General features: G+C 43.0%; 6 protein-coding genes across 13 annotated transcripts; 3 read left to right on the forward strand and 3 right to left on the reverse strand.

Annotated features, from left to right (window-relative positions):
- Positions 1 to 2,052: 2,052 nt before the first annotated feature.
- NAGA (alpha-N-acetylgalactosaminidase) lies at positions 2,053 to 20,969 on the forward strand. 4 transcript variants are annotated; one of them, XM_088676608.1, is made up of 9 exons: positions 2,053 to 2,189; positions 6,357 to 6,535; positions 9,087 to 9,261; positions 12,189 to 12,366; positions 13,093 to 13,187; positions 14,760 to 14,921; positions 16,418 to 16,615; positions 17,350 to 17,493; positions 20,820 to 20,969. In XM_088676608.1, exons 2-9 carry the CDS (start codon positions 6,381 to 6,383, stop codon positions 20,835 to 20,837), a joined length of 1,125 nt encoding a protein of 374 aa, XP_088532734.1. In that variant the 5' UTR covers positions 2,053 to 2,189; positions 6,357 to 6,380; the 3' UTR covers positions 20,838 to 20,969. The 4 variants fall into 4 exon arrangements, with proteins under 4 accessions (XP_088532734.1, XP_034982568.1, XP_034982566.1 ...); XM_035126677.3 differs by lacking the exon at positions 20,820 to 20,969 and adding an exon at positions 18,167 to 19,857; XM_035126675.3 differs by lacking the exon at positions 20,820 to 20,969 and adding an exon at positions 18,576 to 19,857.
- A 361-nt stretch (positions 20,970 to 21,330) lies between these two features.
- Positions 21,331 to 33,468, reverse strand: WBP2NL (WBP2 N-terminal like). The gene is made up of 8 exons (XM_035126680.3): positions 33,342 to 33,468; positions 29,178 to 29,286; positions 28,043 to 28,178; positions 26,912 to 27,004; positions 26,394 to 26,600; positions 25,711 to 25,851; positions 24,616 to 24,692; positions 21,331 to 23,378 (listed from the first exon to the last, which is right to left on the reverse strand). Exons 1-8 carry the CDS (start codon positions 33,398 to 33,400, stop codon positions 23,331 to 23,333), a joined length of 870 nt encoding a protein of 289 aa, XP_034982571.1. The 5' UTR covers positions 33,401 to 33,468; the 3' UTR covers positions 21,331 to 23,330.
- A 9,340-nt stretch (positions 33,469 to 42,808) lies between these two features.
- SEPTIN3 (septin 3) lies at positions 42,809 to 69,195 on the reverse strand. Of its 3 annotated transcripts, none has more exons than XM_035126683.3 (11): positions 68,864 to 69,195; positions 65,667 to 66,615; positions 56,670 to 56,861; positions 55,070 to 55,198; positions 53,529 to 53,610; positions 52,885 to 53,022; positions 51,618 to 51,735; positions 51,406 to 51,501; positions 44,846 to 44,942; positions 43,418 to 43,469; positions 42,809 to 43,146 (listed from the first exon to the last, which is right to left on the reverse strand). In XM_035126683.3, exons 2-11 carry the CDS (start codon positions 66,589 to 66,591, stop codon positions 43,011 to 43,013), a joined length of 1,965 nt encoding a protein of 654 aa, XP_034982574.2. In that variant the 5' UTR covers positions 66,592 to 66,615; positions 68,864 to 69,195; the 3' UTR covers positions 42,809 to 43,010. The 3 variants fall into 3 exon arrangements, with proteins under 3 accessions (XP_034982574.2, XP_034982572.2, XP_034982575.1); XM_035126681.3 differs by having other exon boundaries at positions 44,846 to 44,945; XM_035126684.3 differs by lacking the exons at positions 65,667 to 66,615; positions 68,864 to 69,195 and adding an exon at positions 63,408 to 63,817 and having other exon boundaries at positions 44,846 to 44,945.
- Positions 69,196 to 80,627: 11,432 nt separating this feature from the next.
- Positions 80,628 to 82,277, reverse strand: SMIM45 (small integral membrane protein 45). Its single transcript, XM_088652070.1, has 2 exons — positions 82,216 to 82,277; positions 80,628 to 81,511 (listed from the first exon to the last, which is right to left on the reverse strand). Exon 2 carries the CDS (start codon positions 81,504 to 81,506, stop codon positions 81,300 to 81,302), a length of 207 nt encoding a protein of 68 aa, XP_088508196.1. The 5' UTR covers positions 81,507 to 81,511; positions 82,216 to 82,277; the 3' UTR covers positions 80,628 to 81,299.
- A 9,858-nt stretch (positions 82,278 to 92,135) lies between these two features.
- CENPM (centromere protein M) lies at positions 92,136 to 98,268 on the forward strand. Its single transcript, XM_035127966.3, has 6 exons — positions 92,136 to 92,422; positions 93,802 to 93,881; positions 94,759 to 94,857; positions 95,055 to 95,134; positions 95,625 to 95,716; positions 96,627 to 98,268. The coding sequence occupies exons 1-6, from the start codon at positions 92,366 to 92,368 to the stop codon at positions 96,765 to 96,767; spliced, it is 549 nt and encodes a 182-aa protein (XP_034983857.1). The 5' UTR covers positions 92,136 to 92,365; the 3' UTR covers positions 96,768 to 98,268.
- A 9,222-nt stretch (positions 98,269 to 107,490) lies between these two features.
- Positions 107,491 to 131,626, forward strand: TNFRSF13C (TNF receptor superfamily member 13C). 3 transcript variants are annotated; one of them, XM_088652071.1, is made up of 5 exons: positions 107,491 to 107,580; positions 122,472 to 122,771; positions 127,971 to 128,135; positions 128,402 to 128,434; positions 129,333 to 131,626. In XM_088652071.1, exons 2-5 carry the CDS (start codon positions 122,480 to 122,482, stop codon positions 129,653 to 129,655), a joined length of 813 nt encoding a protein of 270 aa, XP_088508197.1. In that variant the 5' UTR covers positions 107,491 to 107,580; positions 122,472 to 122,479; the 3' UTR covers positions 129,656 to 131,626. The 3 variants fall into 3 exon arrangements, with proteins under 3 accessions (XP_088508197.1, XP_034983908.1, XP_034983907.1); XM_035128017.3 differs by lacking the exon at positions 107,491 to 107,580 and having other exon boundaries at positions 117,742 to 122,771; positions 127,974 to 128,135; XM_035128016.3 differs by lacking the exon at positions 107,491 to 107,580 and having other exon boundaries at positions 117,745 to 122,771.
- The last annotated feature ends 11,307 nt before the right edge of the window (positions 131,627 to 142,933 follow it).

Below are 142,933 nucleotides of genomic sequence, written 5' to 3' on the forward strand. Positions count from 1 at the left end.
TGGGGCGGGGGGGGGGCAAGCAGGGCCGGCGCGTCCATTTAGGCAAACTAGGCCATCGCCTAGGGCGCCAAAATGGAGGGGGCGCTGCCCAGCTTGCCCCCCAAGCCCCCCAGCCACCGTCCGCCCTCGCCGCCCTCGCCTGTGGCTTCCTTTCTTATTTTTTTCTTCTCCCGCCATTGCCGGGTGAGGGGCGGGCTAGCAAGGCGCCACACTACTGGCTGACTGGCGTGACGCCCCTCCTCACTGGCCCGCCTCTCGCCCGGCAACGTCGGGAGAAGAAAATTTTTTTTTAAAGCTGCTGGCCGAGCGAGGCTGCAGCTTCCATTTTTCCTTCTTCTCCCGACGTTGCCGGATGAGGGGTGGGCTAGCCATTCACACGGGGGGGGGGAGAGAAGGTGACCTTGCCTAGAGCGCCAAAAACCTTAGCACCGGCCCTGGGGGCAAGAGAGGGGAAGAGAGAGGGAAGGAGGGAGGGAAGAGAGAGAAGGAAGGAAGGAGAAGGAAGGAAGGAAGGAAGGGGTGAGAGAGAGAGAAGGGAGGGAGGGAGGGAGGGAGGGGGAGAGAGAGAGAGAGAGAGAGAGAGAGAGAGAGAGAGAGGGGAAGGGATTTCCATAATCCACAGCGACTTTTCCCCTTCAGTTTTCAGAGGGAAAAAGTGCGGGTTGAGGTCCGTAAAATATGGTATTTTTTTGCTTCTGGGGGGGGGCAGTTGCCCCCCCTGCCCCTCGCTGGGTACGCCCATGAGGGCATAGGAAAATGATCTCCGGTCAACAACTCTCATCAGCCAGCACAGTCCTCCAGCCTAGTTTTTTCAAGGCGTGGAATCAGTCTAATATTATCTCAGTATGGGCCAGGCTAGCAGAAAGCAATACAGTAGAAGTCTTTAGAAAATTAGCTTTCCGTTTTGTCATAAAGGTAAAGGGACCCCTGACCATTAGGTTCAGTCGTGACCGACTCTGAGGTTGTGGCGCTCATCTGGCGTTATTGGCCGAAGGAGCCACCGTAAAGCTTACAGTTCATGTGGCCACCACGACAAAGCCGCTTCTGGCAAACCAGAGCAGCACACGGAAACGCCGTTTACCTTCCCGCAGGAGTGGTACCTATTTATCTACTTGCACTTCGTGCTTTCGAACTGCTACCGGTAGGTTGGCAGGAGCTGGGAGGACAGAGCAACGGGCGCTCACCCTGTCGCATGGATTCGAACCGCCGACCTTCTGATCAGCAAACCACACTATTAAAAACGCACGCGCACACATTGCCGAAGTTCTCCAGATAGTAATCCGGAATTCCAGCACCTTCCGTTTCTGGCTGACGTTGATTTAATGTTTTATTGGAATGTTGCATGATTGCGCAGTTTTGGTTGTTGTGAACTGCTTTGGTATCCACTGATTTGGATAAATGGTTACATAGTTACACCTCCAATTTGATTTGAGTTTTAATCATACGCTTGTTTTACCTGGATGGATGCTTAATGCCGAATAAAAGCCAGGAGCCACCGCCTGAGGCAATGTGATGGGCGCCTCATCAGATCACTTCGGAGGCGAGGGTTCATTTTATTTTATTTTTAGTTAGAAGATGATGCTCCCACACCCGCCTTGCGCAAAAATAAAGAAATAAAGAGGGGAGAGGGAGTTTTGAGGCGGGTAAGTTGCTAAAGCATCTGGAAAAGGGCAGTGTCTCCTGGCAGGGTTGGCGTATTTCAAGAAGTCAAAACAAGGACACCCCATGTTGAGGTTGGTTTTTTTAAATACAAAAACCCCGAGATTTTTCGATTGACTAGCTTACGTTGATGTCCGGGATAACCGGACGTATGGCATCCCCAAGAGGGAGGTACCGGTATAGAGGGAGCGATATTTATTATTGTGGGGGCAAGATGCACGAATTTCAGTCCTTTATTCCGTCTTCCCTTGCGCTGAGTAAGCTTTGCCATATATGCCACCATTAGCAAGGCGACTGAGCCCCCACCCCGCCCATCCCCGAGCTTCCTCATTTCCTCATTCCTGCTGCCGCTGCTTCCTCATTTGCTTGCAGCCAACAACCCTCGGCGCCAATAGCGGGACTCACGAGCTGGTCATATGACCAGTAGAAAGCAGGAAGCATGCGGTTTGCAGCAGCCTCTCTCTCATAAGCCTTCGTCCTTGCACCTGGTGTGGTCGTCTATGCTCAAGTGTGGCTCAAAGTCGTGCATGGTAAGCGCGTGATTTGACCGGGAGTCGTTGTCTGGCGAGTTGGAGAGGTGAATGTTTTGCTGGGGCTCCCCGGCTGGGAGACAGGGGAGCTGAGCAGGGGGAGGAGGTTACCGGGATTACCAGTTTCTCTTGAGAATGAAATGTCTCCTCTGCGATCAGAATCTTGTCTCCAGAACGTGACAAGGAACAACACAAAGTGTGAACAGTCAATAATACTGTAGTCATGCTTCCTCCCACCCCCACCCCCACCCCCACGTCAATGCATCGCTTTGCCTTTAGCAAAGTTCTTAACTGCATTTTGGGAAAGATCCTGCCAGGCAGTCTTCCCCAACATTGCGCCCGCCAGATTATTAGGGCTACAACTCCTATTTCTAGCCAGCACAGTCCTCCGAACATCTGGAGGGCACCAGGTTGGGAAAGGCTGCTGTAAGATCTCATAAAGTGACATCTGAAATACAGACTGACTTCTGCATCCTCTTGACCAGGCATCCCCAAACTGCGGCCCTCCAGATGTTTTGGCCTACAACTCCCATGATCCCTAGCTAGCAGGACCAGTTGTTGGGGAAGATGGGAATTGTAGTCCAAAACATCTGGAGAGCCGAAGTTTGGGGATGCCTGCTCTTGACCCACCTAGAATAGCCAAGTAATGTATGTGTGTGTTTCAAACTCTTATATTTGTGTAATAGTTTGTTGCCTGTACTCTAAACTACTTCTCTGTTGTTCCAGAAGGCAGGGCGAGTAAATTTCAGCTAAACCTTGGGAGCTGGCTGCCTTCACAGGGGAAAGGGGGTAGATGCTAGGTCACTGGAGATAATTAAGTTAGGGCTGTTAGGGCTGTTGCTGTAGTTCAGTGGTTCCCAACAGGTGGTCCGGGGACCCCCAGGGGTCCGCGAGCTATGCCAGAGGGGTCCTCAAGATCCTATTAGAATAAAAAAAATATTAACTATATTTCATATGATAACAGATTTTTTGTTTTGGCCGCTTCCTGCATGAGCAGAGTCTAGCGCAAAACTAGAATTAGATAGAGGCAGTAGTTCTGCTGTATGCCGCAAGGACTACAAGAAACTTGGAGATAAGGCAATGAAAAAGATCCTTCCATTTGCAACCACATATCGGTGTGAGCAAGCATTTTCTTCCATGTGTTTCATGAAAAACAAATATAGGAATCGGCTCGACATGCGGTCGGATTTCAGAGTGAAAGTTTCAAGTTTGGAACCTAATATTTCAGAAATAATGGACTCAAAGGACAGATTTAACTCATCTCATTAAGAACTGAAAATTAAAACTAACTGTATACTGATGGAGTACTCTGTTGTAACTGTAAAAAACGTATAAATATAAAATATAAAAAGACTCTTAATTTGGCTTTCACTTTTTAATTTTAGGATTAGAAATTAATGGGGGTCCTTGTCACAATAGCGGCTCGATGAGGGGTCCTCAAGAAAATTTTTTTGGGAACCCCTGCTGTAGTTGTTTCTTGCACTGCGGATCCTGCATTGAGCAGTGGCTGATTGGAACACATGAATCCTCCTGCTCTGTAATTCCACCTATGGTAATTGCTCCACACCAGCCATTCCCATCATTCCTGACCATTAGCCATGCTGGCTGGGGCTGATGGGTGCTGTAGTCTAAATTATTTGGAGGACAGCAGGTTGGAAAGTCTGTTCCACACTCTAGAAAGGCTCCACTTGTGAAATATTGACTAGCTGATGTTTAGCAGTAGATGGATTTGCATTTACACTGCTATGTTTTAAGCACAACGCTTGCTCCTCAGCAGCTAAGAGATAAAAAAAATGTAAGCTGCACAAATGTTGATCTTATTTAAAATGAATTTTATCTCCATGGTGCCTCCATTATGCTGGAACATAATAACGTCTCACTCCAGGAGTAGTGATTCTCAAGGTCATTTCTTATCTGAGTACAAAGTTTATTATCCAAAGGATAATAGGGAAATTATTTTTATCCAGGAGCAACCTCAATACTCCTTGGCCACCCCCAGTTTTTTGTGTGTTTTTTTTAAACCTTTGACATAGTCTACTCTTTAGAGTTGCTGAATTTACCTGGATCATATGTCAGTGTGGTTGAGTAGCCTAAGTGATAGTCCGCTCCCTTTCAGGATTAAACATCTCATATAATTTTGGCTGCAATTTGAAACTGAAATTATATTCAGGATCAGGCCAACTACACCAGAAATCCAGGGAGTTATTTGCACTGAAGCAGCTTGAGAGTCAAGAAGTTGCCCCCAGGATCTTTTGTCAAGCTGCAGATAATTCTGGGAGTGCATCTCTTGGATTTTCCAGATGCGACTACTTGGGGCAGAAAATATCTTAGGCTGGGCAAGGAATGGACTCTCTTTTGGAGTTCTTGCAATAAAGTGGGCAAAACTCTGAACTAAAAAAACAAGAATAATGGATAATTTTCAAAAACCAGCTGTTTAACATGAGTCATTGAAGCTGATATAAAGAAGAGAAAATGTTGCTAATTGTTCAGATTTGTTCTTGAAATAACCCAGGACTTTATAGAGATTCATAAAGAGGGCAAGTTTTCCTTAGCATTTCTATATTTGCAAGACTGCTGTGGTCTCCTTGATGGGGAGTGGGCTGGATAGGGATGATCAAATAGGCGTGACCCATGTACTTTACTTGCCAGGAATGTAAAACAAGCTATGCAGCTTCCCAACTGCTCCACTGTGCTGACTCTTCCCCTCCTGAGAAAGGTGGGGGTTGAAACTCCTTGAAGCCCAGGCATATATGTATCTGCATTCTAGATGACCACCTGGCTATGTAGCAGCCATTGTAACAGCTGGGGGAGCTACTGCAACAGCTCCATGTTAGAAACTGCATAGTTCCCTGTTCTTTCTGCAGCCAAGCATAATAGGGTTGTGGCAGCATAGATTATACTACACGGCAGCTAGGCCATATTATGGACAACATTTCACCGGAAATCTTGAACATTGGGAAACAGTTTCTGCCTCAGTAGCTGTTGTGCCAGTTGGTCCAATTTTCTGAAACTTGGGCGTTCTATCCTGAACCCACTAGCTACCACTGCTTCCCAATACTGTCCGATATTATCTGCACGTGTCACTTCCCGCTCCACCCTTATTTGAAGAAGGGCTCTGGCTCAGTGGTAGGTCATGTGCTTGCAGGCAGATGTTTGTCTAACTTTCAGAAACTGGGGCAGGTCATGCCTAGATATCCCTAAACTGCAAGCTACAAACTAGACACTATACAAGGAGAGACTACAGCTGCATCATGCCTTTCTTTAACCTCCCATCGACGTTTACAAACCTATTTGGCCTTGAGACCAAGGCTGCTTGTCAATATGCGCTTTGGCCTTGTGCTGTGGTTTCAAGCTTTGGAATATCATATTTATTTGATGGCATATATGATGATGAACTGCAGGGCTGTAACATACAAAGCTGCCTCATACCAGGTCTGACCAATCTAACACTGTACTGTCTACATTGATTAGCAGCAGCTATCCAGGATTTCAGACAGGGAGCCTTTCACAACTCTGCCTGAAGATGCTGGGAGATCTTCTGAATGCAAGGCAAATGATCTTCCACTGAGCTATATCCTTCCAAGGGCTATGCAGATTGGAAAGCCAGGGGATCTAGATAATATCTGATAGCTCACAGAAGAGCATTGTGCTGGTAGTAGCTAGTGGCCATTGGATGGAATGAAAGCACTTTGAGTCACGTGTTGTACTGTAAGTTTAGATCACGTTGGACAACTGATTGTACTGTACAAGTAGGGGACTGCGTGCAGGTAATGTGGAAGAACTCGGTGTCCTCGGATAATCACACCCTTGCTTAATAGACTGAGACGTGCACAAGTGTTTTGTTCCCCTTCCCTCATCCCTTCATGATCCATCTCAGTGAAATGTAGTTTCGTGTTCCATCCTACATCTGGGAACTAGGGTTATCATCTTTGGAGACAAGCACAAGATCTTAAATCACAATCTGAGGCAGTTCAAGATTTCAGCTTGTTCGAAATAGGTCTACCATCATTTACTGGTTTGGACATGACAGTAAGCAATGGTTAATCAGAGACTTGCTCATTTCACTGAAGCATGCTGTGAAGCAATAAGCGGAGTGTTGTGGAGTGGGGTTGCTGTTACCGTCAGTAAGCTTCTTACTGAAAACGAATATTTGCTCTCACTCTGCAGCATTGATTTATTGATCGGTAAGTCATGAGGCTCGTAGCATCTGTACTGCTTGCAGCCTTAGTCACCACCTCCCTGGCTCTGGAGAATGGGCTCATGAGGACGCCTCCAATGGGGTGGCTTGCATGGGAACGATTCCGTTGCAATATTGATTGCAAGACTGATCCACAGAACTGCGTCAGGTAAGTGGAAGAGCCTTGGAAGCTCTGCAGCTTATACATGTGCAGCAGGGGCAATGGAGGGTAGGAGAAAGAAGTGAAGTCCCCATGCATTTCACACAAAGCTGGATCTGTTTTGTAGGAAGGATACTTTGAGTAATGCCCATTTTACTTTCCGCCCATCCCTATTTTATGCTGCCATCTGAATACCCACTAGCTGTTCTCCACTTTTCAACTTTACAGTGGTACATTGGTTCTCAAACTTAATCCGTTCTGGAAGTCCATTCCAAAACCAAAGCGTTCCAAAACCATAGAAAGTAATGCAAAATGGATTCATCCATTCCAGACTTTTAAAAACAACCTCTAAAACAGCAATTTAACATGAATTTTACTATCTAATGAGACCATTGATCCATAAAATGAAAGCAATAATCAAAGTACTGTACTATAAAATAATTAAGACAGTACTGTATTGTAGATGATAAAAATAAAAATAATCATTTTTTTCTTACCTGCACTGATGATAGTCATTGTTTGGATGGGGGGGGGGGCTTCTATCCATTTCCGCAAGCACACAATCAGTCAATCAGTCGCTCAACTGGTTTCCACAGTCACAAAAACAAATTAACCGAAAAAGCCTCAAAAACAAAGACGCAGAATAAATAGCAAAAAAAAAGCACCAAACTTAATCCATTCCGGAAGTCCGTTTGACTTCTGAAATGTTCGAAAACCAAGGCTTCTGATTGGTGCAGGTGCCCGGGAAACAATGGCAGACAGCCGCATTGGATGTTCAGCTTCCAAAAAAAAGTTTGAAAACCAGAACACTTACTTCCAGGTTTTTGGCGTTTGAGTACCAAGGCGTTTGAGAACCAAGGTGTCATTGTACATTTAAAACAAAAAACAAAAACAAAAAACCCCCAAAAGTTGGTGGGAGGCTTGATGAATTCTGATGGGCTTGTCAAGGAGGGGGTCATTTTCCCGAGTCCTCCCTCCAAGCTACTAATCACTCACATGCAGGCACCAAATGGGTTATCAGGCTTTATTGACATCTTCTCTGCACCAGCTACAGAACATCAAACAAACAGTCTCATCCATGATGTTTTCTCTCCTCCCCTCAGCAGGTTAACTTGAATATTTATAGGGGCTGGGGAATCTTGGTAGCCTGCCAGCCCCATCACCTGCTCCCACTTTGGGGACTAATTGTTACCACCTGCCAGAGGGGCCCCACCCAGCGATACCTGCTTACAGAATCACTACATGACAGGGCCCACCGCCCAGGCCAGGCATCCCCAAACTTTGGCCCTCCAGATGTTTTGGACTACAATTCCCATCATCCCTGACCACTGGTCCTCTTAGGTAGGGATCATGGGAGTTGTAGGCCAAAACATCAGGAGGGCCGCAGTTTGGGGATGCCTGGACCAGGCACATGCCCCCTGCCATCATCACTGCTATGTTCAATGTGGAGAAATAAAAGGGCAGCGAGTTTATGTTTTACATTGGGAGGGATGTTTGCTGAATGGAGTTTACTTCTGTGTAAACATTAGAAGGATCTTCACCATGAGGAAGAGCACTGCTGGATAATATAGCATTATGTTCAAGTGCTTGCTAAGAAATCTTGTTTGTTTGAATAAAGATTTAATATTGTGTATTGTATTCTGACACTGGCATTGTAACACACATTTATTTGTAATGTACATTGTATTTGATGTGGGAAGTTTTCTGTCTGGTCCAGAGAAAGTTAGTTTAACTGTTGCTTGAGGCCTGAACTGGCATCTGTATGTTCAAATTCTCAGTATGCTAAAGAAGGAGAGAAGGAATATATACCTAACTCACTTGCTAAGTGAAACTTTAGACTTTTCAGTTAGACGGTGTCTGGTAGGAAAGCCAGAGGGAACATACTTGGGGCACAGCAAGACAAACCCACAGTAAAGGGTTGGAAAAAGAGGATTCCAGCACAGCCTTCAGTTATTGTGTGTGACAGGCACAACTGAGGTGGAGAAGATAAAAGGGCAAACTGGCTAAAGCTGTCTTAGTTTAACATTAATAGTTGAATAGAAGCAGTTGGTATTTAAAGTGGCAGCAACAAGTTGACAAAGCATATACTCATTTAGAGAAACAATCCTATATTTAAATCACCAGGAAGCTTGGGGACTTAATCTTGTAATAAATAAACATAAACAGCTTTGTTAAATTTAACATTTGTCTCTTGACTGTCTTCGTATAGTGCCTGTACAGTTATCGGTGAGTTAAGTCTTCAGAGGGAAGAAGTGAGACTGAATAGTGGCAGTGGCATGGGAGAACCATTGGAGAGGGAGTTGAGTTTTGTTATTGTACATTAAGTACATAAAATAAAATATGAAATGCAATACGAAACTTCCATTTTAATTTGTTGTCCAGCTGTGGGAGCTCTCATGGGCAAAGCCTGCCACCTGTTGGTGAAAACTGGCAATGGCATGCTTGCCGTGGATGTACAGCCCTGCGTGGGTGGTCTCTTCCGTGTTGCTCCCCTGTGGCCACAAAGAGTTCAGGGTCACTTGGATGTTGTTTTTAATTTGCTTTTCTCTTTGTCGGGCAGTGAAAAACTCTTCATGGACATGGCGGATCGCCTGGCATCAGACGGCTGGAGGGAGCTGGGCTACGTGTATGTCAATATAGACGATTGCTGGATGGCAAAACAGCGAGATTCAACAGGGCAGCTGATTCCGGATCCTGAGAGGTTCCCTAGCGGCATCAAAGCCTTAGCCGATTACGTGAGTGATCCATAACTCCTGATAGTGAAGCAAGATCCGGGTCATCTCCCATCCGTGGTTTTCAAGAATGTATTTTGTGCTTTTATATTTCGATTTTATTCTGTGAACTGCCCCGAGACCTGCGGATATAGGGCGGTATATAAATTCAACCAGTCAATCAACAAGAATCCCCTTCTAGCCATCAGTAGTGAGGACTAAAAAACTTGTGAAATGTTGGCTCCTAAAATCACGAGTCCCCAAAGGAACAAGGTCCTGTTCCTTCAGTGGATTCAACTTGCTTATTCAGAGTAGCCTGCAGAACATTCCATCCAGTTCAAAAGCAGCTTTCATTTAAGTTCAAAAGCAGCTTTCATTTAATTCTAGTATCCTTGATTCAGGGCCCACCTGAATTGTGGCAAAAATGGTAATAACAATAGTTGCTTGGGCCATCATCCCCAGACCTAGTCATGTGGAGAAGCAGAATATGAACCAGCTAGCCGTTGGATTCAGGAGCAGAGTTGCCCATCATCAATATCATTGCCATCATCATAATTTTATTACCAGTATTTATACCCCGCCCATCTGGCTCGGGGCAGCTTTCAGAACATATAAAAAACAATAAAACATCAAACATTAAAAACTTCTCAATACAGGGTTGCCTTTAGATGTCTTCTAAAACTTGTGTCGTTCTTTATCTCCTTGACATCTGATGGGAGGGGGATCCCCAGGGAGGTGCTGTCCAAATCACAAATATTGCTGTGAGTTGTATCCAGTTCCCACCTGGCTCATTCTTGCATTTCTGCAGTCATGGGAATACATATAGTTAAACTGTGGAACTCACTCCCACAAGAGGCAGTGATGGTCCCTAACTTGGAGGGCTATCAATGGTTGCGTGCCATGATGGCTGTGTTCTCCCTCTGTGGTTGGAGGCAGTAATACCTGTTTCTGGAAACCACAGGGCAGGAGAGTTGTGCTTGTGTCCTGCTTGCTTAAGGGTTTCCCACAGGCATCTGGTTGGTCACGGTGAGAACACAATGTTGGACTAGATGGGCCATTGGCTTGATCTAGCAGACCTCATATGGAGTACTGTGTCCAGTTCTGGGCACCACAGTTCAAGAAGGATACTGACAAGCTGGAACGTGTCCAGAGGAGGGCAACCAAAATGGGCAAAGGCCTGGAAACGATGCCTTATGAGGAACGGCTTAGGGAGCTGGGTATGTTTAGAGAAGGTTAAGGGGTGATATGATAGCTATGTTCAAATATATAAAAGGATGTCATATAGAGGAGGGAGAAAGGTTGTTTTCTGCTGCTCCAGAGAAGCGGACACGGAGCAATGGATTCAAACTACAAGAAAGAAGATTCCACCTAAACATTAGGAAGAGCTTCCTGACAGTAAGAGCTGTTCGACAGTGGAATTTGCTGCCAAGGAGTGTGGTGGAGTCTCCTTCTTTGGAGGTCTTTAAGCGGAGGCTTGACGGCCATATGTCAGGAATGCTTTGATGGTGTTTCCTGCTTGGCAGGGGGTTGGACTAGATGGCCCTTATGGTCTCTTCCAACTCTATGATTCTATGATTCTTTTGTTCTAATGCTTAATTCTTTTGTTCTGAGCTACGCTGAGCGTAGGAGAAAAGTCCTGTGCGAAACAGCCCCAAAGCATGTACTGGATATGGGTCCCCTAAGCTCTGAACATGGGCTGCGAGTGAGAGGTAGGGAAATTATGAGGAATTTTCTCCATTTTAGCTATATTTCAGAGTGAGTGGTGCCAAGCATCCAGTGGAAGCTTGTGGGTTGTTTTTCACAGAGTTGTAATAACTTTCTGCTGCCAAGATCCTACATAGGGCCAATTATTTTGACATTGGTATTATCAAAAATATACAGTAACGTTAATTTTGGACAACAAACAATTGTTTCTTTACTAATAGTTCTGTCAGAATTGAATTCCAAAAATCTTGCACTAACTGCCATTCAATCCATCATAAATGATATTATGTACCAAGTTTATTGCAAGCCCTCCAAACAATTTTGTGATGCGGAAATAAAACATTTTTGACATTTGCAAGGAAGTCCTATATATATCATCTGTGTAATAATTTTAAAGTGTTTTCCCCTAAGAAAACTGGAAACAGGTTTTAAGGGTCTAATCTGATTTTACAAGTATTTTATCATTCCCTCACTGATCGTGTAGCTATGTTAACTAGTGATATTTTTAATCATAGTTGAACACATACCAGAGTCAAACCAGAGTATCCTCTAACCTCCAAATTGCAGCCTAGTCTTATTCTGGTATTCCATTTTTCTGTTATGAAAATGGAAGTGTCATAGTGGCAGAAAGGATGTGCGGGGAGAGAGTCTTTGTGCTGACCACCTCCATTGCAAGGATCCTTCAGAAGGGAGTTGCTGTCAGGAACATTATGTGCAGGTGTTTTTTGATGCATTGAATAGAATGAAAGTTTATGGCAGTCATGGCAGAAGGGAGAGCATGTGTACAAATTCAACAGGTCTTTGTTTGTTTTGTTGCTAATTTTTCTAACGCTATTGTTTTATAGATATGAACGCTGTAGTACTTTGTGAATCCTATAATATGATTTATGGTGTAACTGTGATGTTCAGCTTATTTTTTTAGTTGTTTTGTTAACCGTGTTACATAGAGGGTAATTGTTTTATTTGTGATTTGCGGTGGTTTTGCTCATTTTGATTTGTTAAGTATTTTATGTGATTTATGCTGTATTCGTCGAGATGCTTCATTATGTTATTTTTATCTTTTGTTTGTAAGCTGCTTTGGGATTGATTTGAATGAAAAGCGGCGTAGAAATAGAATAAAAATAAATTAAAAATGGGGGAAAAGACACTCAAGCATAGCAACATACCAGCTGCTTTGACTGGTCGACGTTACAGTTTGTCCATGGGAGTTTCCCGTCCATCTTTCAATTTCTTCTTTCTTTTCATAGGTGCATGCCCGGGGGCTGAAGCTTGGTATCTACGGTGACTTCGGCACCTATACTTGTGAAGGGTATCCCGGCACAACGCTGGACCGGATTGAACAAGATGCCTCGACATTTGCCCAGTGGGGAGTGGATATGCTGAAGCTGGATGGCTGCTATTCTTCAGCAGGTCAGGAGGCTAAAGGTAAAGACTGAGGCTTCCTTCTTGCCTCTGTTAGCTTTATCCTGCCCCCTTCAGTGCTCCATCTCCATCCTGCCTGGCCCTGGCCTGGACCGACCCCGGCTGCTTGATCTTGAGTAGGGTAGGTACAATTTGCTGATAATTTTTTTTTTATTCAAATCTGCTTTTGAAGTGTGTGTTTCTCAGATATATATATATATAAATGTTAGTTACACAAGGTGTCATTCATTATTTCATTTTATTTTTAAATATGGTTTAAGAGGAAATCTGAATTTAATACAATCGTGTTATAAGGGTGCTATCTAAGTCATCGTCAAGGTAGACCCATTTAAATCAGTAAACAAGTTTATTGATTTCAGTGGGTCTGCTCTGCCACTAACACTGGATATCATGTTATGTCCAGACATTTTTTTTAAAGCAGAATCATGGGCATCTTTTAAAACATGTTAACTGAAAGGCATTTTTTTTTGTTTAAAAAATGGAGCGGGGAGGGAAATAACTTGATTTCTGATATATATATATCACAGTATGTCTCATGTTGTGTTTATTATTGTGGGCTTTCAATTGGATCCAAGTCATCACAAGGGCAAGAATACAGGAGACGGCATTTTGTACCTCACCAGGATTATCCTTGGAACCCAAATAGATTTTCTTGTTTTCCAGTTTCCATGCCTGCCCCCTTGCAACTTGCTCAGTTTTCAAATTATGAATATTCTTTATCCCTCAAAGGTTATCCTAGAATGTCCAGTGCTCTGAACGCAACAGGCCGCCCAATTGCCTTTTCCTGTAGCTGGCCAGCCTATCGAGGGGGACTTCCACCCAAGGTGAGGCCTAGCTGAAGAGGCTTTGGGGCTAAGGTCCACCTCCTTTGTCCTTTAAAGCATGTCCAGAATTTCTGAGTGGAAATTTCCCATCCCATTTTGACAATTTGGGTGGCGTGAGCAGGGATCCACAAATCTATGCCCACCACTGGCCACCAATCAAGTGTTTCTGAAGCTGATAAGAGACAGGCAGGACTTCCAGCCTGACCTTGTGCTACACTTTTGGAAGCACTCTGGAAACAGCTCAGCTGACAAAGAGCAAGACCTCGGTCCTCCCTGACTCATCATTCCATGTCCACAAAGGCAGCCACAGGGGCTAGGGGAGGGGTAGATTAAAAAGCCTCCAGGACAACATCTACTGTATTATATTTTATGTCTCTTTTCCTTCAAGATCAGGATAGGTTATTTTGATTCCCCCTATATTATCCTCAGGGACGCGGGTGGCGCTGTGGGTTCAAAGCCCACAGAGCCTAGGGCTTGCCGATCAGAAGGTCGGCGGTTTGAATCCCCGCAGTGGGGTGAGCTCCCGTTGCTCGGTCCCAGCTGCTGCCAACCTAGCAGTTTGAAGCAGTCAAAGTGCAAGTACAGCGGGAAGGTAAACGGTGTTTCCGTGTGCTGCTCTGGTTCGCCAGAAGCGGCTTTGTCATGCTGGCCACATGACCTGGAAGCTGTACGCCGGCTCCTTCGGCCAATAACGCGAGATGAGTGCTGCAACCCCAGAGTCGGTCACGACTGGACCTAATGGTCAGGGGTCCCTTTACCTTTATATTATCCTCACAATAACTATGTGAGGTAAATTAAGTTGGTAGTTGATGACTAGCTCCAGTAGGCTTCATGGGTGACCAGGGATTAAGAACTATCTCCCTGACCTAAGTCCAACACACACTCTGCTTTTTATTTTATTTACAGTGTAAATTAGCCCCAAGTGGTTTCTCTTTGAGTGGTTTTGTCCCAGTGGAGTACAGTAACTAGAACTGCGTTTCCCAAACTTGGGTTTCAAGCTGTTTTTGGACCACAATTCCCATCAGCCCTGACCACTGCTCCTGCGAGTTAGGAATGATGGGAGTTGTAGTCCAACCACAGCTGGAGATGCAAGTTTGAGAAACATTGAGCTATTAGGGAAAAGAAGAGGAGGACATTATCTACCAATGTGAGTTTCCCAAGGGCTTCTTGTTGGCCACGTGGGACACAGAGTGCAGGACTACTTGGCCAGTTGAAAATAGCATGGCTGGATCATCTATCGGCACTCTTTCTATCTGTTGATAATCCTATCTTGCAGCACCTGTTTTGGGGGTACTCCTTCAGGGTGCAATGTTACCATTTGTGGTCAGTTTCCCCATACTTTTTGCATTGACTGGGGCTTATGGGAATTGTAGTCCAAAACTTCTGGAGGGCACCAGGTTGGAGTGACCTAGACATGGTGATGTTGAGCAGAGGAGGTTAACATTGAAACTAGAAGAGAGATGGTCTCATAATTTCTAACGCTAGAAAAACTGCACACCTTGCCCTCTGTTTCTCCAAAGGGTAAAATGTACAGCTCTATTGGTGAATAACCCATTTCACATTTTTTTCCAGGTGAACTACACACTCCTGGCAAACATATGTAATCTCTGGCGAAACTATGGTGATATACAAGACTCTTGGGAGAGTGTCCTCTCCATAGTGGATTGGTTCTCGGTCAATCAGGATGTACTTCAGCCAGTATCTGGCCCTGGCCATTGGAACGACCCAGACATGGTAATGCTGAGTTGAGGAGCTTAACATGAAAGCTAGGAGAGAGGGAGAGAGACTCTCAGGATTTCTAAAGTTAGAAAGATGCAGCAGAGACGGTTGTTGGCAGGAATTCCTCTGTTCCCAACATCTTGCGTAGAAGGCTCCGAAGCCTGTAAGTTAAGTGATTTAGCTGGCTTTTGTGTTTCTTTTTGGGAATCCTTCAATCCACTGCAATGCCCATCCTTCTACCCTGGGTTGTTTACGCCTTCTCTTCTGTGACCTCTAAATGTTTTGCAAATAAACATCATTTATTCTGCAAGGTGTGGAGAGTCAAAGAGTTCTGCAACACAGAACTTCCCTCCCCCAAGAAATCCCTCATCTTCATGCAAACATACAGATTTTGGGGGCTTGTGAAATGTTTACCAGTCTCCACCCATTCTCAGGTTTTTTCTTTCGAGCCTTCAAAATTTACAGGAAACCGTGAGGTTCCCCGGATGCTGTGCATGGCAGCCCCTTTCTGGACTTGTGTACTTGGTCCCTTTAAATATATCTTGGAACATCTTTAGAAACATGTCCAATTGGTGATGTGCATATAGTCCAGTGGCGTGCGGTCATTGGGAACTATGCTAGTCCACCTAATCGTTCGCCTGGTGCCTCCTTCCCAAAGCCCAGGAAGCTTCTGCCTGGCTTAGGGAGGCGCATTGCCCATGTGTGCGACATCAGGACTTCACAACATCACACACATGCCCCTCGCAAGCTAGCACCTCTGGCCCTAACTGTTCCCCTATGAAAAATTTCACTGCATGCCACTGATATAGTCCTAGTGGCCTGTGCATGCAACACCTGGACTAGATGTGGGGACTTTACCTTGCACTTGTCTGTTCACAGGGCACAAACTCCCATTTTTTCTTTGGTTCATTCACATCTCTTCCATCATTACAGCCTGTATCTTCCATTATTAATCAGACCCGGATACTATTGCTAGGAAGACCCAGGCTCTGGCACTGGGGGGGACAGGGAATGCAATGGGGACAGAGGGTCACCACAAATCATGCAGAATATTCCAATTTTCCTTTTAAAACAACATTTCTAAGAACATGCTGTACAGAAGTGCTGCTGAGAGAGACTAATATTTCACATCCTCCAATTCAAAGCAAATTGTATTGCAATTTTAAACCAGATATTTATAGATTTTAATGCAGGTTTGGTGACCGGAAAAAAGAAACACGTCTGCCCAATCACAGAGAAGTGAACTAGCTTTTCTTATTTCTGTTCGGTGAACTGGAGCAAAGTTCTTCAACCTTGGGTACCCAGATGGCATTGGACTACAATTCCCATCATGCCTGACCATTGTCTAAGCTGGCTGAGGATGATGGAAGTTGTAGACCAGCAGCATCCCAGGAAGCAAAGTTGACAAATACTGAACTAGAGCCTTCTCTGAATCGAGCCATCATCTCCTTTTACTTTCATCCTTCACTTCAATCTCACCCTTAGTTTTAACCTCCTTCTTTGTCCTGCAGCTAATCATTGGAAACTTTGGCCTCAGCTATGAACAGTCCCGCTCCCAGATGGCCTTATGGACTGTGATGGCTGCTCCCCTTTTCATGTCCACGGACCTCCGTACCATTTCTGAGCAAGCACGAGAAATTCTACAGAACAAACTGATGATCAAAATTAACCAAGATCCCCTAGGAATTCAAGGACGCAGAATCCTTCAGGTAGGGAAGGACTGGATCCTGTAACTCAGTAGATAAGCATAGTCTACAAACCCTTGAAGCTGGGAGTGCTGTCTTCTGCTTTTCGATCTGAGTGATAACTTGAGCCAAATGTGGGTAGTTTCATTTTATATCCTGACTTTCTTCCAAGGCAAATTATCTTAAAGGGTGCAAAATAAAAAAATTCCTTCAGTAGCACCTTAAAGACCAACTAAGTTTATATTTTGGTATGAGCTTTCGTGTGCATGCACACTTCTTCAGATATCTGAAGAAGTGTGCATGCACACGAAAGCTCATACCAAAATATAAACTGAAGAAGTGTGCATGCACACGAAAGCTCATACCAAAATATAAACTTAGTTGGTCTTTAAGGTGCTACTGAAGGAATTTTTTTATTTTGCTTCGACTCAGACCAACACGGCTACCTACCTGTAACTAGAATTAAAGGGTGCAGTTAGACTCTTGTGCATTTTTTCTGCAGCGTGTTTACAGTAGACCTACAATTTAGACCTTACTGAGCACTGTTTGCTATAGGTAACAATACCCCCCGTTTCCAACCACTTAGCCATTTGCAGGGTTCAATCCTTGGCATCTCCAGAACACTGCCAGTCTGTGTAAATAATACTGAGGTAGATGGACCAATGGCCTGATCCAGTATAAGGCAGCTTCCTAAATTCCTTGTGTCCCAGAGGAGCGTTCCTGTTATTGGCACATAACTCTTCAATCTGCTTTTGTAGGAAAAATCTCGCATAGAGGTGTTCCTGCGCCCCCTTTCCCAGTCAGCTAACGCTCTGGTTTTCTTCAGTCGGAGGACAGACATGCCGTATCGCTACACCACATCCCTTGCCCACTTCAATTTTACCCAGAATGCGGTGTATGAGGTAAGAAAAAGACAAGGCTTATCAGTATCTTGGATTAGTCCCTATCCTTGCGCACGAGCAGGGCTGCTTCTTGTCCTATGTAGAGGGAGGGAGGAGGCCTTTGGGGGTGCAGACTCCACACACATCACCTTCAAGAACCTGTATGTTAATGGTGTGTCTCAAGAGTCTCCGCATTACCATGGAGGAATCTCACTCTCAGCTTTCCAACCTTGAGGCCCCTCCTTCTAGCATTCATCTTCCCCTTGCCTACCTTGGATGAGGCCTGGTGGATAGACACAATAGAGCAGCAATGATAGAAAACTTAATTCCCCATCTCATTGTTTTGTGCCACCCCTCCACCTCAAACAAACGGTGATGGCGAGTTTCTGGTTTGCATTATAGCTTGCTGTGTAGTAGTATTCTCGACACTGCTGCAAATGCAAAGCTCACTGGTAAAAGAAGCAGCAAGGACATGGTGACCTTTAAAAAATGTAAATTGTGGTGAAGGCTGCTCTGTGGGGCAAACACACCATGGGTAAAGAGCACCATGCTAATTTTAACTCCGCTGTCTGCCCCCAAACACAAAAGACAAACATTTGCATAGCCAAATCACAAATCTGTGAGCCATGCAGAGAAGCAACACCAGTGTGGCTCTATTCAAAGCACTTAATACATTTTAAAATCCATCTTGTAGGTGGTTATAGCACTTTTCCATTTGTCTGCTATCGTGGCTGTGAAATAGTAAGTATATCCGGTATGTTCAAGGCAGATGTATCCATGTTCATTTATCTGTATATAATACAGTAATACCTCGGGTTACGAACACGATCCGTTCTGGGTTGCAGTTCGTAATCCGAAAAGTTCGTAACCCCAAAAAGTCCCGAACCGCCATTTTGCGCATGTGCAAAGTGCTATTTTTGCGCTTTGCGCAAAGCGCGCGCGCCGCTTCTGCACACACACACACGACGGAAATACTTCCGGGTTTGCGCAGTTCGTAACCCGAGTTGTTCGTAACCCGAGGTGTTCGTAACCCGAGGTACGACTGTATACATACTGTATGCAGAGTTAACGATGTCCTGTCACAATGATTCCTTCTGTTTCAGGCGCAAGATGTGTACAGTGGTCAAATTATCACTGGCTTGAAGGCTGCTGATAACTTCACAGTGGTCATTAACCCCTCTGGAGTAGTCATGTGGTTTGTCTACCCAACAATGTACCTCGGCCAGGCTTCCAGCTTTGTGAAGCAGCTGCCTGAAGCCAGGAAGTTCCATCCCTCTGCCATGTGATGCCAAAGGGCCAATCGCTAGCAAGCCAGGCCAGGTGTGAAAGTGTTTCCCCTTGTATTGCTGATGGCACCTCAAAGTGGGGTAGGTAGGCGAGGTCAGAAGGGGGGATTTTACACATGCAGAGACAACGCACCATCTATCTTCAAGGTGCTACTGCCTGATTCTATAGATCCACTTGGAAGTAAGTCTTACTGGTGTCACAGAGTTGCAGCCTTAATGGTAGCCAAATGCTTTGAAATCATTGGAAATATAAGTTTAGATCATCTTAAAACAGTATATGGAAATTTAAGGTGTTCATATGTCAGTGAAAACTAACTTGCTTGGGATTTTCCAAAATTGGCCTGAAAAAATCTGATTAAGTTTCAAATTAACCATTTTCTTCTTTCTTTTCTCCTCCATGATGCAAGTATTTTACCTGTTGTAGTATCTGGGGCAGTTAGGTTTCATGGTGGAGCACATGGAGAGACACCCAAACACTCTTATCCGTATCCAAGACTTACTAGAACCCACAACAGCAATTCACATATCTGAATGTATAGTTGTAGACACTACTCTTATGATCCTTTCTGCATGCCGAGAGTCCTAAGATTAAATACCAATTGTGAAAGCTAGTATCTCAGGTCAGAGGTATCTAGTTACGTCTTTTCCTTGACATGCTAGCTAGCATATCAGCAAGGCAACTTATAGAAACAGTCAAAATAGGCTTGCATGCATTCAGGAAGGGTGTATCATGTTGCTGAACATAGTTTTGGGTTTTAGGAATATCAGTGCCCTTCTATTTCAGACAACAGATCCATCTAGTTCAATCTCCTGTGGTCAATAAGATGTGTCTGGAAACTTACGAGCAAAGGCAACACACCTCCTCTGTTCCTTCCCTATGCCATACCTGTTATTCAGAGGCTATGCCTTGGGCTAAACACAACTTCACCTATTACAAAACTGATATGGGAAACACATGTATATATGGATTAATTGCACACACAGATGTTCATGCAAGTCTTTTATGACTTTAAATCAGGGTTGGTTTTTTTCAAAAAAAAAACAATCAAGCAATATATAAATTTTGTGAAATAAAATAAAGACTTGTTTTATAATCTCATCCTCAGTTTTAACTTTTTAAAAAATGTTATAGTTCATTTTAGCCTAAGTTTTCATTTCGTTTACTCTTTGTGAGCCACCAAATTTTTTTTTTGTTATGGGGTGGTTATTTATTCAATATGTTTATACGAGGTAAAAACGGTGGAAGTGTAGCAGTGGGAAACTTCTGTTGTACAGAGGCAGAACTGGAGTTGAAGAAGCCTTTGGGACTGATAAAGCTGCTATAAAATACACCCCAGAAATTAGGAATCTAAGAAGGGCAACCTTATCCAAAAGAGGCAGTAACTTTGGGTGAGATTTCAGGATGGCCCCTATCTTCCTACTGCCATCTGTAAAGGGGAAGGGAGATATGCAAAATAAGTAGATTTAGTACTATAATCTGTTTTAAGAGCATTTCCCCAACATGCTGTTTTAAAAAAGCCAGGAGTAGCATGCTAATCAAAGTAAGGCACAGGAGCAGATTCCATTGGCAAGCTATTATTTTTGCAGCAGTTTGTTAGGATCCACAATGGTACTTAGTCAGGCATATTCAAATTAGGGTTCAGTGAACTCGGCATCTCCTTTGACTACAGATAACGGAGGGTCCCGCACATGCTGTATAGAGATGAAAACTACTGGTTACCAAAGGTGTTTCAAACTGGTGGCAGCCACAATCTAACATGAATATTATAGGCTACAACTTGATGAGCCAGCTGTCATCACTATCATTTTACCTTCTGCAATCATTTTTATACATTTGATATTTGTCAAAATGAAAAGCGACCATATAAAACCACCTTTCTGCTTGTGTCAAGGTGTTTTTGTCTTAGGTTATCCACCTAAGTATATTTTATAGGAATCAGATAAACGGCAAAGAACTGAGTAGCAGTTTAAAATGGAATGATTAATGTTGTGTGCCAAGCTCTGGAAAGCCTCACGTCTTTCTAAACCTGATTTTTTCCCCTGTTTGTATATAAACCCCAGATCTCCCTTGATAACTGAACTCAAAGGGAATCATTCATGGACTCATTCCTCCCTTTATATCTGAGATGAGGAACCTCTGGCCCTCCAATATTGCTGGACTACAATTGACCCTGTTGTCTGGGCTGATGGGAGCTGGAGTCCAAGAATATATGGAGGACCAGCCACCAGGCTGGCTTCAAGTCATTCTACTAGAATGAGATCCTACTCCTCAAATAACCCTGTGCCTTTACTTGATGTGTGTGTTCTAGTAAGGCATCCAGAATTATTTTCTCAGACGTTTCCTGATCACTTGGACAAATGGCAGCTATATTACTTGTTTTGCATGTTAGTTCTTAGAATACAGGTATCTATTTGGTAATGTCATGCCAGAACAGTATTTAATACAACTCATTTAGAAAGAAACTCCTCCTCCTCCCACCCTCTTTCTCTTTCTCTCTCTCTCTCTCACACACACGCAGACATGCACACAAAAAACCAGGTTGTCCACACCATCACCACAGATACAAATATGAAGATTTCAATACTTCTGTATTAAAGTGCAATCCAAAAATATTACAGAGGAAACTATTAAGTTATGGAAAGTGGTTAAGCTTCTTGGATTTAGAATAAAATAGTTATTAAAAAATTTCACCCTATGCCTGCTATACTGAGTAATATTCTCAGTTACTAAAGGGAAGATGGTCACAAAGGGATCCATGAATACAAACTAGTCTGAATGGTTCTTGCAAAATAGAGCCCCTTTAGAGGAGAGGAAAAGATATCCTAAGAGAATAGGCTTTACTTAAGTTATATTTTCCATTATATGTGGAGGAAGAGTTCTCTTTGGAACAGATAGAGGGGGGATTATCATGTGAAAAATAAAAGTTAAACCAGCGACAGCTTATGTAAGCAACCACAATAATGTGCGCTGCTTGCTGGCAAACATCCTTTTAGCCCTTCCTAATTCATTTGCCATCTCTTCCAACTTTGTTCAAAAGCAAGTCTGACATGCCTTTATTTTAAAGTGAGTTTCAATACTTCCTCTCACCCAGATCATTCACCATTTAGCCCTTTCTAGTTACATTAGTGCCTAGCTCAGCTGGCTGAGCAAGGAGAAATGGCTTCACTATCTCAGGAGTTTGCTAGAATAATAGCTCTTTTCTATAAAGTACTCTCCTATTAAATAGACTCTGCTGCATTTGCTGCTACTGGGTACCAAGACATTCTGGACCCGGATTTGGCTGGTTTCCAGGAGACCAAGACATTCTGCTTGGGTTGTGTTTCCAGAATGCTTGACATGGGTGGGTTGCTCTTATTTCTGTACCCTATACTTTTTGCTTAGCTTCACCCCTCAACTCCAAACGACTAATTTCATAAAGCCACATCTTTGGTTCCAGTTCAGATAAATTGATCCTTTCCAGGTTTCTCAGCTGCACTAGGAATTAGATGATCAGACAGATAGTCTGGCCTCTCTTGAATTTGAGATCTTCTCAATATCCCCTATACCAAAAGACAGGATACACTTTTAGATACACTGGTCCAACAGCAGAAGAGAAACCTATTACAGTGGATGCTCGGGTTGCGAACATGATCCGTGCGGGAGGCACGTTTGCAACCTGCAGTGCTGCGTCTGTGCACACATGGTTCTGCGTTTCTGCGCATGCACAATTTAGTGTTTCCGCGCATGTGCAAGCGCCGAAACCTGGAAGTAACCTGTTCCGGTACTTTCAGGTCTGGCGTGGGACGCAACCTGAAGCGTCTGTAACCCAAGGTATGACTGTACATGTTATTTCACATGATTGTAAGTTTTCCCCAGGCATCCTCTTGCAAGGGATAGGTTGCAAAAGTGTAGAGAACATGTTTGTTTCAGAGCCAGATGTAGTTTCATCATGATAAGCTGGAGATGCACCAACATATTCAAAAAGACAGCTACTGGTTAGCCCTTTGGTTGCTTCCCCAGGCCATCTTTTTATACATCACTGGAGATTTCCTCTCTGCTACTTTCCTAGAAAATAAGATAAGCCTCCACATATTTATAGAATTCCCTCTCATGCATTAACCTGCATGGAGATTTTTTTTTTAAAAATGCATGGAGTTAATGCAGTTGTAACATGCCACACTGATGCTCACAAGCAGAGATGCATGGAAGCAGAATACTCCTGTCATACTCCTATCTGTGTGTACAAGTGTTTTTGTTCCATATAGAGAGCTTCAGTATTTTGTTCCTACTTATGTGGCTTCATTTGCATTATGCATATTTCACCTCTCCCTTCAAACCAAGGGCTAAAATAGTCATGGCTGTTCTATTCTGGTCTCAGGAGAGAAAAGCAAGTACTCAGGAAAGCAATACTGTCGCTGCTCTTTTGTATTGCCATGAGGAAAGTTTCAAGAACAGCGGGTGTTGAAGAGTCACCCAACATCGTGCAGGTTAGTGACACAGGATGACCTAGAGTATACAGAACCAAGAGGAGGCGGCGGCAATGGCAAAATCTTCTAGGACAAAAACATGGGAGGACAGCCCCTGGGCTCTTCTCAGTTGTTCTTCTTCTCCTCAGGTGGTGAATAAGGAGGTGGTTGATCCTAAATTAAATGGAGACAGCATTAATGTGGCTCATCCACTGTACATGGGTCACCTTTTTTACAAAACACATCAAAACTTTGCTCATTTCGTAGTTTCAGCACACTATAATCATGCTTGGAGTGAAAAAAATGTAAGGCTCTGTTACATTACAACATTCCCATTCAACATGCTTTGTGAACAAGCTGTCATGTTCAAATGGGCAAGACATCTAATATGAGGGTTCTCAACCGACAAGTATCTTGTTCTTTTCTCAATACAAGTTTAAGTCCAGTACCCCCTAGCAATACACTTCATGATGGAGTACACAATTTTATATAATCTGCACATGCCGATGATAGGATGGCACTTAACACATGGCTGCAACCGCACCATTTTTTTAAAAGGAGGGGTGCACTCTTTAATGTTTATTTAATGCAGCCATTCCCTTTAGAATTCAAGACACACACACACACACACTCTTTGTGCGTGTGAGTGTGTAAAGTTTCAACTGAAATGGCTCTTTATCACAGCTTTATAGGTTAGTGAGAGTGACACAGAACATTAATCACATATCCTAAAAACTAAGCAAGAACAAAAACCTAGTAATACAAATGAGCTTATTACTTGTAACAAAAATTGTCTTGTTGGCTGCCAGTACAGGTTAAAGAAATAAGCTACAGAGAGCATTTCTCACGTTATTCCAAGATAGCATCAAAGCTAAAAGGAGAATCAATCAAATAATCTTGTACCAAGAAAGTGGATGCCATCTTGCGTCAGATTTGGATGTATCTGAAGCTAATTATGAAACTGCAATATGTTTCATAGATTCTGATTTGCCTCTCGTGGGTTTTATGTTATTTGTGATCTTTTCCAACAGAACTACATTCCAAAATCCATCATACCATCTGTCTACAGATAATCAGCCTCCTTCCAGTAATGCGATATCATGAGCTTGGCAGCCATGAGTATGAAGTAAAGGAAGCCCTTGTGGGGAAGGTCCTCACTGACGTTTATGCAGATGGAAAAAAGGCAAAGCTCAGGGTCTCTATGTGCTGTTACATTCGGCCCTCCCCATTTTTTAGTACGGCTGGTATCTCTACTACAGGAAGCAAAGATACCAAGTATGCTTACTGTGCTGTAAGAAGCTGTACTGTATACGTCAACCAGTTGCAAGTTATGTTCAGCTGATTGCTAGCATAGCAAGAGTTCTTGCTATTTCTCCTCCCTATACCCATCACACCTAGTGAGGTTCCTTACCATAGGCATGTAGACATTGTGAGGATTAGCCGGGTTATAATATGCACTGGAAGTTGCCTCTGTTGCTTTGTTGCCACCTAGTGCAGAAGGAAAGAATCAAGCTTCTTTAAAAATACAAAAATCCACACTATTTATATTCACAAAGCAAATGCTGCTTGTTTTAGCACCATTTTTAGATTAGGCAAAAGAGCAGATTCTGCAGGGTCAGCAAGAAAGAATTAGGACATGACCAGACTCAGCAGCAGTTGGTTTGGGGACATGCTGAACACCATTCATTCTGAGGAGACAGGGAACAGGAGAAAAGATGCCACAATGACCACAGAGACAAAGATCAAGAAACAAAATTTCAAGAGAGAGAGAGATATCCACTTATACAAATAGTAGTCCCAGCACTTTTTCAGGATTAGGTAGCCAGCTGGAATTTAGACTGATTGTATTCTGTAAACAAGCATCCTGGGATCCTAAAACCTTTTGAGAGCTTGCTCGGGACCGCAATACCTCAAGGATTGCCTCTTTCCATATGAACCTAGCAGGACCCTGAGATCATCTTGTGAGGCCCTCCTTCATGTGCCCCCCTCTTTGAGAAGTTCAGAGGGTGGCAACACAATAACGGGCCTTCTCTGCAGTAGCTCCCCGTCTGTGTGGAATGCTCTCCCCAGGGGAGTTCGCCTGATGTCTTCATTATACACCTTTAGGCACCAGGCAAAAATGTTCCTCTTTAACCAGGCATTTGGTTGATCTGATTTACATCCTATGCCCTTTTAAAATGTGGGTTTTTTTGGGGGGGGGTATTGGGTTGCTGTTTTTATTTTTATTAGGTGTTTTGTGGTTTTATATCTTGCTTTTATTCTGTGAACCGCCCTGAGACCCCCAGGTATAGGGCAGTATATAAATTCTAATAATAATAAATAATAATAATAATAATAATAATAATATATTTTCACAGATTCATTGGCTGTCATGGCTATTAGAGCAGGGTAACTCCTCACGGCTCAACAGTTCACCTCTCTTCAAAAATGAAATTATTCAAAACCTTTAAAAAAAGATACATTGGGAGACTGATCCAATTTCCCCCCATTCTAACCGGAATCTTACCTGGCGTTCCTGGCTCTGTCCAAGTTCTAGGAGCTGAAGGTACTGCCTGAGATGGGGCTGAAGGTCCTGCAGAAGGGCCGGGGTATGGAGGAGGAGGAGCCATGTACATGGAGTTCATCCCCGGAGGTGCTGGATACATGCCTGAGGACAGATAACAGATGCCACGTCTACACACACATCACAGAAATATTCAAGGAGGAGCAGTTCACCAGGACAGGATTTTCCCATGTTGCATTTCATCCTCTTTTCCCATAAGCTCTCAGGGAGCTTTCCCCATATCAGTTACATGCTTAAACTGAGACAATTGCTGTTCAAACTACATAGCCAATACTGATCCAGCAACTGTTCCCACTGGTTGGATAGACAGCAAGGCAGCAGCAGAGGCTGAGTCACCACATACAGATGTACTGTGGAGAATGTACCTACTAAAACAATGCATGCAATACTTGAAGTCAAGGACTAAGTCTTACTTTGTTTAGCGAAATGACCCAATCCACATTTAGTGTGTTCCAATAATTCTACACTGAATAGGATCCCCTCCACTTTCATGCTACTGTTGATATTCTCTAGATTTGAGCATTAGTCATCTCACCTACATGGAATAGTTATATATTTTGTCTGGTTGTATTTACTACTGCCCTTTTTTAGTGACATTCTTTTATGCAATCTGCTGGAATTTTTACCTGGAGGAGGAGCATATGTATATCCCATAGGTTGTGCAACTGGTCCATATCCATTCATTTGTGCAGGCATATAACCATAGGGTCCCGGTGGTGGTGCAGCATAGGCCCCTGGTGCAGGTGCATATCCTCCTGCAAAAGGCGGAGGGGCATAGCCCCCAGGAACAGCATAGCCATAGCCAAAACTCTGAGCAGGTACTCCCCTAGAAGCTGAAGAGGAATACGTTTAGTAAGCTAAAAGCAGCACATGAAACCCTGGACTTCTTATGGCAATGTCTTAAATCAGTCTACATTTAATTGATTAAGGCAAAAAAAATTCCTTTCCCTTGTTGATGTTTTTGCCAGTTTTGCACCTAGAGCAGGACAGAACCATGAGGATGAAAATGAACAGGTCACTAAATGGAGGCAGCCAGACTAACTAACTAACTAGAGGCCAGCTACTGCTAGCAAAACCAGAAAGCAAAGCAACTACAGATTAAGCAGCAAATGGCATTTGAGGAGTTGGGGAGAGAGAATCTTACCATCACTAGCAAGTTTGAACATCAGTTGCCCAAACTCTATGGCACCTCCACTGAAGAAGCTCATCTTAAATGAAGCCTGTCCTTCCCAGCCACCTAAGAAAAACAAGCCAGGTTAAATTTTAATTAAGACAGCTTCCCAAGAGATTGCAAAGATTAAAGTTAATAGAGTTAATTTGGAACCACATGCTACTGAGCAAATGAAAGCATTTGTATTTTAATTTGATGGCATGAAAGGTAGCTAAAACAGATGGGGAAGCTCTAGATGTTGTTTGACTTCAACTGCCACCAGCCCCAGCCAACAAGGCCATTAGTCAGGAATGATGGAAACTAAACTAACAACACCAAGGAGGGGAGGGGGCACAACAACAGGTTGGTCACTTCTGGGTAAGAAAGTGAAATCAAGAATAGTTTCAACCAAGGTATAGTATTAACACCAGTATTAACCCATCAAGTACTTCTCCTGCAAACTAGGTTTCACCCCCTTACAGATACAAAGAAGATTCATCTTATTTTAGGTAGTATGAAAAAAATTCTATATAAAATTAGCATTTGATTTGCTAAGGCTGGAGGATGGGTAACTTGATTGAAAGACCAATAAATTTGATGTTTTCCATGAATTTATTAATTTAATCAGGGTCTGGAACTTAACTAGAAAGAGAAATAAGAATTTCTACCAGCAGAATCTTTCACTTTCTTATTCCGGCAAACATCCTTCATAACTTGGCAAGAAAACATTTACTGAAATGAAAGTTTTTTTAAAAATACGTTTCTGAAATAAAACAACTTTTTCCTCTTCCCAAATCAAACTATAATAATAAAAAGACTGAAGTGAAAATCCTCATTGCTACACTAGTTACAATGGAAATAATGATTTGCAAGCCAAGAGGATATGTTCTTTTATGAAGTGCTGAAAGACAATCAAACTCGGCAGGGAGGGGTCTGTTTTTAGTAAACACACAAACTCACAGGAAAAACTAATTTCTAACATGTGATAGTCACATGGGACACTGCCCCACATTTCCTATGCAATCATGCTCTTCAAGACCAATGAAAAATAAATCATTTTGCACAACCTGTGTTAAACTCAGTGATACAATAAATACATTTGTCACCACAAGGTATAGTACATACCTCCAGGTTCTGCTTCTATCACTCCTTTGATATAATTGGCGGAAAATACGGGCTGTTCAATGGAGCATCCTTTCACCTTGTAGAAGGGCATCATGAAGGACATCATTGGGTCATTACCCTTGGACACAAAAATAACCTGCAATACATTTAATTATCAAACTTATACCACGTGCTCTCTCTTCTATACAAGGCCCAAAGCAGCTAACACACAGGGATAAAAATATAATAATATAAAACAATGTACCAAACAATCCAGGACAAATAACTAATTCTTCAAGGTAAGAGAAAGCCAACCCTCCATATCAAACCATCAACTGAAGATTTAAGTCAGGAATTTTTATTTAATATTAAAATAAAAAATTAGGAATCATAACCAGTTATCTACAGACGTCCCTCCCCCCACTCAAATGTATTCACCCTTTTCCTAAATGTCTACAAAATTGGGCTGAGACAGGCCTCTCTTAAGAGCATGGAGGTTCCCCACTAAGACCTCTCGCTGGCATATTCCTAATCAAGTTTAGGAAAAGGGTGGGAATCTTTTTCATCTTGAGGCCAAATTCTCTTCTGGGTTACCTTCCAAGCGCCACATGCTCTTTCTGAACACACTAGAGTCTGCCAGTTTCTACACACTCTTTCTGTCCTCCATCCTGGCACTATCAGAATTCAAGGACACATTCCAACCAGGCAAAAACAACAACACTACTCCTGGAAGGTGCAAAGTAAGGCCAGTGAGAGGTGGGGGCTGGAAAAGGGAAGTGGCATTCTATACCAGCAGAAGTTTCTGAACAGTATTTAAAGACAGGTTTATGTAGAACATCAAACAACCCACAAAAACAGCTTTCATCTTGTGTCAGTCAGAATGCCTTCTTGTATCTTAAGCCAACATGAAATTTCAGAAGAAAATAATCTAGAAAATTTCAGCATTTGTAGTAGTCATGCTGAATGCCTGAAAGAAGAAAACTACTTCTATTTCAACTAAATGTAGAAAAAAATACCTACACTGATAGCATACTAAAGAATGTACTGAAGAATCTCACACTAGCCATAGTTAGATAAACTACAAGTGACTGCTGCCCTGACTGAATGACCCTTCAAAAGGTGTCTAAGATGCAACTAGCCCTCACTCAAGACTTACCCTGTAAGGAGTGAGAAACACCATTCCTTTCTTGGTGCCTTTGAAGATCTCTGGTTTGCCAGTCACATCAGAGAAGGTCAGCTCCACATCTTTACAGTGCTTGAGAATGCTTCAGGGAAGGAGAAAAAATATGGCCACATTAGCATTTCTTAGTGGGCAAATCTGCCAGAACTAATCGGTGAAGAACCAACTCTACAATACTCACTGGGAGAGCCACTGCCAAGCCCAGAAAGTAAAACCAAACTCAGCAGATATACAGTATTTGCCTTCCCCTTCAGACACTAAACGGTCATTTCAAGTCTAAAGCAGGATGTAAGAGAATCTGGTGGATGGGATTTACCTAACAAGGGCTTCTACTTGTGCAAAGGGGCTCCCCCCCTCCACTCCCCCCATCCCCCCAACCTGAGGGTTGTATCCAACTGTGTTACTCAGTTGACAATAAGGCTTCAATTAGTGAACAGGAGGAAAAGCAAGCCTCCCCAGCCTCCCCGTCTGAAGAACTGATTTTTGCTGTTTAGGGGGAATGATTGGGGGGGGGGGAACCCTTCTCCTTTCTGCCAGCTGAGCAGAACTGGGAGCTCTATCCTGACAAGGCAGATCCCCATGTGATGTGCGCTACAGCTGCCTCTCATTTTGCATCCTTCCAAGTGTGTGTCGAATACTAGCTAGGGAAAATCCCATATGAACAGTCTTTGTGGTGTGTGCCTTTTAAAATTTAATTTAATGTATTCTTTCTGCAAAAAGTTCTGAATGTTCTCATCAGGATATCCCTAAACCATTTCTTGTTCAGGGAAATTTTACTGGTGACCTACTGCTCACGAACAGGTTATGAAAGAGCTGTGCAATGCCTTTCAATTTAGCTCTCTCACTGACCAGCTAAGAATCATGTGACTGATTTAACTCGCTCTGGCTTCCCTTCCAGCTCTTTTGTTAGCCCAGAGCCAATTAGTGAGAGTTTTCTAAGTCAACTGAATTGCATTCTGCCAACAAAGTTTGCGTGCTCTGTTCTGTAACTGGTCTTTTAGTGGCTTTTAGTGTCAGGTTTTTTGTTATAAGTGATCCTGAAGCACAGGTGCTGTGGGACAAAAATTAATAAATAATAGATCAAATGATGCACTAACAGTCAATACAGTGGAAACTTAAAACTTGTTAATAATTAAGTTGAAATCATTAATCCTGTTGTGACTGTCGTTTATAGGTGCTCAGCTCATCTTTCAAAAATGCAATAATGCTTCCATTGGCTTTCAGAAACTTACAACAATATGCAACAACATATAAATTTGCATGCAAGCAGGGCCGGCTCATGCATGAGGCAAGGGGAGAAAACTGCCTCAGAGGGCAGGATCCACAGATCTGACCTTCAAGAAATGCATTGCCTGCTGCTGCTGCAGTGGCCATGACAACTGTGGAGGCCAGATCAGCTGTGTCCCTCAGCAGACTCCCCGCCACATACCACCTCTAGGCAAATAAGAGGCACTACCATCCTTGTTCCTGATGTAGATCTTCATTCACCCCTTCTTCCCTGGTGGTGGGGAGGACATTGTGTGCCAAAATGTCTTGGGCCAGTCTATTTTCTCAAGCATCTGAAATTCTCCTAACCCTGATCTTCTGATTAGAAAACAAACTGGACTCTGTACTACATTTTCATAATTTGCAAGTACAATTAACATGCACTTGGCTTCACCATTACTCTGCTTTTATTGTTCTTGGTCATTAAGCTGAATAATCAACTGAATAATATAATTGTCAATATCCACAGTGAAAGAAGGATATTGACAAGCTAGAACAGGGGTCAGCAACCTTTTTCAGCCGTAGGCCAGTCCACCGTTCCTCAGACCACGTGGTGGGCTGGACTATATTTTTTGGGGGAAAATGAACGAATTCCTATACCCCACAAATAACCCAGAGATGCATTTTAAATAAAAGCACACATTCTACTCATGTAAAAGCACGCTCATTCCCGGACCATCCGCGGGCTGGATTGAGAAGGTGATTGGGCCACATCCGGCCCACGGGCCTTAGGTTGCCTACCCCTGAGCTAGAACATGTGCAGAGGAGGGCGACCAACCGATATGATAAAGGGTCTGAAAACCAAACTTTATGAGGAACAGTTAAGGGAGTTGGGTATGTTTAGCCTGGTAAAGAGGAGACTGAGAGGAGATATGATAGCCATATTCAGATTATCTCAAGGGCTGTCAAATGGAGCAAGCTTGTTTTCTCATGCTCTGGAAGGTAGGACATGAACTAATGGATTCAAGTTATTAGAAAAGAGTTTCTGATTAAACATCAGGAAGAACTTTCTGACAGAGCAGTTCAACAGTGGAACAGACTCTCACAAGCAGTGGTGGACCATCCTTCCTTGGAGGTTTTTAAGCAGAGGTTGGATGGCCATTCGTCATGTATGATCTAGTTGAGATTCCTGCATTGCAGGGGGCTGGACTAGATAACTCTCATGGTTCCTTCCAACTACAATTCTGCGATTCTAAGACGGTAGCTCAAATCTCAGCAGTGAGTTGTTGTGGGAACCCTGTGCCAGGAATAGGGACAGCACAGAGAAGGGATATCTACTCCATCTGTCAAATTCAGCTTACATTGGGAACGTAACATGTCAATTCCAGCAATAACAGGAACAAGGGTAAGAAAGAGATACCAGTATTGTGATGGTTATCAAGAGCTTTTCCATCTGCCCTGGCCAGATAACAACTAAAGTCTCGAGAAGACAACTATGAAGTCTACCAGATCAAGTGAACTAGCCAGCAGGCTGGAATAATTATTTCCCCTTAGATACAATTTGAGGGCCAATCATTCACAAGTTAATTTTTCTGGCATGCTGCCAATCCAGCAAGTAATTTTTGACAGATGCAGGAGACTGATGCACATACCACCTAAAAAACCAATGGTGCTCTGTTTACACATAAAAAGGCAGAGAGCAACTTGAATATCACATCCACACCATACATTTAAAGCACATGGCTTCCGCTAAAGAATTCTGGGAACTGTAGTTTACCCCCTCATAGAGCTACATTTCCTAACAGTCTTACACCAGAGTTCCCATTGCAGTATTCTTTGGGGAAAGTCACATGCTTTAAATGCATGATTTCGGTAGGACCAAAATCACAGCCACATTAATGAGATGAGCTCTGCCACAAATATTTTTGGCCAACTGTTATCGATAACAATTGTTATCAATTGATAACAATTACCCAGTGAGGTAAAAACTGACACTAAAACCACCTGGAAAACCACACTTGTATACATCAATTCACAGCACCCTTACTTTTAAGATACTTTCTGGTTCTTTATGAGGAAAAAATGGCAAGAGATCTTTACTCAAGATCCCAAACACTGGATATCTCCTTTACTGAAGGGAATAAATGGCTGCCCCCAGCCTGTCTGTCTCAAATATGCTTCAAAGGAATGTAACTGGTTTTTTAGCATTACTTTGTTAACACTGGTAAAATCGACATTTTTCTTTCATGCTTCACTGGCATGCTAGTCACTTTACCTCTGGTAAAGTGGCAACCCGGCAGGCGAAATATTAAGGAAATAAATGTACACAGGTCTCCACTCTCTCATACTGTGGGGGATCAACGTGTAACTTGCGTGTAGCACATGACAAAGGGAAAGCACGGATGAGGGTCACACCCACCGAGGGCTGAAGAGGAGGAAATGTCACGAACTGAATCAGCCTGCGCAGCAGCTTACGCCTCAGGCACCGACCCTAAGTACAGTATGCGAAGGGGCAAGTGGGCGCCACGGAGAACAGAAGGCCTTACTTCCGAGTAAACACCTTTAGGGCTGCGCCGCAAGGGAGCGAGTTTATCTACCCACAACAACACAGATCAAGGGATTTTTACCCCTTAAAACTTTCAAGGCCCCCCCCTCACCCATGAACATCAACAGGGCAGGAGCCCGAGGGAAGAAGGCACGGGCAGTTAACTGCTGCGCGCGTGCGTCACAATCGCAATTCCTGGGGAAATATTTGGCGCTGCTTTCGGTGGTCGAACCAGGGGCGACTTTTCTCGAGAAGCCGCCCGCGGTCTCCTCCGAAATAAACACGAGCGAGGGCCCACCTGGAGACCCCCCCCCCCTCGAGGCCAGGAATGGCGCCCCCTTCCTCCTTCCCCCGCTCCACGTCTACCCTCGCCTCGCCTCCTTAGTTACCTCTCCCCGTTGGGCGGGATCACCCCTCCGCCCGGCGCGTGGTGCCTGTTCACCGCCATCTTCCCGGCCAATAGCGCCGCCGACCGAGACGGCCCTCCTCCCTCGTCCCTTATACGAAGCGCCGCTCGAGTGGCCTCGCCGCGGCCGTGACCTCACGGCGCACAGGCCCGCCTCTCGGCGGGGCGGGGAATGGGGCGGGCGGGGCGCCGGGAAGGCGAGGGGGAAACGAGCAGAGCGGGTTATCGAGGTCCTTCAGCTGCAGGGACAGATCTCCCCATAGCTTAAAATCAATAAAGAACCTAAACTCAGCGGCGTATTCAGTTCTAACAAATGTATCTGGGTCTTAATGCCTGCATTCCGGGGGGTTGGGCTAGATCACCCTGCGGATCCCTTCCAGCTCTACCATTCTAGGAACCTGTTCTGCGACTTCAAAGAGTCCTTTGGTGTGAGAAGCCGGCAAAGCGGGGCATGGACGCAACAGCCAACCCACCTCACCTCTCGCCTACCTGCGATTCCCAGCAACGTGTGGAAGTGGGGTGTCAACAGTGAAGTCAGAGGAAAACGAAATGGGGGGGGGGATACAGACTACTCTATTTTTAATTTTATTTTATTTTTACTTTGCGTTTCCATCTCACCGCAGGGATTACATTTCCTCCATCCAGTGCGCGCTATACGCTTCATAACTTTGGGGAAGGGGACTCTAGTCCGCCAAAGGTGTTCCATCAGCCATTGTAGTGATTCAGAGACATTTCCTAGTTGTTGTAGCAGCTAATAAACTTCACTATGTTAAATCTTGTCTCAAGGTATTGAACCCAAACTTATTACAGCCATAATACATGCATTGGTTTTTAAGGCGCTTCATGATTGTATTGTTTTTTGCTGCAGACCAACATTATTGCCCTTCTGGAACCTCTTGATAACACTGGTGCTATAACATTTTTTTAAATGTTCAAGGCTTGTTTTTCTTACCCTTCTCTCTTTCTGTTTGCATTTACAGTACAGTAACTTGTTGCTATACTCCTGGCAACAGTTTGGCATATTGCTATATCATACATAATATGGCACAATACCTTAAAACAGTTGTACTGTGCTCCTATAGCTGTACTTGGCTCCAAAAAGTAGCCAAGTTCACCCCCCCACCCCCATCACAAAACCTTGTTTCATATCCCATCTCCTCTCATGCCTAAAGGTAAAGGGACCCCTGACCATTAGGTCCAGTTGTGACCAACTCTGGGGTTGCGCGCTCATCTCGCATTATTGGCCGAGGGAGCCGGCGTACAGCTTCCAGGTCATGTGGCCAGCATGACTAAACCGCTTCTGGCAAACCAGAGCAGCGCACGGAAACGCCATTTACCTTTCCGCCGGAGCAGTACCTATTTATCTACAGTACTTGCACTTTGATGTGCTTTTGAACTGCTAGGTTGGCAGGAGCTGGGACCGAGCAACGGGAGCTCACCCCGTCGCAGGGATTCAAACCGCTGACCTTCTGATCAGCCAGCCCTAGGCTATGTGGTTTAGATCACAGCACAATTCAGATGTTAGGTAGCTTGTACGCTTCCTGGAGACAGCTGGTAGACCACTGTGGTAAGAAGGATGCTGGACTTGATGGGTCTGATGCGGCAAGCCTCTTATGTAAATGGTAAAAAAACACAAAACCACAAATCGTGATTTTAGAAGTCCACTTTGTTCAGGATGGAAATAGCAGCTTTACGGTAAATGTCAGATGTTGAGCCCTTTGGAGATATACATAGAGTTCAATTCACAAGGGCAGCTGTGACTGTATGATATTAATATTACCTTTGAATCAATTAAGACTATTTTTAATACAACTATGTTGCATTCGTAGTGTATGTTGAAGACATAGTCATGCAACCTTGGGTTCCTTAACGTAAAAAGTGTGTTATAACTTCAGCCATACGGCAGGCGTTCTGCTAATTTATAAATGACAAAATCTACTTACAAATATTATTAGGGCAACAAGCACATATAGGATGGCCTTGAACAGTATTTATCTGGAAACATTCTCTCAAAGGACTAGGAGTATTTCATAAAATATTATCAACGCTCACACAACCAGGCCTGTGCTGAGGGGGTGGGCAGCAGGGTTCACTTGCCCGAAGCTTTTCTTGTTCTTCTCCAAGCTGGGAAAGTTCCAGCCCATGGTTGTAGGGTTATAATATATGTGACACAATAATGCTAAAAGTAGGTGTCATGTGTACCAACTCTGACCCAAATGGAGTGATTGTGTGTGTGTGTGTGTGTGTGTGTGTGTGTGTGTGTGTGTGTTGGTAAGGAAAACTAAGCAAATAAACCAGTTGTTCAAAGGACATTTTCTTTAATCCGACAATAGAACACAGAAAGTTAAGTCTAGCAACATTTACATCACTGGTATGTGTCTTTTTGTCATTTATCTCAACCAGGACTGGACAGATGAAAAGAGGACTTCATTATGATACTTCCATAAGCTAGTGGCACCAGGAGAATCTAGGCTACATTCATTTACCATGCTTGTATTAGTTTCTCTGCCAGAAGAAGAAGAAAAGAATCTTAGTGTAATCTACAATTATCCATGAACTTGCTTGCAAGAGGATCTAGATTTCCAAAATACTTTAGGTACATCTCAGTATGCACAATGGCAATGTAGGATTTTCAGAGACTACAGTAGGATTCCACTGATATCTTTTTCTTTGCACCTGTGTCTCTTTTATGGCCTTGTTGTCTAGATCCACGTGTAACATTAAAGAACCCCAAAAAGAGGGAAGCCAAAATATTACTATGGGGCATTTGCTTTCTTATCACATTTATAACAGTAGCAGTAGCAGTAGTCATAGTCAGCAGAGTGCTATTTAGGGAGTTTGTGTGTCTTGGGTGGCATTTGATCTGGGCAGACTGGAACGGAGCAAAATATTATTTCATATTTGTAAATACCAATGGCTGCAGCAAAAGGCTATGAAATACCATAGCATTCTCAGCTAGAAAAGCAAAGATCCATATTGACAAAGAGTGTGCGCATATCTCTGCTTTTTCTTTTATGAACAGCATTTACTATACCATGTAAATTTAGATTTGCTATAATATAGATGGAAATTTTCCTAAAATAAATGGACCTCCTCAGCTCAGCCTGAGGGCGAAACTGTAATGTTAATCTTGCTATGCAGCAAAGTGACCAACAATATTTTACTGTTTAGATTGATGCAGGCAGAAATTGTTCAACAGAAATTCAAACCATTAAAACTTGGTTTTGGAGTTCTCAGGCCACAGTTCCTCCACCAAGGAAAACAAATCTGCATTCCTCACACCTATTGGTCCCATGTACAAAGTAAAATATAGCCCTATAGTCACAGCAGTTAAATCTTGTGTGAAAATAATTTCCCTTTGACTGAGTACAGTGGTCAAGTGCACCAAATCTTCATTGGACAGTAGCATCAATGCCTGAAGATGTAGGTTGAGGATGAAGCTACTATGGTAGTTTTACCACTATGCTTGAAAGAAAAATAGCTTAAATTGATAAATATTCGTGGGTTCCAGCAGCCTTGACTACAAGCAATGCACATGTTACAGCTGCCACATGGAGATGGACCTGCTTTAAATTGCACTTTGTGGCAGCTTTCACCACATGGATTGGTCAGTTTTCCCCACAATACAAAAGGCTCCAAAATAATAATAAAAATTTGTGTAGCAGCATGCTGAAATATACCAATCCATACAGTGAATCCCTGGACATAAATGGTTCATTATGTAATGACGGCCAGCTAGGGATGTTTGACACACTCACAAGGGAGACATTCTGCTACTTTTATTGCTATATTTTGGGATCCCCTTGAAATTCCTAATGCTTCACTTGGAGAGGTCACACCAAAATTCCCTTTTATTTTTTCCCCTTTACGCAATAATTTGATAACAGCCTAGAGATGTGTGGAACCCTTACAACACAACTCTATGCACATTTACTCCCAGGTAAATAAGTATAATGGCACCTTTGTCTTCTCTAGCAAAACAACAAACAAACCCCAGGTTTGTGGCACTTTAGAAACTACCATTTATCAGTCTTTGAGGTGTTAAAAGATGCCTTGTTGGCACAAGACATTGGGTTCTGCCATGACTCCGCCAACTCCTCTTTCCACCCACCCTCTCCCCGCCCCTGCCACTGCCCGTCCCCTCATTTGTACGGTATTCCTCCTCTGCTCTCCTCAGTTGAGAAAAATAGTAAGTTCTTTTAAAGTGAGTTTAAACAGCATTTCTAGCTGCTGGGGAAAATCAGTTCAGCAGCACAGGTTTGCTCCTGGTGCCTTCCTTAGAGAAAGGAAATGAGGAGGCAGAGGTGGGAGCAGAGAGCCTTTCCTTGCTGGCTGGATGGGGGAGTGGCTGGCAGTGGCAGCAGCAACAGGAATGCCAGCAAATAACAGGGCAAGTGAACAGAAGGCCCAGGGACACCAATTTGTCCCTCTTTCGTCCCCTACCACTTAAGATACTTATCTTTTAAGCTTCATTATTGGGCAAGCCTTGTACCTGCACTAGTGTCTCCCTACCCCCACCCCCAATGGCACTTGTGTATAGACGTCTCCTGCTTTTTGATATTTGTTTGTTCAATTTTAATAAATGACTTAAACCTCATATTTTGCTTTTTCCTCTTGGTGCTCTAATTGACTTCTATGTATTTAGGTTAACTGTATTTTTATATTACTCTTAGGTGAGGGGTTCTTTATTTTTGTCTTACCCCGGTGCAAAGTTGTCCATTTTCTCTCTTAGACCCTTTTCCTTCCCCCTCCCCTCTCTCCATCTCTCTCTTTCTCCATGGACTTATCCAGAATTGTCCTTGCCCTGCTGCTTTCACCTGGGAAAACCTTATCCTTACCACTGAATCAGAGTAAGCATCAATCAGGTCTTCTTCAGACTGACGTTTTGCTCTGCTTTGCTGCTAAAGGGCAGATTTTCCAGGGGAAAGCAGTTAGGCAAGGGCAAAAGCACTCAGGCCCATGGCTAAGAAGCATGGGACAAGTGGAAAACTGTTCAGGCCTGGGCTTTCTAGGCATGGGGCAAGCGCAAATGAGCCCCCCACCCCTAGATTGTGAATCTGTAGGAAGCAACCCATTCATGTCATTTATATGTACAGTTCCACATACATTCTAGATGTTCCATTTTGCCTCTGGAGAAACCCTGAAAAACTAACTTTCCATATCACTTAAAGCAACATTTTGGTGGTTCCCAGGTAGTAGCTGTACCATGTGCACCAGTCCTAGATGTAGATCAAATGCAAGGCTGGAAAGAAACTACTGGCCGTGAAATGGCCTTGATACACCATTAATGGGCTGTGGTTTGCTGAGATGGACATGATGAACATAGTTAATCAATGAAAAATGTAGAAAAGGCTGCTGATGCTTGCCTAGACAAGTTTGCCACCAGAAGTGTAGAGGAAAAACTTGACAGAAACAGGATTTACAAATAAGCAGCATTGTGGTCTGATTATAAGTGAGATAAAAGGAAGTTCAGGTGGAATTGGATGCAACCATCTGCTTGCATGTGAGCAGAGAACTGCTGATATGCCTGGATTCAAGCACCATGGCTGGGACTTTCCTCCTACAATAGGCAAGGTCATGCTGAGGCAGGTTAAAGGGCAGTAGGATCGCTAGACTTCCTCTGCCCAGAGACCAACAAAGGTAAACAGAGCTGATATAGATAGGTGGACAAAAGCAACACTACTAGAGATGCCATGCCATGTCTGGTGATTCTGATGTATGCTGACAGACCAACATGATATTGAAGAGGCCTCCACGCAGATACAGAAGCCTAACCACTGGCATAATGCAGTCATAAATCTCTGATACAACCAGTACTTTTTTCTGGGAGTACGCAGGGGTACGCATACCCATAAACATTTTGTGAATCTAAGTTTGGCCTCATTGAGGTATTTCAATATGAGTAGGAAAATGAGAATACCCCAAACATTTTTTTTAAAAGAAAAAAAGTACAGTGGTACCTCTACTTACGAATTTAATGCGTTCCGAACGCATATTCGTAAGTCGAAAAAAATTGTAAGTCGAATCCCATAGGAATGCATTGGGAGAAAATTCGTAAGTAGAAAAAATCCTATCTAAACCGCATCCAAGATGGTGGATGGAGCTCCGTTCGTAAGTAGAAACATTTGTAAGTAGAGTTATTTGTAAGTAGAGGTACCACTGTACTGGATACAACCCTTCACATGCAGATCAATTCTCCCCCGAGTCTTTGTCTGTTATTCAGCTACCCAACTTAGTCTCACATGGTTCTGTTATATTACAGCATCTAATATGTGTTGTGTAGTGTGTGGTTTTTTTAAATAAAACTTACAGTTCTAACTACCGCAATGCTGCAACAACCTTTATCAAAGCAATCTTCCAAAAGACCCCTGCCCTGGCATAAAATCATAGAGGACTCCAATGATTTTACCTCTGTTCTTCAAAAATCTCTTGCAATTATTATTGCTGTGCTACAGAAAACCATAAAAGGTTTCCAAAAATTCTCTCAGGACCAGGCTAAAACCAGTAAGCTCATTTCATCTTTGACTTCAGCTATGCAAGGGTTAGGCATATTCATAGCCTGCTACGGTAGTCTCACTGGCCTTTCAATGACTAGGCTAGATTTTATACTAAGGAAGATTTTATGCACAGAAATAAATTGGAAGGCCTGCCTCAACTTCAGGCAAACCTGGATTTCATTGACTGGGCCGGCACTGAAGACAGACAGATATTCTGCCCGTATTGAAGAGTGAGATCATTTGTCCCCAAGTCCTAAAGTTCTGGTGCTGTGGCAATGTTGTAAAATACAGTAATTAGTTAAGTTTGATACAGGCCTGTGCAAAACCAGCGTCTTTTGGCTCATACAGTAAAGTTTTTACATTATCTTATTATATCACCACTGCATCAACTTAGACAGCAGTTGCTATCCTCATGTTTGAGTGGATTTCAGTAAAATATTCTCTGCTAATAAGCACCTACTGTATGTCTATTGAAATGAATGTGGAAGTAGCATGGTTACTATATGTTTTATGTTTTGAGTAATGGAGAATGATTAAATAGCAAGGGACCAATAAGCTGGGCTAGTAGGCAGAATAATAATAATGCTAAATGGTCAAAATGTTTCTTCTTTAATCAATTGTTGTTTTAAATGTATATTGCTATAAGTGCCCACCTTTGATGTCACAAGGCTCCAAAAGGATGTTCTACCTCAGGCATCCCCAAACTTCGGCCCTCCAGATGTTTTGGACTACAATTCCCATCATCCCTGACCACTGGTCCTGTTAGCTAGGGGTTATGGGAGTTGTAGGCCAAAACATCTGGAGGGCCGCAGTTTGGGGATGCCTCTTCTACCTGGTCTGTGGGCCTTGAGATATGTCAGCAACAGGATCTGGGTCCCTGTGGCAGAAAATCTATTTGGAAGGGCTTTGGAGCGTTTACCATCCCTGCTCTTTCATAGGCTGGATTTCAACACCATCAGAAACGGGTGATAAGGCTCAAAGAAGTTATGGGACCTTATTTATGCTGTCCTCTCCAAATTTCCAAAAAGCAACATCCCTTGCACCAGCAACAAAATCACATGCGCCCCTCATTTCCCTGCTTGACCAGCTTTTGGTGGTTTCATTGGGGCTTGCCACTCAGCTTTCTAAAGCTCAGCTTGCAGAGTACCTCTCTAATGGTCTATTCCAGATGGCATATCATCCATTTGTAAAACCAAGAAAAAGATGCAGTGGCCAGGAGCTCTCGCTGTGATTCTAGAGAACTCTGAAGGAATATTTAGGAAATACTGTAATAATAATAATAATAATCTGATTTTTAGGTGAGTTTCCTGTTAGAATTGTGACTACGAAGCTGTGGATTACACAGAGCTGGTGACAGAGTTTGTTCCATTTACATTTCTGTGACATAATCTACAGTGAGGATGGGCTATAGCTCAGAGTCTTGTCTGAAACCTGGGTGAGCTGCAGTCAAGTAGCCAGTACTGAACTAGGTGGACCAATGGCTTCCCATACCCTCATTTTGTGTTGTAAATTCTGCTATTGTTAGCTGGCTTGGTTCCAATTGGGAGAAATATGAGGCACGATCCCCCCCCTTTTTTTACTAAATTATATTGGGCAGAAAGTTCCTTTGAATTTGAACACAGGTTTATGAATTAACATCTGAAAAGGAGTTAGGTGTTTCCGGCACTTTGAGATATAGTACTTCTGGCACTTTGAGAGACAGTACAGAATAACAAAAACAGGATGGAGCAGGGACAGTCTGGGGCCTGCACAGGTCAATGTAAGTCCTCCTGACCACCAGAAATCCCACACAAGCCACTTCTGCTTTCTCAGCCTTCTGCAGATGCATTAACATCTTAACAATTTTCCCCCCTCCACCATTTTGAAACCTAGGCAGTTGCTCTTGTTTCAAAAACAAAGGCTGTGATTCTCAGAATTTGGATGGTGCTACCGAATTACATATCTAAAGATACATAATTGGCGGCATACCTACAATCAAGCTGATTCCTAGACCACCCAAGGATAGCCTGTAGAGAGCAAAGTCAGGTTAAGAATGCCATGCTATGGGATCAAGGGCAATTGTGTTCTGCCCAAATAGCCTCTTCATGCTGTTTGACCTCTCAGTATGCAATGGATGGGGAGACATCTTCTTTGGGAGGGGAATCCTCCCAACATAAGGGGCTCTCTGCTTTGCAGAAAGCTGTCTTCTCCTCAGTAGGTCAGAGAGTGGAAAGGCACAATTGGAACATGTTGCATTCTTGGTGTTTCCAGCTGCTGCAACAATCCAAAGGGGATTATTACAGCAATGTTTCTGTTAAAAGAGCAGAATCTGACAAATCTAAGAGCCAGTCAGCATCAAGATATCAGATATGCAATGGTGACAAGGGTGGCTTTGAACCTTAACAAAAATGTTTAAAGCGCAGTTTGAAAGCAGTTCCTCACTATTAAATGCTCCCCCCTCCTACACCAAGAAAACTAATACTCCCAAATCAATTCTCCGCTCTTGTTTTTCATTCGACAACTTTGCCTCCCATCGGTATGGTCCAGAATGGCCAAATTCCTGTCTTCTTTTCTTTTCTTTTTTTACACTGGCACATTGAAACACATTTACTTGGCAAAAGATTCCCTCCCGTTTATTTCACTGCACCTTAATTCACATAACTGTTTTAGCGAGATCTAGCCTGAGTCCATTTTTCCTGCTTCCATGCTGAGAACTGAGCCTACGACACAAACCATTTATCACAGCTGCAGAGCAACCCAGTCTCTTCCACAGCTGTGAAACTCGCACCCAAAATATGGCTCTCTGTTTCCACCACAGTGCATACAACATCCTTACATTGATCTCATTATTCTCCCTCAGAGGCATTTCACGTGACCCCCAGAGATTGCACCACTTCCAGAATTCCTTCAACTTTCCCCACAATCAGGATGCACAATTGAATCTTGGAATACAACGGAAGACTAGAGTCTGCTGTGCAAAATACAAAATTCAAATAATAATAATAATATTAATAATAATAATAGATGGGAACATTTGGGTGAAGTTGGGGTTCTTCCCCAGTATGCACACACAAAGGATATTCCACATGCTTCAAAGAGAGGCCTGAATTCAAATCAAGGGATGGGGTGGTAGTAGTGGTTATAATTCAGAGATGGCAGATAACTTGATAGGTCCTTCACAGGTTGCTTTCATGGTTTTCTTCTGTTTCTACGGTCACTGGGGGGAGCCCCCCATTGTCATTCAGTCGTTTAGCCCTGTAAGTCTCATAGTGGATGTTGTGCGTTACTTCTTTTAGATCTTGAAGGTGGGTCCTAAGGAGTAGGAGAAAAAGACAGAGAATACAGGGGGGAAAATACAGGGGAGTCTATTATGCAAGTATAGGAGCACTCATTGTTGCCCTTAGGTCCCGATTTAAATGGCTTTAAAGTGCTTTTTTATTATTTTTAAAAAAGGCTTTCTTGGAGATGCAGCACAATCATCCCTTCTAGCATAAGCATGTCACATTGCTATTCCAATTTAGATCTCACCAGAAAGTCATTTTCAATTCAATAAGCAGCACCTTTTAACAACCAATGGACTCACCTAATGAGAAAGTCTCGAAGTAGAGCAAATTCACAGTGACTGAGATTTTCCACTGTAAATAAAGGGAAATACATTAACCATGCCTTGAATGGTGGTTCTGGTACAGTATTACAGAACTCAGAGAAATACATAAAGGCCAGCTTCCACCTGAAGTACCACTAATAAAAGTGGCTTGCTTGTTGTTTTTCAGGCTCTCCCATATAGTCTAAGCCAGGCATGGGCAAACTCAGCCCTCCAGATGTTTTGGTACTACAATTCCCATCATCCCTGACCACTGGTCCTGTTAGCTAGGGATGATGGGAGTTGTAGTCCCAAAACATCTGGAGGGCTGAGTTTGCCCATGCCTGGTCTAAGCAAACTAGTGAATTAGGTGAAACAGTTCACAGGAATTTCATTATACTTCATCAGTACTCCACACCTGCTTATACCACACACACCCATGGTGGATTCTATACACATGTAAAAGAACGCTGTGAAAATGCTTTTTTAAAAACGTTTTGAAAAATACATTGAATTTGGCATCTAGTGTTGCCATCTAGGGTCACATTTGTATATTGCACTTTACAACACATTTAAAACGTTTTATTTGCAGCTGTATAGCTGAGTCCCATCACCGCTGGCCTGAAGGCAGGCTGTCTAAATCATATCCAGTAGGATACCTATAAAGCCTTTCTTTGACAATCTCAAATAAGAATTGTCTACAATTTTTCTAGGTACCTTTATGCACTACCAGATTAGTTTAAATGTTTAGCCCAGTCTTGAAAGTATTTGTGGCCCATTCATTTTGTGTGCTAACTCAGTTAATGCTAAGCCAAGCAATGGCTTAGTGCAAACAAGCAAGCAGGTGGGTTCTTGCAATGAAGCTGCTGATTTCCTCCCCCAGTCCTGCTGTCACAGCACTACCCAATCCTAAACCATGCTTTGGCTTACTGTTTACCTTTCCCTTCCCTGGGCTCATGGTTTGTTTTGCTCCAGACAAACCACAAGCTGTAGCCAAGGTTTGTTCTTGATTTACTGCTCATGGTTTTTCAGAGGGAGACAAGCTGGGAGCTCAGGTTTGGACATAATGCAAAGGCAAACCATGTCTTAGCCCCAGGAGAAGGACTGAGGGAGGAGTGCACTAAGCCATGGTTTGGTTTTGTGTTATGTGCAAACCGGGCCATCATGGGCAACTCTGATAAACATATCCACTGTTTATTCATTCAAATTATTACTGGCAAACACCTTCTGTTGAAGGAGAAATAAATGATGGCTGACAATTCCAGGGAGCACAAATGGCAACAAAGCAAGACATCTCTGCCAGAAACACCCGCTGCTCCATACTGAGGCTCCCTGCCGGGAATGTTGACTTTGCCATTTTAGCGTCTGCAACCTATTGGCAATCTAAAAACACAACAGCCAGAAACTGTAGGATCACCATCAGCTTACCTTCGATGACTCCCCAGGGTGTCTTCCTCCCCAGGACCCTTTTCCCATTCACTTGATATTCCTTGTCACTGCCCACCACAGCAAATGGCATACTTTCCTGCTGAAAATATACAGTGAAATGACTTGGCTTCTCTGCGTGACAATTGCTTGTTTTTCTTTCTTGTGTTTCTTCCCCAGCTTGCTACATACTTGATTCTGTCCCAGTCACCAACCCCCACGCCTAGCAGACACGCATGCTGGCCCTTCCCACTATACTCTTTTCAGCATTCCAATTCTTTAGACTGTTGACACCCTTAATATGAAATTTAAAGCATGTTTACTCAAAAGGAAGTCCCATGTAAACTTATAGGAAACAAACATTTGTAAGGAGAGGAACCCCACATTAACTCTTAATTAAGGCCCCCAAAGCACTCAATTCTCACCTCAGGGACTACAAAATATAAATGTATACTTCCGGATTCGTCGCCATCCCGTGCAGCCGCAGGAGAGATCGCTCTGCGTCTCCCCTGGCGCTTCCAAGGTCTGGGACGATCGCGGCGGCAACGCGAGTCCCAAGAAAGCCGCGAGTCGGGCTTCTCGCGGACGTGGCTAATTGGCGGAGGCTCCTGGTGCCTCCTCTGACCCCCAGAACCCCCGATTCTTGGGGGGGCTGTGAGCGGACGGAGTGGAAGGCGCGAGCTTCGCAAGTTTCCTGCTTCCTCGGAGCGCAAAGCCGCTAGTGCTGGAGGGAATGAGCGACGGATTTACTCCAAAAGGGATTTAAAGAAAAGGTTTCCCGTGAGTAACAACGTGGGAAAATTAAAGATTTTGGACTGATTTGGCCACGGGGGGAGTCTTTTGAAACGGAGGTCGGGTTCCCCCTATTCTATCGGCAAAGAGAAACAGAGACGGAGTGCTGCAGCAGCTAAAGACTTGATAGCTGACAGCTTTAATTCTCGCTACAACAAAAGACCCCCACTGAGACAGGGAACGGAGGGGGGAATAGACTTTGGCTATTTAGATTTCCCTGAAAGACTGAGATTTTCTCTTTAAAAAAAGGGAAATCTTCTCTTCATCCCTGGGGGCGGGAGCCGGCCAGCTCAACAGCAACTAAAGTAAGACTGTAAACTGGATACATTGAAATGTTATTCTTGCTTGATTGACTGCCAGGCCACCTTTGGACAATACAAGCTTGCAAAGTTTTAAAGGTTAAAAAATAACGACGTGCCTCCTCATCTGTTACATAGAATACCGTAATAGCCTCAAAGACTATATTTCTTTGTTACTTCTGGTGGGAAACGGCAGAGAAAGCAGCTGTGGGAATAAAGGACACTGAGATAAGCACGACCTTGAACGTCAGTGCAGAGGCAGCTGCTGCAGGAAGATATGTCCGGCGCTGACAATACTCCATCAACAGGCCTCCCTGCCAGAAAAGGGAGGAAGGGTTCGACCTCCCCCACTTTTGAGGAGCAAGTTTTACAGATGTTGGGAAATTTGAAGGAGGGGCAGGATAACAGTGCACAGGAGTTGAAGAAAAACACAGAGGAACTTAAACTAATTAAAGAAGAGCTCGGAACATTGAACAAGGAATTCCAACAGGTCAAGACCAGAGTAGTTGAAGTGGAAAAGAAAGTTTCACAACTGGAAGAAGGGAAGCTGCAGGACTTAGAGAAACAGAATTACCAGGCTCAAATTGCAATCGCTCTGTTACAGCTTCGGGAACGGGAGGTGAATTTGAGAATAAGGGCTCTTCCGTTAATTGAACAAGATAATTTGAAGGCAACTTTAATCCAAGAATTTAAGAGAGCCTGGGACTTGTCTGAAGAGGAATTGGAGACTCAGATTGTCAAGGCATTTAGATTTGGAGCGAGATCAAAGAAAGGGAAAAAGTTTGTAAGTGACTGCCTGGTAACTTTTCAGACAAAAGAACAAAGAGATAGGATATTGCAGCTACACCATCAAAAAACCTTAAAAGTGAAGGGAGTACAAATAATACTTTACAAAGACGTACCCAAATTCCTGTTGGATCTCAGAAGGAACTACACTGATTTGACTACGGCTCTGAACAAAAAAGGGATCTTCTTCTCCTGGGACTTTCCGGAGGGTCTTCATTTTCAGTACCACCAAAAAAAGATTAAGATAAGATCTGTTCAAGATAAAAGAAGATTTTTGGAGGACTACGGACGGGAACTGGACGCAGCTGTACAAGGAAGGCCGGAATTGGAAGCGGACCCGGATCTGGGCGCAGGAGCAGGCCCAGGAGCACAAGATTAAATGACAATGGGGCTAAAGGTTCTATCGTGGAACATAAATGGCACAAACGCACCCAAGAAAAGACACCAACTGTTTCATATCTTGGAAAAACAGAAACTGGATGTAATTTGTCTTCAGGAAACTCATGTGACCAGAGCACATAGAAGAATATTGAAAAATAAAAAATTGGGAGACGACTTCATCTCAGCAGACAAAGTGAAAAAAAGGGGTGTCGTAATTTATGTCAAAGAAAAATATAAGGCAAAGAGACTTTTTAAAGATGAGGAGGGACGTTACATTGCAGTAGAAATAACAACGCAAGGCGAAAAGCTAATGATATTAGGAATCTATGCACCAAATGAAGGGAAAGCGGATTTTTACAAGAAGCTACATGGCATATTATTGGACTATTTGGATTACAAAATGATTTTATTGGGGGATTTGAATGGAACAGTCTCCACATTGATGGACAGATCACAAAAAGATAAAATAACAAATGAAGGCAGATTACCAAAAGTTTTCTTTCAGATGGTTGAGGAATTGGACTTAATTGATACTTGGAGACTGAAAAATCCAATGGAAAGGGAGCAAACTTTTTTCTCCCAATCAAATCAATCTTGGAGCAGATTGGATTATATTTGGATAACAAAAGAGCTGACCCCAAGAATTCACAAGGCTGAAATATGCCCAAAAACATGTTCAGATCACAATGCGGTTCTATTGGACTTGAAAACATCAGAGCTGGGTTCTTTTAGATGGAGGATGAATGATACCTTGTTAAGAAACAATCAAGTAGTAATTAACATGCAAAAAACATTGAAAGATTATTTCGAGATAAATTTGAATACACCAATTGAAAAAAGAACGGTATGGGACGCCAGCAAGGCAGTGATGAGAGGTCTTCTGATCCAACAGAATGCGAGGAGGAAAAAAGAACAAAATGAGAAAAAGGAAAAGATTTTGGCACAATTAAAGGAGAAAGAGAAAGAATTGAGAGCCAAGCCTAAAAGTGTTCAAATTCAGAAAGAAATTAAAGTGTTGCAGGCTCAGTTTGCGTCTTTTATTAATCAGGAAATTGAATGGAAAATTAAATGGATGAGGCAGAGGACTTTTGAATCGGCAAATAAATGTGGAAAATTGCTTGCTTGGCAAATGAAAAAGAGACAGAAACAGAACACAATAACAAATTTGATACAAGACGGGAGGAATATAGAGAACCCAGCCGAGATCAGAAAATGCTTTCAGAAATATTTCAAACAGCTATATAAAAGAGAAAAAGAGAATGTGGAAATGATAGAACAGTTTTTGGACAAAAATGGATTGCAGAAGATTCCCGAAGATAAAATTAACCTGCTCAACCAACAGATTTCGACTCAAGAGGTGGAAAGTGCGATAAATCAAATGCAATTGGACAAAGCACCAGGTCCGGATGGACTATCATCTAAATACTATAAGACATTAAAAGAATGGTTGATACAACCTTTGACTGATTTATGTAATGAAATACTGAGGGGAGGGAGGACACCGGACTCCTGGAAAGAAGCTTACATCACTCTGATACCCAAACCAGAAATGGACAGAATACAGTTGAAGAATTATCGACCCATCTCCCTACTTAATGTGGATTACAAAATTTTTGCAAATGTACTAGCCTCTAGAATGAAGAAGGTCTTGGTTGAACAAGTCCATGCTGATCAAGCCGGGTTTTTGCCTGGCAGGCATATGAAAGATAATATTAGAAATATTATTGATATACTGGAGCTATTACAGGAGAAGATTAATACTAAGGCGATGTTGATCTTTATTGATGCAGAGAAGGCATTTGATAACATTTCTTGGAATTTTATAAAGAAAAATTTGGAAAGGATGGGGGTGGGAAGAGGATATATGAATGCTATAAATGCAATTTACAGTGATCAGAAGGCAAAGATTATTGTAAACAATGTGGTATCAGAAGAAATTAGAATCGAAAAAGGAACCAGACAAGGGTGCCCTCTCTCCCCCCTTTTATTTATATCGGCCCTGGAAGTGCTTTTATCAATGATAAGAAAGGAGGATGAGATTAAGGGGGTGAGAGTGGGGAAAAAACAATACAAGCTAAAAGCCTTTGCAGACGACCTAGTTTTGACTTTGCAAGATCCAGAAGTTAGTGCAATTAATGCACTAAATATGATTCAGGAATATGGAAGTGTGGCAGGTTTTAAACTAAATAAAAGTAAAACCAAAGTATTGGACAAGAACTTAACAGTAGAGGAGAAAAAGTGGTTGGAGGAGGCCACGGGTCTGCCGTTTGTCAAGAGGGTGAAGTACTTAGGGGTGAATTTGACTTCGAAGAATTTAAATTTGTTTAAAGATAATTATGTAAAGGTTTGGAATGAAATTAAGAGAGACATGGATAGAGGGTCTGATTTAAAATTGTCCTTATCAGGTCGAATTTCTGTGGTGAAAATGAATATATTGCCAAAAATGTTATTTTTGTTCCAGTCATTGCCAATTATAGATAAGTTGGAATGTTTCAAAGAATGGCAGAAGGCACTTTCAAAGTTCATATGGCAAGGGAAAAAGCCTAGAATTAAATATAAGTTGTTGACAGAAAGTAAGGATAGAGGAGGCTTTTCCATGCCAGACCTCAGAATTTATTATGAAGCAGCTGCCTTCTGCTGGTTGAAGGAATGGTGTTTGTTAGAAAATGCAGATATATTAGACCTGGAAGGGTTCAACAATGTGTACGGATGGCATGCGTACTTATGGTATGATAAGGTTAAGAGTCACAAAGGTTTTAAGAACCATGTAATCAGAAAATCGCTGTTGAATGTTTGGAACAAATATAAAGATTTATTAGAGAGGAAAACACCTCTTTGGATTTCACCGTTGGAAGCGAAAGCGCGAAAGAGAACAAATTTAGAGACCAAATGGCCTAAATATAGAGAAATTCTGGTGGAGGAAGGAGACCAGTTAAGATTAAAGACATATGAGCAGTTAAAAGGTAATATTGATGACTGGCTCCAATACCACCAGATAAATGAAATGTTTAAAATAGATAAGAAGATTGGTTTTGGACTAGAGAAATCTAAGCTAGAGACAGAAATGTTAGATCCAAAGACAAAAAATCTTTCCAGAATGTATGATTTATTGCTACAGTGGCATTTGAAAGATGAACAGACAAAAAAAGTGATGATAGATTGGGCGAAGGATGTGGGACATAATATTATGATGGAAGACTGGGAAAGATTGTGGGGGAAAAATATGAAATTTACCGCTTGTACTGTGTTAAGAGAGAATATGATGAAAATGATGTATAGATGGTATTTAACGCCAGTGAAACTTGCTAAGATTTACCACAAACAGGACAATAAGTGTTGGAAATGCCAAAAAGCAGAGGGAACATTCTATCATATGTGGTGGACCTGTCCACTAGTCAAGGATTTCTGGGAAAAGATTTATAACGAGTTGAAGAGAGTGTTCAAGAACACATTCATTAAAAAACCAGAATCCTTTCTACTGGGCATGGTAGGAAAAGAAATACCTTTAAAGGATGTGAATTTGTTTTTGTATGCCACAACAGCTGCTAGAATATTAATAGCAATGTACTGGAAAACACCAAAAATGCCTACAGTGGAAGAATGGCAAATGAAGATGATAGATTACATGGAGCTTGCTGATCTGACCGGAAGACTACGCAACCGGGGAGAAGAGAAGATGGAGGAAGAGTGGAAGAAATTTCGAATCTATTATGAAAAATATTGTAAAATTGATATTTGAAGAGTAATTTAAGCAAATATGGATGCTGCAGGTTAATGATTTAGAAATTGTGTTTTGGAAATTTAGAGTGATAAACGGACTTTAATAGTAAAATACAAGGGAAATTGAAAAATGTATACAGGGAAAGAAAATAGGATTAGAATCTGTGAGGTTTGATATACAATGAACCGGTAGAGGGGGACCTCGAGGAGGTCCATTATAGTTAAGATAGAAAATTTGAAATATGATTAGTGGATTTTTCTTTCTTTCTTGGTTTTTTTTTTCCTTTCCTTTTCTGTGGTGTTTTTGATGCTTTTGATGTTGTGATTTTTTCTTTTTGTGTATTTTTCTGTATTTAAATTTTGAAAAAGCTAATAAAAACGAATTTAAAAAACAAAAACAAAATATAAATGTATACAGTTATAAGTTTGGAAGAATCCATTTCTTATGCTTCCATAGTGGCTGTAAAGTTTACAGCCAACTTTTACTACATCCAACTCAAATCAAGCATGGTGAGAACCAAGAAGACTCAAGTTACCCCAGCATCTCCAACAAGAAAATCTACTCCATAATCTGAAGCACCCTACCCTGATTTTGTCATTCTCTGTCTTATCTTCAAGGTCCTCATCAAACTCTTTTTGGGGGTAAAATTCGATGCCATTGATTTCCAGTTCCTTGCGGACCTGGGTAGAAAAATAAAATAAAATAAAATTCAAAGCTATGAAAGAGAGAGTATTCCTGGCACAACACTAAAGGACTGTGTGTTTGTTTTTTACTGGATGTTTCCCAGGATACATACCCTCTGTTTGAACTCAATCTTCTCCTCCAGAGTCATGGTGTCTGCCTTGGCGATAACTGGGATGATGTTGACTACTTTGCTCAAGTGCTTCATGAATTCCATATCCAAAGGTCTTAAGCTACAGCCCAGGAAAAAAGACTATTAAGAAACCACCACTACCTTTAATGAAGAAGAGCATATTGCCTTGCTCCCAGCATTCACAAATTTAAACCCCTTCCCGTTTTTATTCTGTTTCTAGGTTAGAAAGGGGAAAATGAACTAGAGTCTTTCTCATCTATAGCTCTGGATCTCTACTTCTCAATTTCCTCCATAGTCATAGCATTAAAAACCCACTGGATACATCCAGTGGAAAGATAAAGAAATAAGAGGGAGACTTCAATATGGAAAAAATTGAAGTAAGGTGGAAAGGCATCCTGCTTTACAGAATCTCGTGTGAGCACTACACAAGATGATGTGAATTTTGCCAAGTAGACACTTGCTGAAAAACCACGACTGGTAGCAGCTTCCTAAAGGTAAACGTAAAGGTACCCCTGACCATTAGGTCCAGTCGTGACCAACTCTGGGGTTGCGGCACTCATCTCACGTTATTGGCTGAGGGAGCTGGCGTGCAGCTTCCAGGTCATGTGGCCAGCATGACAAAGCCGCTTCTGGCGAACTAGAGCAGCACACGGAAACACTGTTTACCTTCCCGCTTGGAACGATACCTATTTATCTACTTGCACTTTGACGTGCTTTTGAACTGCTAGATTGGCAGGAGCTGGGACCGAGCAACAGGAGCGCACCCCGTCGTGAGGATTTGAACCACCGACCTTCTGATCAGCAAGCCCTAGGCTCTGTGGTTTAACCCACAGCGCCACCTGCATCCTAACAACTTAAACAGTGCATGTGTGAACCTAAGAATATAGGTTCATGGGAGCTTCCTGCCAATTATGAACATGGGCAGGAATAGACAAGCAATGGTTGAAATGTTCTTTTCTGGAACTCCATTTTCACCAATAACGTTAGAGGGATGTCCGACATAGCACACTCTCATTATGGCACAAAAGTGGAAGAGATACCAGTTACTATTAGGACTGTGCAGCCCCATGGCTACCCCATCATTACCTTGGTCTGCTGTGTGGCTTGTCAGGGGAGACTTGTGCACACTGCACATGGTACCAGGTAGTTTGTGGAGACCCCTGTTTTGTTCACATAGCATCCCAGGGCCCTCCCACTCCCCTTCCCTCCCAGTCTTATGGGCATGCACCAGAATGGATGAGATACATACGAGTGACCTGTGGGGGAGATAAAGTAGAGACAACAGTGGACTCTCGTGTCTGGGATCCGTTTCTTTCTTGCAATATTGACCTCCTCCTTCAGGAACTTCTCATACTGCTCATTAATATATTTCTCAATGGGCTCCCAGCTAGGAGGGTCAGGGGGAAAAGAGGGAGACATACCGTTATCTCATATTCAAGGAAACTAGATTGCAATGTCAATAGTCCAAGCCTTGAAGAGGATCCTTCAATATGAACTTGGTTTTGGAAGATCCATGCTTTCCCTACTCCTCCCCACTTTGGCAACAATCAGAGTTCCTGCAGCCCCACTAGTGGGTCCTAATGTGGGAATTGCTGAGCAACATAAGCCCTTAATGTGGGCCCAAGGTCTGTTTTTGTAGCTTATTTTTATCCTTGTGTATTAAGCATCACAGCGGGCACTTGACTGGTAAATATTGTAACACTACCATCCCTATGGTGCAGACTATCTTGGGTTCTTGGGCACTTGGGCACTGGACAGGAGTCTGCCTCAGAGCAAAAATAATAATAATCTACCCATCTTAAGTCGTGCTCCCTTCATCTAGCTATGCTAAGTCATGCAGGAGAAAGAAAGTAGGGAGGAGACTGAGAATCAGCGAAGGAACAAAACACTCACCAGTTTTCATTGTTGATCTGGTCACCAAATCCAGGGGTGTCAATAACTGTGAGCTTCATTTTGACACCACCTTCTTCAATAACTGGGGGAGAAATGTTACAGTTATCTTCCTCCAAAACTGAACACTTTTATAGAGATGATAGCATGAAGGCCTTTACATAGTACTGAGCGAGTAAAGGAGAGGCTCTTTTTAAACATATAGATCTATGTGGCCCTTGTAGAAATAAAGTTCCTTGTCTAGGGCATTACAAGATCTAGCTTGATAGCAGAAGGAGAGCACAACAGAGCCTGGACCCTTTGCAAAAATCCCCAATAGACGACAGAGGGGGGAAACCCTATAAATTTGGATCCAAACAGAGGCCTGCTTCTGTATGGCACCTCTCCAGCATGGGCTTACCCACACTTTCCTTTCCACTGCTCTTTGTAGTCATGGTCCATGTTTGAAGCTGCATCTCTGAGAGCTCTTTTTTTGGAAAACCCAAATTGCCATTTGTTGTACTTCAGCTAGAAAGAGCGGGTTTTGCATCGAAAGCTCCAGGGCCAAAAAAGGGTACTCGGACACAGAGCTTTAAAGCCTGGAGAGACCAGGGCAAAAGGTAAGTGTGGATAAGCCCTATAAGTGGACCTTTAATTTGGGGCATGTCTTTGTCCAGAAGGACATATCCTCAAGTCCAAGAGGTTAGACACATTGATCCTTGGGTGGCCCATTGATTCCAGGATGGCCTATTACTAAAAGAAGGCACCGTTTCCCATGCAATTGGCACATGCTAATTTATATGTATAGATGCAAATTTAGAAATAAACACAATACACTGCATCTCATCATAGTGGGGGAGGCTCTAACCAGGAGACCGATGTGCCTGCTCAGTCTGCTTCCCAAGTGCTCACTGCTGCTGGACAACTCCAAGCCAGCCTGCTCCTTCTTCCTATGGCTTTCATCCTTAAACTGGACTTGGACCAGACCTCTTGTCAAATAGTATACACTTCCAAAGAGTTGACTGTCTTTTGAAAGCACTTCTAAGACTGTCCTCTGTAAAACACATGGACACCCTACCTGAACCTCAAGCTAGTCCGAGTGAGTGTCCACATATTCTGTCACCGTATGGACACGGTCACTTTAGCAACTCTGGACTAATTCAGACAACAATTGAAAGGACTTCATCACATAAAGACAACATGCATTCTCTGCCTCTGCCATTCCCAGTCATCCATGCAGGGACAGCATACCCCAATGCAGTCACAAGGTGGCCAACATTGAATGGTTGATCAGTCAGTTAAAATCTACGACTTGACCATGCAGTTTTGGGCTATGCATGTCAAGCCATCCCCACAGAGATTCCTGGAGATGGTACAGGCAGGGATGACACACTGGACTGTGCACTGGACCAGACCGATCCTTCAGGGGTCATTCAGACAAGTCCTTTGCAACATATGGAGGTCTCCTGGGCCTCTGCCAGCCAGGGCTTTACTTCCTGGAACACCCCAGGTCTACTTTCCCTCTCCTGAAAGCTCTCTTTGATGTAAACATTAGGCAACTTTACCATGCCCGATGGCCTTGATTTCCACTGTCTTAGGGATCTTCTCCTCGCGGCTCCAGCCTGAAGACTTGCGACTGACTTGGGATTTGAAGAGGGTGTTCACAAGTGTGGATTTGCCCAGTCCGCTCTGGCCTGTTAAAAGAAGCGTACAGGATTCGCAACAGCCTTTTCAAGCCAGTCAGCAGAGTCATTTATAACCCGGCTGCTGGGAGCTGAGAAGGCACTGACTGGTGTAAAAGTAAGAGCTCATCAGGACGATGGCTTCCTGGCTTGGCTATCAGCAGACAACGGGGAGAGCAAGCAGTCATTCCCAATGAAATGAAGGTTTTCCTTGAGATCCTCTTGTGATAGTAGATGTGGCAAGGCAGCCATGTAGATTGTGCACAGGCCATGTTTGTCTCGGGTCATGGCTCATGTTGTTAAACAGTGGTAGTACAGTGGTACCTTGGTTTTTGAATGTTTCTGTTGACGAACATTTCAGAATTCAAACACCGAAAACCCAGAAGTAAATGCTTCCATTTTCGAACGCGCCTCAGAAGTCAAATGGCTTCTACTGGGTGTTTCTCAATTTTCTCAATTAAATTTGCAGACCTCCCTTTGAGCCTCAGTTTTCAAACATTTCAAAACTCGAACAGTCTTCTGGAATGGATTATGTTCAAAAACCAAGGTATCACTGTATTGAGGTTAATGGAAGCTTTCCTTTTAAAGGCAACTCCCTGTTTACACATGTCCAGTTGATGCGCCACCACGCTCACACACATCATGCCAAACCTGGAAGTCTTTGAAAATGGCAAAAATGGCCATGAAAGAGTCCAGAAAGGGCAAAAAGGCACAAAACATAACCAATCAAGTCCATGAGTTTTTGTAAGTGCAATCCAAGGACCTTGCATCGACTGATGAGGCCTGTGGAGCTTTGGAGTTTGAGAAAAGTTTGGAGTGATTGTGGTGGAATTTGGCAAATTTGCCATCCTTCTTGCCAGTCTGGTAAGTGCTGCCAGTTTTTCGAGGGTTTCATAGCTGCCAAGTTCTCCCCCTTTTTAAAGGGAAATTCCCTTATGCTGAATAGGCTTCCTCGCGAGAAAATGGAAAACTTGGCAGCTATGGGGTTTCCAGAGGGCGTTTGCAGACATTTTCAATGGTGTTTCAAATACCAGTATGTGCGATTTCGAAACATAACCCTCGTGTAAATGGGGAGTTGCTTGCGTTGCATGCTGTGGAGTCACAATTGCAATTTGAACCATGGTGAGGTGAAAGGGTTTTATAACCCTTCCTCTGTACTGGAGAGGGGGAATCTTTTTCAACCGGAAGGCTCATTAGCTTCTGGGCGACCTTCTAAGGCCACATGCCAGTGGTAGGCGGGGCCAAAAGCAAAAGTGAGTGGAGCAATGAATACCAACAGGAGACCAGTTTCTAGACACACTCAAACATACCCTTCTACACCACAACCCCCGTCCAGCTGCCCTCCCCACCACATTGGCTATTAACCTTTTTAAAAACAGACACGCAAGAGCAATCTAGCTGATTAACTAGCTGCCTAGTTTAGCCCCCTGGCTTCATAGCAAAGCCCCCCCTTCACAAGATCCTCGGATTCAACCCTTCCTACCGACAACCATGATGTTGAAGTCAAATCCAGTTTTCATGGTCTTCTTGCGCATCTGCTCTATGATGGTGTCAATCCCAATGTAGCCCAGCAGATTTGAATTCATACCCACGGGTTTCATTGGCACGACTGGTTTTGGCCGTGGCTCTGGCACCAGCTCAGACATGGCTGCTTCAGGCTTGGTATCTACTGGCCCTGCAAGTGGAGAGAGGAAATAAACAGTATATTTACTGATGAAATGAGATCATATGTGATAGACCTGTAAAAGGGTAAAAGAGTATTGGGAAATAATTTATAATGAACTGAAAAAAATGTTTAAAAGTACTCCCCCCCCCAAAAAAAACCCAGAGTCCTTTTGTTGAGGTTAATACAGACGGAAATTCCCAGGTGTCAAAAAAGGTTATTTATGTATGCCACTACTGTGGCTTGTGTTTCGTTAGCCCAAAAATGGAAAATGAGCAAAGTCCCAACTAAAGAAGAATGGCAACTTAAACTGATGGAATATGTGCAGCTTGCAGACCTAACATATAGAATAAGAGAACAAGAAGAATATACATTTAAAGAAGACTGGAAAATGTTTATTGAATATATGGAGGAAAATTGTGTATACAGTATTTGAAAATGTGGGCAGCATTAAGATAAATTCAACAGTGTAAATAAGTTTTGATGGATGTAATAATGGAAGTCATTGATATTTTAAGGCTGTTTAAATGAATATTCTAAAATGTAAAACAGGAAATTTAATAAAAAAATAGAAAAAAACAACAGTATATTTCATAGAAAAATGCCGGGTCTCTTCCATTTCCATTGGGAAAGGGAAGAACAAATCGAGACAGCTTCTCCTCAAAGGCCCTTCTCTCTATCCATTTGTGCTTTTGCAGATGTGCTCCTGTCATTGCATGAGCATTTGATGCATGGCAGGGCTGTCTGCCCCATGAAGCAAGGCCATGGCAGTGACATATTGTGGTGGGAAGTGGAACCTACGGTGGCAGCGCAGCACAGAGCCTGGTGGCAGCACCATGCCAAGGGCCCACCAAACTCTAATGCCAGGCCTGCAGGGTACAGTACCCTGCATGAGATCTGACAAGTGAGAAATACCACCACATCATGGTAACAACAGTTCCTTATTTAGTGATTGATTCCATTGATTTGCAGTCCACAGCACCTTCTACTACAGGTGGTGGATAGCGACAGGCTGAAAACAGAAAAATCCTTAAAATACTAAAACAGGGCCTTGCAGAATCATGTCCCTGGTCCCTCCCCCCACAAAGCAGCTGAAATTCAAAGGTTTTAGTATATGTGCTGCCGAAGCGAGCACAAATTCAAAGGTTTTAATAAACCACAGCCGATTACCTTTCAGCAATTTTCATCAAAACATCAGACTATCCATGCACTCCTTAGGAAAACTAGACAAAAGGTACTACAGTACTTTGCTTTGACAATGGTAAGGATCCAAGAGACAAAATTTCCATTCAATCCAGTCCCTAATTTGTATTTAATAACTCTTTCTCCCAGAACATTTAGCTAGAGTTTTCACCACTAAAAATAAAAAAATCCCTTTTTAAGGGCTTGATGAAAACGGACATCTTTTCACCCGAAATGAGAATTAAGTGCTTTGGGATCTTTCCAGCACAGAGACTGTCACACTCTTTAAGGAACTGGTCCTACCCACTCATAGAACACCCTGTACCAACAGCAATGCCCAGTTGTGTCAAACAGCCTAGTGCTTTGTATTGGTGCCAAGTTCTCATGGTGAGAAAGCCCTTCAGAAACACCTCAGCACTAAGAGACTGTGCTACAAATCTCATCTTTGCCATGAACTTGCTAGGTGGTCTTAAACAAAACACAGCCTCAGTGAAGCACGTGGCATCCTCATGCAGCTGCCAGGGTCCGGCCCAGCCCACCACTGTGTTGATGCCTGTTGTGCTCTCTGCCTGCACACACACACCTGACAGGCAGCTGAGTCTGGCAGCCACCTGCCCTTTCCATTTCCCACAATGCACCTGGTGTAGTGTAACCATGAGGCATTCTGGGAAATTTACATGGTGGTCCCAAACCACCTGCCACTCCTCATAGCACTCCTGCCGCTGCCAGTCACCACCAGGCAAGATCAGTGAGGTCTATTCTGATGTGGGAGGAGACCAAGCAGAAGACACCAAACCTGGAACTTCATCTGAAGTTTGAGGACAACAATACTGGCCGAATTTTTTAGGGTTAATGTAAGGATTACAGTATAATATGTGCAAAGCAGTTATCAACTGAAAACATAACAGCATCATGACTACCACGCTACTGCCCATGGCCTTGCAATGAATCCATGGCAGAAATAGGATTGCACTCATTCAGGATCGCTGAGTTTTCATGGTGATGATTCAGAGTTCTTTTGATAGATCCAACACATCATTCAACCTTAGTTTATCTGACATTCAGTGTCAAGAATAAGATATACCCCAATTATTTTCTTTATCCCAGCAGCCACCACTTCCAAATGCCATTTCCACTGAATGTGCAGCTGGGCTTTCATAGAGGGCTTGTTTCCAGTCTGGTGACCCAGGTTTTTCTCCACGTAAGTGAAGAATCAGCAAGCTCCGGATCAAGGATGTGAGAGCCAAAGTGAGCTCTCCATCACTGGAAGTTTCTCATTTAACATTTCACAATCGGTTTGTGATTTTTGTACTGATGGACTATCCCCTGAGGTGTCTGTTGTCTTTTTAGAGCTTTCTTGAAGCTGGTGCCGGCCATGAACACCTCCAGCAATTTGGCAAAACATGAGAAGCTCTTGCTGCTTTTTCTTCCTTTCTTTTTGTTTTAAACCATTTTGTGCTGCATTCTCAACAGCCCAATCCTAAGAGCTGCAGTTTCTTCTATTTAGGATTGCCCTAACATGTGTCCATAATATGCACACATAATAATACGTTTCAACAGACACTAATTGTGGATCTCCTGTTGCATAGCATTGTGGGATGAAAACACACAGGCCCACAAGCTGAGATGCATACCCCAAAGCATAGCTGCCAAGTTATCCCTTTTTAAAAGGGATTTTCCCTTATGCTGAATAGGCTTCCTCGCGAGAAAAGGGAAAACTTGGCAGCTATGCCCCAAAGTGATCTTGATCAGCACTATTTTTTAGCATCCCTGAGGCCCAGATTCTCTTCCTTCCACATGCCAGTTCCTGGTAGACCACGCAGCTCTTTGTTCACAAGCATCCAGCCTTTTAGAGTGGAGTTGTTCTTATTCTGAATAGCTGCCTAGAATTCCAGTCTATTCTACCTCTGCCAAGATTTCCTCTTTCTTTCAGGCAAAGCCTGGCTAAGGATCTCCCTGCTGCAATGAACTTGCCCTCCTTAAAAAAAAAACACAACTTCCTCTACATCCTCTGGAATCTGGTACAGTGTTTTCTACTTGGTGCTAGTAACTGGTGGCTGCTGAGCCTACAATAGGTGCTTGCTGGTCCCTTAATTGCCTCTAAAGAGGTGTCCGCATCACCAGCTTCAGACAGTGAAGTTGTTGGGTTTTAGGTGCATTTCACAGCTCTTTGCCCCTAGATGTTCACATCAGCGCAGCTTCAATTCACTTCTGTTTTTCCACATACCAGGGGTTGTTGATGAGGCCCAGATGTCTTGCCCTATGCAAAGGTGTGAACACCTTGGCTAGAGATGAATTAGGAACAGCTTTGTGGTGGAAAGAGGATTTAAACCTGGGTCACCCCAGTAATAGCCCAACATTTTTACCACTACACCACACTACTCTACCTTGCCGTTCCCCGAATCAGCGGTAGTTGCCCGAGTCTTGCTGTTGCCCCAATAATTTGCTGTGCAAACAAGAATTCAAGTTACGTGTCCCCTCCTTCCATAGCACCAGCATAGCAACAGCAGCAGAGTCAGAGGGAGTCAGAGAGGATTTCCTTCTGTCTGTTTGTCTTGGTAAATTATGAGCTGTAAAAAGGAGCCAAAATTGGAGTTTTCCCTCCTCTCTGCTCCACCCCCATATGGAAGTTCTGAGCAAAACCCCAAAAGGCCCCGAAACAAGGATTCCAAACTGATAATCTGACATGACTGGGTGATCTGTAAATTTTATAGAGGTACACATTTTGTCTTGCCAGAATTACAGCTTAAAATGAGGAAGGGCTAGTCCTACCATTAAACAGACCAAAGTGGCCTGCTTCAAGCACCAGATTTGGGGCAGCAAATTATATCATTTATTCAGCAGGCTTTTATATTTTTGCCATCTTCAAGATACTGTTTGGATTTTCCACCTCAGGCATCAAAAATATTAAGGATCGTATCAAAAATAGGATTGTTCTCCTTTGCAAAACATTTTTCAACCCTGATGAAAATTGCTACCCAAGGGTTGGGTTAGCTGATAATTGGGCTAGTTGAATTTGAGCTGTATATTCCCTCTGGTCAACACATTTAATCACATCTCTAGAATTTGCAGCAGCCCTTGGATTTTGTTGGCTTAGGGCCAGAGGATAATTAGTAACTTTATTTTAAAGCAATAACCCCTGATGTAATTATTTTCTACAGTCTAGATATGGAAAGCTCTTCTCTCTCCCCCCCCCCGCCCGTTGCCTTCCTTGCCTTTGTCTGAGTAACTCTATGGAGCAAAATAATAGCCAGCTTTGATTGAATACACCTCCAGTTCTGCTGCCTGCCCTTCAGTGGGGATTTGGCTCTATTTTCAATGCAGCTTGTGAAAGCACCCACCCACAGGACCTCAAAAGGAACGCACTGAGCATACCTCCCCTGAGAGCTGTACTATTCTTATTGCAATAGTTTGCATGTGGCTTTCTAGTTAGCAGTCTTTTTAAACCCTCTGTCATAAAAAAACAAAGAGAAGATACAGGTGCTGTTTCCAGACCTTTGTTCCAACACCCCCCCATCCTATTAAAACAACAACAACCAAAGTAGGCTTTAGGATAGGCCAACCTAGTGCCCTTTCAGGTGTTGTTGGCCTACCCATAATTCCTGGCCATTGGCCATCTTGTCTGGGGCTGAGGGGAGTTGTAGTCCAAAACATCTAGAGAAAAGCAGGTCGGGGAAGCTAGCTTTAAGACAATCTATTCTCAAGTAGGTCACAACTGCACAAAGCTGTGCAGACTCACCAAGCTCTGGCTAGCAGATCTGTTTTTCAACACCAAGGGATCTTCCACACTTCTGCTCATCCCATGCCTAGAAAGCATGGATCCAAGCGGGATCCACTGCTTTCTCCTTGGAAACCCAATTTTCAATGCTAAATCGGAGCAAACATCAATTGATGTGTGCTCTGATTCAGTGAGCTTTCCCAGGGGAAAGCAATAAGGTGAGCGGAATTGTGGATGAGCCCTAAATCCCAACCTTGGAACACGTGGAGAAAATAATAAAAGGCTGCTCTTGACAAAGCAGAGAATTTTTCTGAAGGGAATCACTCTTTGTGAAGATACATGGACGCTGATTGTGAATAATCCGAAGCAAGGTTCATGTATCTTCACAAAAGATGCTACTTCCTTGAGGATGTGAATCCAATACCCTTTTTAAAAAGATCAATTCAGGTAAACCTATAAATGTCTTACTCCAAATCAAGGCCCATGGAGTCCTTTGAGGTAGGCATTGAGAAGGCCCCTACCCAAGACCTTGAAGAGCCACTACCAGCCAAAGTAAACAATCCTGAGCTAGATAGATCAATGGTCTGACTCTGAATAAGACAACTGCCCAGGTCCCCATGAAATGGCTCAGCTAAAAGGCAGGGTACATTTGCTCCAGCCACATAAGACAGTGTAGTTCAAACATTTGCACTCTTTTTTTAGATGACTAGCACTATTCCATCTACAACTGTGGCTGTCTGTGCACACACCATACATTCAAAGAATATTTAAAGCACATTTCCCCCACCCCAAAGAATCCTACAGTTTACCCCTCACAGGGCTATAATTCCCAGCACCCTTAACAAACTACAGTTCCCATGAGCATTGGGCTGGGGTGCTTTAAATGTGTGGTGTGCACACAGCCACAATAGCTGCAGCTATTTGACATCGGGCATATTCCCTTGTATGACAGCTCCTGCTATTAACACATTCCCCTAGCACTGTATTCATTCATTCATTGATTCATTCATTCAAGCCTCCCACTCTTCCCTGCTCCCCCTTTAATTTACAGCCCTTTTGTGCCTGCTACCCAGCCCCCACATCACCACACCCCTTCTTCCCCTTTCACCAAGCATTGCTTTCCATTTCCCAGCCACCCCAGCCCTGACACTTTCTCTCCCCACCCGTTATCCCACAGGACTCCAGTCGAGGCCCACAGACAACGGCCTCTCCACCCAGATCGGGGGTCCCTGCCATCATCCCACCCGTGGTCCACTCCACAATGCCTGAGCAAGGTTTCCAATATGACACACATTCATGCCACCGAACGGGAAAGAATCGCCTGTGGTCAGCAACAGCCAAGCCAGCTGCAAGGCAGCTCACGCCTCTGAGCCAGCTGGGAATTAATGTGCGCTTTCACAAAAGCCCCAGTGTCTCTGATGCACCATCGCAGCTGCCCTGCCTGCTTCCCCCTTGACACCAGATGGAAGAAGATGAGCAGGAAATGCTGCTTTCCCTTTCCACAATCCTCCCTCGCAAGATTAGCAATGCCTGTGCCAGTCTCAATGCCAAACACCAAATGTCTTGCTGAGCCGAGAGTGCGTGCCGGATCTCAGCATCCCTCCTGCATCTCTGAGCCCTGCCATAAGAGCATGCAAGCATCCTCATGGACCACCTACCTTTGAACATGAATCTTTCTTTGTCTCTGGAATTTGATCCTTCTCTTCACTTCCCTCTGCCTAAAAGCTGCCTCTGGGATTCTGATTGCGTTTCTCTCTTTCTTTCCTTCTTTCCTTCTTCTCCCTATGTCTCTTTCTCTTTCTCTCTCCTTTTTCCTTCTCCAATGGATATTTCAGATAAGCAGAGATGCTGATGCCGCCACGGCCATGTTCACGTGACCTGAATATTAAACATCCCTGCAAAATCTCCCCCAGACTCTGCCTCCCTCTCTTCCCGGGATCAAGGGCTGTATCATCCAAGCATCTGGGAGACCTTGACTGGATTGGTGGGCATGGAAATGTGTGCTGGCTCCTGAAGGGAGGTGCTGTGATAAATGGGTTAGCTGAAGCCAGAAAATTGTCCCCTCCCCGCCGCACATATATACTCTTTCTTCCTTGCCTCTCCGCCCTCCTTTCTCCTCCCCTGTTCCCAGGCAGCTTTCATATGCCACTGTCTGCTGAGCATCTCTAGAGACAAGAAACTACTTCATGAAAAGGGATTGTTAACTCTTTCATCAGACAGCAGCGTTCGCCAAAGAAATGAGGAAAGTGTGTGCCTGCATCTAGGCATTTCAGTCTTATATTTGGGTCTTTGGCTAGCTATGCCTTGGACCCCATTTAAAATTGTCATCAGCATGCATTTTTAGAAACGGTGAGAAGCAGTAACCCATTATGTGGAGGCACAGAGTGTCTGCCAGAAACGGTCTGCATGTCAGCCCAGGCAAGGAGAATCTGTCTTTGTGTCAGTGTGCATAGTGCACACACAGGATGTCTCTCCCAGTGCCTTTAGGCACCTACATCTGTGTGTGTCTCTGCGCATTTGTCACAGCAAAGCACAAATGCCTTGGAGATGTTGGGGAGCTGGGAAGCAGGTCTGCAGAAGGCAGCGAATGGAAAACACTTTCCACCTAAGATAAAATGCATAACCCACACATAAGTGGTTCTCATAACTGGATTTTGCTGCATGGGAAGTCATGAGCACACAGGGAAATATAGAAATATAAATACACACTCATGCAATCTTCACATGCAGCGATGCACAAGTCGCACAATGTTTCCTACACAAAAGCGGGGAAATGGATACCCTTTGAAAAAAGTGCTCAAGCCAATATCCAGGAAACGGTGTCATAGGGCTTGGATGCAGACGATGGATTTTGATGTGTGGTCTTGGTGGAAGCTAGAAGCCAGTAGGTACACAATTTCTGATGTGACACTGATGACACTGGTCTGGCACCTCAATGTGAATGCATTTTGAATTGCTTGTAGGTTGCTTATCCTTGTTGGACTGCCTATTTGCCTCAAGACCACCGGGGCAGACCAGGGATGTTGTGGTAAATTCTGAAGAGCAGGAGCTCATCATGGCACCCCCTTTAATGCAACCTCTAGTTTTGCAATAGAAATGTAAGCAATCTTGTATAAAAAAAAAGTGTTATGATTTAAACTGCTAGCATGAAACAGTCGAAAACCCAACAAAGGAAGGAAGCATCCAGCCTTTACTGGATTATTCCTTTCATTCCGCAGCTTCCTACTGTGCTAATCTGTGACCAACAGTGATGTCACTTGTGTGCTGCCATCTGCCTGTTTCAAGAGACAATGGAAGAGTGAGCCATCAGGGGTAAAGTCAAATTGTTGGAGAGTTAAAGCACTTGCTGCGGCTGTAGAGACTGATACGGGAAAGACATGTTTTATTGCAGTTGGGCCAGATGACACTTGAAAGCTTTGTTATTACCTCATTCATTTGCCAGAGCAAGTGAAATGCTGGCAAATGACACCATCACTCTGGGTCTGAAAAAAAGGCCCAGAACTGTTGCTCCCCCCACCCGCCTGGTTCCTACACCATTATACCATTGATCCTGACAGCTAGCAGAGCTGGAAAGATGTCTGAAGAGTGACTGACAGCTGCAGCAGATGGAACTGGCCTACATGGATCCATGTCAGTATAAAGCACCTTTGTATATTCACTTTCACTGGGGTTTCTCCAACTTGAATGGGGGAATCAAATGGAAAAATAATAGTAATCTGCATGAACTGGTTTTGACTGGTTTTATGCTTTAGCAGAGACTCTGATGCAAGCTGATGAAACAACGTAGAATCAGAATATTATCTCATGACACATTATACCCTGTTAAGTCCCTGCATCTTGCCCCTCAGCAGTCGAGAAGAGAGAACCCCTCACGCGGCAAACACACAGCAAACACAAGACACCACTTGGGGACTTACATTCAAACCCAGTTGTATTTGTCACAGGAGACATCGTGGAATCTGCCATGAAGCAGTTGCCATTCAGAGCATGCTCCTCAAGACACTCCTGAGGGAAGGGTAGTAACATCTTTCCAGATTCAGCTAAGCCTTGGGGCGCATCAATGCCTTTTGGGATGCCATATCTGTCATTAGAAGCAAAGTCCTCCTGAACCGTTTCTTTCAGGGGTGAATTTGTGGGATCTTCTGTGGTTTTGGGAAGTGGCTGAGGGGGAGGAGGAGGTGATGGGCTTGCAGGGGCCAAACGTCTCTGGGAACCTGGCATGCCTGCATCTGAGGTATGATTTCCGTCCTCCTGGAAAAGAGTGGTTTGCATATCAGCTGAATTCTCAGCTATCCTTTGAGGCAAGGTTTGTAATCCAGACGATGGCAGATGGCTTGGTGAAGGCAACTCCTCTCTCCTTCCCGATGCTTCCTTTTGGAAGGGAACCTTCTGGAACTCCCTCCTTGCTGCCATAGAGTGTGAGAGGAGTTGCCGGCCAGCTGGAGGGGCATTGGTGCTCCTCTGAAGAGTAAATGAGAGAGAGCTTAGTTTACGTGCCTCCAAACCATTGGCTGCTGTCCACTGAAGAGACTGGGAGGCAGTAGGAGCTGGGCATGAGGAGAGGAGCCCCTCATGGCAACGAGGAGGCTTTGGGGGCCCAAGCCTCGATTGAGGTTTAGGAATCCCTCTGCCTTTTGCCAAAGGGAGCTGTTTTGTGGGGTCCTGCCTGAAGGAGTTGAGGCAGGCTTCCTTTTTCAAGATGGGGCTGAGAGCCGTGAGCCCCCCAATTCCAAGGGAGCGAGTCGTGTGTCCTGGGATGCGGCTGGGATTGGATGAGGCTCCTAAGGTTGGAATACACCTCCGGGTCCTGTGTGGGGAAGAAGCAAAGTCCTTGTCCATCATGGGCGCTTGCTGCTTCCGTGTTTCCTAAAATAACAAAACCAAAGGAAGGGTTGATGCAAAGCACTCAGCAGCAGCAGCAGCTCTGTAAAACCAAAATAAAAAAACGCAACTCGATCCTACTGCTCTGTCCTGGCAACAAAATGCTCAATACTTTACCCAGCCAATCTGATTTGAGAGATGAGGATTGTATACCCATGATACATTTAAAGTATAGGTTAGGCTGTGAGGTAGGTTAGGCTGAGAGGCTGTGACTGGCTTAAGATTACCCAGGGAGCATCATGGGCAAGTGGGGATTTGAACCCTTGGTCTCCCAGGTCCTAGTGTGACACTCTAACCATTGCACCCACACTGGCTCTCAGTACTTTTCCCAATTCCCATCAAGCTTAACAAACTACAGTTCCCAGGATTATTTGCTGCAGGTCATGTGCTTTAACTGTATGGTGTGTGATGCAGAGGAAGGAATCCCACATTTCCTCGATATATTGCAACGCCAGTTACTTAAAATGTTAAAAATCTGAAAATTTCTATGAAGCCTTTGACAGAATCTTCATTTCTTTCCTGGGAGTGAGAGCCAAATTGGAAGAAATGCTATTCACACCGTTATGAATGGCATGAATGGAAGGGTGGGTGGGTGTGATCCAGACTGGCATATGCATTGCAGGGGGTTGGACTAGATGACCTTTGGGATACCTTCTAATTTACAATTCTATGATTCTATTATTCTACCTGAGAGACCACCTCTCTCCTTAGACTCTTGCCCAGCCACCACATTTCGTAGAAGAGGACCTCCTGGTGGCATTGACACTTTTCCCTGCTTACCCAGCGTCCTCCAGTAGTGAGGCTTTCAGAGTTATATCCATTTAATGTGCAATTCTATACCTTTAGAGACAAGGCATGCCCCAACAATCCTCTCTTTCAGGTGCATGTATAATACCGTACTTCTTTACTTGTGCAAGCTTTTCCTAATGAAAATTTTAATTATTGTCTGATGATCAACTTGTAGTGTTGAACTGTCATTTTAACAGTATTAGTTTTGGCACAGTGTTCAATGCTACTCCTGCCCAGAGTAGACCCATTGAAATTAATGAGCATGGCTAACTTATGTCCATTAATTTCAGTTGATCTACTCTGCATGGAATTCAGTTGGATGCAACACATGGTGTATATTTTATGTTCATCTTTTGTTTTCTTTGCACCACTCTGATATATTATAATATGAGCACTCATATACATTTTTTTAAAATAATGTATATAAACAAACAAAGTTTCCATTCATTTTGCGATTCCCTGGAAGCAATTTTCAGTGTGGCAAGTTTGAGGCTTTGAATAGCTGTTATGCAGGGTTTTGCAGTTCAGATGGGCACTTACATTATTTACATTCTTAATATTTCATAAGTTGCTTTGTGACATTTTGTAAAAAGCGATTAAGACATATAATGAACGCTAGAATTACTGACATATTTTTGCCTTTTGCACAACCAGATTTTTTTTTAAAAAAGCCATGTTTAGCAAGCTTTTTGTTAGTATTTAAAGTCTATAAAAATAGAAAGCGAAACTTAACTGCTGTTACTAAGAATAAAATATATGTCATTGTTTCCATGGGAAATAGAGATGTTTGTGTGTAATGGTGTGTGGGTGTGTTAAGGGTGTGTGAAAGTGTGTGGGTCTGACGCTGCTCGTGGGTCTGACCCTGCCCGCTACTGGAATTAGCTCCCCCACTCAAGTTTTCCATGAGTGCAATGCCTTCAGCCCCCAAAATGTTCCTCGCTCATGACACACAGAGATAAATTTCTCCACCTTTCCAGAATACTGTTATTGTTTAAATAATTTCACAATCTGCTGATATAGAAAGATGTTTGCAATCCTTGCTATGAGATATAATATATGAAAATTAACATTATTATCTGTCCACTTGCTTCAATAAAAAGACAGAAAATACGCTGGGAAAGGTAAAACTGAATTGTATAAGGAAAGGATTCTTGTGGTGTGTGCACACTCTCACAACCCACCTTCCCCTCTAGTAATTAAACAAGGTTGACCGGGTGTTGTAGTGTTCAAACACCCACAAAGCCCCTATGACCATGAGATAAAAGAAGCATATGTTTATTTAGTACAGGAAGGATGCATTTCCCAGCTCTCTTAAAAGCTATTGTCTGTTGCCAATCAGCACTGTTTCAAGGAATAATCAGTTCGTAAAAGCTGTTGATTTTTCTGATATTTCTTTTGTTTTCCCAGAGGATTCTTACATTGAAAAAACACATCAGGAGCTTACCTGGAACGATGTAGGTGTGAAGCAGCTGAATGTCCACAACACACAACCATTTGGTGTACCAAAACTTAAAAGAAATCCAAACCTTTCAAAGCCAGGCTGCTCCCCAACCCACAGATCACAGTTAATTCTACGAAAATATTTTGACTACATCAGTCCTCAGAAGGAACATCCATTTCCAGACCTCCTGGACATCATGGTGAATGGGGTGAGTTTCTTCTCTTTTTCTTTATCCCTTCTCTTGAACTGTTGGGTGTTTTCCCATCCTCTGCAAGAGAATAAGTGGGAGAGAGAGTCCGGGAGAACTTGGAACTGGACACAGAAGCCAGAAGGAGTGGGCAGGAACACTGAATGAGAGCACTCATCGACTGCCCTGACTAGGAAATAAAAAGCAGGGGCGAGTGGACTCTAAAGGTCTCAGTGCACATGACCATGTCAACAACTACAAACATCGTGCAACATCCATCTTCTGTAACACTTCAGAAATGACAATATAGAGCAAGCTGATCTGGCATGCATTATGGAGACTTGGTTGGACAAGGCAAGAGAGTGAATCTCTCCCAAGTTTGCCCTGCAGGCTTTGCAATCCAGCAGCAACTAAGGCTTAAAGGAAAGGGAGACAAGGTCACAGTTGGCTTATCATGAGTCCACCCCCATAATCAGATGTCTTGTTCAGCATTTTCCAGGTTTTGGGTGTCTGTTGTTGTCATCTGCTAAAGACTAACTCCATCAGGCTCTTAACTGTCATCTTAACTGAGATCTAGCTCCTAGGGCCTTCTGGTGGTTCCCTCACCACAAGAAGTGAAGTTAAAGGGAACCAGACAGAGGGCCCTCTTGGTAGTGACACCCACCCTATGGAACACCCTCCTATCAGATGTCAAGGAGATAAATAACTATACAACCTTTTTGTTGTTGTTTAGTCGTTTAGTCGTGTCCGACTCTTTGTGACCCCATGGACCATAGCACGCCAGGCACTCCTGTCTTCCACTGCCTCCCGCAGTTTGGTACAACCTTTAGGAAACATCTGAAGGCAACCCTGTATAGGAACGTTTTTTAATGGTTGATGTTTTATTATGCTTTTATATTTGTTGGAAGCTGCCCAGAGTGGCTGGGGAAACCCAGTCAGTGTTGGCTTTTGGTTGAAAGGCCACCTGGCTAGCCCCAGCTGGATCGTCTCCTTCCAGCCATGCCGCTGCAACGATCCAGCGACCAGCGACATAAATCAGTGACCCAAGCCTCCCAGACTTGGGCACACTATACTTAGCAGAGTAACTGCACAACAGATGAGAGTGAGGCTTATGAATACATACTATTTACTACGGATTTATTAAACATAAATCAAGACAAAGAAACATGACATCTCTCCTTGCCATCTCCTTGGAGAAAAGGTCAAAAGCAATACAGCGGAAGTTCTGCTCACACCAGCAAACTGGTGCTGGAATGTAAGCAGACATGTGACACATAATAATCCCATGTCTGCAACTAAAGGTGGAATGGAAAATCCCAACAGTCAGATGGGTGGGATATAAATGATAAAATCATCATCATCATCTACAGCAGCCATTCCATCAGGCTAAGGGAAGAGGAGAGAGGTGGGACCACAGGCCTCTCCGCCCACTCTACCAAACGGCAAAGGACTTTGGGTTCTCTCCTTTGTAATCTTTCCATTCAAGCTTACTATTACAATAATTCTGCAGTCATTTTTAAAAATTACATTCCTACCTTTCTTCCAAAGATCTCAAAGTGGCATGTATGTTTCTCTCCACTTTCTCTTTTATCCTCACAACAACCCCAAGGGTATGGATCTGGTCCTAGGTCACCACTAGTGCCTGAATGTTATTTTCAGTCTTGAGATGTGTTTGTTCTTGATCTAGTTCAGAAGTCCTGATTCCGGTATGTGCAGGTACATATGTTCACAGATGTGTTCAGTGGTGCCCACAGTCCACCCCTACCCCCTATTGAAAGTGGGCTTGAAATAAGCACTCTACGGTAAATAGAAAGAATAGGTGGTACTGTATGCTGGGTGACCATGCAGTTTCTCCAGCTTGAAAAGGAGCCCATAGGTCCCAAATAGGATTGCCCATAGGATTGGCAACCCCTGACCTAATTGCTTTTAATTACCGGATTATTGTTCTTTATTATTTTTGTCACACACACACGCACACACACGCACACACACACTAGCTGTTCCGGCCACGCGTTACTGTGGCTCATCCCTGTGACTGCCCCCACTCTGTCCTGACCCATGAGCTATCCCACCCCCTCCTCCCCTCACCCCCGGCTCATCCCCTGTGCCTGTCCCCATCCTGTCCCGACCCATGAGCTATGAGCTATGCCTCCCCCTCCCCCTCCCAGGTGAGCCCCACCTCCACTTGGTCCAGTCTGCAAAGCCAAGCCGAGCTGTTGTGGAGAGGGAAGCTTTCCTAGGTGCAGTACCAGTGTAGCTGTCACTAGAGGGCGCTGTTTTGCAGCCTCTCCTGTGCTCCCAGTATCCCCGGCTGTCTGAGTTTTGTGTTCTGGAACAGTTGGTTTTACCTGCTTTACCTGCATCAGGTGTGACATCTGTCTAAGCAAACTGTATAAGATCCTTTGCGTATTCACATGTGACATTGCGTCCAAATTTGAACACAAAGCGGTCAAGCGGTTTCGGAGACAAGTGGAGACACACCCACATGCCCTTTTTATATTTTTATATACTGTATATAGATATCTATTTAGCAGTTAAGAGTATCTCCACTGGAGGGGAGAAAGTGAGATATGACTAGCCAAGTGGTGTGTTGCAGCAGCTCACAATTCATCAGAAAGCACAAACAACACTTTAAATGCACCAGTGTTGCTCTTTGAAAGTTAACCTCTGTTTCTGTGCAAGCAAGAAAGAATTCCAATGGATTGCAGCATGGCAGGTTTGCTGAGGAAGATATCCAGTTCTGGCAATGATGAGTCCACTGACAGGTCAAGAGGATGTAGAGTAGGTCCAGACAAATGTTCTGGGGCAGAGAGAAAGGACAGGCAGCTCACAGGCAAAACAAGGGCAGTCAGAGGCAGGTTTTTCAGTACCCCGGACAGAGCTGATAAGCTGTGTTGACAAGAGATCATCACCAAAATATGTTGAAATATGGCAAATTGAACATACAATAGCAGGCATCCCCAAACTTCCCATCTTCCCCGACCACTGGTCCTGTTAGCTAGGGATCATGGGAGCTGTAGGCCAAAACATCTGGAGGGCTGCAGTTTGGGGGTGCCTGTACAATAGAATCAGTTTTACCTGGATCTCTCACCTATGGAAGTATTAACTGGATTTATTCTGAAAAGACACCATCCCCCCCCCAAAACCCCCACAACCCTGTAGAAGTTTGGAACTGTGAAAAAACCCACCCAGATCTATGAGACGTAGGGATGGACAAACCTGTTAAAGTTGATTTCTCTCAGATTCCCATGTCTTTTTTTCTTTTTTTTAACAGCCCCAAACAATCTCGATAGGCCAGTGAGTTAACAGAACATAAATGCTCTTATGCTGGTGTCTATATGTAGACCTAGTTATTCAGTCATTGATCCCTGGTCAGTTACTTCTGGTCTAGAAGGAAGGGCAAGGCCACCAAAGTAGTCAGGGTTACAATTGTACTAGAAGAGCAACAGGAGCAGTAAATCCCCTCAAAAGGAAGTTCCTCTTCAATACTTCCTGTTGCTACTGCCTCTGATCATAGTGATGCAGTGTAGCAACCTTATAAATGCATGTAAAAGTCTTCTTAAACATTGTTCTACAGCACCTTTCTGGACCTCTTTGGCTTGGCTTCTCACTTCACATTCCACCTCATAGTGGCTTAATTTTCACCATTTTGCATCATTTGAGTTTCTTGAATCATTACCTGTGATATACTTAAAGTCATACATAGAAAGAACATATCTACCCAGTCATCACCATGCCCACTGCCATCTCCGTCTAGTGTTTGTTTATGAAGCATAAAAGTTGGAGGGGGCAGAACAATAAGCTTTTTGTGGAAAGCTTGAAGGGCCTGGAATCCTAACATTATTTCCATACCAGACCTTTGACCCTCCCACATTCTTGCCACGCTAACCCTGTCATCCCCAGACAAGTCTACATAAATGGTGTAAACCAATGATGCATACATTTCTTAATTATAGGTGATATTTCCACAGCCGTGCTATTTAAAGGTCTACCAGGCTATCAAGATGCCAACTGCAGTACTGTAATGAGATGGCAAGCCTGGAATTCATTTATTTTGGTTGCACCACACAGCACCAAGTATCAGACTTGGTAGAAGCATCAAGAGCAGAAGCATCAAACTCAGCCCTCCAGATGTTTTTGGTCTACAACTCCCATGATCCCTAGCTAGCAGGACCAGTGGCCAGGGATTGATGGGAATTGTAGTCTCAAAACATCTGGAGGGCTGAGTTTGAGGAAGCCTGATCAAGAGTGATGTTCAAAAAGTTTGTGAACAATAACACTGAACAGATTGCATACCTTCCCAAATTTGACAGTGGAATATTGGCTAATGTAAACAAGTAAAGTAAGGAAGGAAGGAGGTTTTGGTATGTTCACAAAGCACCTCTTCTTGGGACCATGCCCTGCCATTTTTTTTTTAATGTTAATTTGAAAAATGCATATTTTGTACAATGGGAAACACATATTTGCAAGTGTTATAATTATCTATGTTTTTGAGGTCACAACTTGCTTCCATAGTGTTCAGATTTTCAGTATTCATTAGGGAATGGACTCAAATACCTGCCGGTCCAACTCCCAGGGGTGTAGTGTGACCTCTGAAGTCCAATTCCCACTGCAACATCTCACTTCAAAAACTCATGGGGGTCCCATATAGAGCAACCTCCATCATAGAGCAAAGAGCTTATAGTCAGAAAAGGAAGCCTGAAAATCCATAATGGGTGCATGGAAATGCTGGGATAGGTACACAAACATATTGCTAGGTGGCTCTTTGATGTAAAATGCCTAAAAACCACTTTTAAGAAACTAAGACATCTTAAGATCTGTGCTCCATTCTACTTTAGTAGCAATAGCATAGCTATCCAAGTGAAGCAGCTGCCTCAGGCAGCAACTGCTTGGGTGTGTCTGTGGCAAAAAGCAGCAGCCAGTTGTTGGAAGAATATAGTTGTGTGTGCTGCATGGTTTGCCCTAAGTTGCCCTACTGCCTTCAAGTGCAGTGAAAGACTCATCACCACCAGTACTGGAAGATTCAGTTGCCAACGTGATCAGCTTTCGTACATGGAACTGGAGGGGATGCCATCTTGTCCTTTGCTTCAGCCAGAAACATGAGACTTGGGGCAGCCCTGAGCAGAACAAACAGAGTATCCGGAATTCACCATTTGGGAACTGAGACAAGATATTAGTAATTTCATCTCCTTCCGGTCATTAAAAAATATATCTGGAAATGTGTATTTTCATGTCACAAGTGCATTTGCAGGGTACTGAAGATGAGAATTCACAGTCAATCAGAAATAAGCAACCCATTGTCCTTTCACGGAATCTTGAAATGTATGAATGTGTACAGATATGGTCATGTCACCATTTCGTTTTATATAGCACTTCCATTTCTTCAAAAAGCTGTACACCCTGGTGGACTAAGCACTTGCAAAACAATAGGGGCCAGTTGTGAGAGAAAAATCTGCACAGGGCCAAACCACGTTACAATAATCACTTGTATTTTGAAAAAAGAAAAACAAAGCAGTCACAGGATCCAATGTGGGATTTATTCCTGGTCAGGACTGGGCCTGTGGCAGTTTCTTGAAGAATATCACCCTGGCTGCTATGTGCTCCAGAAGGTGTGGCTTGTGGTAAGCAACTGATGATGCTATTGTGCTAGTAACAAACTGGTTTGAGCCAATTTGTATCACTTGTTCTCTGTACCAAACCAAACCAAACCAAACCAAACCAAACCAAACCAAACCAAACCCTAAGCCCCACTGCAGTTGTGTAAAGTTAAGGTAAAGGGACCGGTGGCATATTAAGATGGGGGCGGTGGGGGTGTGCCGCCCTGGGCAGCAGGCTGGGCAGGGGGCAGCTGGCTGGATGGGGTTGACCACCTCCGACTTAAGCCCCAATGCGAGCGAGACTGCCTCACTCCGCAGGTTTGCCGCGTCGCCGCGTCGTAGGCCTTCTGCGCGTGCATGCGCCTTGCGTCATGACGTGTGCGTCGTGCTTTGCGGTGCATGCGTGCGACGGACGCCTCGCCCCCCGGTGGGGTGCCTACGGGTTTGCCGCCCCAGGCAGCCAGAAGGCTAGTGATGCCGCTGAAAGGGACCCCTGACCATTAGGTCCAGTTAGGACCATTAGGACTCTGGGGTTGTGGCGCTCATCGCGTAGTTGCTTGTTAAAAACATTAACATACATGCATCAATGTCAACAAAGCACAATGCGCTTGATTGACTCCACATAGTTTATTAGGATTTCAAACTTTTTTCATAATACAGCACTATAGAACAATTAACATGAAATTGCATTTCATCAGGAGCATCTATGACCAAACAGTGCAAAACTCAAGCTGAGAACATACTTTGCACAACATCAGACAGGGATGAGGCTACTTTTTGTTTTCCCTTAGCTCCGAGGCAAATGAATTAAATTCACAGGATGGAACTATCTGTCAATGGAAGAAAATTTTGGGGTGGGGGAGAAATAGGTATTTGTAGTGGAAACCAAGGTCACAGCTTATTCACCCCCTGCCCATATTAAGTATGTTCCCTGCAGTGTATCCTTAACTTCAGTCTGGACATTCCTCCTTTTCCCTGCTCCTGATTTATCATGGAGCAAAACCAGAGCTGTGAAAAAAAATTGCACAGTGGGGAACTCCAGTCACCAAATAAGCATTGCAAGCAACGTAGTTGGCTCTGCAGCCTTCTGTTTTGCTTGGAGTTCTCTGTATCAGGCAGGGTCAGAGTAGAAGGACCTCTTATTAACTTCAGTATATACTTCAGAGGCATTACTGCAGTTTTAAATTTCCTAAACCTGCTGGAGAGTCTGCTTTGTGCTTTACAATTCACACAATAAATTTACCTACATATGCTGACAACAAAACCTAACAGCCCCAATGCAGAGAATTAATGTGTACAGCAGAAGACATGTAGCTTCATTGATCTTCACAGAGCAATCATGTCTGGAGAGTTGCATGCCTCTTCTAGCTTCTATTAGTTCTCAGGGGGGACAGTTGCTGGGCATAAGGAATCCTAGATTCAGACTGAGCACTCCACATACATTCCCCAAAACAAATCTTTATTGTGAGGAGCTCCTGAGAAGTCTCTCTCAGTATCCATTTAGTTGTGGCAGGTGACATGACAACTGGGTGCTCCCCATAAGTGTCCAGGTTCCATGGGCAACTTGCAGGTTTACCTACTTCCACAGAGAGGAAACCACCTTCTGCGCACTAATTGGTGGCTCTGGATTAGGAGAGATGTCCAAAATAGGCATGATAATCCAAGGCAAAACAATTTATGACTCAAGTTTTCAAACTCCATGTTGTTTTTCAAACGCAATTCTCATGTGTGTTTTGATATCTGAACCATTAAGCTGTTCTATTTCCAAATGTTACAAGTTAATACAATAGTAAGAACCAGAACAAATCTGAAAAATAAAAATAAACAAATATCAAGTTAAATTAGATTCATAACACATTTGAAATTGCTCCAAATGTCAGAGAAATTCTATGCATGTTTGCTCAGAAAATTAGTTCCTACTGTTTTCAATGAGACTTCTTAATGCGTCTGTTTAGGATTAGTCTTTGACTTTCACAACTTTGAACTTCAAAACTAGGTAAACTGAACGTTCCAGAGCACTGAGTAACTTTTCAACTTTCTTTAGTTCAGCTTTCTCACCCCAAAGAGTTACAAATAGAAATAACAGTTTAACATTTCTAAATTCTGAGCAGATTGAAATTTGACATTTAATTCTAATTAATCAGATTCAAACCCTGCTGAAATGTTGGTTCCAATAATGGAAAATACATACTGTCTCACAAAAGCCCAATCATGTAAAACACATGATCCAAGAAAATATCACATGTGCATAAAAATCCACCACTGAAACAGAACATTCACACATGAGATTATCATAACAATTACATTCTGAAGATTTCACAGGCAAACTGGTAGGTTTAGGAACACACAAAAAGTGACAAACTCCCAACAAATTCCCAAAACACCACAATTCTCTTATGAGATTGCTCCATAATCAAAACAGACATTACAAACAAAAAATATTTTTACTTCTTGTTCATTTGCAGGTAGTTAGCCCTATGGAGTAAGATACAGAATTGGATAGATAAGACCATTGAAGACTTGGCACACAGAACAGTACAAAGCAAGAGAAGAGGCCAGGGTTTCACACAGAAGGTAGACAGGCCATTTGTTCTTCTAATTCTGATTTCCCCCTTTTTAAATAATTCACTGAAGTTGTCACTGAAGAACACAATTTATGTGGTTACTATTTAATCAAAGTCAAGCACAAATATAGGCTGATGCCTCTTCCGTCTAATTTAGGTGGGATAATTCTAACCATTTATCCTAACTCCCAGATTTTGGCACAAAACTCAGTGACTTGTTTTTGTTTATACATTTGGCTTTTCGAAAATGTTTTATGCTCGTGAAACAGAAAATATACTGTGGATTTCGTGCTGGTAACAAATGCAGTTCCTCAATTGTCCTCAAGGATAGGAACAGAAAAGTGTGAGAAACTTCCACTGAGCTGTCACTCAATAGTACTCAATGTGAATCAGTTTGGGCTGGATACACCATAAGATGATTGATCAGTCTCTGTGGCTGAAGTTAATTTTTATCTTTTCTGTTCAAAATTAAAAGTACTGGACACATGAACCTGGGTAGCTGGTCTCACACTCAACCACTTCTGGATGGCAAGGATATAAATTATATACCCAGGTTCATGTGCACAGTAATTTTAATTTTGAACAGAAAAGAGAAAAAATTGTTTCCTTACAGCACTTCTCAATATCAAGGGTCAGGGCTGTCTTAAGCATATCTGGCGCCCTGGCGCCGTGGTGCAAAGATCCCTCCGGCGCCCCCTGCCCCATTTCCCAGCGCGGCTGTCTGGCGGGTGCAGCGCAGCAGCGCAGCAGCAGTGCCCTCCTGGCGGCCCGGCAGCCTGTGCCACCCAGCCTTGCCGTAGGGCCAGCCCTGTCAAGGGTATTACTCAATGACTATTTGTACTCACATTCTGCAGTTCCATTGAAATCAATATGCCTACAAAAAGCTTGTGTGGTCATTGAGTCACTTCCTAATGGAGATTATCTTACACTGAGAGATACCTGACATAATATGAAAAGCATATTTGCAGCAGGCAGAGTCATGTGGCTGATTCACTGAAGATGCATCTCCTTTTCTCCTTATCATGTGATGCAACCCTGAGAAAAGAAACTTGGGAAGGAAAAAGATTATGTGGCTAAGTTCAAAAAAGTGTGTCATGATGAGTCCCACAGAACCCTCCACCCCTCTATGTATTAGCTGTCAATGAATAATGTAGCCTGTCCACAAAGTCTTTTAAACTCCTGGCCCCAGATGGGATATTTATTGCTACCCCCGTTGCTCAGCCTGGGGTCCATTCATTTGCATTGGTAGCCTAGTCTTCACAAATGAAATCAAGGCTCAGAAAACAGGTCTCCAAGTGAAACTCAGAGACTATGGCTATAGTAGATATAGTAATAAATGAGTCATGGATACAGGAAAGTGCCCATTTAGAGCAACTTGGGAAAGTTATGGTGCTGCCTTTTTCCTAGTCTTATGCCCTCTAACAAAAATATAATTGCTCCACTCCAGCAAAGGCAATCTGTGCACACAGAAGTAGGTTTGTGTGTGCAGGTCCCTTTCTGCATTGGTCCATGGAGGACTCCAAGGAGGGGTTGACTGTGCAGGGTTAAAATAATCTGTAGCGCTTGCACAGAGGCATGTTACGTGTTGGAGCAGGATAATGTGCATCACCTCTTGCTAAATGGATGGTTAGCTCTGTCTGTGCCATCTGATCTTTGCACACTGGAGCATGCTGCTCACTGCTGACCAAGACATTTGGGTGCCTTACAAACTCAACACTTACAGACACAATATAAACAAGCAATTTGCCACCCTGGTAGGGCATCCAAAAGTTGCTTTCTCAGGCAACCAACTCACCTCACTCTGTCTAATGGAAAGACTGGCCCAGATGCAGCTTAGTGCTGTGTGCAAGGATCCCTGGAGAGGGGCAGCCAATTTAATACAGTACATTAGAATGCTTAGAATGGCATATACTTAGCCAAGATCCATGCTCTAAACACACATGACCCCACACCAGAAAGCTGCTCTGTTGTTCTGGGCACCTAGGAAATGGTGTCTCATCCTCACAGAATCATAGAGTTGGAAGGGACCCCAAGGGTCCTCTAGTCCAACCCCTTGCAATGCAGGAATCTCACCCTGTTCTGTATATTTGAAGCAACACAAATTCTGTGGACATTTTTGATGCAGGAATGAGACCTAGTGTGGTCTTTACACCTGTTTTGAGACCAGCTCCACACAGCCGTACCAAAACACTTACCCCCACCTTGTGCTAGAAACTACCCTCACTCACACTAGAAGTGTCCTCAGGCAGCCACTCACAATAAATCACATACCACCTTATGCAATGTGCTATGCTCAAATTCAGCAGCTGCTGACAAAGCATGCCACACATTTTCAAGTAAGAGCGATTCCCGGCTGGCTGTGTGGTTTCATTGTGAACAGACTGGGGAGGAAATCCAATGAAGGAGCGAGCATCTTTCCAGCAAGATTCCAAGTTCCTGCTGTACTGTGCAGTTGTCAGGGACTATGGCACTGAATGAGATCGTGGAAGCAATGGAATGTATCCAAGTGTATGAGAAGGCAGCACTTGACAGGCGAGGCGAGGAAAGTATGGAATGTAGAGAAGAAGAACTAGGTTCTATGGAATTATGGTGTGGGAGTGAATGCATTCCAATGAGGCCTCCAAAGTATAGACATGTCTCTGTAATTGGGGGATGATGTAGATATTAACAGTATGTGCTGCCTTAACATGGAATGTACACACATGAGTATGGTAGAGAATCAAAGGCACATGTCCCTAACATGAAATGTATACTGGTGAAACTGATGTCCACAGGACTAGTACTTCACAATGGAACAGATGTGTTAACACAGCACGACATACTCTGCCAACAACGGAACGAAACCTACTCTACAGTCAGAACTGATGCCCTGAAACGAAGGTGAGAGATAATATGGGCACAGCAAAACCAGCTATGAGAATATCCATCGTGTCATAGGTCCTATATTCTGCCAATATTATCAGTATGCAATCTGCACACTATTAGATTAGCAGAGGTTCCTGCCCATTTTCACGTGCATTAATGTTTCATACAGTACTTTGGTAACATATCCCTAAAGGAAGTGTGGATCAAAGTGCAAACACTGTGTGGATAGTGAGCATATCTACTGCATAACCACACACAACAGAGCTCCAGAAGCAATGTATAGAAATTAGAACTGCAGTGTCACAGCCTCTAGCTCAGTGGCTTTTGGTGTGGATGCAGAAAGGTAGGTTGTGTGATGGTGTTTCACAGTTTTCAGTCTGGCTGGCAATCTAGAAAGTACAGTGCTAAACAGGGGACTCCTGATCAGACCACTTAAAAAGATTGCAGCAGCAGAGGATTGTGAAATACAGCTTTTCGCATGACAGCATTCTGGATCCTCTAAGTATAGAGAAGTGCAGATGATCCGACATCTAGAAACAAATTCCCCAATCATGGAGAAGTAAAAGCAATTATTTAATGACAATTAATCTGCACAGACTTTTAAAAGTGAAATCTGAGTGAGTGAGTGAGTTCAGAGCCAGACAGGCGCTTGTGTGCAGTGAAACGATCTGAAATCAAAATACATACAACTTGGCTAGTAATGTGTCCTACTGCATATCTGAGCTTAGTGTTGGGAATGAGAATAGAATTCAATCTGTGCAATCAATTTGGGGTTTGTGCCTCACCCAAGAGACTCTAAATAAAGTAATGAAATGGTGTCTGTTGTGAGGTTTGTGAGATGGGCACTTGTCCAGGAGGCACTCGACCAAAATACACAGGTCATGCAGAAATATTGCTTTCTTATACTTAAGAGGTCTAAAGCTCACGTACAGGTGTGACCACTCCTAGCAAGATAACAAAAAACCTCTTTATATATGGAGGATAAAAAAATATAAAGTGATGGAGTGATGAACAAGTTCAAAAACCAGAAGGTCTAAGTTGATATGAGTCTACAGGCCTTGTCTAAATAGCAAAAAGGAACACTTCATTATCGGAGACCCAAGCAAGCAGTGATTTGACCACATCACTTGCAGAAGTGCAGCAAACCAGAGTGATCACAGTAATTTGTAACTTCAGAGGGAATGGCTTTCTTCTAGATCTTCCAACACATCTATGCAAGAAGAATACTAGACTTCAGGCACCCCAAATGCAAGGTTGTCCCGTATCATCAGTGTTTTCCGAAGGTCTCGTTCCATGATTGGCCTTTGTGTCCGCCACTTGTGCGCTTCCTGAAGTCCTGGCTCAAAGTAGTATATGCAAGCTCCAAAGCCCACCAAGATAAGAATTGAGATCATCAGATACATTGGCACAAACCAGTCCAAGAAATGAGGCATGATTGCTAGAAAAAGGAAAGGTAAACATATGCAGTTGGTATTGGTTGATGAGTATCAAAATCACTACCAAACATATATATATTTATATAGACACTAGCACAGCAGCCATGGATGCCAGGCGTATTTCCTATGACACCCACAGAAGACACTCTCAGTAAATATTTCCTCAGAAATCCGCAATGCATGAAATGGCTTGTCCTCCTTGTTCAGTTCCTGTTTCATTGGTTCAGCCTTTCTTACATTGAACATGAACCGTTAGACATTCCCACATGTCATTAGATCCTAGGATTAAACTCCCACATTCCCTTCTGTTCTGGAGAGGTGCACTCTGTGAGCAAGTGCAGCAGTGGCTGATGTAAGGTGCCTTTCTTCCATGGATGGGAGGGTGATAAGGAGCATGCCCACACAATTTTATGGTCCTGTCTTTTCTCTCTCTCTCTTTTGGATGTGGCAGCCATTTTGTATTATGCTATGGCCCCACAGCAGCCCTTATGTGACTGGTACCCATTGTACTTACTTTCTCAAAATTCCTAATGTGCTCACTAACCCCAACTACCCCACTAGGCTGATTGCAACTTTTGTTACCTCACTTTTTTTCTTTTTTCTTTAATCCATGCCTCTCTTAATATATTGTCTCTTTTAATGCAGTAGAATAATACTATGATCACAAAGAATAATGTAAGTCTACTAAATCCACAAAATAGCTTACCTTGAGCAACTGATTTTTCCTCTCTCAGATTGCTTGTTAAGAAGTGCTTTGTAAAGTTGCTATACCCCTGAGAGAGAAAATGGAGGAATAACAAATCATAATAAAACCAGCCAATATGCACCTATTCCCTTTATCTTTTGGCAGTATTTGGATTTTTTAAATTAAAATATTTTATCTAAGGCAGCTAACATCCAGATAGAAACAATGATAACCTAATAATAAAAACACAAACAGTATAGTATAAAACAACAAATAGGTGACGACAACAAGGGTGCAATCAGTTAATAAAACTTATTTTACAGTACTCCAGTCCAAATGTCTGTTTACAAAATAACATATTTGGTGCTTGTCAAGAAGCAAGCTATGAAGTAGTCAAGTTGGTATCTTTAGGAATTTCGTGTCAGGATCTAGAACCTAGCCTTCTGCTCCATTGTGTTCTGTCTCCTCTATAAACCTGGCAGATTGGGCTTTACCTCAAGGTTGAAGTACCGGCCCACCTGGTTGTCAGCTTCTGCTCTCTCATTGCTCCTTAACTCTCATCTATGTGTTGTCACGAGTAGCAGTACATAGTCCTGGTGCCTTTGCCACTCAACCTACAACCTACCGGTAACCCTGACTTCCTCTGGAGCCTCTGGCTCCTCTGATCCTGATCTGCCTCATCCAGAACTCAGTCTAGTTTGGTCAATGCAACAGCTACCAATAGAATGATAGAATCATAGAGTTGGAAGAGACCACAAGGGCCATCCAGTCCAACCCCCTGCCAAGCAGGAAACACCATCAAAGCATTCCTGACAGATGGCTGTCAAGCCTCCGCTTAAAGACCTCCAAAGAAGGAGACTCCACCACACTCCTTGGCAGCAAATTCCACTGCCGAACAGCTCTTACTGTCAGGAAGTTCTTCCTAATGTTTAGGTGGAATCTTCTTTCTTGTAGCTTGAATCCATTGCTCCGTGTCCGCTTCTCTGGAGCAGCAGAAAACAACCTTTCTCCCTCTTCTATATGACATCCTTTTATATATTTGAACATGGCTATGATATCATCCCTTAACCTTCTCTTCTCCAGGCTAAACATACCCAGCTCCCTAAGCCGTTCCTCATAAGGCATTGTTTCCAGGCCTTTGACCATTTTGATTGCCCTCCTCTGGACACGTTCCAATAACCTGAAGCAGATCCCTACTGAGAGCTAAAACTAGCCCCTACAACAAAGCCTTGCCACATGTCCTCACACATCATTTTGCACACAGCAGGGAGGCTAGATAACAAGGCTTATGTTGTTGATTGGATGGCAAAGGCACCTTCAAATGGTCCCAGACTTCACTCCCCCTTTTATCCCAGCCATACCTCAACTGATAACACATTTTCCTCAACTCTATATTCCACTACTTTTCCACTTCCTAGATCAGCTAGCCATTCAATATAGATGAGCTCCATGTCCTGCTTTTTCAGCTTCTTTCCTTTTTCCACTCAGGCTGCATCCAGTTGGCAGCTTCTGCCAACACTGACAAGTTAGCACTATACTGCTGAACCTGAAGTACAGAAGATGTACCAAGTAGGGTGGGATAGTTGAGCTACAGTCATTATTTTCAACTGTGCAGCCACTGCTGACCCTGTTAGATCCCAGCCTGTCATCTGGACTTGCACTGATCTGCATGAGAAGACACGCAGTCCTGTGTGGCACTCAAAAATCCTCTGTCTGCAAGTGGCCTTAATTCGTTATTCAATCATTCTTTGCTTCTAACATTGACTATAGCAATGACATATTTTGTGAATCCACTGATTCCTTCCCATTTTATCTCACATAATCCGGTTCTTTATTATCTTAACCACCCTGTCTTCATTCCTAGCTGAAACAAAATGTTTAAAATATATATAATAACCACATTTCCTCACAATCATTCCTTGTCCTCCCCTCCGACTCTGTTGTCCTTGCATCTTTCTGTTCCTCCCTTTTTTTGTTTCTCTAACTGTCCAAATGCAAACTGTGTGAATCCTCTTCCCCTGCTTTTTGGTTACTCCGTGAACCAATATGATGCTGCTAGATAAAACAATAACTAACCAACAATGCTTCAAATTTGATGGATGAAGGAAGGAGCATTTCAGTACTTTCCACCACTGTTCTCTCCTACCTGTGCAACCCCACTCAGCCACTCCCCAGCCACCATGGCTGCATCAGAGAGAGCCAAGGATGAGACCAGACCTATCCTTCCAAATCTGGTCCTGACCTCTAAAACAGAAGATGCTCCAAGGATCCTTCTCTGCCCTCCCAAGCAGAAGTTGCAGCAGAGGGGTGGGGAGGCACTGCTCTACAGTGTCTCCTCTTCTCAGATATGATGTCTGATATGTGGAGAAGCATCAAAAGCATTCTGCTTTACTGTCCTCCTCGTAGGATCCTTGGTGTGGAAGGCTAAGCTACTGGTACTCTGCATCCGGGATGATGTACTGCAACACTGCTCCGATTAAGGTAGGAAGTAAAAGCTTGAGCTCAGGGTCATGATTGGAGAGGCAATTAGAACCCGATCCCAGTAAGGAGGAAATGTTGCACCTTCTCAACTACATTTCAGATACTTGCAGTCCATTTATTTAGTCCCACAGAACTCAGTGGGAGCATTTCAGAACTATGTATACATTCCAACTGTCCCTTTTTGCCAGAGATAGTCCCTATTTTCTGGTATCCGCAATCCACTGTCCCTATTTTCACTCTATTTTGGAACTTCAGGATTTGGATAATGTAAGCTGCTAGAGTTATTAGGAGTCGCTCTTCAAAGTACAGCTCTCTCCCTGGGGTCTTAAGGGTGTATCGGTACATGTGGAGACATTTCAGTGATTTTTTAGGGGCAAATCTTTCTGGATAACTTCACATGATAACTTTCAGCTCATCATTACATGAATATGCAGTATGCAAAAAGAGCATCCAGCAATTTGTGGTGCAGCATGGACAATGATCCTCAGTATAAGAACTAGGAAGTTACAAGCAGAGGCGTAGCAAGGTCAGGGGGTACCCGGTGCAAAAAAAACCTGGTCACCCTCCCCCCCATCAACAGCTCGGGGTAGGCTTAGGAGTCGCGGGCAGGCAGCACACTGAATGTCACCCCCCTCAGCAATGACACCTGGGGCGGTCTGTACCCCCCCCTTCCTACGCCTCTGGTTACAAGCAAATTCTCATTTGGGAGGGCACTTCTCTCTCTCATTTAGACTTTATAAGTAATGCCCCAATTTCATTTAGAGCTGATCATGGCAGAAGATTTTTTAAATTTAAACCAGGCACAAAAGTGCCCTGTTTCACATACTCTGGCAACATATTGTCATAATTGTACAGAGCCCCAATCCATTATGCAAAACACTGGCAGATATTTTTTAAAAAATATATAAAGTTATATAAAACTGTGTACTCCATAAAGCAGATGGCAGCAAGCAACTTCTGGGTTACTTTTGCTGATGCATCTTGAATGATCAGAGGTGAGAAGGGAAGAGATGCCACATAACTAGAACTTCTTTTCCCTACCCCTTATTACTACAGCAAAAACGAGTAATATAGTCCAAGGAAGGAGACTTCAAAAAGGGCACACAGAAATGAAATGACAGAGGTCACAAATGCATAAATGACAAATGGCAGGTTCCCTATTATTGAGAAGTGACAAAGCCAGGATACCAGATGCAGCTGCTAATGTTAGTTGTTCTTGCATGCTTAAACAACATAGACCTGGGAAACTTCAGCTTAATGACAAGGGTGCCACATTTGTAGACTTTGGACAATCTAATCCTAGTGGTTTCACAAATGTTAAACGGTTCTGGTGGAACACGGATCAGTTCCCATGGTGCGGAACAGATACCCCCTAAATTTACTCTACATCTAGGCGCAAAAAGGAAAGAACAGAACCAACCCACAGCTTTCCCAAAGCTGCTGAAAGTATCTAGTAGGATCCAAAGCTCTACCACATCAAACAACTGACAGGTCAAAAAGAAAACTGTAGGAGCTGTTTCCCCTACCAGTTTCCAGACAAGAATATGTCAGCCTCAACTAGAAATTAACCCAACCTATGCCAGCTCAACCAAACTAGCAAGGATAGGCCTTGGTTTCATATGGTGAGTCCCAAAATCCTTAAAAGACATCTTTAAAGTACAGCCACTGGGAGAGATTCAAGCAAAGGGAAGAAACAGGTGCCATTGACACCTTATACCAGAGTGGAATATAATAGCCAGTCATATGATGAGTAATTGTAATAAATAAATATCCAGTGAATCCTCAGATGCTCGTAAATGTTGCATTAACTTTGATAGGCAAAGATCCTATCCACCTTTTTTATCCTTCTCCTTTACTGCCACAAGCCTAATCACTTCTGCTCAGAAGTCTCACGGACATATATGGGACTTACTCCTTAGTGCACTTAGACTGCAGCCACATAGATTAAAAATCAACAACACGCAGTAGAACTGGGACTATATTGACCCCAAATAGGGTTATTCAAATTCCTTTAAAAATCCACAAACCTTATTTATCTTCTCCATTCAGTCTCTTGCATCTCCCCATTTTTTCCCCATATGTGATATCTGGAGTCTGCATATGTTTGTTTTGAGATTCTGTTTATGCTAGTTTATGAAATTAAATGTTCTTTAAATGGCATCAGGAATTGAAAGTAAAACTTCACCTGCCTAAAATCACTGCACTTCTGCAAAAGAATAAGGACAGCACAGCCTAAGATACAGAGACTTTATATAAAATCGTCATTAGGTCAGCATTGTAGAATACTATTCACACTCATATTCATGCATTGTGGATTTTTTAATATTTAATAGATCAAATAAATAAATTTAAGTCCCATGGTATGCATCTATATCCTCCTCCTATCCAGTCTCTGTCACAGAATATGTCATGCCTCTCCATCATTGAAGGTTTTAAAGAGAAGCCTAGCCTTTTCTCTTCTTTTGGAAAGGAATTTCTTCTATGGGCTTGGTTAGAACAAATGATGCACGTGCTCCCTTCCATATCTCAATTTCCCTGGCTCTGTTTTTCATCACAGTGAAGATGTATTATGTATAGACATAATTCAAAGGAGATCCCTGAACATAAGAAGTCATACATGCACAATACCGGGCACCGGGCATCACCTACCTCGATCCACATACATGCTTCATTCAGACTACTGCTCTGTGATCTGTTGTTACCCAGAACAGAACAGTAGCTTTCCGCTCATCTGATGCTGCTCTCTGCTGTATGGGTCAGAGGAAGGGACAAAGTGCTTCTCCAATGGAATGCAGTCCAAGCACGTCAAAGTGTCAGAGCAGTCAGTAGCATGGACAGAAATGAAGTGCTGCTTGCCCTGCATGTACGCATGCTCATGTATGCAATTGTAAATGACACAAAGTCAAGCTCACTGCCTCATCATCTGAAGCTGCGGAGGACTGCTTCCCCGCTCTCCATCCCCCCTGCCCCTGCTGCCCCACATTGCTCGCATAAATGGATCAGCTTTGGATTCTTTCCATCTTGCTCCCATTTTGGTGGCCCCCTCCCTTTCACCCTCACAAAAGAGGCAAGAGCTTCCCCAACCAATCAAACACCACAGCCAGACTATCAGCTGTTGTCATAGCAACAAGCCTAGAAAGGTCTCCAGTGCACGTGGTACAGAGAATAAGCAAGCAGAACTGGGAGAGAGAGAGATGCTCTAAGCTGAGGAAGTCAGTTTTAAATTGGATAACTGTTTGCAAATATATGTGTGAGCATCAACAAACAGATACATATTATGCCCACCCTAGCAACACTTAAAGTTGACACTTTTGACTCCATGCTTTCCCAGACACCTGTAAGCAGGCTCCTGCATGTGCATCACTTACTTGAACAGGAACCACAGCCCATAAACACATAAGCACATTAGATCTGCATCTGGTGCTACATTGCTTTCAATGGGATGCATTCTGATATTCATTCCATTGACCATCCTTGTGTATATTTTGACACAACTAGTTATGTATAAGTATATATTTTTAACCAAGACTAGTGCAAACAAAACAGGGCAATAATCCTTGAAGAAAATTATGGGCATGATCCACATTACAGAGAGAGGTGAGTATGGAGGACAGGCAATTAGCAGTGAAGATCTGGTTGGGCATGGAGAATGCTGGAAAGAAAAGGGATTGGAGAATGCAGGGAATTTCTATCTCTTCCTCCCTTACTGAAGTCAGGAGTGTTGTAATGTAGCAGTGCTGTATGAGCATGAGCTCTGGGTTGGGAAGCTGGGGAAAATCTTATTGGGTGCCCCATGTGGTCTGAAGCTCAACATCAAAAAACTAAGATCATGGCCACTGGTCCCATCACCTCCTGGCAAATAGAAGGGGAAGAAATGGAGGCATTGAGAGATTTTACTTTCATGGGTTCCATGATCCCTGCAGATGGTGAAATGGGGATGGCAGGTTTTTTTCAGTTTGGTGAGCCCTTACCAGCCTTTCGGTCTCAATAAGAGATCCCACCTTATAAGCTGCTAAAACCAGTGATGCTTTTTTTCTGGATGTCACCAAACATACTGCTAGTCATACAACTTTCACCACAGGAGTTTCTGCAGAACATCTTGCCCTGAAGAGAGAAGTAGTTATAGCTTCTTCTAAAGAAGCAGTTGTCCTCTCCATTTTGTTGTAACATTTTAAAAATCAAAGCTATTGTTGTAATGACCTTTTGTAATTATCGATTTTGTTGTAACATTTTAAAAATCAAATTACAGGTAGGTAGCCGTGTTGGTCTGACGTAGTCGAAACAAAATAAAAAAGTTCCTTCCAGCAGCACTTTAGAGACCAACTAAGTTTGTCATTGGTATGAGCTTTCGTGTGCATGCACACTTCTTCAGATACATTGAAACAGAAGTCACCAGACGCTTATATATAGTGAGAGGGTGGGGAAGGGTATTAATCAGAAGGGTGGTGGGAAAGGGTGATTGACTGACTGATAGGTGTTGATGACTTAACAACTGCAATTGGTCTTACAGGAACAAGCAAGGGGTGAGATGGCTAAAGATAGCTTTATCATGTATAATGAGAGAGGAATCCAATGTCTTTATTCAGACCAGGTCTCTCCATACAATGCACCATCAGAGATCTACACTGACTTCTGTTTCAGTGTATCTGAAGAAGTGTGCATGCACACGAAAGCTCATACCAATGACAAACTTAGTTGGTCTCTAAGGTGCTGCTGGAAGAAATTTTTTTATTTTGTTAAAAATCAAAGCTATTGTTGTAATGATCTTTTGTAAAGTGCCTTGTGATGTCTGCCTGAAATTCCTTAAATAAGAATCAAATTGTGTATGAAGATCAATATGCAGCATTGGGAAATGCATTCAGACTAGTTAGAAGCTGTGACCTAGATTGCACAATAGCATCAATTCAGGCAATAGCCCTAACTGCTTTATATAAATGGGACAAATGGGAGATAAAAGAAAAGATTTCCCCTTTCTTTTATCTCCAAAATGTAGCATTGCACTTTTAAAAAAATTAAAATTCCCAATAGCAGTTTCTGGTGATTTCATGCTTTATTTATTTTTTGTTCTCATACCTTTACAAGGAGCCTATTTCAGAATAATTCTCAAAGAACCCTAACTGAATCTGATGAGGAACAAAAATATTTCTGGAGTTCTTCCACTTCACTTGCAATTTGTCTAGTGCTGGCAATGTGCTGAACTGTCAACCTTTGTTAGGATTTTTAAAAATGATGTCAGATTGCATTAACACACACAGCCTTTGCATGGTCTGTGCTTTATGGTATTTTAAAAGAGGAAAGCACACAGGATGTGGTCAAAAACAGTTACTGCCCACAATGCTGTTCATATTTTGTATTAGACCATTACATCATCTTCCCTCTACAGTAAAATAGACTATTATTAACAACAACTGAAGTCCTCAAGCCCAAGAACAAGTTGGAAACATGTTATCCAAGTATAAAATGTTGCTAAATTGAGTTGTACTGTACTATGAAAGGAAACAGCAAACAAATTTGATTGGTTTGTCCTTGTAGCCATAGAAGGTTTATTTGTCTTGAAGTCAGTATTTTCCCTGTTAAGATGCTCATTTATCTATCAGCATCTGCTCACAAAGTTCTGCTGCTCCATAAATATTGGTAATAAAAAACTCTTTAAACATAGGAAATATGGAGAAAGGATTGATCTTTCATTTTTCATTTTCAAAACTCATTACAAAAAGCAAGCAATTGTGAACACAGCAATACTATATAACAGATTCCAAATTTTAAATATAAATGAACAGAACTATTGGAGAGGTGGCATGAGTACCATACACACGTCTTAAAACTGAAAACTATTAATTTTTCCTTCTGTGTAGGTCATTTAGCACAATTCTGTCAGGATTTGAACATGAGAACCTAAATCAGAGACCTAGGTATCTTCTCTATGGTAGGTGGGCTTATTGGTCACTTTTAAGTGTTGATTAAGTTGTTTAAGTGTGGCCACATATTTCAGCAGGCAACATCTGAGCTACACAAGAGGCTTAATAGCGGAATTATCCAACTTTTTTGGTGTGGCAACCCACAAGTCCAAATGTATGGAGAAGGAAACAGCTAAGGAGGTTTGTCTAATTATAAACAGTATATAAATTGTTCAACATAAATGTTGAAGCCTCTTGCTCTCAGGTCCTGCTTGCAGACTTCCCATTTGAGCATCTGCTTGGCCACTATATGAACAAGATGGTGGACTAAATGAGCCACTGGCCTGATTCAGCAAGACTCTTCCTCGGTTCATATATTGTGGTGAATGACCTAGATAGCTCTATCTGAAGAATGTGGGTGTCGTGGGGGATCCAGTATGAATTAGTGGCATAAGCCACCACTGTATGGGATAAAGGTCTTGTCTGCTCTTCTCAGCACCCATGATCTTCCATATTATTATTTATATAAACTCTTCCTTTCTCTGTCCAACCAGTAACTGGCTTGGGAATTTGGGTATCTCCTCACTTTCCTGCCTTGCAGTTCCTCCTATGCACTCCTTACTGTGGCCCTGGGATCCCCCTATATCCAAATGCACAGTGTGTGTGAGTGTGTGTGTGTGTTGTGGGAACTCCCCAGATCCCAGAAGTTGTCAACCAAGACATGCTTGAAAGAGACAAAAGCCACTCTGCTCCACAGGAAGAGCTGTACTTGTCACTCAAAACACCCTGTATGAGCCTGTTGTGGCAAACCATCATTTCGTCTGCAGCCAACTACCAGTTCCCAGTTGTATTTCAATGCTGTCCTGACACATTCTAGTGAACGTTGGAAATGGAATTACACTTTAATGTTTGCTTACATGAGTCAGTACAGTATTATAATACGCCAACAAAACAGTTTTAAGAGTTATCATCATACCAGTTAAGGAGAGAAATCAGTAATTACTTTGGGTTTACTTATAAAACCTGCTACCCTTTTGCACAGGCTTTGCAACCTGCAGGTTGGAAAATGCTGGCTTAAGACATTGTTTGAGCAAAGAAATGTGGAACATGTGCTTTATCTCTATTTTTAGCCAGTTACCAGGGAGGAGAAGAGGAAAGAAATAGCCCAATTAAATCAATTTTCCTAGATGGGTGCAAACAAACCCCTGAACTTCTCCCCTGAGAAGACAAATAAAGAAATTAAACAGATATATCATTAAAACAAACAACAGCATTCATTCCCTAGGCATCTATAAGGTTTACATGAAAGGTTATAATAAACCTAACGCTGCTGCACAACCACTCCATACAAAATAAACAGTGTCCTTCGAGATGCTATATTTTATTTAGCCTGAGCGCTGATAGGAAGCCAGTTTCCCTCTTTCACTAACTCCCCAAGGCAAACCTCTCTCTTTATAGCCTCACACCCCGCCCCCTCCCTCACGAGCCTCTCACGAGCAATGACGTCACACAGCGCGCGCAGGTGCCAACGGCCACCCCCGCAAGTGCCCTACATAAGACACCAGAAAAGAAAACGTTCGCTGCCCGCGCGTGCGCCCTCTTCCCTCCAGCAGGGTAAGAGCCAAAACTCCGCATGCGCAGATAAGACCGGACTCCACAATGCATCTATAGTACTGTACTTGGGTTTTTCGAGGCCACACCCCCGTCCTCCTTTTATAGCAGCGACGCGTTTGGGTGACGTAGGTACTGGCGGCAGTTTGAAACCTGAGGTGGCGCTGCTGTAATTTGTGATAATGGCGGCGTTGGCTGCTTTTGCCAAGCTCCCAGCAATCAACTCTGCCACCGTTTTGGTGCGTATTTATGATCCGGGGGGAGGGCGGCAACCGGTAGCACAAACGGGCAGTTTCTTTTCGTTATTTCCCCGCTTGCTTTTGACCGGGGCCCTGAGAAAAGTGAGTTCCCACCTCGGCCAATCAATGCGACGCCTTAGTTTTTTTTAGTTCGCCTTCCGGCTTCTCTCATTGGTTCCCTTGCTGCTTTCCCGTTGGTTTTCTATTTTGCTTACTTCCATATCTTGGTTCTCTACCGTCCCTAAACCGGGAGTGCTTCTGTTGGCTCAGCTGCTGAGCTGCTTTGGGTGGAGGGTTCGAGCCGCAGGCCATGTACAGAGTTCATTTCCCCTCTCATTTCCCCATCAGCTCTTTCCACTCTTGAGCTAGGAGGAAGGATGGATGAAATTTGAGCCCCTTATTTTAATACGTCAGACACGGAGTTCTTTAGGCTTGGTGAATGGAGCCGTATCTGCTAAAGTTCTCCCATCCAGAGAAATGGTAAAGCTGAACCACTGTTGACTCGGATAACTTAAGACCAGCCTTCTCCAACCTTGTGCTCTTCAACTGCTTTGTACTACAACTCCCAGAAGGTCTGCGGTTCGAATCCACACGATGGGGCGAGCTCCCGTTGCTCAGTCCCAGCACCTGCCAACCTAGCAGTTCAAAAGCACGTCAAGTGCAAGTAGATAAATACTTCACACCACACTGTGTGGTGTGAAGGTAAATGGCATTTCCGTGCGCTCTGGTTTCCGTCATGGTGTTCCGTTGCTCCAGAAGCAGTTTAGTCATGCTGGCCACATGACCCAGAAAGCTGTCTGTGGACAAACACTGGCTCCCTCGGCCTGAAAGTGAGATGAGTGCCGCAACCCCATAGTTGCCTCTGACTGGACTTAACCATCCAGGGGTCCTTTACCTTTACCTTTACCTTACAACTCCCATCATTCCTTGCCAGCAAAGCGGCAGCCCAAAACTTCCAGAGGGTGTCAGATCCCGTAAGGCAGCTTAAGACAAACAGTCAGAGAGTTGGGCGTAGGGCAGGGATCGGCAAGGTTTATCTTGCCTGGGCTGGATTGGTCCCGCAGAGATCCCTCCGTGGGCCAGATTGCGTGTGTGCCTGTGATTTCCGGCGTCTGCGTCTGTGCAGAGGTGATTTCCGGCACTGCGGAAGTGAGTCCCTGCACCGCGCTGCGCTGGTTTAGCATAGCGTGCGAGTGGCAACTTAGTTCAGGGGCAGCTCGTGGGCTGGTCAAATGACCTCCGCGCGCCACTTCCGGCCCATGGGCCTTAGGTTGCTGACCCCTGGTGTAGGGGTGGGGACTTTGGGGTGAGTAATTCATCTCTTATTCATAATTCCATTTTTTCTCAGCTATTAGCCAAATTTTATTTTTCTTTAATAGTTGGTGGGAACAAATGAAGATTTCCAAGAGCAGCTAGCAGAGACAATGCTTAAGGAAAAAGAAGATTTTAAAATAAATATGTAAGTGGTGAGAGAACTTAAATTTCTCTCAAATCTGGAAACTACTATTTGAAAGATACTATTTTTTTTGTTCTCATTTCTGTTTTGAGGTTACTATGGAACACCATTGTTCTAAGGTAGTGAACTGTTTTCTACCACAAGGTGTTATGATGATGGAGGAAGTGTAATGTTCTAAAACAAGCAGAATCTTACAACCCATTAATGGCCCTTGCAATACTGAGTTCTTGATTTTATTCATACATGTAGGAGCTCAGTTGGTCAGAGCATGGTGCTGATAACAGCAAGGTTGCAGGTTCAATTTGCATATGGGATGGCTGCACATTCCTGCATTGCAGGTGGTTGGACTAGATGATCCTTAGGGTCCCTTCCAACTTTACAATTCTGTTTATGTGTCTGTTTTCTGGGGCACAATTCGCTCTGGACTCAGCAATGGTAAATACTCTTTTCATTTTGGAGAGTCTAAAGTATATAGCCTTCATTAATATACTGTAATAGTGCTGTTGCATTGCTCAGCAGCTTATAGAGTTAACACAGACTTCCTCAACCTCGGCCCTCCAGATGTTTTGAGACTACAGTTCCCATCATCCCTGACCACTGGTCCTGCTAGCTAGGGATCATGGGAGTTGTAGGCCTAAAACATATGGAGGAAGCCTGAGTTAACATATTCAGAGGTTTTAGAGAGCCATTTAAAACTGCAACTGGCTTGATCTCTTATGTTCAGTTAGGTGTTCTTTTAGATTTCTATCTTCCTGCTTGAAGTGGTTTAGTTGAATACATCTGTGTCATGATATCTGTTTACCCCTTCCTATAAAGCTTATTTAGGTTAAATCTATCTGTTTTGTAGCCTTAACTAAAAATGCACCTTGGTTTCTTTCAGCCACTTGACAAGGTCTCTTCCTTTACCTGCAGAGAGAGATCACATGCGGCCTCAAATTAATCTGATTGTTTTTATGATTAACGTAAAAAGCAAATACAGGTATGTGTAGGAAAAATGGGTATGAAGGAAGTTCTTTTAAAAATGTTAATGTCAGTGTGGCTAGAGTGTTGAGTATGTGGCAAACAAAGATTGAATTGCCTTGATAGCCATGAAGCTCACAGATTAGTGTTGCACAACTTCTATCTTTCAGCTTCAACTATCACACTGGGTGCTTTTTTTATTTGTTTTTCTACCAGTTTTAAGGATATTGAATCTTCACTGCTACATGTAGATGCCAACTTTTTCCTTGGAAAAGTGTGCTTTCTGATCATAGGTGGTATGTATAAAACACATTTCTTGTTCCATGTTTTATTCTTCAAATGTTTTTCACTAATTGTTTAAAGCTTTTAAAGCATCATAGCCACAACTTTATTGTGTAGCTGATGCATTGCCCCAAATGTAACAGGATTCCATCTGAATTTTGCTGTTGACATTGTTTTCTTCCTCTTCAGTCCTCAAAATGGTGCACTCCTGTTTTGTTATTAAGAGATGACTTGAACCATTTTTTTAAAATACAAGTTTGATCTTCCTGTAGTGGGTCTGATAAGAATATCCAAATTGTGGTCTACATCCACTAAAAGACCAATGTTACACAATTATACTACAAAGCATTGACTTTAATGTTTGGAAGTTTTAAAAAAACAACACAAAATATTTTTGGTATTTGAATGCACACTGAAAATAAATATGCATAAATCACAAGAAAAATACTGTTGTATCAGGGAAAACAGGGCTGAACATATATTTCTTTTTCTTCTCTTTTATAGCATGTGGAATGAATCAAATCAGTGTGGACGTGGACGCTGCCTTGAAGCTGGCAGATCGTTACTGCAGCCCTGTTCTATTCTGTGAACTGGAAGTAAGAATCCTTGGGGTTTTACTGTAGTGTGAACCAATATTGCAAATTTGTATCTTATCCGGGCTTGTACGCTTCTTGTTCCATTCTCAGCTACTGTGGCCATTGGCCCAGGCCATGACTAAAAGGACATGGAGAGAGGTATGGGTCTGGAAAACCTAGAATGATAAACAACAGAGATAAAAAGCTAATTGTCAACATTGCTTGACCCAGGGGTCCACAGTTCCTTACTCACAGAGCTTAAATTGTGATCATCGGGTGTTTCTTTTGTCCTAAGTATGTACTGTGTGCCTGGGTCAAGGAAGCACCCCACCAACCTTCCTGCAAAAAGCATGCCAGAGAGCTTGCTAATTTGTTCTATGATCCTTGGCAACATAGCAGTCAAACAACATCTGCCCCCCCCCCAATCCTAGGAGAAGACGGGTGGATCACTGGACAACTGCTAGGATGGTCCCGTCCATCTCTTCATCTCCAATGTTGGGGAAAGGCAGGATTCTGCTTTAATCCAGTTATCCTTTAATTCCTCCCTTCCTTGCTCTCAGTTATGGTTGTGTTAGGAAACCAGGTCTCAAATTCAGGCATGTTTGCACTCACCAGTTTTAGATGGGATATGGCTCATCTCTTCTTGCTTGGTTTAGAACTTCATCTGTTGCAGAACTGGAGTTGATGCTTGTTTTATTTACCCGGGACATTGTGGAGATACTTTCTGTATTGCAGTCTACCTCCTTTTGACTTCTAGCACACTGGGACAACTGCAGGTTAAGTATAAGTGGGGTAGTCCTATCTTTTAGGTTTGGTTTTAGTGACCTTTTGGTTTTTATCAGTTATATGAAGCAAATGTATATTGATGACTGTCTCAGCATCAGCCTTAGCTTCCTTACAACTATTAGATTTTTGTCTCTCCCTCTTCTAGTGTGAGGATATCAGGATTTCCACAGCTCGACAGCTGCTCCGGATGCTGAAAATATGTGCTGGTCATGTGTCAGGAGTTTCTGCACTCTCCTTCAGTTCGTTAATGGGAAGTTACAATGATTACTCCAGTATCATGGAATAAAGTTTTATATTTTTCACTTATCAGTGATTTCTGGGTGAACTAAAAATTTCTGTGCTTCTTTTACAAAGAAATGATGTCACATGTCATTTATAGTTAATAATGATACTTGTGTGTGTTTCAGAAATAAAGTTTAAATAATAAATAATACTGAATAGAAGACAGGGGCACTAGAAGCGGAGATTACATAGCTTCAAAATAGCCAAATTGGTCCAAGGACTGAGAACCCACCTTTTGGGCTTTCAAGATAGGCATCTTTGTTTATCCAATATGTCTGTATGGCCTTGTGGGTTTTTTTCCAATACTCTGTGTTTGGAAACTAATCAGACAGTCAAATGGCTAGCGGGTCAACGTGGAAAGGCAGTTAAATGTAAATCTATGTTGTGCTTCCAGAACTAATTGATGGGCAAGCTTTTAATTCCAGAAATTCAGCTGCAGGTTGGCAACTACAGTTAAGTGGAAGAGTTGCCTCTGAATTCTAACATAAGTATAAAATAGTAAGTGTCTCTTACATGCCTGTGCATTTATGCTGGTGTCTAGTAGACTCTTAACAACTATGCTTTGTTGAGTAAAGCAGAGCCTTAATGACAATCTGCGCAAAAAGAGGATGGGTAACTTGACCAGCCCTAGAACATTAATGACCTTTTTGATGGATAGGCACACACAGTCCAGTCAGATTGTAAAACACATCTGTTGTTTGTGCTAGTTAAAAATAGGTCTCCAGAATATAGTACTGACAGCAAAGTAGGTTGTATCAATCTAGTATCAGAGTATAGGTAGACTGAGCATGAAGAGACATGTTAAGTTAAACATTGAGTAGTTGGGAAGAAGCTGCAAAATAGCACAGAAGCTCTTTTTACTATAATACTCCTGTCCCTTCCCTGATGGGTTAGTTTTCCTACCCAAGTTCTGAGATTAATTATCCTTATTATGGATACTTTTTGTTCTTGAGAGCAGGACGGTGTGCAACATATGCTTACATAAGTGGTGTGTATGAAAGGGTAAACATATTACTATACTATGGTCTTGATTGTGGAAAATATTTGTAGGTTAAATTAATCAATATGGAAAATAGAGACTACTTTATTTATTACTGCTGTATTTTGATATCACCATACTTGGTTTGGAGAACAGCTGAAGGGAAGCAAGAACCATTTCAAATGTAATTAATTTCATACATGATATACATCTGCATAGGTATAGAGAAAAATGTAAATTGTGTGATCAAGTGGCCCTGAAATGCAAGAGGCTGCCTGTGCTGTTTCCTTGTATGTAGCTACCGTAGTGCTTTTTCCTTTGTGATTTCTTGCAGTTGTCAGTGTAACCACAAGATGGTAGCAAGACCTTTGTTAAATACCAATCATGCTCAGAAGCTTTAGGGCTAGGCTGCTACTTATAAAACCACTTTATGTGTTGGGTATCTGATCCAGGAAACAGAATTCCTAAATACAGCATTAAACAGCAGTTTATATAAGCAGCATTAAATAAATGTTTAAAGTTACAATTTCCATTTTGCTTTTATTTCACTGCTGGCTTGAATGGGACAAAAGCCATGGCAGCTAATTGGGTTTGGTCAATTATCAGTGCTAATTGGTAATTTGCTGTTATCACACTTATGTCTAAAAGGAAAATCCCATCTACTTCTTGTTAAAATGCCAAACAATTCTATCTGATTGATGGAAGCAGTAAGGTATTTGACTTGTTTACCACATCTCTTTAAATGAACCTTTTCTCGGGATGGATGGTAACTTACACAAAGATTAAACGGCTGATGACAGCTTTTTGGCCTGACATGTTCCATATATTTTTCTTTAGGAATTGCAGCAACAAGCTTAAAGGTCACTACGCTACATCAAGTACTATGCCATCAGCAGTTCAGCCATAAATATGGGCACTACTGGCCCAGGTTTGCCTTCATGGTTTGTAATGTGTAAGGAGCCTATATGAGGCAAGCTCTTTAAATGAAATCTTTAACCACTATTTCAATAATTTTTGTGCCTCTATAGTAAGAGTCGCTTGTAACAGGGAAGAGCAACACATTCCTGCCTTGCTTTTCAAATCTAGAATGTAGGTTTAGGTTAGTGACAAGCTATTGTTTAAGGTTTGGACTCCTAGTTCCCAAGCTTTAATTTGACCTTTATTTTTAAAAGCTGCTGCTTTAATTTCTGGGCCAGTTCCCACTTCTAACAGATTTATATTGTTTGCTTCTCTTCTGAAAATGGAAATTGCTACTTTCCTGAACTGGAACATATCTGGGATGCTCCACCCCCACCCCAGATGGGTGAGAACCTGAGTCAGAACCAGGGAACTCTTCTCTTGATTCAACATGAAACCATAGATAGCAAAGGCAATCTAAATATTGCTTGGGTGTCCATCTAGCACCTGACCACTGATGGGGCCCTCACCAAGGTATTGTCTGGATAAGGATGGATATGAGCAACTCCGGAGATGAGCTGCCACCGCCATCAGTATCTTCATGAAAACCCTTGGTGTCACCAAGAGGCTGAAGGGTAACACTCAATACTGGTAGAGATTGTTGTAGAAAGCACCAGTGACGGGCTGAGAGCACCATGGAGATATGCCTCAGAAAGGTCTGTGGAGGCAATCCAGTCTCCCTTTCTTAGTGCCTCTGATGAACCACATGGTCTCCATTTAGAAATGATTTGTTTTCTTGTACCATTGTTGTTTTTTATTTTTGTTTATTTATTACCTTCTCTTCACCCTAAGGTTACAGGGCAGGTTACAACATTTAAAACAATATTAAAAGTATTAAACCGAAGGGAGACAAAATGGATTCAGTAGAGAATTTTAGGCCCATTTCCCTATTAAATGTTGACTACAAGATATTCGCAGCAATCATGGCAAAAAGATTAAAGGAGGTGCTAAATAGAATCATAGAAAAAGAACAACAAGGATTTCTCCCCAAAAGGAGGATGAACAATGTTAGAATTCTGATCAATTTGATTGAATATCTTGACTGGAACCCTGGTCGGGAAGCTGCCTTGATATTCCTGGACGCGGAGAAGGCATTTGACAATGTCAACTGGGAGTAAATGAAAGGAGTAATAAAAGAAATAGGAGTAGAAGGGAATTTTTTCAGAAGTATAAATACAATTTATAAAAAACAAAAAGGAATATTGATAATAAATGGAGAGCTCTCCGAAGAAATTGAAATATCAAGGGGCACACGGCAGGGATGCCCACTCTCCCCCCTCCTTTTTATCCTAACAATTGAAAGCCTATTGAAGGATATAAAAGAAAGTGAGAAGATTAAAGGAATCAAAGTGGGTAGAAGTACATATAAAACGCGAGCATTTGCAGATGACGTCATCATAATTTTAGAGGATCCTCTAGAGACAATAGGGCATTTGAAAAGAGTTTTAAATGATTACGGTAAAGTATCGGGCTTTAAAATAAATATGAATAAAACGAAAATTATTACAAAAATTTGAGAGAAAAAGGGATAAAAGAATTGAGGGAAAAATCAGGATGGGAAATTGTAAATAAAGTGAAGTATTTGGGAATCGAAATTACAGCCAAAAATATAAACCTATTTGAAAATAATTATGGGAAAAAATGGAAAGAAATAGAGAGAGAGCTAGAAAGATGGAGTAATCTATAGATGACGTTATCTGCAAGGATAGCGGCGATTAAAATGGTAATATTACCAAAATTATCATTCTTATTTCAAATGCTCCCAATTGTGGAAAAAAAGGAAATATTCGAAAAATGGAGGAAAGGGTTGAGCAAATTTATATGGGGGGGAAAAAGGCCAAGGATACAATACAGACTGTTGACTGATACAAAGGAGAGGGGAGGATGGGGGGTCCTAGACCTAAGATTATACCATGCGGCAGCAAGCTTGGTGTGGCTAAAAGAGTGGGTAGAATTGGATAATAAAGAGATATTAGACATAGAAGGGTTCAACAACACTCAGGGATGGCACAAATATTTATTAGAGGGGAAAAAAGGCGGATATAAAGAATTTACGAATCACGTGTTCAAAAGATCTTTATTAAAAATATGGTATGAACATAAAAATATTTTGGAGCCGAAAACGCCCTGGTGGGCCTCCCCTATGGAAGCAACTGCACTATTCAGCAAATTCAGGCAGAGTAAATGGCCGACGTATTTGGATATCCTAGAAAAAGAGGGAGAACAATTAAGATTAAAACCATATCAAGTGTTAAAACATGAATGCATGAGCTGGCTTCATTATGGCCAGATCCAAAGTTTATTTAATAAACATTTGAAAATTGGTTTTTCCGAAAATAAATCCAAATTGCAGGAGATATTATTGGAAAATGGTGAAAAGCCAATGTCAAAACTCTATGCTTACCTTCTCGAGTGGGAATTAAAGGATGAATTGGTAAAAACCACGATGATACGTTGGGCCCAAGATTTAGGGAGACCTATATTTAGTAACAAATGGGAAAGACTCTGGAAAGAGGGAATGAAATTCACGGCGTGCTCAGGTATTAAGGAGAATATTCTTAAAATGGTTTACAGATGGCATCTAACGCCGGCCAAAATTGCCAAAATACACAAAAATGATTCCAACAAATGTTGGAAATGTAAAGAGAAAATTGGTAATTATTACCACTGCTGGTGGCAGTGTGGCAAGATTCAAGAATTTTGGAACGGAGTATATGAAAAATTGAAAAAAATGTTGAAAATGACGTTCCCCAAAAACCCAGAAATATTTTTATTGAATATGATCCCAGAAAATATTCCTGAAGGAAAAAGAAATATATTATCATATGCTAGTGCAGCGGCCAGACTATTGATAGCTAAAAACTGGAAGGGTGAAAAAATGCCGACAATATATGAGTGGCAGGAGAAATTGGTCGAATTCATGAATTTAGATAAAATGACCACAGCAATTAGGAACATCCCCAAACAGAAATGTATTAAGGAATGGAAACAGGTAGAGGACTATTTAAGAAAAGAGAATTTTAATATAGATCTGGTGATAAGCTTATATTGAAGATTAAAACAGGGAAAAACTAATAATAAGTATAAAAATTAGCAGTAGGAATTTAAGGATAATCAAAAAGAAGCAAGAATTTGGTAAATTTGTAAAATAAAGCGATGTATGAACAGTGGGAAGTTTTTCTTATGGTAATTTTCAATTTTTAATCTATAATTTTCATTTTCTTTTTTCCTTGTTTATCTTTTTATCTTAGGATTTATAATTCAAACCTTAAGCTTATATGACATTTTACCTGGTATATTATTATAGGTGTTGATTTTCGTTATATTATGTTATATCAATTTGTATTATCAGTTATATTATCTGGTATGTTAAGTTCTAAGACTATTGAAATGGAATAACATTTCAAATTAGTGTCTATATGCTTTCTGTCTTACTATATATATGTGTGTGTATATATACTTGAAATGAGGCTGCACTTTAAATTTTAATACTGTATTTTAATCTGTATTTTAATTAATTGTTTTTATGTTTTATTGTGGTTCTGTTGGTGTCAGCCGTCCTGAGCCCGGTTTTTGACTGGGGAGGGCGGGGTATAAATAAAAATTTATTATTATTATTATTATTATTATTATTATTATTATTATTACTATTATTATTATATGTCTACATATATATAGCTCTTCCCCCCTTTTTTTCTCCCTTTTCTTTTTTTTTCTCCTTTTTTTGCTACTCTTTGTTGTTGTCTGGAATATGATTTTTTGTTAATTTGCTTTGTTGTGCTTTTGTTTTTGGAAAATGAATTTCATTTTGTATCCTGTGTTTGTATAATCGAAATAAAGTCTATTTTAAATATTAAAAACAAAACAAAAAACACTAGTGTGAGGGACAGGGGATATCGCGAAGTCCCTCCCCTCCTGAGTTCCAGCCCATCCCCGAGCGCAGGGGAAAGCAGGGAGAGTTCCGTCTCAAGTGGGGAAGCAGGAAGTGGTGTCCGAGGCTCAGACAGGGTAGCGGAGCCAGCGTCCCAGGTGGGACAGGCAGACCTGTCCCCCCAACTCCGGAATTGCGCAGAAAACGTAGGGGGAAGAGGATGGGTCTCCCCAAGTTGTTATGCTGGAGAAAAACGCGCCAAACGCCATTCGGAGGTTCTGATTCAAGCGGATAAGATGTGTCTCTGTAAATAGTACTGCCTTTAGCACTGTAAATACGCAGCACCAATAAAAAGATAAAATGCAGAGCTGTGTAGAGTCGTTACTCTGAAGTAGCCCACCCCGGCCACTGTGACAACTAGTTTAGCCACTTTAGGTCCAAAATAACCCAAACGGCCCTGTGCTTTTGAGAACCTAAGAAAAAGAATGATTAGACCCCAGACCTCTCTCTTGAGGGGGGAACAGATTCTATTGCATTCATCTTCACTAGGTGTTGAATAGCCCTCATGTAATTTGGATGCTTCACTGGCTGCCATGAGCAAGGGTTAGGGACATAATGATAACGAAGCATGCTCTCAAATTGAATTGCATACAGCTCATTCAGCATCAGATGTTTTCTCCCTGACCGGTCAGGTGGAAGAAGACTTCTGCCACCCTTATGGAATCAGGAGGCTTTGAAATTTGAGAGGCCAAACAAGGGTAAGAGAGAAGCCTTGGCTAAGAAAGAAGACTATAAGGGTTGGCAGTCTTCCTTTTTTGGTCAACCCTGCCCAACAATTTTCTCCAGCGATTTTTCTTCATTCAGACCTCATTGGGGGAAACAGGAAAAGAGTGGTGGTCAAAGAGTGGGACACACACACACACACACACACAGAGAGAGAGAGAGAGAGAGCGCACCTGTTTGAGAGGAAGAATCAGCTGTACAGAGAGTAGGGATGGCCAGCTATAGGCGAGAAAAGGAACGCCAACATTCCAGGTGCTGAACCCCCTTTCAAAGACAGTCCTGCTTGAGATGGTGAGTATGGGACTTGCCAAATCCAGAAACAAGCTCTAGACCTGGCTCAAATGGGGTCCCCACTTGTTTGAGTAATTATGGGCCCATTGCTGAGAAAAAAAGAAAGTGCCATGAGCTCTTAGTAATGGCAGGTCCACTCAATGCAGTAGTGCAGGAATGGCTACATGCAAAGTGCCCAGGGACCAGTCAGTCAGGGTTAGAAGAAACCTTCCCCCAGCCATCGAGTGCTGGGAAAAGAACCACAAGAACAGGGAAAACCCCAACACAAATGGGGAAATACAAATATATCTTTTTAGGTCCTTTTGCTGACTGAGATAGGTGGGGGAACACAAACCCCCACAAAAACACCTCATAACTTAAAGGGAAGAGGATACAAACTCACAAAACTTCAAAAAGTTGGAGATTTTAGAGCAAAACAGAGACCCAACCTTTCATGCTTGAACTGTGGGAAGGATGGTGGGGCAACTCCTCACCCTGGAGGAGGAGGCAAAAGTCTTTGAAGATCCTGCCTGTTGTGTCCAGAGGGAGGTGGCATCTTATTGAGAGAACATCTTCCAACTCAATCTGGTAAATACTGGGTCCTCTTCATGGCCTGTGTTGTTGGTAATTTTGTTCATTGTTGCTATCATTGCTGTTTTTTTATATTCTAGAACGGGTCAGCAAACTTTTTCAGCAGGGGCCCCGTCCACTGTCCCTCAGAACTTGTGGGGGGCCGGACTATATTTTGGAATAAATAATGATGAATTCCTATGCCCCACAAATAGCCAAGAGATGCATTTTAAATAAAGGGACACATTCTACTCATGTAAAAACACGCTGATCCCCAGACCATCCACGGGCCGGATTCAGAAGGCGATTGGGCCGGATCCAGCCCCCAGGCCTTAGTTTGCCTACCCATGTTCTAGATATGGGATAAAGCACAGCTACTGAAATTGTGCTCCCTACACCCCAGAAAAAGGTTCTTTAGGTCAAGTTGACATGAAGCAAGTATCCTGATTTTCTTTAAGGGTTTAATCACTAGAACAGTCACATTATGCAAGAGCACGTGTGAAATTTCAAAATCTGAATAGTTAGCTTGTACTTCATGCCTTGGTATAGTAGCAATGCATTGGAGACTTAGTGGCCAGTCCTAATGGTTTTATTAATAAGTAAGTCGCACAGAATTCAGCAGGACTTTCATCTTGGTAGGCCTACTATACAAGCATATGTATACTTATCACTGGAATTTACTTAGGGTTACCGTAGGACTGAACTGTAAGTGTGCTTGAGATTATAACCCAAAAGAGAAATGTAAAAGTACACTGATAATATATATTCTACTTGATATTCTGTGCAGTTCTGACGCTTACGTCATGTCTTCCTCGCAGGGCCTAAAATGGTGGACACTGTCTATATTGCGCATGACTAATCTCTTTCAGGCTGAGGACCATTTTGATCCATGGTTTAAAGTGGGCATGGATTATTTGATTATTTGATCTTTGTGTTTTTGAAAAGGGCAAATTTGGGTTGGGGTCACAATAATTTTTGCATCAAAGAATCAGAATAGGGAACCCACAAGAGTGTTCTTTTTTAAAACAACAACAAAACCACATATTTTTTAAACGGATGAGCTTTGTGGCCCCACAAAATACATTTTGGCGTCACGGTGGGAGACCCATAGCAGCAGTCAAAGTAAGAAATATCCCCCCCCATATTTGTGAATGCAGTCTGTAGGTAAACCACCCTTGTCAACATAATGGATGGCCAACTGATTGTCCATGGTTGATTGCTTAGTTCCCAGTGAAAATACCACTTTACACAGAAGCATAGTGTTTCCTATGGGGCTTTTGAACCATGCACCCCTAAGCCAGAATCCTGGGAATAGCAGTGACTTACTTCAAAGTGCTGCTGCTTTCAACCTAGGAGTGCCTTTCTGTGAGAAAGCTCCCTAGTGCTGATTGCCAGCTGCAATATTGCTGTTGGAAGAACCATAGCTCAGAGGTAGTAGTAATGTTTAGCAAGCAAAAGGTCTCATCCCCAGCATCTCCAGGAATGGCTGGGAAAGACTGAAATCCTGGGGTGATGCATTTTGCCAGTACGGGGTATACTGAGCTAGAGGGACTCACTTATGTACCTGGTGTATCACCTTGTAACAGCAAAATGACCTTAAGGGGAAGAAAAGACTACAGGAAGTTAGCATGCAGAGAAGCCAGCCTACGGGCCATGCTGAGGGAGATTTCAATCTCTCTACCCTTCCTCCTATATCCATAGCATGGAACTGCCAAGTCACCAGGTGGGTGGAAATTTATAGGCAGCAACTTCACCAGGTAGAGCAGTAATCCACACTAAAGCAGTCTAATGGGATTTGACACGTAGCACAGAAAGGGAAAGGGGAATGAGGAAGAAAGGCCTTCTCTCTGGCAAACTTGCTAAACTCTGTACCAAAACCAGCAAGAGGGGTGGGGGAGCTGCAAAATGAGCAAACTGAGCCTTAGTAACAGCCAGCATTTCTCCCACTGAGTGATACAACAGACTGGGGAAGAGCATCCTAGGGGAGCTGGCTGGAAATCGTGTTACTAAAGCTGTTTAAAACTTGACTCGACAAGAGCCCTAGAGAACAATATGTAGAGAATAATTCTGCACATTAGCCAGAGGTGATTGCGCATGGGAAACAAACATGACCTACTCTGCTAGACCGTGTCTTTCCCCATCTCTTAATTCCTTTGATTTTTATGCCGCTCGACATAATAGCACAGGGTACTTAGTCACCTCCTTCCCAAGAGTGCAGGGAAGATTAATTAGCCAATGTCCATGCAATGCTTTGAAGATGAAAAATGCTAGATTCAGGCAATGCTCTTTCTGTTGAACTTGCTGGAGGACAGAAGCATGTTCCAAGTGCTTCTGTTCTGTCGGGTTTCGCATGCTGAATTTCAAATGCAGAAAGGAAGGAACAAAATAATCAGTGGCCAGACTAGGAAAGCATTATAAGAAAGAATTAATTTATGGTGGTTTGTGTCTAAGTATTATCCTGCACAGGGAGTTCTGTTCATGTACAGAACAGAAGCAAAGGGACAAAGGCATTGCATGATACTTCTAAAATGATGTGAAATCGGTACACCCCCTATTTTGGATGCTAGTCTTAAAGTACAATCACGATTAATGGCACACATCCTGCAGGCAGTTGGTACATTACTGAGTGCAGGGAGGTGGGATTAGGAAGTCCTTAATGAAATCCATGAGGGGGTCACCCCACACTGACCAGCTTTAGTCAAATCATGTATATGTCCCTCATAAGCTTCGCAAAACAGTACCTAATGGTAATTTGAGCACTGCCTGCCAGTTCAACTGTGTGCATGGAAAGGGATCAGCATAGAGTTCATTGAAGGACACAGGCAAAAACCACCTTAGAGCCTGCTCCAGTCAAATTTCCCTTCCCTACACCTCACAGGTCCGTCTACCACCAACATCTTGAAATGTGTGATAAAAATAATCGTAATAAACAATGCTTTCCCCCAGCTTTCCCTTGGGTATGCATATATATTGCTGCATTCTGGCCATCTCTTTACAATGGAAGAGCTATGCATATGACTGCCCAACATCTCCCTAGAGCCCCAGCCTGCAGCTTACTTATGCGAGAACGCCAGCAATGTGCAAAATGCTGAGGAGAAGAGGGATACCTGAATTAACAGGGAGATAGACAGGAGTCCCCTGTTGTGCATCATGTGGCTGGCATAAGCACTGTGCAACGAGATGAGACAGAGAAGGTGCAGCTATACAGTTGTAGGAAAAGAGAAGTTTGATAGGAAACAGAAACTTATGTAGATAGTTGGCATGCTTTAAGGCTCTTTTAAAAAACGCAACCCAATTCTGCTCTATTTATATTGTCTGCTTAAAGCGTCCCTGACAAGATGGGTGAAAAATGTGCTGCTCTTAAATGAAAGATGGATTCAAAACCAGGTCAGTAACAAATACCTGCATCTCAACTCAGGGCAAGTTTGGCTTCTTTCCAAAACAGATCCTAGATAGACTAAGGGCAGATCCACACTACACATTGAAAGCATATTCAGTGTGCATTTGAAGCACGTTCTTTCCCCCAAAGAATCCTAGGAGCTGTCGTTTCCTACCATTTCTAGCATCTTTAACAAACTACAATTCTCAGGGCTCTGGGAGAAGTCATATGCTTTAAATGTGCATTGAATTTAAAGGCACAGTGTAGATCTGCCCTAAAGATCAGCTCACACTCTCTTGTTTACGGATGGTCTTTTCTTCCCAGCCGATTTGTGCTTTGTACAACTGGGAGTTGTTGCACACTTGATGTAAGTGCAATCATGTATCGACTCTTTGATTCATGTTGTGGAATGCAAAGCCACTGATATTACAAGTTGGGTGCAAGATCCTTGTGAACTTTCCTTAATGGAGGAAGATGAGCACTACAGTACTGTGTGAAAGTTGTGTAACTCAAGATTAGTTTTTCCAAGTGCATGATGCAGTGCTTTCTGTACGCTAATGTTTGTGCATCCAAATATCTTCTTGTTGCTACTGAGTTGCTTTGATAGAAGCCCCTATTGGAAGTGGGATTTTTAGAGGGTTGGTTGCATATCAATGGTAAGGTACACAACCACTGAAGCAAATAATTCAGCTTTGATCCTTTTCTGAATATACATTTCTGCAGAGAAAATACTGACAACTGAATGTGTGGTATCGTGGTTAGAATTAAGGACTGGAATTAGGGGGTATCAGGTTTAAATTCTCACTTGAGTATTAAGGTCACTGGGTGATCTTGGGCCAGTCTCTCTGTGTGTGTCTCTGCATGGGGAAGGCACGAATCTTGTATATTACCTCAATCTTCTTGAAGGGTGGATAAAAAATGTAGGGCTGTAGCCAAGTAAGTTTTACTCAGAGTAAACCCACTGAAATGAATTGAGAAAACTTGGCCATGGCTATTAATTTCAGTGGGTCAACTCTGAGTAGGGCTGGCAGTGGATACAATCCATAAGTAGTTGCTTTAAAAAGCAACCCTGGAAACAGTCTGTTTTGGAATAGGCTTCTGCATTAGTGTTTTGTGGCATTTGCCCCTTGTTTGTGTTTAAAAATGGATATTTGATTGGGAACCTCAGCTGTTCTACTTGTGCCGTTGAGAGATTAACAAGGTGTAGAAAGAGAACTAAGATGAAAGTGAGGAAAACAGGTCCTGGTTAATTTGTATTTCTTGATTTGCCCGTTTTTAATATTGCACCACATAGTATAGTAATTATCCTGAGCATGTAGAATTCAATGCAAACAGAAGATGATGTGAGTGATTTTTTAATAATGAGCTTGGGAATGTGGCTAAATATTTCTTTCTGTGATTTTCTATTAGGTAGAGTGGTAGAGGATGTTAATGACTCATGAGAGTGCCTTCACAATAGCCAGCATGCCCAATGGTCAGGGACGATGAGAGTTGTGGTCCTCCAGATGTTGTTGGAGTGCAGGCTCCCTCCCCCTGGTGTAAGCAAACCATCAATTAAAAGGCAGTTATAAAAACAATCAATACATGGAAATGTTTATTTCCTTGGGAAGGAGATGGGTTCTGTTGATGAAGGTTGCTTTTGTTTTACTTTCACACTTTTGCTATCTTTTCTTCTAACTGTTCCAAAGAAGATGTGTTAGCCTCAGACCACAACTGCACCTGTGCACTATAACATATGTAAAATAAGTGTGAGAGAGAACCATCTCCATCTCTCATACCTTACTGCTCTTAAAGTCCTGAAATGATGAGGGGAAGAATACCTTTTCTGCTTTGCAAACTTTTGAATATGAGCAAAGCCTGGATTTTCCAACAGGCACTGCTATCAGCATCATCCAATTGGCAGGCGACCAGAAAGAGAAGGATTGGGTCATCTTAGATGCCCAGTTAATCAGGGGTTCAGCCAAGAACACAAATGTACATAGGAGCATGCTTACTCGTGAGGGTATATTAGCAATGTGAACAAATGTATTGATCCTGGGGCTTCTACCGCAATGAAATGACTGCATAACTATGACAAAGAAAGATCACTGTAGCCCCTATTTCAATGATTCCTCAAATGTGATACATATCTCCTTGCTGGCAGTTGCCTGTCAACAAAAGACTGTAGCAGGCTGCTGTGAAAGGTCACGAGTCTGCTCAGAGCTGTGAGGCCAAATAACCAAAAAGGACGTCACTTTCTGAGGTATATTCCACCAGGAAATGCCTGCACAAGCCTCACTGAAATGAACAGGGGCCTGGCATGATGATTGACTGTGCCCTATGGGTCAGAACTGTTTCCCCTGCTCTTCTGCCTTTAAATAGCACCCAAACAGTGTCGCTTGTGGCTGTCAGATCACCTTGCCCTGTGCCTGCCTTTGAGTAGGAGTCAGAAAAAAATGGTACCCTGATTACCTACCGGTAGTTGTTGCAGGTGCATATCAAGGGGGTAGGGATTATACCCAACCAAGAGTGGAATATATCCTTGACTAGGGCAGGTACTGTGGAAGATGCATCTGAAAGGAGACTGCCTTTTGGTTTAGAGATCTGTCAGAGGCAGATTTAGGGGAGCGTGACTGGTCCGGTCGCACTGGACGTGAAGCCTTGGGGCCAAGGCAGGGGACTCCACATCTATTCTCAAATTCTTGTAAGGTTGCCAGATACTGCCTTGCACTTTGAATCAGCTGAAGAGGAAACAACCCGGTTGCATTTTACATTGAACGTTTAAATGGAGTCAGAGACAAATTGCCACAGAGGTATAATCAGCAAGCAAATTACGATGTGATACCAGTTAAGCTTCAGATGGTTGATTAAATTGTGATTGACAAACTTCAAAATGACATGCTTGTCGTCGAAGAAGAGCAGTGGAAACCCCAGAGTGATTCTGAAAAGGGAAGTGACAGAGCTCTCTCTCTCTCTCTCTCTCTCTCTGATGGAAGAAAGGGGTTGAATTGCCCTGTTGAAGTCAGCATTAGTGCCTGCCTCAGAGAGTCATCAGGCAAAATGAGCAATTAATCAGTCAAGGGACAAGGAACCTCTCCATAGGTTTAGGAGCCAGCAATATCCAATCCCTGTCTGTTTTTCAGTTGCAAGAGCACAATAGCAGATGTCTGATAACAGGGCCACCACTATTGTAATATCCTTTCCTATTTTGCTTCCGTTTTTTGATGGCTTTAGCGTGCGCGTGCGCACACACACACACAGAGAGAGAGAGCCCTACTTGTTAAAAACATGAAAGCAGTTTTAACATTTTTTGGTTTAAAGACTAATAAGCAGATTGGCGTTGCTGTTTTCTGCCCTGTCTGTAAATGTAGCTTATAGAACTTGCCTTGCATACTTAGGGCTATTTGCCCCACTCTTTCCAGTCACAGGTCAACACCAAGCAACATCCCACACAAGCACCAAGGTACACTTGTAGTAATAGAGCCACCCCCCCCTGTTCCTGTGCCTTTCATAGTGGCCTGACCTACAGAGATTAAGTAGGTGAAGCTTTAACCATCATGGCCTGACCCAGAAGTGCCAGGCTGCCCCCAATAATGGGGGGGGGCACACGTGTGTGCATGGCATCATGTGAGTGATGCACATTGTGCGTGTGTAATGCCACATACGTTGCATGCACATGATGTTGTGTCATCTGGAAAAGGCTGAGCGCTCTGGAGGAGCTGGCTGCTGAAGCTGTGACATGCAATTTGCAATGTGCATAACGCGCACCGGGCCCCCTCAGCATTGAGGCGGCCAAGCCCCTTTACGACAAAGATTGAGGGCACGAGAGACATGTTAGCTCCTTAGAGTTGGTGCACCTGGCTTGAGCCGTTTTCTATGAGAGAAAGAAGCAACACGCTTCAGAGAAGAATCTGGGTCATATCCCCCCCCCAAAAAAATGGCAGTTACCCACAGTGCTCAGCTTAAAGAGTCCTATCCAACCACAATAAGAGGAATGTGAGCCATACTCGGCAGGCACATTATAAAATGGCCGTCTCAAGGATTATATTATAGGTATATTTATATATCACTTTTAGGCCCACACTCCCCCAAAGCGGTGAGCAGCATATTAATGCAACAAATGATGCCATAAAACATACTATAAAATACTATAAATCAATCATCAAAACAGATTTAGAGTTGGAAAGGACTTTGGGAGTCACCTAGGTCACCCCCTGGTTTAATTTTTAAAGACTACAGGTATTCTTTGTGCAAGTGTGATTTTTTTAAAAAAAACAGAATGATCTTAAGATATTTACATTCTTCTCCTTTTAACCCCATCCCATATTTAAATTTATTTCAGAAAGTCTATCCTTTCAGGACAAGCTGTTTACATATACAGATAAAATATAAACATTCAAAAACCTCTTTCCAATAAAACTAAAAACATCCCACAGCCCAGCACAACAGTTATATAAAAAGCAACTTAAACAATTAAGAATAAATTGAACTTCTGAGTCTTGAAAGATCTCATGGTTTCCTTTCAGTCTGTTCCTCGGCAAATGGAAGACCCTTGCCAGTAGATACCAAAAACAAGCACTCACATAGATGATGAAGTGTGTTTCATTCATTTATTTCTAAAATCAAGAGCTGTTACTTAATTGGACTGAAGAAACAAACAAGCTCTTAGCAGCCCTTATAGCACAGGCCATGCTGAAGCTCCAGGGATGGCTTTTGGCTGTAATTGGAAAGTAGCCTACATTTTGGATTCCCAGCCAAAAGGCTTTATTTTCCACTGCCAAGACATAGCAGTTCTGCTGAACTTTCTAAATGAATGAGGCAGAGCCCAAGAGACTCTGGCCAAAGTAGATACAATACAATCTACATCTGTCCAGACGCAGCTTCAGGCTTCATAAAAGTGCATTATCTCTACCAAGTCTCCTTATCACTACTCTCAATTCCTGGTTTAGCAGTGGATTCATACATAGCTCAAATACATATCAAGAGGGTATTGGGGATGTAGGCATGATTTAAAAATCTACCCCCCACAAAAGCCTTTCATTGAGAGGCTTAAGCATCTGGATGTACGTATTTAGCTCACTTAAAACAAGGTTAAAAGGGACTTGATCATGATGCATGTATACTGCCATGGATGCTGATCAGTGGGAACTATGACCCAAGATGATAACTAGAAATCTCTATCCAACATTTGGAATGTGATAAGCATCTGTGAGGAGAAGACAGAGAAAGAGGTAAAAGCAGTTTGAATTTAGAGAGAACGAGACAGTGTGTATCCTGGGGGAGCTGTGAACTGGCTGAAGGTAAAGAATCTTTGGGTGCAGGAGATTTCTCTGGGGATCTACTGCCTGCTGTAAGAGCGTTCATTCTCTTCCCACTTTGTCCTGCTTATATATTTGTAAGAAATTGACAGAAATACAAGTCTGGTGTTTAAGGGAGATAACAGAAATCACTGGGTTGAAGCTGACAAAAAGCCCAGAGGTAGCATCATTATCAATTTATGATGGGGTAGAAGATTCTCAGTCTATGAAAGACTTGCTCACAAATTTATTGACAGCTGCACGAATTACTATAGCTAGGAAGTGGAAGGGGCAAGCAGAATATGAAATGGAAGAATGGTATAAAGAGGTGTGGGATGTAGCTATTAATGATAAATTAACACGTGCCATTAAGGTAAGATGGGGGGGTATGCAGGAGAAATGATTTTGAGGAGATATGGAGGGTGTTTGTAGAATTTATACTGTTAAAACGGAAAGGGGTCAAACCATGGCAAGAGGTGCTGACATTTTGGGAGGTTGGATAGTTACAATGGAACGGTATTGGTGGTGGGGTGCACATTTTTATTCTTATTTATTTATGATTATTACTTTGTCAAAATAAAATAAAGAATTTTTTAAAAAGAAAGAAATGCAAGTCTGAAGTGCACTCTAATCCAAAAGAAAGCAAAATGCCGTAGCACTGCCTCCGTAATTTCTCATCAGTCAGAAGTTAATGTTTTGCACTTCCCCAAGCTGAAGAAAGGTCACAGCTTTCCACCATGAATGGTGGACCTGTGGCATTTCAGATGCTGTTGCACTATAATCCCAACCATCCCATGTCATTGGCCATGCTAGCTGGAGTTTATTCCAGAAACCTTTGGAGAGCCACAGGTTTCCCATCCTTGCTTTACATGGTACTTTCCTTCCTTCCTTCCTTCCTTCCTTCCTTCCTTCCTTCCTTCCTTCCTTCCTTCCTTCCTTCCTTCCTTCCTTCCTTTGAGAACGCACAGGGAAGTTGACACGTTTTGTAATAATCTGTTTATCTATAAATGCATATAGACTATAAAATTGGGCTGCAGAAGCATGTGCACAGGCACTCCACCCAAGGCAATGTAAGTCCAGCACACAAAGCCCTACACCATTAACAGGGAACGCGTGGTCCTACAGCAGGCATAGGCAAACTTGGCCCTCCAGATGTTTTGGGACTACAACTCCCATTGTCCCTACCTAACAGGACCAGTGGTCAGGGATGATGGGAGTTGTAGTCCCAAAACATCTGGAGGGCCGAGTTTGCCTATGCCTGTCCTACAGCATTCAACTCCAACTCCCATCAGCCCCATCCAGCTAGGCCAGGGGTCAGGGATGCTGGAAGCTGCAGTCCAACAGCTTCTAGAGTGCCATGGCTTCCCCATTCTTCCCTTAAACAATATCCCAGGCCCAATCCCAAAGCATTTGCTTTTCATAGAATTGTAGAGTTGGAAGGGACCCGGAGGGTTTGAGCTCTCCTTGCAAAACAGGTTTAAACTACCTTCTAGCTGGATGGGAGTAAGTATATGTATATTCCAACAGAACCTGAGAGCAGCCTAATGGTTTTCAGTATCCATTGTTCCCTGTTAATGCCTAGGGTTGTAGGGTGAGTCAAGATTATAGACGGTGTGGGGGGTTTGATTTTTTTCACCTTTCAGAAAACAGCAGTATATGACTTGCAGCAGTACTTTCTTGGTGAGGTCATTGCAACCAGAAGTCATCTTGTTAAACTAGCAAATACATGGAAATTAAAAAGGATATGTTTCCTAACCAATTCCAGTGGTCCCTGAATCCTTGCCGTAATGCTAATAGATTCCTACCTGTTCAAAAGCAAAGCTTTCAAAAAGTTTGGATGGGTTAGAAGGCAGTTGAAATCCACTTTGAGTAGCTGGTGGAGGAAACAGAGTTGAACAGAGCAGGTGGCTACCTTTGAGCCAAGGAAAGATGGACAGGAAACAGGGAAAGCTGTTAAGAAAGTGAAGTCCTCAACACACTGCAGAATCTCAAAGGAAGGCTTTGGGGCAGTGTTTGAAACTCCCATTGTTCTAGGTGCATTTTGCAACAGGGAATTTCATTAGTGTTAGTTTCTGAGTTCTGGGTGCAGTATTGCACCTAAGATTTCAGATTAAAACTGCAGAGTGGAAGGAAGGGAGGACCTTTTTCTGCCTCCCCACTTCTAGCTACTCTCTGAAGGCTGAAGTAGAGATCCTCTTAAGAATATTAGGGGGGTGGGCAGGGGAAGGACAAGTGAAAAATGAACATAATATTTTAGCTGCAGTTCATTTTCAGCTTTGTATTCTTGTTATAAAAAAAAAGCGAGCCTAGACATTCCGTAGTTGTGCCCATAACCTGGGTTTAAGGTGCCATTTAGCTCCTAGCTTTCTTTCATATCTCAGTTTCTAGCACTGCTTTTGGGGTGTAGGTAAGTGAGGTCAGGCTGATGACTCAGCTGGGTGGAGATCCCTCTTGTGTCCCCACAGATGCATAACAAGAACCACAAGCTGAAAAAAGAAACCAGAACAACTCAGAAGAAATCATACGTAGTTGGACTTTACACAGCAAAGCAGATTTAAGCACTAGACCAGATGATCAAAGAAATGAAATTAGGTCTTTCCTATTTGGAATCTTGCAATCACAAATACTGTAGATTTGTTTCTGAAATAGCTTCCACCTTCTATCTTCTATCAGGCATTATGTACATGATTCAAGAGCTGCTTGTTAAAATTTCGAAGAATGTTGTTCAACTAAAAGGTAAAGGTAAAGGGACCCCTGACCATTAGGTCCAGTCATGACCGACTCTGGGGTTGCACGCTCATCTCGCATTATTGGCCGAGGGAGCCGGCGTATAGCTTCCAGGTCATGTGGCCAGCATGACAAAGCCGCTTCTGGCAAACCAGAGCAGCACACGGAAACGCCGTTTACCTTCCCGCTATAGCGGTTCCTATTTATCTACTTGCATTTTGACGTGCTTTCAAACTGCTAGGTTGGCAGGAGCTGGGACCAAGCAACGGGAGCTCACCCCGTCACAGGGATTCGAATCGCCGACCTTCTGATCAGCAAGCCCTAGGCTCAGTGGTTTTAACCACAGCGCCACCTGGGTCCCTACAAGTTGAACAAGATGCACTGTTCAACTAGTGCATCTTAAATGGAACGTGTGTGCTACAAAATGTAATTTACTGATATTATGGCTATATTTCCACTTAAAATACATATTGAACTCTGATGGCCATAGAAAGTGTAGGAGATATATTGATCTATCCAGTATCCTGGAACTATGATTTGGTTTTGAGACAGTCAAAACTTTTCTCTTATTTTCTTTTTGTAAAATATAGGGCCTAATGAAGCCACAGTTAAGCATATTTTAAGAGTTGTTGAATACGAATGATTTAGGAATGAGTTTGAAAATCCATGGGACTGAAATTGGGACTGGATTGTATCCAGACCTCTGAACACGCATACAACCAATTGTGCCCTGTACAGATGGTGAGGAATTAACAAGTATTGTTTATACTCTGTTTTCTCTTCAGATCGTATACATCTTTCACCTTTAACAAGTAGCATTTATATTTCAGTTCTCCTTTGTGGTCACTAAAATTAGACTTTATTTACTGTTCCTTTAATGCATAATTGTCTCTAAAATGTATGAGTTTTACTATATGCATATTTGCCAAATGTAAAACGGATGATTAAGTCCACTATCTGGAAGGGATGCAGTGACACGCAGAGAACTGAACAGAGGTGAGAGGGGGAAAGCTTTTCTCCCCGTCATAATTGTCTCTTGGGAACTGTGGTCTATGCAAATGTTGCCATGTTTTCAGATTTACTCATTATTCATAATAATTCAAGCAAGTCGTATGAATAATCCCAGGACTGTTGTTCAGCTGCGAGGCAGCGCTTACAAATACTGTGAAATGCAAAGTGTGTTGGTTGGTTTTGATCTGACTCACAAGGTGACAGTGAGGGTCTTTCTTGTTACTTCTTCTAGGTTCTCATTAAAGTTTTTTGGGGGGTTACTGAATGTCCAGTATCTTCCAATTGTCTCAGTGAGCCTCCAATTAACCTTGGGGGGCTGGGGGTGTCCAGCATCTCCCACCCTGCCCTGCCACCCTCTAGAAGTGATAGGGAACCAATTTCATCTCACGGGCCACATTCTCTCCAGGAGCTGCTCAGAGACAAAAGTAAGCGGAATAATGGAGGTGACGCCTACCTTTGTACAGTAGGCTGCCTTCTAGTGGCTGCTACACACACACACACACACACACACACACACACACACACACACACCCCACATACGCAGCATTATCCCAGTTGAAGGAAGCACTTCAGCCAGGCAAAAGCAAGGAAAGGGCAGAGCAGGGGCGTAGACTGGGAGAATCCTGAGAGCCAAATAGAGGAGACTAGACTGAGGGATGCATTTGCCCTTAACCTGAAGTTCCCCTTCTGGCTGCCAGGCCACAGATTCCTCACTCCTGCTCTAGAGGTGACCAGGCCAAGCTAGATCATGTGCATACAACAACTCATTTCCCATATTACACAGTACACAAGCCTACTGTACACAAGCTCAATGCCACGCTGTGCACTCAAGATGGTCACATTGGTGGGTGCGTGAACCATCTTTTAGAAGCAGCAAAAACCAATGCCCCATTGATGCCACAGAGCAAGAGTAAATGCTCTTTTTAGTTCAGAGATATAGCTGTTCTTTTGCAAATCTGTTCTGTGCCCACAATGCACTGTTAAATAATACTGATTTTGTCTAACAGTGTTTGTAAGGCTGTTTCTGGGTTTCAGCCCAGAAGTTTTTTTTAGTTTTTTTAAAAAAAGATTTATAAACATTATAAAGTATCAGAAATGTACAGAAAATGAAAAATAAGTATAAAACACTCACCAGAAGTAATGAAGTTAAAATAACAATACAACCCCAGAAGATGATCAACAGTCATTAATTAAAATGTTCAGTCAGAAAAGGCTTGGGTAAATAATAAGAGTTAAGCATGAATCTGAAATGGCACACAGTTGGGGCATGCCTTATCTTAGATGGGAATAAAATCCACATTAAAGGGGCCACAACACTGAAAGTCCTGCTACTGGTAGACACAAGATGAAGAGCCAAAACCTTTGGCACCAACAGGAGGCGCTCTACCATGCATTGTAGTGGCTGGGCAGGGGTATACAGCTGTATTTTTTTGTAGCCTCACCCCAAGTTACGTATCTTAGCTAGTCTTGAATATTATGCCTCTTTACTTGTGGAATGGGGTGGGCAACACTTGCTGTTCTGCCTCAGACGGTAAAATCTCTTAAGCCAGTCCTGACTGTTTAAGGCAGGGGTAGGCAACCTAAGGCTCGTGGGCTGGATACGGCCCAATCACCTTCTCAATCCAGCCCGCGGACAGTCCGGGAATCAGCATGTTTTTACATGAGCAGAATGTGTGCTTTTATTTACAATGCATCTCTGGGTTATTTGTAGGGCATAGGAATTTGTTCTTCCCCCCCCAAAAAATATAGTCTGGCCCACCACATGGTCTGAGGGACAGTGGACCGGCCCACAGCTGAAAAAGGTTGCTGACCCCTGGTTTAAGGTATAAATCCTTTGGCCTGAGCCTGATATTTAAAATTCAAACCCAGCTCTGTGTTCTAGAACTAAGTCCAATGCTGTTTACAACTGTACCACAGAAGCTCTTGTTCTGAGCTTTCGAGCACTTGTGTGTGCTTGTGGAAGTCTAAAGTTTACCTCCCCTCCTCCAGTTAATTCTTTAGTGGATCTTGCTAGCAGTCAGGTCCAGTGGGACACAAATACAGTTGCAGCGAATCCTGCTTTTTCATTTATTCAAGCAAATACTTGAGATAATTATTTTGAAGCATTTCTCCAGCCCTGGTAGTAAACTGTATTTTTAATTGCTGCTTTCGTATGCATGCTGTTTTATTTGTTTAATAAAACTCACTTGGCTAACTAGACCCCAGAGCTCACAAGGCTTCCATCTCCTCATAAAGGAGAAAAGAAATGTGAGTTTCCTTATGGAATGCACTAAAGCTCTGATTCTTTTAATTTGTTTCAGTTGTGCTAGTGGTTGTCCGTTATATAATAAGGTTGGGTGGGTGTTTTTTTTTTTTGGCTGCTTAAAAAAAACCAAACCACTCCCCAGACACGAGCTCCTTGTTTAAAATAGGATGTTCATTACTGCTTGAAGATGCTTGTCTCTGTGTCCTCCACTGTGAACTGTTCTTTGGGATGTCTATATTCTGGGGCTGCTTCTTTTAGAGAAGGGTATTTGCCCAATGTCCATAGCACTCGTGTTCTTGCAAAAATGAAGGTACAATATTGCAGAACTATTCCACCTGCCCAATGGCCGTGTGCACGCTAACTGTTTGCTCTAAGTCAGCTTCAGCTTCTTGTGAGGAGATTGCCCCCAATTCTGCACCTCCTTTTGGGTTAGACTTGGGACAGTTCTCCATTACAAATGCTGTGGGAAATACTGGTTCCTGTCACCAAGACACAGCACATGATATGTGATATATATACAGTATAACAAAACATGTCAATGAATCTGGTGGATCCTTGCATGTACTTGTATGATGCCCATATGTTAATTATTATTTTTGTTGCAGGAAAACTGAAGTAACAACCTGTGTTTCCTACACAATCACTTGTAATATGTGAAGGTGCTTTTAGGGAATTTCAGACATGACACCAAAAAAGTGTCATTTTTCTTCCCCTATTTGTGCTGTGCATGGACGTTGTTAATGGGGCATGGACAGCAGAAGAAAATCTACTGTATGTTCTAGATTTTACATTCGCATTCAAGGCTTCTGTTAGCCTCCTGTGAAAATGTTCTCGCCCCATGCGCGTGGGGAGGGCTTGCTCCCAGCCCACAACTTTGGGAACGGGAAATAGCTTTGCAGCTGATCCTTGTGTGAGGGCCATTCCCTGTTGATCTGACTCATCACGTGGCATTGCACAAGGACTTTAAAGGAACAGCATGTTCCGCTGCTGAGCTATAGCAGTTCCAAAAGTGGCGGCGAGGATGTTAGACAAGGCCAAGCCGCTACCCTGGCTTCTGCCTCTAAGGAGCATTTAGGGAAAGCTCAGATTGCAGAACTGAAATCCAGAGAAGAAAAGAGACAGCTGGAGAGAAGATGGAAGACAGCCGATTTGCTTGGCTCCATCTTCTGGAACAGCAAGTTAGCAGGCTGGGCTGTTATTAGTGCTATTCTGAACAATGCTTGAAGCAGAAGCTTTGTCTTTTGACTCGATCCTATTGAGCAAATGGGACCGTGTCCCCATATCCAATGGTTTCTTTCCTTTCCATGTGCAATTAGCTGTGCCCTGCCAGAAAGCCCCTTCCCTTCCTTTCCTCTGCGGATCCTTCATCTACCTCGGCAAACTTTGTTATTAATTAGACATAATTTAGTGAAAAGATGGGAGTCTGAGAAGAGCATCCCTCATTGTAATAGCCTGAGTCTCGTACACATCCAAAGGGAATTGTTGATCTGCTGGTCACAAATAAATACAGCTATTGAAGCCTTCCTACCTCCAGCTGCTTCTTAGTATCAGGACAGACCCATTGCAAGGTTTCCTCACACAGTGAGTACCATTCCCAAACCTACAGTATACTGCATGGTGTCGAGGGTGGGTCTGCACCTTGAGAAAGCCAGACAGCCTGCAATTTTTGCTCTTGTGGGCATAAATACCACCATCCAATAATGTGCTGTTTGCGGAAGTTCTTTCTCTTGTCTGTTCTGAATCTTCTGGCCCTAGGTTCTAATATTAGAATCATAGAATCATAGAATTGTAGAGCTGGAAGGGACCCCAAGGATCATCTAGTCCAACCCCCTGCAATGCAGGACTGATAGCAGGGGCAGGGAACCTCAGGCCCAGGGGCCTAATGCAGCCCTCCAAGCCTGCCTGCCTGGCCCTTGAGACTCTTCTCAGACCATATATGAGAGAGGGAGAAATATGCTTCTCTAGCAATTTTTGCTACACTATGAATAATTCTATACACCTCTATCGCATATGTCTCCCACTCCCTTTACTCTCATTAAAAAAAAACCCTAAGAAAAAAACCTCCAATAGTGCAACCTTTCCTAACAAAGCAGTGGGAGTTAGAGGGGAGATTGTAAAAACTTCACTGACAATCCAGCTTTTCGGAAAGCACCTTGCTGTGTTGCTCCCAGACAAGCCAGACCATGACAGTGAAGCGAGAGAAAGTGACTCCTGTAAAAGTGTAGTATGTTGCAAGCCCAGCCCATCACTGCTTCTACTGCAATGCTGCGGCTGCAGCAGAGAGAGGTGCAGCGTGCAGTGCATTTGCAGATTGCTGAGGCTGGATGCACAGTGAACGCACTCCAGACTTGCACAAATGCCGCAACAGCATTTAATCAACACAAATGGGAATCTTTCATCTGCACAGCTCATGTTTGGGAAATGTAAGAGCCGGTCAATGCATTGCTTCCTGGCCCAGTCGAAACTTAAACAACTTGCCTTGGAGTTTGTGGGGAGAGGGGAATGTGTGAGAGGAGTTTGTACAGTTCACCTTCTGGCCAATACTTACATGGAATTACTGAGTCATAAACCAGCTCAGTCTAGATAGGCAAATATACATGCAGGTGTGGAAAGTAAGACCATGTACGGTAAGTGAGATACAGAAAGGCTGAATGGTAGAAAAAGTAAGAGATGTGGAACACCATATGACTGAATCTTCCATGAAAGCAAGCTAGGTTTAAAAAGGGAAAGAGATTAAATATAATGAGAAAAAGAAACAGGAAAAAAATCTGAGATATTGGTGGGCAGTGACTGAGAGGGGACTTTTAAGCCTAGTTTTAATTGATTTGACCTTGAAAGAGCGCTGCTCTCTAAAGGTGACGGATAAGAGGGCAACCCTTTGAGATGTGTGGTGGTTCCAACCTATCTTGCAGTGGGCTTGAATACGTGATGTTTATACTGAGTCTGCCTAGCCCAGGATCTGTACTGGCTAGTAGCAGCACTGAAGCACAAGCCATGGCCTTTCTCCAGCTGTCTGTTTGTAGTGTGAAATATCCTTAGTCACAAAAGTTATGAACTGCTGTGTGGGGCTCAGCCATATAGTTATACTGTGTGAGGGAATGGAGCCTTGCTATCTCCAAATCATTGGTTGGACTCATTGCCTTACTCTCCGCTCTTTTCAAGGCACCTCCATTTTTCTTGCTCTCTTACTTCTCCTTCCTCATATTCCCCTTTTCTCTTGTCTTTCCTTCTCTTTCTGCTATTTTTATGGCTTCCTATCTCTTTTCCATTTCTCCCCCTTTTCATGTTCTTTCGGCCACAAAATGTTTGGGGGCGGGCCTACTAATCCAGTAGAGGAGGAAGCTTAGAATAAACCCTATGCCATCCAATAGCGTCACGTTGACATGGCTTTTACACCACAAGAATCAAACGTAATACTAGGCGGGGAGTTACAGGGCGGGAGGGTGTTGCTTGGGCAAGTTCCTCCCTTTGCTCTTTGATAAAGGGCCTCCTGGAGGAAGTGAGATCTCGAGGGAGAGTCGCTGAACCCACTCAGGCTTCAAAGTCCAACAGTTTCTCATACTTGCTCGTCATTTGTGTAACCTGCTATCTCGTTAAGCCTTGATAATCTGGGGTTTCCCTTCCTTTTCTTTCTTTGAAGACTGAACCATGTTGCAGAACAGAAGCAGCCACTCAGGTGCGGACACCACCTGCTCTGAGCCTGGCCTCTGCTACGACCGCCTGACCACCCAATGCGCACCTTGTGTGAAGCCAGCAAGGCACTCTAGGAGCGACATCTCTTGCTCTCTGCCCGGACTCTGCTATGACCATCAGAGCAAACAATGTGTACACTGTGGACCCAGAAGCACCTCCTGCCATCTCCCCAGCCTCTGCTATGACCGCCTGGTTGATCAATGTGTGAGCTGTGAAAAGATGCAGAGGAACACTGAGAAGGAGACAAGTAAGCAATAAAAATAATCTCCTTGACTTTTGGAAAGAGCGGGAGGGAATTGTTCCCTGGGTGCATTGGGTTCAGTTGGAATCAAATCCTATACCAGTAGGAAGAGATTCCAATGGCTGAGACAGGTGGATGAGAACAGGAACAGAAGAAATATTCTCATCTACTGATGACCTTGGGTATCAATTGTTGTTAGTTATAATGGTTGTATGTTGTCTGCAGGATCAGAGCAGAGGTAGCATAGCCAGCCGCTAGAGAACCACAGTATGAGAGGGCTGTGGTCCGGAAATCCTGCTAATGGGTTTTTCAGAGGCATCTGTTTGAGTGGGGAACAGGATGATGGACTAGATTAATCTTTGCTGTGGTCCAGCAGGACTCTTCTTATCTTCTCAAGGAAGAGCACCAGTGGTCTCCCTTAAAAGGCCCACCAATCACTGCCATAGCAATTGGCTCTTTTTCAGTCTCAATTTCATATCTATCAAATAGGAATGATAGTGAAGGCGTCAGGTAAGACAGACAGCGTTGTTGTTTGGGTCGACGAGAGCAATGAGGTTGCTTCCTTGTGGGCATTTGCCACACTCATGATTTGGTACACATGTGGGGAAACTGACCCAGAGGAAATGAGTAACCATAACGTGTGAAGTCTGCCAATGCAGTACCACATCTTCCTGCGTTTGGGACTGTGACACCAATGTAGAGTCTGAGGTTTTTGTATTGGCTCCACAAGTAGGTGGAGGGGGGGGGTTGTAACTGGGTACCATGCAGCTTCTGACTCACATCTGTTGAATTGTTGGATGTATTTATAGCAGGGGTCAGCAAACTTTTTCAGCAGGGCGCCGGTCCACTGTCCCTCAGACCTTGTGGGGGGCCGGACTATATTTTGAAAAAAATATATGAACGAATTCCTATGCCCCACAAATAACCCAGAGTTGCATTTTAAATAAAAGGACACATTCTACTCATGTAAAAACACCAGGCAGGCCCCACAAATAACCCAGAGATGCATTTTAAATAAATGGACACATTCTACTCATGTAAAAACATGCTGATTCCCGGACCGTCCATGGGCCTGATTTAGAAGGCGATTGGGCCGCATCCGGCCCCCGGGCCTTAGTTTGGGGACCCGTGATTTATAGCATGCTTTAAAAAAAGGAAAAGTACTTCACATGTGTAATTGAGTGGCCCTTAAAGCAGCCTACCTAGGGAGGTAGTTAATGTATATACCACTTCATATTTCAACAGAAATCTCTAGTGAGTTACATACAGATAGGCCACTATGACTGTGCGCACCACCTATTGAAAGCACATTATTTCCCCCAAAGAACTCTGGGAACTGTAATTTGTTAAGGGTGCTGGGAATTGCAGCTCTGTGAGGGGTAAATGACAGTGCCCAGGGTTCTTTGGAAGGGTAAATAATAATAATAATAATAATAATAATAATAATTTATTATTTGTACCCCGCCCATCTGGCTGGGCCTCCCCAGCCACTCTGGGTGGCCTCCAACAAAGATTAAAAATGCATTAAAATGTCATACATGAGAGACGTCCCTAAACAGGGTTGCCTTCAGATGTCTTCTAAATGTCAGGTAGTTGTTTATCTCTTTGACATCTGATGGAAGTGTGTTCCACGGGGTGGGCGCCACTACTGAGAAGGCCCTCTGCCTGGTTCCCTGTAGTTTTGCTTCTCGCAGTGAGGGAACCGGCAGAAGGCCCTCGGTGCTGGACCTCAGTGTCTGGGCAGAACGATGTGCTTTAAATATATATAATATGCACACAGCTTATGACTAACTTTCCACATGAGGGAAAGGCCATAGCTCCATGGAAGAGAGCATATACAGTCATACCTCGGTTTAAGTATGCCTCAGTTTGAGTATTTTCAGTTTGAGTACTCCGCGGACCTGTCTGGAACAGATTAATCCACTTTCCATTACTTTCAATGGGAAAGTTCGCTCCAGGTTAAGTACGCTTCAGGTTAAGTACGGACATCCGGAACCAATTACACTCATACCTTGGGTTAAGTATGCTTCAGGTTGAGTACTCCGCGGACCCGTCTGGAACAGATTAATCCACTTTCCATTACTTTCAATGGGAAAGTTCGCTTCAGGTTAAGCACACTTCAGTTTAAGTACTCCACGGACCATCTGGAATGGATTGATCCATTTTCCATTACTTTTGGGGGGAAAGTTCGCTTCAGGTTAAGTATGCTTCAGGTTAAGTACAGACTTCCGGAACCAATTGTGTTTGTAAACTGAGGTACCACTGTATTTGGATTCAAAGCTTTCCAGGGTCAATCCCTGGCATCTCCAGGTGAGGCTGACAAAGACTTCCATCAGAAATCCTGGCAAGCTGCTATAGACAATCTAGAGCAGGGGTCCCCAGACTTACCGGGCTTCGGGCCGGTGCCAGTGGTTGTACCAGTGGTTTGACTTTCTATACGACAGCTTTCTATGGTTCCTATGGGGGGAAGAGCACGTTGAATCTTAGAGATAGTGGCTGGCCTTTGGTGAGCTCATGACTAGAGGGTAATTCATCCTGAAACTTTGCACTTCACTGTAGCTCATTTGTTTAACCATGATGCTACACTGGTTTGACGGTGCAACTTGGGATATACAGTATATATATATATATATGAAAGTCCACACAAAAAAGATCCCTTGGGGCTGTTAAAAAAAAATGGTAAAGGACCCCTGGACGGTTAAGTCCAGTCAAAGGCAACTATGGGGTTGCGGTGCTCAGCTCGCTTTCAGGCTGAGGGAGCCGGTGTTTGTCCACAGACAGCTTTCCAGGTTATGTGGCCAGCAGGACTAAACCGCTTCTGGGCAACGGAACACTGTGATGGAAGCCAGAGCACACGGAAACGCCGTTTACCTTCCTGCCGTATTGGTACCTATTTATCTACTTGCACTGGCCTGCTTTCGAACTGCATTGCTATCTCAGGGCCCCATCTCAAGGTTCCAACATCTCCACTTAATCTGTCTTCTTCTTCTTCTTTGGCGATCACTCGTAGCCGAGTAAGATTGTCTTCCATAAACACAGTTTTAACAATGGGTCTGTAAGTGACTGTGGAGGCCAATTCTGGATCCACACATCCTTCCACAGTGGAGACATTGGTTTCCAGGCAGGAGTTGATCACGGTGTGGATTTGCCAAGCATGCCTTCCTCTTAGCACGTTTCTCCCTTGCGTCCTGAGATCGAATTTCTTCAAAGCCCATGACACCTTTGGTAAGTGATGGGAAGGGCCTCTTCCAGAAATGTCAGAGAGACGCTGCCATTTAGAGTACAGCATATTAGGCTATATGGACAAATAGGTTTTCGTGTGCCAAGGAGCCTCCATGTGGAAACACCATCACCCCAGGGTTCCCAAATTATGGTCCTTGAGCTTCATTTAGGCAGTTCACAGAGTATCACAGGGTATTTTATTGTATTACAACTCGAATTCTATACAATATATAATAAATAGAAAGAAGCCATAAAATGCCATTAAAAATCACCCAGCATCCAGCATAATGCATTACAATTACTACAACAGGCAGAAAAACCACAAATTGATCCACCAAGGCCTTCAGCAATTTTCAAATGGGCTTGGGTGGGGGAGAGTTTGGACTCTATTGCCCTAGCCTTTATAAAGCACAGCCCTTAACACTTTTTAAAAACATATAATTGGGAATGGTATGTAAGTTATTATGATAGTTATTAGGAGAGAGAGTTGAAGGGAAAGAAGGGATTAATCCATAAAACAACAAGGGCAAATGGAACAAATGTTATATGAAAATTATTTGTTTATTTTATTTATGTTTATTTTACAATATTTATATACCACTCGATTGGAAGAAAACCTCTGAGTGGTTTACAAAAATGAAGATATCTGTAAATTACTGTGATCTGCCCTACCCAGAGAGATAACAGATTATCTTTAAACCAGAATGCTAACTAGAAAAAGAAGAGTAAAGATGAAATAGGAAAGACAGAGAAACAAAGAATTGTAACTGGGGTTTTGGATTAAGAAATGGAACAGAATTAGACTAAGTGCACCTGATGGTGTTTGAAGCACTGCTAAACAGTAACATGTATTTTACCCCCAGGTAATCAGATTTTTATTTTATTTTACAGTATTGTTTTTCTGTGAGGTTGGTTAGTATGGCTGAAGCATCCAACCCAATTTTTGAGCTTTATGGTTTTGAATCTTTCCCTCCTCCCCCACCACCTGCATCCTTTGTCTGTCATCTGACCTGTTGAAGATGGAGGGCTCAAAAGCTTGCTCAGTGTTTGGCTGACCCAAATAAAAGTATTGCCCAACTGTGGATCTGAGAATTTTTCCTAGGGCAGGGGCTCCTGGATGTGGGAAACCACAATCCAGAAAGTCCTCACATAACTAGCTGCCTGTCATACTTCAGATGGTGGGATGATCACAAAACTGGCCTCCTAGGATGAGCTTAAAGCAGAGAGGGGACATATTTCATTGTTTGTAGTTCAACTGTTTGTAGTTCAACTGTTTGTAGTTTCAGTTGTCAGGATAGGACTGAGAAGACCCAGGTTCAAATCCCCACTGCAAGGAAAGTTCGCTGGGTAACCTTGGGCCAGTTATATTCTCACAGCCTAATTTACCTCAGCATTGTAAGGATAAAAGGGGGAAGGGAAACGAACCCTGTAAGCTTCTCTTGACATCCTGGAGGAATGGTGGGACAGAAAAACAGTAAATAGACAAAATAATGCTGCTGACTATTTCTGCTCTAATGCTGAGATAACTCAGTTACTCCAAAAGCCCCATTCCAAACTCAGTGAACATGGCCCACTGTCAGACTGCCCTGTATGTCTGCAAGGCCTCTCCATCAGTTCTGCTAAAAGACAGCTGCATCAGGCCGCTCCCTCAACTGTCAGCAGACACTCAGTTAGGTGGCAAGAGACAGAGAGATTGGACTGCAGGACCCTCTCTATTGGCACTGCTGAACGAGCAGCAGCTTTTGAGTCATCTCCAAATTTTCTGTTCCTGCTGTTTGCTACAAGAGCTGTGTAAATAGGAAGTAGTGCCTGATCTTGCTTCCCCCCCTCCTCCCTCCCAGTCCCTTTTCCTCTTGTGTCATGCCGCTTAGCTGGTGAGTCTGAAAGCAGGGACTTCTACTTGTAAGCTGTTCTGGAAGCCTTTTTTCAGTGGAGGAGTGGGATAAAGATGCTAGCGACCACCCCATCTGTTTTCCTCCACAGCAGCACCAACACCTCATGCTGCAGACCCAGCTTGCTCATCTTTACTCTTTGGAATTTATATTGCCATGGGGCTAGTCTTGATACTGGCTGCAGTGCTGTGCGTTGTAATCCTGAAACAAAAGAGGAAGAAGAGGATGCGAGGAGCTGAAAAGGAGAATTCTACAGGTAGGCACTGCCAATATTCCCAACAATAGATATTCACACATTTGGGGATTTACCATCTAGTTCCAATCCAACCACACAATGCATGGTTATTGCCTGCAATGTACTGAGAGCAGAATTGATTTGTCTTATTCTGATTATCTGGGCTATTCAGAGGCCAATGCCAATGCCAGTCCTGTATATCTTAGTTCACTTTCCTCTTTTCTTCTCATGTTCTGCTTAACTGACATGATTTTCTTCTTGTTGCCTCATACACGACGCCCCTGAAGATTTCAGATGCTGTGAAGAGAGGAATGCTGAAGGTGAGCATGGAGGGAACTTTTGTAAGAGTATACCCTAGGGGCAGGGCTAGGAAACCCTTTTCAGCCCTGCTGGGCAACCTTAATGGAGGGCCATGTGCCACTGACAGGTGGAGCCACAAGCGAAAGTGGGCGGAGCAATGAATGTAAACGTTACCTTTGCACATTAGGTAAGGTTCTGTAGCCACTCACACACCCCTCTCCATCCTCCATCCAGGGAAGCTAGATGAGATACTATCAGAGTTCAAGGGCACATTTCAGCCAGGCAAAAACACTCAAGGAGGGTGTGAAGAAACTATCAGTAGTGATTGTGGGCTGGGGAGGGGCTGTGGGCTGGAGAAAGCACAGAGGGTCAAAGAAGAGAGCATGGGAAATCAGCACCCACCCCACAGACCTGAGGAGCTTCACCCCCTGTCCTAGAGCATAGCTGCCAAGTCTCCTGTTTTTTGCGGGAAACCCCCGGATTTTAATCCGTTTCCCGCTGTTATCCTGAATAGAAAAAAAATCCTGGAAATCCCCCGGATTTCCTACCTGCCAGGGAGGCTCCATTTAGGGTGCCGCTCTGCCCATGTCTGGGCACTGGAAATCGGGCAGAGCAACACCGGAAGTTGCTTCCACGTATGTCTGGACATGCGCAGAAGCGACTTCTGGTGCCGCTCTGCCCATGTCTGGGCACCGGAAATCGGGCAGCGTCGGCACCGGAAGTTACTTCCACGCATGTCCAGACATGCATAGAAGCAACTTCCGGTGCCACGCAGCTGCTGATCCCGCATATTTCAGGAGGAGACTTGGCAGCTATGTCCTAGAGACATTGCTGCTGCTGTTCTAAAAGGGAAGGGGGCCTCTTACCCTACACTTCTCTACTGCTTTCACATTTCTCATTAAGTTGTTTCTCTTTCAGAAAATGAGAAGTGCGTCATTGCCTTTGAAAATGAACCTCCCAAAGGCCACAGTTGCAGTCCAGGAGATGGAGATCCTGAAATACTTAGGTGCCCACATTCAAATGATGCTTTAAGCACTGCCAGAGATGACACCTCAAAGAGGGAAGTACAGCATATTGCTATGGCAGGAAGTGACGTCACAGAGGCAGCTTCCCTGACTTCCTGTGATAAAAAATGCAACCCCACCTTTCCACTGCCGGCAACAGAACTCGGGGCAACTGTGTTGGTGACCACTAAGACTACTCAGGAGAGCGTCATCTGGGACGAGGAGTCGTCATCATAGCAACAAGTTTTAGAGGGGAGAGACTTGAAGACTCTCCCTCAAGCATCATAAAACCCCCTTTCAACTCAAAAGAGGAATAGTGGATGGACAGATTTACAAAGGGCTTGCCTCATTGTGACTGGAAGAGAGTTTGTTATTTCCCACATTGTACAGATGTTGAAGCAGTCTTTCAGCTGCCAGAAACTTGCAGCAATTGCTTTAAGAAAAAGGAGGCTACTGGGACACTTTATACCAAGACTTCAAACCTGGCTATTCTCATTGGCCATGCTCAGGGCCCCCTTGGAGGGCTTTTACCTGGCTGGAATGTGCCCCTGAACTGTGACAATTCCTCTTGCTTGCTTGGATGGAGGTGTGCATGTGTGTGAGAGAGTGTGAACTGCTGTTTTTTGGCAGATCTGGAATGCAGCCTGTTGTACAAAGGAAATTCACTTACCTTGTACCACCCACTTATGTCTCTAGCCCAGGGGTTCCCAACAAAATTTTCTAAAGGACCCCTCATCGAGCTGCTATTGTGACAAGGACCCCCATTAATTGACTTACTTGCTTGAACATCAAATGCATTATCTTCCTCTTCATCTGTAGGCCTTTGTCGTTTTAACGAACCACTTTTAAACCAACGGTCCATTTTTAACTACGCGAACTGTAGCTTCCGCGAAAAACAACGCTTTGTTTACAAACACTACTGTTTTGCAAAGAGGCAGCGCGCGCCAGGGAGGAGGGAGGGGAATGGAGAAGACAGGGTACCTGCGCAGTAGCGCACAAATGAAGCCGACGCGCGCAAAGCATCTTAGGGAGGTGAGCATTTAGAATGCGCGCGCTGCCTCTTTGCAAAACAGTAGTGTTTGTAAAGCGCCACCTAACGGCATACAGCAGAACTACTGCCTCTATCTAATTCTAGTTTTGCGCTAGACTCTGCTCATGCAGGAAGCGGCCAAAACAAAAAATCTGTTATCATACGAAATATATTTAATATATTTTTTATTCTAATAGCATCTTGCGGACCCCTCTGGCATAGCTCGCGGACCCCTGGGTGTCCGCGGACCACCTGTTGGGAACCACTGCTCTAGCCATTCCCACTACTGCCATTCCCACCACTACCATGCCCCCCACCCCACCCCAACAATGAAATGTGGTCCTTGGGTTGAAAAGCATTTCCCCACGCTGCCAAGGCATCCCTCCTTTGTAATGTTTTAGGGTGGAGAAGCTCTGGAAAATGTATATCTGATGGAATAAAATGATTGCTTTGAGCTCACATTTACATTAATCTTAATGATGATGAATGCAAGTGGACAGAAATACTGATTGGGAGTTTAAATGAGCTATTTGAACCACTAAGGAGCATATTTTTTAATGTGTTATATAATTCTTTTTGAAAATAGCTTTGATTGTGTGTTTTTTTTACAAGCAAGCAGTGTATAAAATTTATGAAATAAGATAAAATGAACATTGGCAATATAAGATGCAAGACTGCATATTTTCTTTAGATGTAATTCAAAATAATTTGAATGTGGCATATGTACACTCAATGGCTAGTGGTCCTTATTCTGCAATATTCTTATTGTCCTTCAACATTTGATAGCTTAATGAAGCTTGACTTTTTCTTTTTTACCAACGCTTCAGCCCACAACTTTACAATTCTGTTCTTTCTCTTTTCTTAATCCTGGTCAAGGAATGCCAAACATGGTAAGACCTATTTTTTTTGGGGGGGGGGGGATTACGGATTGTATGCGTAGTCCAAAGGGCACTTCCTTGTACAGCTACAAAGCTTTTCTTAAAATCAGCTTTAAATACCCCTATAAAATAACCCCCCACAAATATTTCTTAGGGTTGAAAAAATAACTGCAATGGATCTGAAAAGTTTCAGAATTGAGTAGAGCATGAGAGAAAAGGAAGGAAGGAAGGTTATGGTCAGCTGAAGTCCTGCAGGACCATGGACAGAGATCTGAGCATCTTGCTAGAGCACATATAGTAAGTATAATAAAAAAATTCCTTCAGTAGCACCTTAAAGACCAACTAAGTTTTTATTTTGGTATGAGCTTTCGTGTGCATGCACACTTCTTCTGAAGAAGTGTGCATGCACACGAAAGCTCATACCAAAATAAAAACTTAGTTGGTCTTTAAGGTGCTACTGAAGGAATTTTTTTATTTTACTTCGATCCAGACCAACACGGCTACCTACCTGTAACCATATAGTAAGTATATCTGCTCAAATCTCTCTCTCTCTCTCTCTCTCTCTCTCTCTCTCTCTCTCTCTCTCTCACACACACACACACACACACACTCTCTCTCTCTCTCTCACACACACACACACAAAGTTTCATGTTCCACAACTCAGTTTAACAGGATGCAGATGGTATGACCAGGTAAAGAAGGGAGGTTGAGCTTCTAAATAGTTTTTATAAATGCATATCCTGTGGCAAAACTCACTGTGTTCAAAGGGGAAGTAGATATGCAAAATATCTGAGATATTTTGCTAGACTGAACTGACCTACCACAATGCTCTCTCTCCATCAGCAGCTACCTATTAGCCGGTCCCAGCCTAGCATGTCTCCTTGATAAGCTGCATTCTGCAGGAGAGTCCCCAAAAGCCCACTTCACAGCAACTTGGAGCAGGGCTTTCCATGTGGCTGCCCCCGTTCTTCAGAAGAGCATCCCTGTTGAGATACAGCAGGTGTCCACTATTTATATTTTCTGGAACTTTTGTACTTTTTGTACAAATTAATGGAGGATAAATCCATAACTACTAGCCACCATCGTCATGCTCTGCTTGCATGGTTGCAGCAGAAGTCTCTGAATGCCGGTTGCTCAAAGCCACAGGAGGGGAGAGTGCTTTCGTGCTGGGGTCCTGCCTGCAGACTTCTCATAGGCATCTTTATATATATATATATATATATATATATATATATTATTAGACATTTTATCAACACACTTAGAAAAACAATACATAATACAAAAACAATACATAATGCAAAAATACAAATACAGCAAAAAAAAACAACAACAACATCCACAACACACAAAAAAAGAAAAATATATCATCCCGAATCCATTTTAATATCCATTGTCTTCTGGCTTCCCCAGTTCCCCACTAATTGATTTTCATTTTTATAAACTTCTGTAGCAGTTTCTAAATCATCTTTCTTACCCATCATATAATCTCATTAACACTTCAACATTTCATCTTATATCATCCACCATAATTTCTCCCTTTCAATCTTCTATTATCTCCCTATTGCCTTATCTTCTTTATTTTCCTGGATGTTCAAAATCTAATTAACAAATACATTGCCTATATATAATTTGAATTTCTTCCAATCTTTTAAAACTTTGTCATTTGTTTGGTCCCGGAGTCTTCCTGTCAATTCTGCCAATTCCATATAGTCCATCATTTTCATTTGCCATTCCTGCTTCGAAGGCAATTCCTCTTTTTTCCAATATTTTGCTATTAAAATCCTAGCAGCTGTGGTGGCATACATAAACAAATTAACATCATCTTTGGGAATTTCTTCCCCAATTATTCCAAGCAAAAAGGCTTCCGGTTTTTTCAAAAATGTGTTTTTAAACATCTTTTTCAACTCGTTATAAATCATTTCCCAGAAGCCTTTTATCTTAGGGCATGTCCACCACATATGGTAGAATGAGCCAACATCCTGCTTACATTTCCAACATTTATTATCGCTTTTGTGGTACATTTTAGCTAGTTTAACCGGCGTCAAATACCATCTATACATCATTTTCATCAAATTCTCCTTCAACACAGTACAAGCCGTAAATTTCATTCCCTTCTTCCACAATTTTTCCCACTCCGACATCATCACATTGTGGCCCAAATCTTTGGCCCATTCAATCATAACTGATTTTGTTTGCTCATCTTTCAACTGCCATTCTAGCAACAAATTATACATTCTGGACAAATTCTTATGGTCTGTCTCTAATAATTCCGTTTCTAATTTCGACTTTTCTATTTGGAATCCTAATTTTTTATCTAACTTGAATACTTCATTTATCTGTACATACTGAAACCAATCACTCAGCTTGTCTTTCAATTGGTCATATGGCCTTAACTTAATGGGGTTTCCCACCTCCATCAAGATATCTTTGTATTTCAACCTATTCTCATCCATATTTGTCCTTTTAGGTTTCTTTGCCTCAAGTGGTGAAATCCACCTAGGAGTTTTTCTTTCCAATAAATCTTTGTATCTAATCCAAACATTAAACAATGATTTCCTAATTATATGGTTTTTAAAACCTTTATGCAATTTTACTTTATCATACCATAAGTATGCATGCCAACCAAACGCATTATCATGGCCCTCTAGATCCAACAAGTCATCATTGTCTAACAGAAACCATTCCTTTAACCAACAAAAAGCTGCGGCTTTCTCATAGGCATCTTGGTTGGCCACTGTGAGAACAGGATGCTGGAGCAGATGGCCTGATCCAGAAGGCTACTCTTAGGTTCTGACAAAAACAATCGAAGGTGTTTTTCTTTCAACAGGTTTCTCCAGCTGGGCGAAAAGGCCTCTACCTGAGGTGCTTGTTTTGTATTGTTTTAAAACCTATCTTTCATTCTTTTCTTTTTTTGTACTTTTAAATTTTTGTTTCTAGTTGTTTTTCTATAAACCTCTATGAGATCCATGTGGAGGACAAATAAATTAATAAAGTAAATAATATATAAATATGTGTGGATCGGAATGTTTGTCTTTGGGTGCCTGGTAAATGCAAGATTGATTGGACTGCCAGGAGGTCTGCTAGTTTTGTCCCAGACATGCTAACAGCCTGTCACAAACCTCTTCTCACTATCCTGCCAGGAAGTGTTTGTTAATGTGACTCTGATCACCTCATGGTGCCTGTGTGTGTGCCTGTGTGTGTGTGTCTGTTGTCTAGGGTCAGGGAGGTGAGCGTGGTGACAGCTGCTCTCATCTCTCTGGGTAAGTTTTCACTGACAGTTTTTTTTCCCAGTTCCCTTTCATGAACAAGACAAAAACCTCCCCTTTCAAGGCAGAGTCTGTATTGTGTTTGTTTTAATACATTATTAATTTCTCTGCTTGGGGGGCGGGGCGGAGGCAGGAAATCTTACCTGGCTTGTGCTGATTTGGAACATAAGAAGTCTTAGAAAATCCCAGTGATAGATGGAGGGGTTGGCGAGGGGGGCGGGGAGAGAACGCAAATCTTTTCACTGCAAAAGAAAATCCCCAACAACATCCACAAAACCCCACAGCGTGAACAGAGCATTTTGCTTTCTCTGAATGTGGCTCCAAACAGATCCTCTGTTGTTAGGAGTGAATGGATTGCTTTGGTGCAAAGAAAGGAATCTTACAGTAGATCTCTGGGCAGTATGTGGTAAATTGGCGAGATTTCTGACTCCCCGTGGTTTAACAGCAGCAGCAGCAGCAGCAGCTATGGAATTTTCTAAATTAGGCTGCTGGAAAAAACAAACAAACAAACAGCAAGGTTTACCCTGGGGGTGTGAGCCAGGAGTGAATTTTTGTGTGGAAGGACTTATACATTATGAGTTCAGTTCAGGTTCTGAAAATAAATACCTAAGATAAGCATGTGTTCAGATGGGACACCTGACTCCAGTAGGTGAATCTCAGGCTAGGAACATACAGACATAGGAGCTGTCTTATCCCAAGTCAGATTAATGATCCATATAGCCCCGCATAATCTACACTGACTGACAATGGGTCTCCTGGGTCTATTATGGTATTATTATTATTTGTTTTATTTATTTCATAAAATTTGCATACCACTTGACTGTCGAAAAACCCCTCAAAGTGGATTACAAAAAAGATAAAACAAGACAATTATCACTAAAAAAATTACAACCGTAAATAAAAACTTACAGAAAGTTAAAACCACAATAGAACAGACGAAAACTCATAAAAACTTTCTAAACACCTGTGTAGGCTTGTCTAAATGAAAATGTCAGAGTGCTGGTGCTGCCACACTAAACTATTGAGTTCTTACAGATGCGGTGTGGGTATTATGTGGCACCTTTCAGAGGAAAAATGGGGAGCAAATGTGATTACAGAGTGGGAAGAGTCAGGTCCTGCTTGCAAGCTTTCCATAGGCATCTAGTTGCCACTGTGAGAACAGGATGCCGGATGGGCCTTTGACCTGATCCAGCAGGGCTCTGCTTTGGTTCTTAAAGGTAAAGGTAAAGGTACCCCTGACTGTTAGGTCCAGTTGTGGATGACTCTGGGGTTGCAGTGCTCATCTCACTTTACAGGCCGAGGGAGCCGGCGTTTGTCCGCAGACAGCTTCCAGGGCCTGTGGCCAGCATGACCAAGCCGCTTCTGGTGAAACCAGAGCAGTGCACGGAAACGCCATTTACCTTCCCGCCGGAGTGGTACCTATTTATCTACTTTCACTTTGACATGCTTTCGAACTGCTAGGTGGGCAGGAGCAGGGAGCGAGCAATGGGAGCTCACCCCGTTGCAGGGATTCGAACCGCTGACCGGTAAGCCAAGCTTGGATCGGTAAGCCAAGGTTCTTACATGCTGTTAATCAGAAGGTGCCCTCCTGTCACCAGGTGGCACTCTTTTACCACATGCCTCACAAAAAGAGTTCTTCAGGTTGAGACACTCAGCAATGTGATTGGTATCTGGCTGGTTTTAGACCTATTTCTCCTGGCTTTTTTTGTGTCCCGATTGGCCACCATCCAAGGCTGTAGAGACCTTTGGCCCTATTATTAATTATTATTATTATTATTATTATTATTATTATTATTATTAATGGTCAGAACTGTAATCAGAAAAGATCTTGATGACTACTCTTATCTATCAAGGGAGGGAAATGGGGGCAGCGGGCTGTCAGGTGTTTGAGAAACATGGCACAACGGACTTTTGGCAGGCAAGAGGAACCTGTGAAAGTTGGCCCTCAGGGATGGGAACTGGTAGTGATCTGGTTCTCTGAGCCAAAAAGGTTCCTCACCCCTGTTCTAGGTTAATGAAATACTTTGGAATGTAAGGGAAAAATCTATTTGTAAGGGAAGAGTAGACAGAGCTTCCTCATGCCGCCCAAACACCTACTTACCCCCACCCTAAAGGGGCTGGCAGTGGCACAGAATCCAAACTGCAGTCTGACTGATACAGACATAATTTGACATAATTTGATCGGCAAGGCTGATGTCAGTTCAACCTGTGCAATGCCACCCTTCATTTAAAAAGTACTGTTTGTGTGTCCATCACTTGGCCAGCAGCTGGACAAAGGATATGCTACTGAGGAGAGCCGGGAGAATATAAGTAACCTGCTGAGGAATAATATTCTTGGGAGCACAAATTATGTCATTTTTAGCTCTTTCATAGCTGACAGCAGGCTCAGCAAACCAGCAGTTTGCATTCCCAACAGAGCTGTCCAACTAGCAAACCCAAAGAGCCATTTATGAATTTCAACAATGCACCCATACAAACACTGGGGTGGGGGTGGGGGGTAGCCAATGTCACCCTTGCATTTACTGACTGACTATCCAATAAGTATTAGCAGAGGTCATGAAGTGCTTTCTTTTCTGCACCCCTGCCCAAAGACCCTAATTTAGCAGAGCTGAGATAAAGCTGATGCTATATATTTACTTGCAGCTAGTGGGCTTAATTATTACCATGATTAATCCCTATAGCTCCTGAGTAGTTACTTAATTATCACCATGATTAATCCCTATAGCTCCTGAGTAGTTACTAATAATACCAACTTGGGGTATTAATTCACCACAGATGTTATTGGGGGAGGGGAGTGAATGTGATATCAGATTGCTTCAACTTTTATTGTTTAATCCAGTCTATATTAATGCAGAAGTAAATCTCATGAAGTTCAATGGGACCTGCTACCTTTCAAAGAATTGGTCTGTAGGAGATGGTTACATATACAAGGGGCAACTGCTTGTGTATTAGTGTGAGCTCAGGATCACAGCCTCAGAATCATGTGCTCCTTATTGGGCTCCTTAAATAGCAAGCTTGTAAAGCACCATTAAAGAAATTGAATCATGTATTTTCTGCTATTTCCCCCTCTTTTTTTAGCTTGCAAAGGATGCACATTTTAATCAGTGTCATGCAATTTGGGGGCAGATGACTTCATTCCTAGAAATAATTCTCTCACCTTCCCTGTGTGTGGCTATACAACTCTCTCAATTAATTCTAAGCTTCTAATTACTTGGAAATGTTAAGCGTTTCAATTTGTTCCCTCTTATCCTTACCAGTGTAACCGTAAATTTAAAAGCCAGTGGTGGGTTTTCTTTTCTTTTCTACTTTTAAAGATGAAATTGCGTCTTCACTGATTTCATTCCCTGAACTCCCAGCTTCTCTTGCCTTGCTTATCTGGTCGCCACCATCCCTGATATTAAAAAATTCCCAAGAATTCATAATTTTTAAATTGCTGTCTCTCCTCCTCCTCCTCCCCTCTTTCCCCCTCTTAAATGACTTCAGGGAAGAGGCTGGCTGGTTCCGCGTGCTGAGTCTATAGGGGGACAAGGCCTTCCTGGTATCTCTCATCAGCATCCGTCCTTAATCACTACCCACTGTGTAATGACAGTAATTAGGAAGAGCAAAAATGCCTTAGGACTGGAAGAGCTGACAGAGTTTAGGGGAGCCAGATGGTGTTTGCACTTAAGGAAGGATTGAAAAAAAAGAGAGAGGAAAAAAGATTATCTCATCTCGTTAAATCAGCTTTCATTTCTTTTATTTAGTGTCACAATTGGTTTGGTCGTAGAGAGAGTACAAAAGGACTTGGCAGATTCTGCAGACCAGCACACCAGCATGTCCGATTGATGCAGAAATCTAATAAACACCCACAACATGGCTGGTTATCACACAGCCCATTCCTATGGGTCCGTGTGTTGAGTTAGCAGTTCATAGGCTCAGGTGGGGCAGGACATAAAGGCATGGGAAGCACAACACATTCTTTCCCCCGGGGCACCTGTATTTAACTAACACTGAGCAGCTAATGTCGTAGAAGCCATCAATATTGTTCTACACATGCTCCAATTCTCCAGGCAGTGAGAACTTCAGGAGTGAAGAGTATATTCAGGCTGTTACCTTTTAAAGGTCTCATGACATTTTGTAATATTTGCATTTATTTATAAATATACAGGTTGAGCAGAGGTGACTCACAGCATTAAATTCCCCAACAGTTGTCCCAGAGTTTGCTGCTCACTACCAGATTTCTGGGGGAACAATCAGATTTTTTAAAGATAGTCTCAACTCACTGTGTCCCTTCCCCAGTCTCCTCTCCCTAACCAGATGGGGGACCAAAAGGCGAATCATCTTCCTGCTTTCTTTCTTGGTCTATTTATGAAAGTGGTAGAAGTTTGAGGTGACAACTCATATACATGTATTAACACATGTATTAACACATGTATTAACACAAGGTGGAGGGTTTCTTCTTTTTCCCTGGACAGATACATTTGAGTTGGTTTAATACAACATTTGGACCATATAACACCTTAGGGTAGGGGGTGTTCACAAAACAAGACAATTGTGCATGTATTTGTATATGAAAATGCTCCCCTGGAGCTACCACCCCTTTGTTCAGGACTCCAGATCTTGGGGAAATCCCCCTCCTTACAGATGTTTGTGCTTTAAATGTGGATGCCTAGGAAGTGTGGGTGTCAGAGGCAGGACTAGTCCATACTGCCCTGCTCCTTCTTCTTCCCTTGTTGAATACACATGCTAATAACACCTGAGCAGCTCTTCTATCTGTAACCTGTTGCAGGTGAACATAAAACCATTTCCCACTATTCCACCATCCTCCCTCATGTCACCCCAGTGGCTGAATCATGGGGAATGTCTGCAGTGTGAGCATCAAACAACCCTGTTTAGAATCTTAGAGTTGGAAGGGACCCTGAGGAGCAACTAGTTCAACCCCCTGCAATGCAGGAATGTGCAGCTGTTGCTTACGGGGATTGAACCTGCAACCTTGGTGTTATCAGCACCGCACTCTAACCAACTGTGCTATCCAGGTGTGGACAACCTTTGGTCCTCAGCTGTTGCTGAACTACAACTTTCATCAACCCTATCAAGCCTGGACAATGGTCGGGGATCATGGGAGTTTGCATGCAAAGCAGATGCTCCATATGAGCACTGAGCTACAGCCTTTCCCCTTCTTTGCCTTTGTTCAATATATTTTCCTCAGTTCTCCAGGGAATTTGGAATTGATCATCTCTCTTTCTCTAAAACTCTGAGATATAAATATCTTGCCTACTTACCACGTCTGGAACTTGCGAGATATTAAAAGAGACCTAGAGAACAATAACGGAGATAGGCGAGGGAGAGATTGGCTGGCTGGTTCCCTGGGATGGGTGGAGCTAGACTGTCACCCAAGACCCATAATTAACTGGCTGTGTCATTTGACTCCTGTGTAAGAAAAGACTGCTCCTTACTCAGTTATTACTCAGGAAATTGTTGTCGGGGAACTATGGCATGGCATGCAACTGAAGCCGCCATGTTGATGCAATTGGGCTATACAAAAGGTGAGGACGAGAGTGCAATTGGCTGCTTTATCATGTACAGATGGCAGCAGAGTGCGTACTACAAGAATTGTGCTGCTGCTTGCAAGGAGGCTTTTTGAGGCGCCAGCTACAAATAAACTTTGATCTGGTTTCGGAAATCCTGGAGCTCCCCTTTGGTTGCTTCCAGCCAATTGGTCGGTCACTCAGTGAAACTTACCAAATCTACTGCATGGCGAAAGGCAGGTAAGTGTTTTGAGGCTGACCTGCCAGCCCATCATCCTTGAATCTTGGAGCATATCCTCACAGAACAAGGTGGAAATATTGTATTGTGCATCAAAACAACAGGTATTCACTGGGTTTTTTTGGGGGGGGGGAGGAATGGGGGTGTAAACAGTTCAAATAAATACACATACATATGCACACAACTAACATCAAAGAAGAAGAAGAAGAAGAGTTTGGATTTGATATCCCGCTTTATCACTACCCCAAGGAGTCTCAAAGCGGCTAACATTCTCCTTTTCCTTCCTCTCCCACAACAAACACTCTGTGAGGTAAGTGAGGCTGAGAGACTTCAAAGAAGTTTGACTAGCCCAAGGTTACCCAGCAGCTGCATGTGGAGGAGCAGAGACGCAAACCCGGTTCCCCAGATTAGGAGTCTACCGCTCTTAACCACTACACCACACTGGCTCTCAGAACTTCAGAAAACTGATCTTCCATTTTTGGTAGACCTGGTGACTATGAGGCCTAGAGAGCTCTGGCCTCTGAGAAACTAGTATTGTAGCTCTACCCTTCTCTTGTTTCTCTTCTGCTGTTTATCTATGTATTCCCACCCACAATTCTTTCCTGATAGGGTTGCCAGACCTCCAGGACTGACCTGAAGTATCCAGGGGCCAAGTGGCAGGCCTGAATCTCCAGGTGGGCAAGACTGCCTTAAAGAAAAATAACAAGGATTAAGAAGGCTTGCAAGCGTCAGTCTGGCAGCAGCTGGCTACAAATCCTAGCATAGATGCTTGGTGGCAGGGTCCACCCTCCACCCCCCTCTCCCAATTAACCTCCAACTCTAGGGCCCGCCCCTATGACATCAGCAGGGGGATCATCCCTATATCTCAAGTTTGCACCCTGAAATATCATGGTCTAGGATGTTCCCAACCTGGCAACCTTATTTCCCAGGCTCCCTTCATGCTCTCCTTCATTCATTGCACTGCTGCTGCAATCAATCTTAATGGCTTTCTCCCCAACTTGAATAAAATATGGGGGAGGGGAGGTAAACCCCACCCACATAACTGATCACATGCACACCATTTGAATGGCAATGCTCATTAACTTTGGGTGGTCAGGCCCCCTTAAATATTTTATTGGGGGGCTGAAGCCCCCTTGGCCCCTAGGATTTGGCGCCTATGCTCCCACCCCGCATTGCGTTCCCTGCTTTTTAAGAAAGAACACACCAGGATAGCTCAGTTGGTTACAGCGTGGTACTGATAATGCTAAGGTTGCAGGTTTGATCCCTGTAAGGGATATGAACACAAGATTGCTTTGCAAGGCTGGTGTAACCCACACTACCTCAAGCCACACCCCAAACTTGAACTAAATGGGTTTTCGTAGACCTCATTCCCAACTCTGTCACTTTAGTTGTTAAAAGGAACTGCTAAAGAAGTCCCATCGGGTGGGCAAGCTTAGCCTGGCAGGTTGCATAACAAGAGCAATGGCTAAATGCAGAAATGAAATACCTGGAGATCCTACTGGCGATCCTACAGGCACGTGTCCTGGGGGCATGGCACGCCGCCTGCAGGGGCGTGGTGCCCAGCACGGGAGGGGGAGAGCAGCCACGATGGCACCCCACAGGAATCATGGTGCCAGGGGCAGTGCGCTCCCCCTACCCCCCCTCTTCCTCCACCAGTGCCTATTGGGAAGGACCACTCCCTCCTGCCTGTGATCAAAGTTTCTGTGGGGTAGGGGGCAGTCTTGAAACTGACAACCTGAAAGAAGAGCAGAGTCTTCTAGAAACCTAATCGGAGAGTAGTGTGCGTCTGAAGTGTACACCTTGGCATCAGAACTTTGAAGTCACACAACACAGAAGAGCTGGGGTGAGGCTGCAGTATTCAAATACCTTAAAGCTATCACGTTATAACTTCTTGGTTTTATCATGTATGTATTTTGACTACTCACATAAAAGGGAGAAAACTGTTCTCATTAGGAGAAAAGGAAGGGTAAGAGCTGAAGGTTCAGGTGAAAAGGATTTCTTTCTACCATTAAACAAACATTTAATTCAAATCCTCCTCGGAAATGGTTCTGTCAGATAGAAAGGGTAATTGGCTCATTGATCCAGCGTTATCCTAATTTGATTCTCTCTTAGTACTGCAAACTGAACAGGCAAGGGTTCAGATCTGTTGGATAATACAAATGAAACTCCTTCAGCAAATTTAGCCATTGGAGAAGAAAATCACTCTTAGGAGAGGTTATCTACACACTGCTTATTGACAGGGAAATTATGAGGAAATTTCTTCTTTAGGTGCAAGGCATTGAGCAAATGCTATCTTATATTAATGCTCAGTTTCATGTAATTAGTTCTGTAATTGAACTAGGAATAGTAACAGCAAATGAGAAAGCTGTTTTGAAAGGTCATTGGGAAGACTTGAGCTTAATGCTCTCATGCCTCAGTTGGACAACCATAACACTGGATTTGCATATCTGTGCTGGAATGTGTTCTAAGATTCATATCCTCTGTTAGCCTCAGCTACCCTCCTCCTGAGAAAGAGTGAACCAAACCTCTTTTATTGGAGAGAATCCATTGCCTCTGAGATCCAACACACTGTGGATGAAATTGCCTGTCTGGAAAC

The sequence above is a fragment of the Zootoca vivipara genome, chromosome 9, assembly GCF_965207765.1.
Source record: "Zootoca vivipara chromosome 9, rZooViv2.hap1.1, whole genome shotgun sequence".
NCBI classification, from domain to species: domain Eukaryota; kingdom Metazoa; phylum Chordata; class Lepidosauria; order Squamata; family Lacertidae; genus Zootoca; species Zootoca vivipara.

Bases quoted from the DNA above. Each gene is read 5' to 3' on its own strand.
- TNFRSF13C (XM_088652071.1), top strand. From the start codon at position 122,480: ATGTTGCAGAACAGAAGCAGCCACTCAGGTGCGGACACCACCTGCTCT. The intron at 122,772-127,970 runs GTAAGCAATAAA...TTTCCTCCACAG, and splicing joins GAACACTGAGAAGGAGACAA to CAGCACCAACACCTCATGCT. The intron at 128,136-128,401 runs GTAGGCACTGCC...ACGCCCCTGAAG, and splicing joins TGAAAAGGAGAATTCTACAG to ATTTCAGATGCTGTGAAGAG.
- SMIM45 (XM_088652070.1), bottom strand. From the start codon at position 81,506: ATGCCTCATTTCTTGGACTGGTTTGTGCCAATGTATCTGATGATCTCA.
- SEPTIN3 (XM_035126681.3), bottom strand. From the start codon at position 66,591: ATGATGGACAAGGACTTTGCTTCTTCCCCACACAGGACCCGGAGGTGT. The intron at 51,502-51,617 runs GTATGTATCCTG...TTTTCTACCCAG, and splicing joins AGATTGAGTTCAAACAGAGG to GTCCGCAAGGAACTGGAAAT. The intron at 43,470-44,845 runs GTAAGCTGATGG...CTTTATTTACAG, and splicing joins ACCCTGGGGAGTCATCGAAG to TGGAAAATCTCAGTCACTGT.
- CENPM (XM_035127966.3), top strand. From the start codon at position 92,366: ATGGCGGCGTTGGCTGCTTTTGCCAAGCTCCCAGCAATCAACTCTGCC. The intron at 93,882-94,758 runs GTAAGTGGTGAG...GGTTTCTTTCAG, and splicing joins GAAGATTTTAAAATAAATAT to CCACTTGACAAGGTCTCTTC. The intron at 94,858-95,054 runs GTATGTGTAGGA...TTTTTCTACCAG, and splicing joins AACGTAAAAAGCAAATACAG to TTTTAAGGATATTGAATCTT.
- WBP2NL (XM_035126680.3), bottom strand. From the start codon at position 33,400: ATGGCGGTGAACAGGCACCACGCGCCGGGCGGAGGGGTGATCCCGCCC. The intron at 26,601-26,911 runs GTAAGATTCTCT...ATTCCTCTTCAG, and splicing joins GTTCAAACTTGCTAGTGATG to CTTCTAGGGGAGTACCTGCT. The intron at 24,693-25,710 runs GTAAGATTCCGG...CTTCTGCACTAG, and splicing joins GACAGAGCCAGGAACGCCAG to GTGGCAACAAAGCAACAGAG.
- NAGA (XM_035126675.3), top strand. From the start codon at position 6,381: ATGAGGCTCGTAGCATCTGTACTGCTTGCAGCCTTAGTCACCACCTCC. The intron at 13,188-14,759 runs GTGAGGCCTAGC...ATTTTTTTCCAG, and splicing joins GAGGGGGACTTCCACCCAAG to GTGAACTACACACTCCTGGC. The intron at 17,494-18,575 runs GTAAGAAAAAGA...CTTCTGTTTCAG, and splicing joins CCCAGAATGCGGTGTATGAG to GCGCAAGATGTGTACAGTGG.